This window comes from Rattus norvegicus, chromosome 14, assembly GCF_036323735.1.
Source record: "Rattus norvegicus strain BN/NHsdMcwi chromosome 14, GRCr8, whole genome shotgun sequence".
NCBI classification, from domain to species: Eukaryota; Metazoa; Chordata; class Mammalia; order Rodentia; family Muridae; genus Rattus; species Rattus norvegicus.
The window spans coordinates 83,704,599-83,841,622 of NC_086032.1; the positions used below are offsets into that span (position 1 = coordinate 83,704,599).

General features: G+C 49.3%; 4 protein-coding genes and 1 non-coding gene across 17 annotated transcripts; 2 read left to right on the forward strand and 3 right to left on the reverse strand.

The window, feature by feature from the left end:
- Positions 1-22,376: 22,376 nt before the first annotated feature.
- Positions 22,377-66,714, forward strand: Ascc2 (activating signal cointegrator 1 complex subunit 2). 4 transcript variants are annotated; one of them, XM_039092295.2, is made up of 21 exons: positions 25,779-25,808; positions 29,260-29,360; positions 29,478-29,625; positions 31,685-31,843; positions 32,207-32,377; positions 35,187-35,316; positions 40,230-40,297; positions 42,577-42,687; positions 43,731-43,843; positions 48,758-48,832; positions 50,085-50,192; positions 50,512-50,580; positions 50,793-50,867; positions 52,172-52,358; positions 53,670-53,884; positions 54,819-54,938; positions 60,598-60,691; positions 60,777-60,898; positions 61,369-61,468; positions 62,652-62,731; positions 63,930-66,714. In XM_039092295.2, the coding sequence occupies exons 3-21, from the start codon at positions 29,596-29,598 to the stop codon at positions 64,099-64,101; spliced, it is 2,199 nt and encodes a 732-aa protein (XP_038948223.1). In that variant the 5' UTR covers positions 25,779-25,808; positions 29,260-29,360; positions 29,478-29,595; the 3' UTR covers positions 64,102-66,714. The 4 variants fall into 4 exon arrangements, with proteins under 4 accessions (XP_038948224.1, NP_001102561.1, XP_038948223.1 ...); NM_001109091.1 differs by lacking the exons at positions 29,260-29,360; positions 29,478-29,625 and adding an exon at positions 22,459-22,511 and having other exon boundaries at positions 25,711-25,808; positions 63,930-64,407; XM_039092296.2 differs by lacking the exons at positions 25,779-25,808; positions 29,260-29,360; positions 29,478-29,625 and adding an exon at positions 22,377-22,511.
- Positions 66,715-71,088: 4,374 nt separating this feature from the next.
- Trnat-agu19 (transfer RNA threonine (anticodon AGU) 19) lies at positions 71,089-71,161 on the reverse strand. Its single transcript has one exon. It is a non-coding gene; the product is annotated as a tRNA-Thr (tRNA).
- Positions 71,162-85,058: 13,897 nt separating this feature from the next.
- Uqcr10 (ubiquinol-cytochrome c reductase, complex III subunit X) lies at positions 85,059-87,316 on the reverse strand. Its single transcript, NM_001170465.1, has 2 exons — positions 87,137-87,316; positions 85,059-85,317 (listed from the first exon to the last, which is right to left on the reverse strand). The coding sequence occupies exons 1-2, from the start codon at positions 87,284-87,286 to the stop codon at positions 85,273-85,275; spliced, it is 195 nt and encodes a 64-aa protein (NP_001163936.1). The 5' UTR covers positions 87,287-87,316; the 3' UTR covers positions 85,059-85,272.
- Zmat5 (zinc finger, matrin type 5) lies at positions 86,407-118,497 on the forward strand. Of its 10 annotated transcripts, XM_063273508.1 has the most exons (8): positions 87,640-87,707; positions 90,185-90,234; positions 103,372-103,525; positions 109,539-109,601; positions 111,343-111,423; positions 112,840-113,028; positions 113,259-113,370; positions 118,176-118,497. In XM_063273508.1, exons 3-8 carry the CDS (start codon positions 103,399-103,401, stop codon positions 118,303-118,305), a joined length of 702 nt encoding a protein of 233 aa, XP_063129578.1. In that variant the 5' UTR covers positions 87,640-87,707; positions 90,185-90,234; positions 103,372-103,398; the 3' UTR covers positions 118,306-118,497. The 10 variants fall into 10 exon arrangements, with proteins under 10 accessions (XP_063129580.1, XP_063129576.1, XP_063129581.1 ...); XM_063273510.1 differs by lacking the exons at positions 90,185-90,234; positions 112,840-113,028 and adding an exon at positions 86,407-87,059 and having other exon boundaries at positions 87,626-87,707; XM_063273506.1 differs by lacking the exon at positions 90,185-90,234 and having other exon boundaries at positions 87,626-87,707.
- Cabp7 (calcium binding protein 7) lies at positions 117,724-128,069 on the reverse strand. The gene is made up of 5 exons (NM_001007730.2): positions 127,587-128,069; positions 121,123-121,266; positions 120,286-120,398; positions 120,009-120,162; positions 117,724-119,783 (listed from the first exon to the last, which is right to left on the reverse strand). Exons 1-5 carry the CDS (start codon positions 127,693-127,695, stop codon positions 119,656-119,658), a joined length of 648 nt encoding a protein of 215 aa, NP_001007731.1. The 5' UTR covers positions 127,696-128,069; the 3' UTR covers positions 117,724-119,655.
- Between the last annotated feature and the right edge of the window lie 8,955 nt (positions 128,070-137,024).

Consider the following 137,024-nt stretch of genomic DNA (forward strand, 5'->3'; position numbering starts at 1 on the left):
CTCTGTGGTTATCTCAGGAGGGTTCTGCTGTTCTTCATAACTTCCAAGATGGCTGTTGCATAGCTCACAGTGAGCTTGCCATTCATTTGCCACTCAGTTCTCTTGTAACAATTGGTGCCTGCCATACACCATCTCTTTAACAAAGCCAGGGAAGAAAGAGGGCTGTTATGACATCTCCATTTAAGGAGGAAGCGGAAGCACAGCACGTAGAGTCATCCTGCAGTCCGCCTGGAGCTCAAGAGTCAAGAGCAATCCAGAGTCTCCTCACCCACATCCTTTACACCACACCTCCTCTCTGTCAGATGCTGTCTTAGATCTGTGGCTAAGACTAGCCAGGGCTGTCCTTCTCTGAGCTAATTCCCTGAGCTTCCCTTAGATCCTTCCAGTTCCCGAGACCGGGTTTACGTTCCAGGACCGTCACAGTCACTTGCCTCTAAGCTTCAGTCCCTAAATCAGAGCTTGAAATTCCAGCATTGTCAGTGGATCAGATGAAGTAATGCATTTCAAAGGGCTCTAGACACACCAAAGGGGCAGTTATTATTAATAACAGGGCACGATGAAGTGAAGTCTAAATATAGGCCACTCGGTCCTACTTATCCTTTGGTTTGATGGGGAATGCTTTGAGGCTGCGTTTTAGACCTTTATTTTATATTAACACCGCCTAAATGTTCCCTAAAGTAGGTCTCCAAGGTTCTGGTTAACTATGATTTTGATAGAAATGTGATCAGAAAGTATAAAGAAAAGTACTGATGATAAAAATAAATAAATAAAAAGCCTTGCGCCCTAACCAAATTTTTCTCGTAAACTGTGAGAAGAACAGAGAATGGTCTTAGCCAGAAATCGGCCCCTGGGTTTCCTGTTCTATAACCCCAAGTAACTCCTTGTTTTCAATTTTGAACCCATGGGTTTTCAGGAGCACACAGGAATGCGGAATTTGCACAGCACTTCAAGGTACAAGATGCCCTTGCTATTTATACCAGCCAGGACCCGTGGGTTGGTTTTGGGACAAAGTTTTTCCACATAAAATCAACCTTTTTTCCCCCACAGCTTTCCCAGCTATGACAGACAACCTTGCAAATTCACAAACAAATTCCTTGGCTTTATTACTAGTGCCAGTAACGTGGGCTTTTTAAAGGTACCTTTCATCCCCACATCTTAAGCAACATCGCAAACAGTAATTAAAGCTCCCCGATGAGGGAGGAGGGATATATTATTCAACACATTTCCAAACAGGTAAACCCAGACTGACAAATTAAAGGCCTGTCCATAGGTCATTGGGGGTTGGAGCTGGGAGGAGGGTGGAAATTATTCTAGACTTAGAAGGAAGGCATGGTGGTTCACTCCTGTAATACTAACACTTGGAAAATCGAGGCGGAAGGATTAGGAGTTCGTGCTCAGCTACCTATCAAATATGAGGCCATCCTGAGCTACCTAAAACTGCCAAGAAGACACAATGAAATCTAAAGATTCTAGATTTCTCAGCTCTTGAATTCACCCATAAGAAGCCAAGTGGGAATGTCCCCCTCAGAGCTGGCAGAGCATACACGGCGGTTTTGCGAGTTGGAAGGAGGAAAAGGCCTTATCATAATAGTACTAAAAAAAGAAAGGAAGGGGGTTGGGGATTTAGCTCAGTGGTAGAACACTTGCCTAGCAAGTGCAAGGCCCTGGGTTCGGTCCCCAGATTGGGGGGGGGGGGGAGGAAGGAAGAAAAGGAGGAAGAGGGATGGATATATGAGGAAAACGTTGATAGATAAATGGGCGGGTACACGGATGATTGTTGACGGGAATAGAAGGAGAGAGGGCTTTAGAAAATACCATAAATATTTTTTTTTCTTTTTTTCAGAGCTGGGGACCGAACCCAGGGCCTTGTGGTTGCTAAGCAAGCACTCTACCACTGAGCTAAATCCCCAACCCCTATTTTTTAATTTAGTTGAAAGCTCACCCCAAGGCTCAAAGATCTTTATGCAAGGGAAGGTGGAAAGACTGTAAGAGCCAAAGGCGGTGAATAAGGTCCAGAAAACAGGGGGTTGGGGATTTAGCTCAGTGGTAGAGCGCTTGCCTAGGAAGCGCAAGGCCCTGGGTTCGGTCCCCAGCTCCGAAAAAAAAAAAAAAAAAAAAGAACCAAAAAAAAAAAATGTAGACTAGGGAGTTGATTTCTAAATTTGGAATTATGGACTCATGGGAAACTGCAAAAAAAAAAAAAAAATCACAGAGAAAGGTCACACATACCCATCACTCAATACTCACCACCCCTCCCATAGCAACTTCTCTCACAGCTACAGTGCTTTGTCAAAGCTACGAAGCTGTCAGAACATGGTTAATAAGACTATATATAAATTGTTATCAGATCACTCCAGTCTGGGAAGCATAAAATCTGTTTAAAGCTTTCATCCCACGCACAAACTATACAGACATTGAATATGCAATCTGCTGGAGTCCATGTGTTAAATGTCCCAAGTAGGAAGGCTTAATCCCCAGAATGCTATTGGGAGACCTTGGTATTTTCTTTGTCTTCATTACAAAGACTGATACTTCCTGAGGCGGGAGAGATGGCTCAGCTGTTAAGAGCCCTTCTCGCTCTTGCGAGGACCCAGGTTGAGTTCCCAGCATCCACATGGCAGCTCACATCTGTCTGTAGCCCCAGTTCTAAAGAATCCAACACTCTTCTGGCTTCCAAGGGAGGCACAGACCTTTATACAGGCAGAGCATCCGTACACATCATATAAATCAATACGTATTTTAAACTACCTTTATTTGTTTATTGGGGGAAGACTACATGGTATATGTGCGGAGGTCCGGGAAGTTGCAGGAGTCAGTTCCCTCCTTCTTCCAAGGGAATCCCAGGAATCTAACTCAGGTGGCCAGGCTTGGTGACAAGTGCCTTCACCTACAGAGCCATCCCACCCGCCTGATGGCGGCATATTTAAGATGTGGTGTCCACTAGAAGGTGCTTAAGCCATAATGGTTATTCACTTGAAGGAGACTTGGGGGCCTCATCTCTTCCCTTTCTCTCTCCTTCGCTTCCTGGTAATGAGGCAAACAGTTTTGATCTACCATATCCTCCTGACCTAATGTGCCACCCCACTGGACACCCAAATAATGGATCTCATGCTTATTGCTTATGACCCTTCTCTTTATAAGTCAACTTGATGTAAGGAGACACCTATAGCTACACTGTTTTTCTTTGTTTCCCCTGTATCTTTTAGCTTTGGAAAATTGTGTGTGTGTGTGTGTGTGTGTGTGTGTGTGTGTGTGTGTGGTGGCCATTTGTTTATTTTGTGGGGCTGGGGATAGGAACCAGAGTCTTGTACACTGCACAAAACACTTTACCTCTAGTCTATGCTCCCAGCCCTAAGAAGTGTTTTCACCATGTGTGGTGGCACACTCCTTTAACTCCAAATCTCTGGAGGCTGAGGAGGCTGGTCTCTGTGAGTTTGAGGCCAGCCCGGTCTACAGAGTGAGTTCCAAGGCAGGCTGGGCCACAGGAAGACTCTGTCTCAAAATACTTAATTCTTAATTGCTGTGGAACATTATCACTACTCTACTTCGCCATGTTTCCTGGTCCCTCAGACCCTCTTTAAGTGAGGATTTGCTCTCCTACGCAACCACCACTCTCTTTTATTTTTACCTTTGCTTTATAGTGCCGGGGTTGGAAGCCAGGACCTTGTGTGTGCTAGATGAACGCTCTGCGGTTGGGTCACAGTGCCAGCTGACAAACACTCGTTTATCATTATCGTTCGTTCTGTCTCCAACCTTAAACAAATCAAACCATCTTCCTTCCTTCCTTCCTTCCTTCCTTCCTTCCTTCCTTCCTTCACCTGGTTTCTATCAATCAATCTCATGTTCATGGGACCTGTGACCTGGCATGAGGCAGTGTTCGTTGTTTTTCCTTGTGGTGCAGTGTGAGGCACCATGTGGGTGCTGTGAAACAAGTCTGGAACCTTTGGAAGAACAGTCAGTGCTCTAAGCTGCTGAGCCGGCTCTCCAGCCTCAAGCAGTTGCTTTGTTGTTTTTTATGGATAGACCAATATTATCTGTGCATTTGCTGAGGGCCAACATAGGGATTGTATCCAATTTCTGGCACCATTAACAAGAAAGTGCTTCGTATCCTTGTATATGTGTGATGTTTGTTCATCCTAAGGACGCGTCTCTTGTTCATTCATTCGTTTATGGAGAGTGGCAGAGGGAGATGTGTACACATACATGTGGAGAAGATGACGATTTGCATGAGTCAGTTTTTTCTTCTTCCATATGGGTTTCAGGGCTGGAACCCTGAGTCGGCAGGCTTGACAGCAAGGACCCTACCTTACCTAACTCAGCGATCTCAACGTCCCCTGCATTTCTGACAAACGAGCAGGAAGTGACTTACAGATTCTAAAATTGCTTACTCTTGTTTGGTTGGCTTTTATCAGGACAGGGTTTCTCTGTGTAGCCCTGGCTGTCCTGGAACTCTCTTTGTAGATCAGGCTGGTCTCAAACTCACTGAGATCTGCCTAACTCTGCCTCCCAATTGCCGGGATTAAAGGCCGTGCACTGCCTCCGCCACCACCATCACCTGACTTCTAGAATGGTCTTGATTTTTCAAATCTTAAACATTTTTTACTGATTTACTTCCGGACCAGCAGTGTGTGAGACATCCACAGGGCTATACAATTGTGCATCATTAAACTCTAATAAATGATTATACACAAGTCAAATTCTGAACAGTCTTGACCTCGGAATCCTTGTTTCCAAATGTTTTCTTATTCAGAACCAATAATGGAGAAATCGCCAAAGAGATCTCAAGTGCTATGGCGCAGGAAGACGACGTCATAGGTCAGGAAATTAAGAAACTAGAGTGGTCATTTTATTGGGAGATTTGGAACCAGTCACTTGATTGAACCTCAGCTTTTCTTATCTCTAAAAATAAAGTAGGCAGATGGGACCGTTTCTAAAGTTCCTTTTAACTGCAAAGGTCATCATTGCAACTTGAAAAAATGCTGATGTTGTAATGCTAAGTGAAAGGATAGGAAAAGCACGTGCTGCTACTTAGAAAAACATCACTGCCCCAAGACAAGGGCTGTGAGAAACACACACGGCTGTGTTTTCTGTTACCGTGTGCTTCTTTTCTATCCGTATTTAATAAGAGCTTTTCGATTAGTGTTTGCGTGACTTTCAAGATATTAGACTATGCAAATATGTATTTCATGCTAACATAACTTGATAATACCAATATGCCATATTAACATGCGAATTACATTCCTTTTTAAAAATTATAAGGCCACGGGGGCTGGAGAGGTGGCTCAGCGGCTAAGAGCACCCGACTGCTCTTCTAGAGGTCCTGAGTTCAATTCCCAGCAACCACATGGTGGCTCACAACCATCTGCAATGGTATTTGGTGCCCTCTTCTGGTGTGTCTGAAGACAGCGGCAGTGGACTCATACATAAATAATTCTTTAAAAAAAATTATAAGGCCTGAGATTTCACTTCCTTTGAGTACACCCCTCACTAGACTTCTTAGATATTTTTTAAATTGTTTGATTGTTTCTGAGGCAGTGTCTCAGTATAGCATTGGCTGACCTGAAATTCATTATATATTCAGCCACTCACATAGATCTTCTTGAGGGCTGAGATTAAAGGTATGTGTTACCACACCTGAAAAAATTGTATGTATTTACATGTGTATGTACACAAATTCACACAGACACACAGATACTATGCCATAACACACATGTGATATTTTGTTTGGTTTAGTTTTTTTCTTTTTCTTCAAGATAGGGTTTCTCTGTATAGCCCTAGCTGTCCTGGAACTTACACTGTAGACCAGGCTGGCCACAATTTTTAAAACTGTATTTATTTTATCTATGGGGGCGGGGGTGAGGGGGATATCTAGTGTGTAGAGGTCAAAGGGCAACTTGCAGAAGTTGGTTCTCTCTGTCCATCATGTGGGTCCCAGGAATCAGGTTTTGGTGGCAGGTAACTTTACCCATTAAGGCATCCTGACATGTGAAAGTCTAGGGACAGTAGGTGGAGGGTAGGGACAGTGTCAAGAGTTGAACCTAATTCTGGTACGTGCTGAAGAATTGCTGTACAACCGAACTCCATTTACTCAACCACTCCACCACTCCACCAAGCACCTTCTCTATGTGGCTCTGAGGACCTATGAGTGAGCACAAATGGGGCCTGAGTGTCTAGGAATTTATCACCTACTGCAGGAGACAAACACAAGCAGATGGGCCCATGGCAATGTGCTCCGGTTTATTTTAGGCAACCTGGGAACTTAGAGCAGGAACGTTGCTCTGTTGGATATGGCGAAGACTTCCTGGAGTGCAGAGCAATTAGCTGGGGGGGAGGGGGGAGTTGAAGTTCCACATAAGCCCTTCAACTGCCATGGGGAGCCGCTGAAACAGCCCCACTTCCACGAGTGGACAGTCTGCTGGGTGTGTGTGAAGCAGGCAACTCGGTGCCTTGAAGACGCTGCGTGGTTTTCTGTTGTGAAGAAACGGAAGAAGCTTGTCCATCGGCAAGAACAGGGAGGATTTTTATTCTGGGCAAATGACCAACAACCTTATCCCAAAGGAGGCGCAGAAGGCGGCGCGGCAAGAGGCAGACAGTTGAGAAAGTGACGCATTCCTCCAAACAGTGTCAGGGATTATCAGCAGGCACCAGGGAAGGAGCCCGAGTCCAAGGCAGCCAGAGCAGAGATGTATTGTAATACGTCTGTGGCCAGTGGAGGAGAGGCTCCTACAGACAGGGTGGCAATCCATGCTTCAGTCCCTCCCTCGGGATCTTCACAAAGGCTGCGTTCTGCCTTTGCTGGCAAGCTACCCTAAGCAAGGACAACATGCCCAGGGACGTGGTGGTGTCCTCGGATGTCTGAATCATAGGAACACAGTTGGAGCCAGGGCAGCCTTCCCTGTTTGGCTAGTGGCATCTTGATAAAGACGGCAAGGCCAAAAGCCAGTCCTTGACAACCACTCTGGACAGCAGTTCATCTTGGGACACTTCTGCAGTTCCAAACTCTTGACTTTCAGACCCCGAGATCCAGCAGCCCCTGACTAAAACCCAGGACATGAACTTGAAGGTATAAAACCTACCTTTCATGTGTGTGGTGGGGATCGAACCAACGGTCTTATGCACAATAAATAAGCTACCACTTATCTATATCCTCAGACTCCCAAACTGATGTCTTATATGTTATCTATACATTTAAAGACAGGCCAGCCAGATCGATGGGCAAGCAAAGGTGCTTGCCACCAAGTCTGACATCTCAGGACTCACACAGAGGAAGGGGAGAGCCAAATTCACAAAAAGTTCTTCTCTGATCACACGTGTGTGCTGTAGCATGCACATGCTACACACACACACATACACACACACACACACACACACACAGCAAACAAATGTGAAGAAATAAACCTAGAGTATCAGAATCTTGATTGTCCTTGGTTACCCAGAATGTTGGTCTGATACAAGGCTTCTGAGGCGACAGTTGTTAGTAAGAAGGAACCCCAGGGAACAGAAGGACAGGACAGATAAAGAATAAAAGCAGGAATAGGGAGGAGGGTACCTTTGATCCAGCACTTAGGAAGCAGAGGCAGGAGAATCCCTGTGAGTTTGAGGCCAGCCTGGTCTACACAGTGAGTTCCAGAAGAACCAATGCTTACATAGTAAGACTCTGTCTCAAAAACAGAACAAAACAAAACAAAAATATGGGCGTAAGGAGTGTGGCTCACTTGGCTGCAGGCATGCCTCGTGTTCACAAAGCCCAGGTTCAGTCTCCAGCATCGTATTAACCAGGCATAGATCCCAGCACTGGGAGGTAGAGGCAGGAGGATCTCTGAGAGTCAGAGGTCAGCCTGGTCTACACAGCAAGTTACAGGCCAGCCAGGGCTACATAGTGAAACCCTGTCTCAAAAAGAAAATAAAATAGAATAAAGTAAAAAAAGAAAGAAAGAAAGATTTAAGATCAACTTGACACTCCATAGCAATTTTGAGGAAAATCTATGATTCGTGAGACCCTTATAAAATGGGACAAAATTAAAATAACCCCGGGGACTAACATAATAGTTCAGTCTATAAAGTGCTTGCTTTGCAAACGTGAGGTGCTAAGTTCTATCTGCAGCGCCCATGTAAAAAGCCAGGGCTAGTGGTACACCCTTGTAAGCCCAGCTCTGGGAAGGTAGAGACAGCAATCCCTGGGGCTCGTTGGCCAACCTACCTAGCCTCATTGTGGACTCCAGGCCTGTGACCAATCCTGTCCCAAAGGAGATGGATGGCATTCCTGAAGATGACACTTGACATTGTCTTCTGGACTCCACATACCCTCTTCACACACACACACACACACACACACACACACACACACACACACAACACACACAGAGCTAAGCTAAACAATGGTCCTAATGGCTCAACCCTTGGAGACCTTCTGAACAGCCTGAGGAAAAACATCTTGGAAACATTCCCTGTAAATAACAAAGGGTAACACATTTATCCTTCAATTCCTACCCCTGTTGGGCAAGGGTTGCTTCACAGGGCACTGTTCGGCCATTGTCTAACCCTTCCTACTTACATATGGATGAGTATTTAGCTTGGCAGGTGTTGCACACCCCTGTGGCATAGGGTGAGAGAGGCGAAGTGCTGTCAAGTTGTACCTGAGAGCACCAATCTCTGACCGGAATAAAGGAGGGATCAGAGGGGTGCACCGGAAGTGCCTCTCTCAGCCCCGTGCAGTGGGCGTCCACCCTCCATTCCTGCTTATCCAGCATTATTTTCTCTGTTTTGTCAGCATCTCTATGTTGGGGTAGGGAATCTAGCTCTCGCCAGATTCCAATCCCCATGTCTGGGTGAGGCAGCCACAATGTTTGCATGCCACTAACTCCAAGGGTAAGCTGAGGATTCTATCTTGAGAATAAATGTGTTCCTCCTACCCTGAAGAGAAGAACACTGCTCCGTTAGTACTGGAAGGCTTCCTAACATCCAACAATGAACACCCATATCGCTCACTGCCTTTGCCGGAGCAAAGAGGGAGAACTGATCTTTGGGGACACAGGTGACTTGTCGGGTCAATCAAGTCTGAAACTCAACATATTGCTAAGGGAGACAATTGCTCCCTCTTGCTGTCCAAAGGAACTTAAGGTGGATTTTCTGAACCAAAACCCAAAGTTAAACACCAAAGAGAACCATTACTTCATGCATTTCTAAAAAAAAAAAAAAAAAAAAGAAAGAAAGAAAGAAAGAAAGAAAAAGAAAATCCCAATATAACAGGTTGTGTTGGTACAAGCCTGTCGTGTCAGCATAGGGATGGTTTCCGATCTCAAACAGAAGAACTGAAGGATCAAGGGGCACTCTCAAATGTCTAGAGATGTTTTTGATGTTTAGAGGGCTGCATAGTGGTTAGAAGCCAGACTCGTTACTATGCAGCAGTGCATAGACAGGGGTCCCAGGAAGAGGAGGAGTGGTGGACTGGGCAGGGACTCAGCAACTAGGATCACGCTGGCTGCTCTTCTAGAGGACCCAACTTGGATTCCCAGCACCCACTGGTGGCTCACAACCATCTGTGGTTCCAGTTCTGGAGCACCCAATGCTTTCTTCTGGCCTTTACAGAAGTAAACACCAATACTACAGAAAAATTTAAAAAATAAAATAACTTTGCAGTGACCCATAGCAATAGAGCTGAAGCTGAGAAGACAGACTGCTTAAGTCAAGGTCACTTCAAGTCAGGACTCTACCTTGAACCTAAAGATCTCCAGCAACTGCCTCTCGATCCTCCACTGGATGCACAATGCCCACCAGGGTGCTTGGCTAAAACAGGAGAGAGAACAGGCCCCAAAGACAGCAGATAATGGAACCCAGCCAACTCAGGGACACCCTAACCGTATGCCAACTTCATCCTCTGCCGAGTACATTCCGATGCAAGCCCCTTGTGGATTCCTGCATAATTTTTTGGCCCTGGTCGCCCTTTGCTTCAGGGAACCCTGGGAGGTCTAAGGCTCTGAGCCCAGGGTCTCAAACTCCATTTCTACCCGTTTGCCTGGCATTCGCTGTACGAAATTGAAAATTAATAATTTATCTTGCAGGATGAATAATTCAACAGAGGGCACAAAGAACTGCAGGTGAGGGTTGACGTCACAAACCCAGCTCATTCCTCCCTCCCTCCCAGCCTCCCCCCTCCCCGGACTCCTTCGTCTGAACCAGGGAGAGATGGAAAAAAAAAATCAACAGCCAGGCTAATGAGAGTGAACGCAATACTGACTGCGTAAACAGGCTTTCCTGTCAGGCAGGATAGTTGATGAAGATAGCTGGGCTGTTAGGTGCAATTCGGGCGCTACCTTCTATACCTTCTACTCCATCTTCGCTAAGCTCTCAGGCCCTCCCGTCCTTCACAAGTCAGTTTAAATGGCTCCGTTTGCAGGATGCTCTCCTCTAGCCCCAACAAGCTGCAGCTGAAAATGAATTTCTGGGGTTGGGGATTTAGCTCAGTGGTAGAGCGCTTGCCTAGGAAGCGCAAGGCCCTGGGTTCGGTCCCCAGCTTCGAAAAAAAGAACCAAAAAAAAAAAAAAAAAAAAAAGAAAATGAATTTCTATCTCATGCCATGTGATGTACATCTTGACTGCTCCCAACCTGTCTGAAGGCGAGCTGTGTACCATTAGAGGTTCTTGGGGTTTTTTAGCTGAAAGGGAAAGGGAGTTTCTGCAAGGTGCCACGAGCATCTTTTAGCGTTGGGGGGTGGGGGACACTCTTCTCTTTCTTTTACATTGATTCTTGTTATATAACCCAGTCTGATCTCCAACTCTCAATCTTTTTGCCTCAGCCCTGAAGGACTGGGGTTTTAGGGGGACAGTCCCTTCAGGGCTGGATGAGTGTCTTGTGCCTCTCTACTGAATGTGCCCCTCCTCCCCCCCCCCCACCCCGTGTACCTTTTTGTACAATTCAAAGGGTACACAGATCTCGGCCTTTCTTTGTGAACCCAGCTTTGTGGGGAGTCTCTTATTGAGAAGACAGACTGTAAGCCAAGTGTTGCAGGGTTCATGCCTTTAACCTCAGCACTCAGGAGGGAGAACTAGGTGAATGTCCGAGTTCCGGGACAGCCTGGTCTGCAGTGAGTTCCAGGACAGGCAGGGCTACACAGAGAAACCCTGTCTGCAAGAAATAAAAAAAACAAACAACAACAACAAAAACCCTATAGGTTGTGTTTGAGGCTCCACCCTTATGAATGGGACTTGAGGCCCTCATAAAAGGGCTTAATGAAGGATTTTGGCCTCTTGCCAAGTAAGGTCACTGCTCTTGGCTTCTCGAGGAGGAGGAGCACCATTGTATCATCTTAGAAGTAGGAAGAAGCCCTTATAAGACAACCAAACCTGCGAATGCCTTGGACTTAGACTTTATGGATACTTAATGACCTTGAAAGGAGCTGGGGAGATGACTCGGTCAATAAAGTGCAGCATCAGGAGCTGAGTTCAAATCCCCAACGTCTACATAAAAGCCAGACCCAACAGTGTGCATTACTAATTCTAGCCCTGGGATGGATAGAACCAAGTGGATCCCTGGAGCTCACCGGCCAACTCGCCTAACTAAAGGAGTGAGCTCAAGAGAGATTTAATGTCTCATCAAAAAAACAAAACTGAGGGGTTGGGGATTTAGCTCAGTGGTAGAGCGCTTGCCTAGGAAGCGCAAGGCCCTGGGTTCGGTCCCCAGCTCCGAAAAAAAGAAAGAAAAAAAAAGAAAGAAAGAAAGAAAGAAAGAAAGAAAAGAAAAAACCAAGATGGAGAGCAAGTGAGGAGGCCATTGGATGCTAACTATTGGCATCTGTATGCATATGTGCACACACATGAACATGTATACACACAGATGCATACATTTCCCACCCCTTCCATACACAAAGGAAGAGTGAAAAATAGAGTACTTGTTCTTTATAAATTGCCCAGTCTCAGAAATTCTGTTATCCCTGCACACGGTTGAAGACAGCGTCATCTTTCAGCCTTTTACCGTCCTCCGCACGGTCTTGTCTCACCAGGCATAGACAAAGGAAGGGAGTAATCAGCAAGGAGCTCTTGAATGCAGTTGCACGGCCCTGGGCAAGTTGCCCATCTCTAGGTCACAGTTCCTTGATTTGGAATTGGGAGGTTTGATAAAAAGATTATACTGGGGTTGGGGATTTAGCTGAGTGACAGAGCACTTGTCTAGCAAGCAAATGTCCCTGGGTTTGGGCCTCCACTCTGAGAAAACATGCACAAACAAACCATAAGGAAATCAGAAGATCAGACTGGCAGTCGAATCGTTAGCACACGAATATAATCCCAGCACTTGAGAGGCCTGAGGGAGGCAGGATGTTACAAGACCAGTCTGGATTACAAAGTGAGACCCGGACTCAAAACTCCCTACTTCCAAATCAGGCATTGTATTTATGTATTAATTGTCATGCCGAACAAATTGTCATGTCAGGGGAACAAACCTGGGGCCTCGTGTGTCCTGCGCAACAGTTTACAGCCGAGCCACACTCCCTCAGCAAGTATTTCTTGTAAAGTTTTAGGTGCTGGGAACCAAGATAAGAAATGAAGAAAAGGCCAGTGACTAAAACAGATGACTTCCTGGAGTGTCTGAACACACAGCCTAACAAGGGAGCCACGGGCTAAGTCATTACATAATCGGTACAAAGGAAGAACCGCCTGGTGCTAGGAAAGTGCAGAAATAGAAATGTGTGTACCAGGCCTGGCTAAAGGGGAGGGTTGAAGCTGGGGGTTTGTGGTTCAGGTATTTGAAGCCCTGGGTTTGAACCCCAGAACTGAAAATAAAATGAGAATGCTGGACCTTACCAAAGACAGCTGGGGACCGTTTCAGGGGAGCAGCTTGAGTTTGTGCCCTACCTATACTTAAGGAACTGAGGTTGCTATGACCTGGAGTGCTTTGAGCACTGAGTGGACCTTGACCGTAGATACAAGAAAGAAGGGAATGTAGGCCTCCTCTCTTTATTCATTGTCATGGCGTATCTTCTAGAAACTTCTCTTCTCCCAAGAAATCTAATAATCTAGCAAGATTCCACCAGATGGAAACTTCATAGTGATCTGCTGTGGCTAGGCTTGGAGGTACACACTTTAATCCTAGCACTTCAGAGGTGGAGGTCGGAGGATCAGGAATTTACAGCTAGCCTGACTACAGTGATAAGCCAGCCTGAGACCCTGTCTCCAAAACAAGCAATAAACACAAGCCCCCAAGGCTGAAGCAATGGCATGCGTGGCCCAGCAGGTAAAGCACTTGCTGTACACTAGGGAGGAGCTAAGTTTGGATCCTCGGAACCCACATAAATACCAAGTGTACTACCAAGTATGAATGCAATCCCAACGCTCCTGTGGGAACGTGGGGGAAGAGGTAGGAGAGTCCCAGGAAGTTAAGTGGCAGCTAGCCTGATTATACATGGGAGAACAACAAAGATCACGTCCCAAATAAGTCAAAGTCTCTCTGTCTCTGTCTCTGTCTCTGTCTCTGTGTCCCTCTCTGTCTCTCTGTCTCTGTCTCTCTCTCTCTTTCACTCACTCACACACACACACACACACACACACACACACACACACACACACACACACTACAGAAAGCATGAACGTGCAAACGATCGAGTTTCCCATCATCCTTGTCTGTCTGTTGGAGATGTCTTGCAAGTCCCTCCTCTCACATCCTGTGTGAAAAGTACACAATGATACTGAATTTAAAAACCAAAGCTTAACTGTTTCTCTTGTCTTCACGTGGCTCTCCCCGCCCCTGTGCCCTCTGTGATTTAACTGTGTCCAGTCCTGGAGGAACTGTGTCCCTTTCTTGTTTCTGTTGTCCCACACTGATGATTATGGAGAGAATAGGACGCACCACTTTGATGGGTGGTCTGAATAGCACTTCCAGGCTGCACGGAGCAGACCGGGACCCCTGGCAGGGAGACTTCAGTGTCAATGCCCACTCAGCAGCCAGGTAACCCTGAGGAGGTCCCATCCCCTCCCTTCAGGTCTGTTTCTTCATTCATAAACAAGAGGCTTGGATTTCCTGTTTATTAAGATTCCTCGTTGCCTCGTGCTGCTGCCCTCTGATTCCTACCGCGTGGTAACTTGGATTGCTCTGTTGCTCTGTTTTAGCCTCTCTGTTGTTCACAGACCAGTGACAGGAAACAAGACAACTGCTCTTTGTGGATTAGAATGAGAGGTTAACCAGCTGCCTTCAAATCAAACCTTCCACCTTCAGAGCCAAAAAGTCTGGCCTTCATAATCATTTAACTCGGTCTCCTCACTAAAGCCAGGGGTAGGGAGAGGGTTGGAGAATGTGGAGTGGCTGCTTTGCTGTTAGAGGCCCAGTGCTCATTCTCTGGATTCTTCCAGAATCAGCAAAAGCTTTGATGGCCTCAGCAGAGGGTAGGGGGGTTGGGGAGATGTTGCAGAGGCCTATTGACAGAAAGCCTGGCTTAATGGAAAACTGCTGGGGACGACAGTTGCTGACCCGGGACTGAGTGGATTATGAAACCCTATATTTATGTGACACTTTACAATTAGTTATTTCTCCTGAGGGTGACTTCTTTACACATTATCACCTCTCACACGAACCTCCCTCATTCAGTAGTCTCCCTGGCTTTGCTAGATTGCAAATAAAAACAGCCGCCCAGCATCTATATAGAGAGAAGAGAGATTGTGTGGGGGAAGAAGGCTAATTCCTCTCTCCTTAGAATCATGACTGGCCTTATGTGGCTAGGGAAATCACTTCGGCAGTAATGTGCTTTCTAGGCAAGCATGAAGACCTGAGTTCGATCCCTAGTGCCCATGTAGAAATCTGGAGGTGGAGTCAGGGAGATGGCTCAGAGGATAATGCTATCTGCTACCATTACCTGAAAGCCTGTGTTCAATCCTGAAACTCACACGGTAAAAGGAGACTTATGTTCTGACCTGCACAATGCCCACACTCAACGCGTGCGTGCGTGCGTGCGCACGCACATGCATGCATTTTGAGAGGTCATACTGTTTAGCCCTGGTTGGTCTGGAACTTGCTATGTGAACCAGGTTGGTCTTGAACTTACGTCAGTCCTCCTGTGTCTGCCTCCCAGGTTCTGGAACTACGGGCACGTGCCACCACGCCCTGCTTTAACTTGCTTCAATCTCAAACATGGAAGAAGTGTTTCCGTATGAGTTCCAGAGCCTACAGCTTGAGAAGTCTGGCAGCTCCCCACTTTTACCCTTTTGGGGTCTCATGGTTTGAATATAAAATGTCCCCCATAGGTTCAGGTGTTGGATGCTTTGTCCCCAGCTGGTAAGGCTATTTGGCGATGTGGTGGAAACCTTGGGAAGGGAGCTATGGTCTGGTGTGAGGAAGCAGGATATTAGGGGGATGGTTTTGAGGGCTATATCTGGTCCCCAGCTCTGCTTTACTCCTGCCTTGCTGGGCACACACTACTGCTGCCAGGACAGTCAGCCTCATCCAGGAAGCCAAGACTATGACCTGAAAGCTCTAAATCGGGGGAATGAAATGAATTCTTCCCTCCTTTGAGTTGCTAATGGCAAGTTACCAGGGTGTAACGGTGCTAAAACTGACTGCCACACACCCAAGCCACCATCTAAAACTTAGATGGTCCTAAAGGTCTTCACTCCCCCCCTCCCCACCCCCCCACCCCCCGGAGCTGGGGACTGAACCCAGGGCCTTGCGCTTCCTAGGCAAGCCGCTCTACCACTGAGCTAAATCCCCAGCCCCAAGGTCTTCACTCTTAATACTTATTTATAACGTTTATTTGCCAGATAGCTCCATGGTGGAGGCGGGGCTGCATGATGTAGGCTATTTAACAGCATCCCCGACCTCTGTACACCAGACAATCAAAGTGCCTTGCTGGGGGCTGGGAAGATGGCTCAGAGGTTAAAAGCTTAAGGTGCCCTTCCTGAAGGCCTCACTTTGATTTCTGGCACCCACATGATGGTTCACAATTGCCTGTAACTCCAGTCTCAGGGTATCTGATGGCCTCTTCTTGCCCCAGTGGGTACTAGGAATGAAAATGGATGGCAAAACATCCATGCACATAATACAAGGTTTAAAAAGTCTTTTAAATTAAAAAAGAAATGGCTTGCTGGGTACGATGACACGTACCTTTAGTCCCAACATAGTGAGACCCTGTCTGAAAGAAAGAAAAAAAGAAAGAAAGAAGGAAAGAAAGAAAGAAAGAAAGAAAGAAAGAAAGAAAGAGGAGGGAGAGAAGGGAGGGAGGGGGAGAGGGGAGGGGAAGGGAAGGAGAAAGACACCATGAATTGTGCCCCACCAGCTCGTGTGTTGGTGCTTCGTTTCCATCTGATGGCATTATTTTTGGAAGAGCCCAGAACTCTGGGGAAGTTGAACCTAGTTGAAGGGAGTGTAGGTCACCAGGTTGTGTCTTTCATGACATCTGCCCAAGTGCATGGAGTCAAGAAATCAGAGCCAAGCCATGAGTCAAAATAAGTATTGTCTTCTTTAGGTTCTGTAAGATATTTTTTATCACAGTGATGAGGAAAATGAAGAATACAGATGTTACCTAAACCATGTTTCTAAAATTCTTATGCTCTTTCCAACCCCTCCTTGGTCTTCGCCACTACCATCCCTGCACACCCCCCAACACACACACACACACACACACACACACACACTTCCTTTCCCTTCCCTCTGTGTATGTCCTTTTTCCCCGATTTTTTAAAATGTTATCTCTTCGTACTATACAAGATCAAGCCTTCTGTTCTGGCTAGTCATTGTTGTCAATCTAGAATCACGTGGCAAATCACGTGAACTGAAGACTCAATCAGATTCACCTATGGCCACATCTATGAGAAATTGTCTTTATTAATGATTGATGTGGGAAGGTCCAGCCCACTGTGGGCGGCATCATTCCTAGGCAGGTAGACCTGAGCTATGAGAAAGCCAGAGGAGCATGAGCCAAAGAGTAAACCAGTAAGTAGCATTCCTCCATGGTTTTTTCCTTCAGTTCCTGCTTGAACTCCTTGACCTGACTTCACTCAATGATGGCTTGTGTCCTGGAAGTGTAATCTGAATCTACCCTTTCCTCTCCAAATTGTTTTCGGTCAAAGTATTTTATCACAGCAACATAAATCAAATGAGAACACTTCCAGATGACCATATTCCCAGTTGTCATCTAATTGCATCTATCAGAAAGACCCTAAGCCAGAACCATCTAACTGGAACCCATTGACACTATGTAAGATAACAAGTTACTATTAGTGCTTAATCCTCTATGTTTTATAATGACTTGTATCCATTACAGATAACTAATAAATGCTATTCAAATACCTAAACTGTAAATGTGTTAGTCGGCTTTCCACTACTATACAAAGTACAAATCTACTTATAAAGAGAAAGGATTTGTTTCAACCCAAAGTTTTGGTCACAGCCAATTTACCCTTTTGCTTTGAGCCTGTGGTAACATATCTTGGCAGGAGTATGTACAGAGAAAAAGGTCCTCGTGGCTACGAATCAAAGGAGGAAGAAGAGACCAGGTTTCCATAATCCCCTTCAAGACTCATTCTAAATGACATCCAAGCCTCCTAGTAGGCTGTGTACCTCTTAGAGGTTCACCACCTCTCAATAGTGACATTGGCTGGGCACAAAGTCTATAATCCATAGGTCCTTGGCAGGGGTGGGGTGGAGTTTTCACATACAAAGGAATAGCACTGGGCAAGGAGTTAGGTGTGATGATTTTTGATTACAAAGTAATCAAATTGGGACTGGTGGGAAAAACATGAAAAATAGCCATGCAGGAGTTAACCTCAGTAACAGTACAGTTGCTCTGTACGAACTTGCTGGAGGAATGAAGAGCAAAGGAAAAAAAAAAACTGATTCACTGTGGTGAGTCAATCTTCCAAGCCAGGCAGGGCTCAGGCCCTGACACTGTGTCCTATGCTAACTTCCTCACCCTGATTTGACAGCCAATTACTCTTACACTCGGTCCGGGGTGGGGAAAGCATCGTGGGTGCTCTCTCCTTTGCAAATTGAAATATTTGCCCTTTCAGTTAAGTTAACTGCTGTTCTCATTTGGAGAAAACTCAGGCCAAGAAATTCCTCTGTATTTGTGTGTAGCTGGTGCCTGGCTTGAGGCTTCACCTGTTAAATTGACTTTTTGATTATTTCTTAGGCGTGTGTTATCTCAGACAAAGATGCCACCTGCGGTATCTCACATTCCTTATTGTCCTGACTTGGGAAAGGGAACAGATGAAAGGGCTGTATGGAAAGGCTCTCTGACAATGTCCCCCTGCCCCTTGCTTTTCTTCCTCCCTTCCTCCCCCATTCTCTCGCACCTTCCGTATACCTTTCTCTTCTTCTTCCCTCCCTCCTCCTTTTCTTCTTTTCTTTCTTCCTCCCTCTCCTTCCTCTCCACTAGAATTTCTTGGGCACCTGTTCATCCCGCACTCTGTCACTGTGACGAACTGTCTGAGAATATCGATTTACCAGAGGGCAGGGGGTGGTTATTTGTCTCCATTATTTCTGGCTCTGTGTCGAGGATAAAGATGAAAGTGAGGCACACGTGTGGACCAGAGATGTCAGCTTGCAAAAAGCCAGGAAGGAGGGAAAGAGAGAGGAGAGAACAGGAGAAGAGGAGAGAGCAGGAGGAGGGAAGGAGAGGTCAAAGGGGAAAGGGGCTGTGTCCAGGACATGCCCCTCATGCCTCATGCCCTAAGTTTTCTACCCCCCAGCCCGCCCTGCCAATGCGTCATCAGCTGGCATCCATAATTCAAGCACATGGCCTTTGGGTCATACTGATCCAAACCATAGCACCCTATATGTGGTGAGAATTTTCTATATTATTGAAGCCTTATAATGATGAGATGAGAATTGGGGGACTTTTTATTTTTATTTAAAACTTTTTTTTACATTTATTTAGTGTGGATATGTGCACAGTCCCATGACATGTGGTGTGCACAACTCACAGGAGCCAGTTGTCTTGTTCCACCTATATGGGTCCTAGGGCTATGTCCTTCTACCATGTGGACTTGATGGAAAGTAACATCACCCCCTGAATTACCTCACACGTCTTATAGGGATCCTTTTTAAAGATCAAGATATTTGCTAAGAGAGACCCTACTTCAACAAAATCTGACTTCTAAAAGTTGTCTTCTGAGCTTAGCACGCACACTGTGGCACCCCAGCCCGCACACAGAAATGCACACACACACACACACACACACACACAGAGAGAGAGAGAGAGAGAGAGAGAGAGAGAGAGAGAGAGAGAGAGAGAGAGAGAACCAGACACACAGAGAGAGCAAAACTATGTTTGGAGAAGTTAGGTGACTCCCCCCTCCTTTCCTTGTTGCTGCTGCTGTTGTGCTGAGAACTGAACCTAGACCATGCTCTCTACCTCTGAGCCATATGCACAGTCCCAAGCTGGGTGCTCCGCTGGATGTATTTTGTCTATTACTCCGGTATGTAGCTCTAAGACCTCAGTGACGTGAGTACCTTTGTGGTGCGGTGGAAGTAGCACATTGATCCCCCCACAAGTTCTAACTTAAATGTTCTTTGTACCGAAGGCTGCTATAAACGATTTATTCCCAACGTGATTTCCTCACCAAGGTACAGGCGGTGTTTCCTCGGAGCCCAATATTCGTGTTGACAAATCAGAACAAGACAGTCCTTTCCCCGTCAATAGAAGAGTAAACTAGAATAGCAGTAAGGGAGTGTCACTGTCCTGGCACACTCTGTGGCATTTCGACACAGAGGTTTTTTTTTTTTACTAGACTAAGATTCCTCTAAGCTTGACTCTTCAGCCTTGGGAAGGCCATTGCTAGAAGGCCATGAAGATGGGCCTTCTCAGAGGCAGGGATGGCAGAAGAGGGTAGTCTATTCCCCATCCTACTCTCTTACTGGTTCTAGGACCCTGATTTGGTCTCTAAACTTCTCTACTAAATGACCTGATACTCCTATATAGTAAGCCAGGCTAGCCTTGAGCTCGTTATCCTCTTGTCTCAGGCACACAAGAACTGGGATTATAGCTATGTATCACTACGACTGGCTTCTGCTACTGCCTTGACTATTTTTATAGTCAAGAAAATAGTATGTGTGAAACTCATGACCCATTATCTGGGCTAATGCAAACATGTTCATTAAACCACAACTATCTCTTCTTCATCCTCAGACTCAGGGCAGATGGGTAATTGCTACTTGGCTGGCCAATTCTTTTTTTTATATATATATATGTATCATATTTTTATTTCCCATTCATCAATTGACAGACATCTGGCTGATTCCACATCCTAGCTATCGTGGCTAGAACAGCACGGATGGGTGAGTGTCTCTGTGATAGGACACAGAGTTGGCTGGCCAATTCTAAGATGGCTCTTCCCGATCCTCATACCCTGGTTCTCGTGCCTCAGGCAGGAATTGTGATTTGCTTCTAACCAACAGAGCACAGCAAAAGGGACATCACTTTTGTGACATGGTGAGATTGCTTCTGCCTTCCTAGAGGCTCCCTACTGCCTTCTCAGTTTTCGTTCTTTGAAGCAGGCTCCAAAGAAAATTTTAGATGAGTGGGGATAGGGTGCTGCCTTAGGCTAACTCCCTGCCAGTAATAGAATTTGGAGCCATGCGAACTTGGAATTTGGGGTGTATGAGTGTGTGTGTGTGTGTGTGTGTGTGTGTGTGTGACCTTGCATGTGCCAAACAGGTGTGTTATTGTTGAACTGTAACAGGGTCCCAGACCTTAGCACAACTGACTCCATGATAGAAGTGCCATTCAGGCTGTAAAACTCAAGGAGCAGACAGCACCACCCGCCAAAACCAAACCAAAGACTGATTGCTTTTTAGCTTCTGTAGTTCTGCTTCTGGCTAATTGTTCTTGTTAGCTGGAGTGTGTCAACCCAGAACATGGTTTTCCTATGTAAAAGCTCACCCTGAGAAAGACTCAGTGCTACACTGAGATGTAGAACACGCAATGTAGTCGCTGGCCAGATAATAAAAATTTTCTATGGACTTAAACCCACATCTGAGTACTCTCCACTGGTGGGTACTCCACAAAAGAACGATGACCCCAGGGGGCTGGGGATTTAGCTCAGTGGTAGAGCGCTTACCTAGGAAGCGCAAGGCCCTGGGTTCGGTCCCCAGCTCTGAAAAAAAGATCCAAAAAAAGAAAAAAAATGATGACCCCAGCCTGAGCCTTGTGAACTTGGAAGTGAGTTCTTTTCGAGCCTTCGTCTGGGACTCCAACCCTGGATGATACCTTGATTAAAGTCTTGTAGGACACTCAGAAGTAACAGGACTTGCTAAGCCATGCCTAGATCCGCTGTTTGTTTATTGTTTCTCAAAACAGAGTTTCGGTGTAACAGCCCTGGCTGTCCTGGAGCTCACAGAGATCAGCCTGCCTCTGCCTCCCAAATGCTGGAATTAAAGGCCTGTGCCACCACCACCCAGCCAGGTTTAGAAAATGTGGGCTGTGTTGTAATAAGTTGCAAAGTCTATGGGAATTTGTTTCATAGTGAAATATAACCAATTAGCACACTCCACCCATTTCTGGTTTAGAGCCCATCTACCCACTTCTTCAGCCACTAACATCGATCACACTACTTCACAACTATTTTCTTGTTTTCCCTACAGTGTGAGCTCTTCCAGAGTATAGCCCTGGCTGGCCTGGAATCCTCACTCCTTCCTCAGCCTCCCAAGGGCTTGAATTACAGGCTGCACCGGCAGCAGCAGCAGATGGGTATTATCCACGAGTGTTCTGTGATGATTCTTATGCAGGCTTGGGAGCCACTTGCTCTTCGCCATCTGAGACATTTCTTTGGAAAAAATGCATCCTGCTCTTAAAATAGCTGTACTCAGCCTTTCTGATTTAAACAACATGTGGTGCTTGTGGTAGACACTTCCAGCACCTGGGAGGCTGAAGCAGGAGAATAGTCATCAATTCCAAGCTACACTGAGTTACATAGTGAGGTTTGTGTCAGCCTTCCTACAATGTACCCGTCCAAATAATTTTGTGTTGTATACATATGGAAACGTGGACAAATTTTAAGCATACAATTTGCTAAGTCCTCCTAAGTAAATCCATCTGTGTATGTGGCCACTGCATATGGGACTTTCCACTTTACCAACCTAAGAAGTAATCGCCATCAAAAGCCATCACTGTACATTTTTAATTGTTTTCGAGCATTCAGTAAGCGCTCACTCTCTCAACGTCACATTTGTGATTTTGACGCGTTAAAACTTCTCTGGATTGAATTTGAAAAATGACAACTGAGAAAATGGAAGCCTGGACTTCTGAGAGCTTCCTAAACTGGATTGCCTTAACCCAGAAGGGCTGCCAGCAAGACAGAAGGGGTCAGGGTCACATCCCCATACCTCTAGGGGGCGGGGTCGTCTTTGTGGGGGCGTGGCCCTCCCAAGGCATTCCCCTCCTGCACAGTTATCGCCGGGGGCGGGGCCAGGCAGTGCAGGGCGGGGTTTCCTTTCTGCGCCTACGGAATCGCAGTTTGACCCCGGAAGTGCTGGATCTGTGGAAGCTGTCGCGGTGAATTGCGGCTGAACATCACGGGTGTGGAGCCGGGGAGGTAAGTACGTGCCCGGGCCCCACCGGTGGTCCCCGGGAGAAGCCAGGACAGTGCTTCGGGCGCCTCGGCACCCTTCAGTCCACGGGCTTCGCGGCGGAGCCAGGCTTACACTGCCCCAGGAGCTGTGAGTCACCCTCATCAGAACCAGAGAGTCTGGAGTTCCGGTTAATTTTAAGGCTTGGTCTTAGAGTGACCTGGGACGAACCCCGGTCCCCACCACATTCTCCCAAGCGTCGGTTTCCTCCGTGTTCATTCATTCGCTCAGCACGTATTTGTTGACCGACTGTCCACGTGCCTGGTAGACCTAGGCGCCGAGGGTACAAACAGCAGGACAGACAAGGCTCTTTCTCTCGTCGAGCTTACAGTCTAGAGGAAGGAGACAGTTAACAAATATATGCATAAAGCAGTTAAAGATATGACAGTGAGTAACAAGGAGAGAGACTACTTCAGGGAGAAGAACTGAGGTTTCTAAGTAGAGTGATATTGAACCGAAACCAGCAAAGTGATGGACGACAGTCAGAGAAATTGAGCCGCCAGATGCTCTCTGGCATATTACAGTTGTTGATTATATCACGACCCTCCACCTGAAAACACTTATCTCTTTTTTCTCTCTCTCTTTTTTTTTTTTTTTTTTCGGAGCTGGGGGCCGAACCCAGGGCCTTGAGCTTGCTAGGCAAGTGCTCTACCACTGAGCTAAATCCCCAACCCCCACTTATCTCTTTTTAAAGATTTATTTATTTATTTGTTTTATGTATATGAGTGCTCAGTTTTCGTGTACAACAGAAAAGGAAATCGGATTTCATGTGATGGTCGGGATTTGAACTCAGGTCCTCTGGAAGAGCAGCCAGCCCTCTTAACCACTGACTGAGCCATCTCTCAGCACCCCCAAACACTTATCTTAACTATTGGCCTCTGCTGCCTTGCCCAACATAGGAGGAAGTATAGTGACACACACCTGTCCTGGTCCTTTTACAACTCAGAGTCTAGTCTTTGCTTTATTTTTTATCCATATGTTAAGTGAAAATCTAAATCCTCTTTGACGCCTCCCTTCTGTAACTTCTGCACGTCTTTGTTAAATGCTTCACGGGCTTTGCGTGTGAGGCAAACATCATGGCACTGGTTATTATCAGTTGTCCTTTGTACGGCGATTGGATTTGTATCTTCATCCTCATGAAGATTAAGCTTTGTAAATGGCACCATCAGATGAGGACTTTTGTCCATGTTGGTGTTTTCTGGACTTCGTTGCCTGCTGCATTGGGACTGAAGCATCTAGAGTCAAGTGCGGTGACACATACCCCAGCACTCGGGGTTGAGTCAGAATTGATTCAAAAATAGCTTAGGCTACGTGAGACCCTGTCTATGATGTACGGAAATTAATTAATTAATATATATTAATTGATAATTAATATATATGAGAGAAAAAAGAGAGTGGGTATGATGTTGCATATAGTAGTGTATACCAGCACTCTGGAGACTGAGGCAGGAGATTGCTGGAGTTGAGAGCCAGCTTATATCACAAGACCTTGTTTCCTAGATATTTTAAAAGCTAAATTATGTTAAAGGCAAGAAAAGCACTTAGAAGAGCACTGGGTGGCTAACAAGCATGCTGCTGCTGTCTTGTCAGTATGTGTTCTCACTACGGCGGGGCCAGACATCTGACACGTGGGGCCCCGGGTAAGAGAGAGCTGATTATGTCCTCAGCTTGCCTGTGAGGACAGCGATTTCCTCTTCCCAGTCTTGATGCTTGCACGTTGCATGTCATATACTCTTTTGCTGGCATGCCTTTTGAAAGGGTTAATTGACGGTCATTGCATGTTCCACCCAATACACATGTCCTTTCTGTGGATGAGGCCAAGTGGCATTATAAAAAAAAAGAAGGTCACAGGATGGGAACACAGAAGAGCTGCTCTGCTAGTTTGGTTTTGTAGCCCATGTTCACGTATATGTGGGTAGAAATGCATATGTGTGGAGCTGTCCCTCAGAAGTCATCCGCTTTTCTTGATTCTTTTGAGACAGGGTCTCCCAATGGCCTGGAGCTTGCCCAGTGGACTATCCCGACTGGCCAAGGAAGCTTTTGCCTTCTGCTTTCCCAATGCTGAAATTCAAAGCCTGTATCATCACATCCCGCTTTTTAATGTGCTTTTGGAAATTGAACTCAGAGTCTCATGCTTGTACAGCCTGAGCTGTGCTGACTGAGCTGTCTCCCAGTCCACGCTGTGACTACCTTTCCTATTCATTCACTCATTCATTCATTCATTCATTCATTCAAGATTGAACCCAGGGACTTGCATGTGGTGAGCACAAATTTTATCACTGAGCTGTACCCAGCTGACCAACTCCTGGCTTTGAAACCAGTTTGGCCCCTCTGTGGAAGGGATCCTACGTTGGCAAGTTTCTAAGGATTTTCTCTTCCTTCTGTTAGTCATGCCCTTCTTTGAAGCCTGGAGAAATGGTAAACTCTTACTACAGTCTACATATGAGGGAAAGTCCATTGTTCCAGCTCTTAAAAGACCCAAGATCTAGTGAGAGTTATGAGGAGAGTGTTCTTGTTCTGAGGAATGTAGCTCAGAGGTAGAGCTAGCCTAGCACTTGTGGTGAGTTCCGTCCCCATTGCAACAAAGAACATTTCTCCTCACAGTCATTTATCAAGCATTTGATGAGTCTGCATCTGCTAGGCTGGTACTGGTTGTAGGGAAGATAGCGAGAAAGAGAACTGTGGGCAGTGTTGTCAGTGCCCACAGGGTTTGAGGCCCTGGATTTCAGCACTTTAAAAACAGAAAACGAAAAACTATCTAGGTTCTTTTAGCCAGGACTCTTGTTTTTTGAGACAGGGTTTCTCTATGTAGCCCTGGCCGTCCTAGACTTGCTCTGTAGATCAGGCTGGCCTCAAACTCACAGAGATCCACTTGGCTTCACCCCAATTGTGCTGGGATTAAAGGTGTGTGCCACCATGTCTAGCAGGGCTTCTTTCTTATAGTGGGTAGGAGTTGTCTGGAAGGTATTTTCCTTCAGAACTGAGAACAGTTCTAGGCAAAAATTATCATTTTAGGATAACAAATTCATACAAGGTCTTGAAAGCCCACATTAGGAGCCCACCGTGGCCAGGAGTTGATGCTGGTGCTGGGATCACTCCCATAGTAGGCCCTACCCCTAGGAATCTGTGTATCTGTTCTCTTCTTCCCAATCATATTCCTTTCAGGAGGGTCACGCAGCACAATGCCAGCTCTGCCCCTGGACCAACTCCAGATCACCCACAAAGACCCGAAGACAGGCAAGCTGAGGACTTCAGCAGCGCTGGTGAGCCAATGCCTTGATGCTGTTCAGCCCAGCAGGGTCAGCCTTTTGATTTCAAAGCAATAAAGAAACTCCTTCCTTTTCTAAGAATGACCCAAGGGCTGTAGCACTGATCAGTAGTTGAGACACTACTAGGCCATTCCAAACACACACTCCCCCTCCCCAGTATTTATTTTCAATCATTCTGAAGGCGATTCTGACTTAGCTAGGTTGGGCTGGAAATGGTTCCACATCCTAGTTTAGTGATTTCCCTTGTCGGGGACTTAAGGTTTCTTGTAGGGGTGTGTGTGTGTGTGTGTGTGTGTGTGTGTGTGTGTGTGTGTGTGTGTGTGTTTGTCTGTGTGTGGTGTGTGTGGTGTGTGTGTGTGTGTGTGTGTGTGTGTGTGTGTGTGTTTAGATCTAAGCTGTTCCCCAGTGTGTGTGTGTGTGTGTGTGTGTGTGTGTGTGTTTAGATCTAAGCTGTTCCCCAGACTTCTGTAGGATCACTGGCTTCTGAGGGTGGGCTGATCTTCTCTTTACTCTAGTACAAGAAGTGAGACATACAGAGCCTCTGACAGGGCCTGTGAGACTGAAAACTAAGGAGGCTGTGAACCTGCCAGTTCCCAGCACCAGAGAGAGATTAGAGTGATGGAGAGGTGCCAGGCTGCTAAAGAAAGGCACAGAAGTGGGGATGTGAGTCCTTGAACCCACTTGTAGATTTCCCAAGAATATGAGCTTACTTGCACAAGGTGGGAAGAAGTAGTTTCTAGAGGCTTGAGTAAAGTTGTGGGAAATGGGACCTAAGTATTTTATTTCCTGCATTTTGATTAACTTTTATTATTTCCTATTCAATCTCTAAATATAGAAGTTAACATACGTAGTGCCCCATGTGTGTCAACCTATTCTGAACAGTTCACCCAGATTAATTGTCCCCCCCCCCCATTTTAAGTCAGTTCTTTGAGAATTTTGTATAGATCAACCTCCCCTTCCCACCTACCCACCCAGCCTTGTGTCCTTTTTTTTAACCCCATGGAGTCCAGTTGCTGCTGCCCATATGCTCTTGGATGTGTGGCCTTACTTGAAAGGTGGCCAGCCAACCAGCGACTGTCCCCTTAGAGAAAAGTGACCCTTTCCCTTCGGTCAGCTGTCCATCTCCAATAGTTCCACAGCTCTGGGTGGGACTTCCTGCCCATCTCCCCAGGTTATCTTATTTAAGCTGCATCATAGCCCTGCCAGTGGATGTTTTGATTGTCACTGTTTTTCAGACTTCAGGGGCACAAGCCAGGAAACCAGGAGAGCTAGGATGGTGTGTCAGCCAGTCCAGTCCCAGAATGCCCTGTACTCAGCCTTCTATAAAGCTGCTTGCTTCCTATTCATAATTTTACATATTGAGGATGTTTGTCAGAAAAGCTGAACTGTACTATTAATTCAGTAGCCATCCAATAGGTAACATGCGCTACACGTAACGATTGTAGTGTCTAGTACTTGACGTGTGGACTAAGTGAATTATCCTCATGTGATGAGTGCCTACTGTGTTGTTCAGGCAGATGAAGCAGTTCCACTGTCACAGAATGTTCTGTTGGATAGTGCAGGTGGGATCATGAATGGTTAAGCCTGGTTTTAAACCTCAGTCCTTCCCCATGTGCTGAATGAACTCCTGGATTGTTAGTTGTGGGACTGGGAGAACAGAGGTCTGGTCCCTTTCCTTCACGACTGTCTTCTTAGTGACAAGCACAGTGAGCTCTCTTTAAGTCAGAAACCACAGTTAGACCTTGGGCCTGATGCTAGAGCTTCAGAGAGAAAATATCCAGTCCTGTGTGTGGGATCTACAGCCTGCCACCAGGAGTTTCCAGCAGTCTGATGACAGTAGGAGAGGAGGAAGGCCAGGTTCTGACACACATGCAGAGCTGGTTCAGATCAGAGTTTGGAGTGCATAGAAGGAAGATCTTGGGCCGGTAGGAGGGCAGGTAGCTAAGGATGGCTCCCAGGAGGAGAGAGGTCCTGCCCTGGGTTGTGAAAGGTGCATTAGCTCTATCTAGACAGAGCAGGACAACAAGGCCCTGGTTAGAAAACTCAGGCATGGGGTTGGGGATTTAGCTCAGTGATAGAGCGCTTGCCTAGGAAACGCAAGGCCCTGGGTTCGATCCCCGGCTCCGAAAAAAAAGAACCAAAAAAAAAAAAAAAAAAAAAAAAGAAAACTCAGGCATGCTTGAGTGAGTCTGACTCTTAGGTCAAGAACAGATCCTGGTTGGTGGGGTGGCACTGGTTGGTGGGGTGGCACTGGTTGTGGCAGAACTGATGAACACAGGCTTTGTACCTATTTGGTAAGTTGTTTAACCACTAGACCTCAGGAGCCAAAAAGGATAATAGTGGGCCAGGCATGGTGGGGATTAAGTGAAACATCTCTGGGTTACGACTGTGCCTGAGCAGAGCAGTACTCAGTACTCAGTAGCCTGCAGTTGTGCTGATGATAACAAGCAGCCACTGTGGCATTGTCTAGAGCGGAAGGACGGGTCGGCTGAAAGACACTGGCCTGGTTGGAGACAGGTCTTGTTAGTCACACTGAGGAACATTAACCTATAGGCTATAGGAAGCTCCTGAACCATTGTCCTGAGATATGTGTAGGATTTTGTGTTTTGAATCTGTTTAGGACAAAAAGGTCCCTGCCCAAGGAGCAGTGCCTCTGTAGAGCTTATCGGTGTTCATTAAGTGGTTACTATTTCAAGGACATGCTCTGCAAAACCTGTCAGAAGTAGTGTCGGACCCTTCTGCCATTCCTTGAAGGACACTAAGAAAATGGTTCCTATCAAGATCCATAAAGGCTTGATGGGCAGTATTTTCCTAGTTTGCCAGAGCAGGTAGGCCCTAAGCCAGGTGGGATTAAACCTCGTAGGAGAGACACTATTGCAGCCTGCTACTCCTACTCTGAAACTATCTGTGGCTACTCATAGAGTCCCTTTACAACGCTTGCCATTTAAAGTCCCAAGAGGCAGGGTCTGGCAGGCCATTCATACTTTTGTCCAGCTAATGAGCATGTGGAGAGTCCTCTCAATGCCAAGCACTGTAGAAGTCTCACTGAAAGATAGTAAACCACATAGTTAAAGTCAACAATTTGATTGTTTTCAACATTGGTAATATACTAATGAAACCATGGCCTTTGATCAAGAGTGAACATTTTCACCTTCCCTCCCCCTGTATCCTTCTATGAGCCATTCCTTCCTCCCTCACTGAGCCCAACCTACAGCCACTGATCCAAGAGTGACTGACGCAGTTTAGCAGGAGCCATAGTCATGTGAAGACAGTGCAGGTGCTGGGAGAGCCAAGGGAAGCCCTTCGGCCAGTCTAAGAGGGGTTAGAGAGGTCTCTAGGGGACCGTGAGGTCAGAAGGAAGAGCAGTGAGGTAGGGCAGTGCAGGCGTGTGCTGTAGCTCATAGGTGGTCTGCACTGTGTAAGTTTTGCTTTAATCCTGCCTCAGCTGCCTGCTTAACCTCAAGGCCTTTAGGAGAGTTCTGGGCCCTTCTGAGTCTTCCTTTTCTCCTCTGCCGGACAAGCTGTCTCCCTTTCAGCTAATCACGGGTGAGAAAAAGCAATGGGGAGTTTGGCCTGCCTGCTCCGGGGCTGGTGTAGGGCAGGTCCTAGGTGGGTTTGTGGTCATCATTCTGCCACCCTTTACACCTGTGTCTCCGTGCCCAGTTCCATCTGCACGTAGATGCCTGTTTTTATGCCTCCATAACGACGACTCCTTCAGCTGGGCAGTGCTGGCGCACACCTTTAGTCCTGGCACTTGAGAGGCAGAGCCACGTGGATCTCTATGAGTTCCAGGCCAGCCTGTCTCTGCAGAGTGAGTACCAGGACAGCCAGGGCTACACAGAGAAACCCTGCCTTGAGTGTGGTGGGGTGACTTCTCCCATCAATTGAAGCACCGCCTTTGGTCCCAGGGGCCAGCAGATCTCTATTAAATCTGAGGCCAGCCTAGTCTACATAGCAAGTTCTAGGTCAGCCAGGGCTATACAGTCAGAATGTGTGAGGGGGAGGGAGGGAGGAAGGGAAGAGAAGGAAGAAGGGAAAAGGAGGGAGGGAGGACATGCAAGTTCATTTTTTTTTCATCCACAAATCCTTTTTCTCCTGCTAGGCTCAATTTAGGTACTGCCTTGCCTGACAGGTATCCCTTTTCCACAGGCTGTTAATTCTCTCCTGTGCTTCTGTGACCCTTTAGGCCTGAGTTGTCACTTCATCAGTTTAGGGCTCCCTTGGTGGCTTAGTGGTTCCCCAGTGGAACATAAACCTTGTGACCTGGAGAGAACTTGAGCCTCTAAGCTGAGACCTGCATCACAGATGCTTCTGTGCTTCCAATCCCTGCACTAGGAACCCTGTAGAGAGTCACAGGTCAGAGGAAGGAAGGAAGCTTGGAAGGCAAGGAGACGAGCTCTTTGTATAATGGGATCTAAATGGGAGAGGGTCACAGAGCCACTTGTTAAATGACCGCACTGAGTCCTCTGGAACCTGCATACTCCTGCAAAGGCCCACAAGGTCCTTAAGAAGACTGATCCGTCCGTCCGTCGGTCTCGATTGTTCTAGAGTCGGCTCTGATAGGGAAGGCTGTGGTTGATAACACCTGAGGCAGTGCCTGGCCCTCCTCTTATTACAACTTCTCCCTGAGAAACCTACTCCCATGTAGACTGGGGTGAAAACCGAGCCCATCTCTTCATCATGGTGAACAAAGTGGGGTTTGTTCATGGTGTGGTTAGGGCTGGGAGAGAGAACTTGTGACTCTAAGCTGAGAGCTGCAGCCACTTGATTAGAATCTTAAAATTGGATAGTTTTTTTTTTCTGGTTATAAAAAAGAAAATAATGATATATAGAATATGATGCTGTTTGTATCAGAATGGAAAAACAGGCTTAAACAAGTATTTTTAAAACTTTTTATTCTATATATAAGTATACTGTCACTGTCTTCAGACACACCAGAAGAGGGCATCGGATCCCATCACAGATGGTTGTGAGCCACCATGTGGTTGCTGGGAATTGAACTCAGGACTTCTGGGAGAGCAGTCAGTGTTGTAAGCCACTGAGCCATCTCCAGCCCACAAGTACTTGGTATGCATATGACTATATTCTAATGTTAATACCTAGAAAGGTCACTAGGACAGCACGTGCTCAGTGGCTTCCCGGGAGGTCGGGAAGACTCCGCTTCCCCTCCCTCTTGCTCTCCTTTTCCTCCGCTCTCCCCTTCCACTCTCCCCACCATGCTGAGGATTGAACCGGGGCCTCCCAACACCGAGCACACACTGCCACTGAGCTATACCCTTAGTCCACGTAGTGTTTGAAAAGATGCTTATGTGTTACTTGGATAATTAAGTATTAATCTCAAAAGTACATGGTCATTGTTCAAATATGGAAAAATAAGGTCAAACAATGTGGCTCATGCCTTTAGTCCCAGCATTCGGGAGGTAGAGGCAGGCAGATCTCTGAATTTGATGCCAGCCTGGTGTACAGAGTGAGCCTTTGTCTCAAAAGAAAATACAGAAAACTATAATGAAGCTGTAATTCCCTAGCCAGTATGAGTTTTGGGAATTGTTCCCTTCTTTTTAGAAACCAGTGTATGAATACGTTGACTTTTTTAAAAAATGTACAAACCTGGTTATATTTTCTCTCCCCTTAACCTGTCCCCTCATCACTAAAATGCTCTAAAAACATGTTTTTTTTAACAACCATCTTGTATTCCCTGGGTACAACCATGGCTCCTTTGTTAGATACACTGGGTTCTTTATACTTACAAGCTCCTGGAGGGTCTCTGGTGGAACAGCCAAGTACTGTCGTCATCGCTGTGGGTTGGCAAATGGGCCCTCCTCTCTCTGACTAACCTCTGCCGTGTTAACACGTGGTTTTTGGATCCGTAGCACCCTGAGCAGAAGGCAGACCGGTATTTTGTGTTGTACAAACCACCCCCTAAAGACAACATTCCTGCCCTGGTGGAGGAGTACCTGGAGCGTGCCAACTTCGTAGCCAATGACCTCGACTGGCTCCTGGCCTTGCCTCACGATAAATTCTGGTGCCAGGTAATATTCTATCAAAAGTCACACTAAGGCAGAGCACATGGGTATCGTATCCTTGGTTGGTTGCTGTTGTTTTTCTCTTCCCTGGGAATTGCTTTTTTGTCTACTTTCCTTGGATCCCTAACAGCAAATTGTGGTTTGGATTGCTGTCTCACACTGCAGCTTTCCTGATGTTTACCCCCTGTCCGTCCCGGGTCATTTCAAGAAACTTAGATTTACCCCTGGGCTCATTCATACATCCTGGGTCCCTTGGGTCTGGGGTGTTTGCAGTGACTCAGGCTGACAGGCCATAAGTACTGTGTAGTCTACCCACAAGCCTTTGAGCCTCAGGAATCAGTCCTTGTTCTCCTCTCTCACCTGGCTTAGGTCATCTTTGATGAGAGCCTGCAGAAGTGCCTGGACTCCTACCTGCACTATGTGCCCCGAAAATTTGATGAGTGGGTGGCCCCAACCCCTGAGGTTGCTGACATGCAGAAGCACCTGCACCGAAGTGTTTTCCTCACCTTCCTTCGAATGTCCACTCACAAGGAATCCAAAGTAAGCCTGCGATCCTGTGACCAGTGTCCACTTGACACCCAACACCTCTGTGCCAGACTCTACCCCTGGGAAAGAAGGCTCTGGAGGTTCAGATGTCCTCTTTGTCTCCCCTCTTTATTCCTGCCTTTTGGGGAAAAATCTGTGTCACTTACTTCCCTTGTCCTCTGTCCACTAGCCTGTCCACAGTACACCCAGTGTTTTCATCAGTGGGAACTCCAGGCTCCTTGTTGCATTTGACATGTGACTGTGACTTTACTCATGTGACGCATGAGTTAGGACACTGATTCCGACTTTTGGAAGAACTCAAATATTGTGTACCTTAAAAACATCGTTTTATCAATTAATTTATATATGCATATATGTCTCCATATACGTATATGCATGTGTGTCATACATACGTCATAGAAGCCAAAAGAGGGAGTCAGATCTCCAGGAGCTGTAGTTGTAGGTAGTCATGAGCAAACCAAAGAGGTGCGGGGAACTCAGTCCTAACCACTAAATCATCTGTCTAGCTCCTCGTATGTGCACTTAAAAATGTCATCATTGAGCTAGGAGCTTGGCTGCGATAGAGCCCAACATGAAGGAAGATTCATCTCCAATACTAAAAAGAGATCATTAGTGCTGCTCTTAAATACTCATTGTTATAGAAATAGTAGAAAGATAAGGAGTGCTACTAACAGAAATCCCCTGGCCTAAAGTCACTGCCTTTTTTTTTTTTTTTTTGGAGCTGGGGACCAAACCCAGGGCCTTGCGCTTCCTAGGCAAGCGCTCTACCACTGAACTAAATCCCCAACCCCGTCACTGCCATTTTTAAAAATTGTATTTCTTTATGTGTGCACACATATGTCAGAAGACAGCTTGCAGGAGGTGGTTCTCTACCGTGTAAGTCCTGGAGATGGAACTCAGGTCAGCAGACTTGCCTGCGAGTACCCTTGCCTACTGAGCCACCTTGTCAGCCTCGTATCACTGCTGTTAATGTATATGTTCCTTCATGGACCTCTTATCCTTTGAGTGTGTGTGCATGTGTGTGCTACAACACATGTATGACAGCTTGTGAGATTGGCCTTATTTCTACCCTGTAGGTCCTGGGGATTGAACTCAGGTCAGCAGACTTATCAGCAAGTACCTTCACACACTGAGCCATCTCCTCAGCTTTCAAAGTCACTACTGTTAAGATTTTAATGCTAATTTCATGTTCCTCCATGAGAGCTAACTTTTTTTTTAAAGATTTGTTTTGTGAGGCACAAATTAAAGGCATAATGACACATGCCTTTAATCCCAGTAACTCAGGAAGTAGAGGCAGGTGGATTTCTGTAAGTTCAAGTCCAGCCTGGTCGACTTAGTGAGACTCAGTCTCAAAAAAATTGTTAATAATATCTATAATTATTTATAATTGTGTGTGTCTGTGTTGGTATGTGCAGGTGCCTATTTGTAAGATTAGTTCAGTTTTTACTTACGTATGCATATGACTGTATGTGTACATGCTTATGTGTGCCAGTATTCACAGAGGCCTAAAGAGGGTGTTTGATCCTTGGAGCTGGAGTTACAGGAAGTTGTGAGCTGCCCAATGTGGATGCTGAGAACCAAATTTCTGTCCTCTGTAAGAGCAGCAAGAACTCCTAACTATACTGAGCCATTTCTCTGATCCCTTCTTCAGAGAAGTTTTTTTGTGGCGGGGAACAGAGAATTTTAAAGACTGGATCTTGGGGCTGGGGATTTAGCTCAGTGGTAGAGCGCTTACCTAGGAAGCGCAAGGCCCTGGGTTCGGTCCCCAGCTCCGAAAAAAAGAACCAAAAAAAAAAAAAAAAAAAAAAAAAGACTGGATCTTAGGGTTGAGATGTAGTTTATGTACAGCATTTGCCTAGTATGCACAAGGCCCAGGGTCTGGTCCCTGACACCACAGTGAAAGGGGATCTTGTTTTATTTGTTCCTTATAGAGACAGGATCTCCCAGTGTAGGCTAGACTGACCTCCAACTGTGTACACACACACACACACACACACACACACACACACACACACACACACACTCATGCGTATGTATGAGCCCTCAGATGTCAAAAGAGGGCATCAGATCTCTTAGGACTGGAGTTGCAGGTGCTTGTGAACTACCATGTGGATGCTGAAAAGTGAACATGGGGTCTCTACAAGAGCAGGAAGCGCTGTCTGCTAAGCCATCCTTCCAGCCCCTCTGAGTACTGAGTTTTACAGTTTAATGGATTTTTAAACTACATTTTCATTATAATTAAGTTTCAAATATATACATATACTTGAGAAAGTTTCATGTATATAGAACAATGATTCCCATGTCCCCTTGTACTTACCAAGGTTTTTTCACTCTTGTTGAGTCTGAGGTTTTTTTTTTTTTTAATATTTATTTATTTAATATATATGAGTACATTGTAGCTGATTTCAGACACACCAGAAGAGGGCACCAGATCTCATTATAGGTGGTTGTGAACCACCATGTGGTTGCTGGGATTTGAACTCAGGACCTCTGGAAGAGCAGTCGGTGCTCTCCAGCCCAAGTTTTCTTTTTTTATTGAAGTGTTTTTATATAATCTCAGACATTGCTGATTTACCTATAAATACTGAAAAGCAGGCCCCAGCTGACTCTTTCCTAGTGTGTTTCTATTTACTTGGAAATGCAGAACCACTATAATTTTGGGTCTTTTCATAAAGCTCAGGCATATATCCCGTATGGGCGTGCTGCCAGGGATTAGCCTGTGCCCAGCTGATGAGCATGCAGGTGTTTGCTGTTACAGGACTGCACACTCAGTCTCTGCCCTTTCTCTGCATTCTGCCCTTAGGACCACTTCATTTCTCCATCCGCATTTGGAGAAATCCTCTACAATAACTTCCTCTTTGACATCCCAAAGATCCTGGACCTCTGTGTGCTCTTTGGGAAAGGCAACTCACCACTGCTCCAGAAAATGATAGGTAAGTCGGATGGAGGACCTGGGTGTCACGGGATGGCCCCACAGGCCAAACCAGAGGCTATAGATGCTGGTCTTAGATAGCACGAGAGTATTAGGGGCAGGTGGTGGTGGGAAACTACTTCACAGATGTAATACACACACACACACACACAGATGTAATACACACACACACAGATGTAATACACACACACACACAGATGTAATACATGCATACACACACGTAATACATGCATACATATATAATATGCACAAAGATGTGCCAACTCTGAGATAAATGACTGGGGAGTCAAAACCAAAACAGTGTGGCAGGCAGTGCCTCAAGAATCTGTGAGTCTTGCAGGATGGGGCCTACCTATCATCTCAGCACTCAGGAGGTTGAGGTAAGAGGGTTGTGAGTTTGAGGCCAGCTTGGGCTTAACCTAGTGAGTCTATGCCATGCTGGGCAATAGGGACCAAAACAACAAAATATCTGGATGTGTTAGTGTTAGGACAGGTGTCAGTCAGTGGCAGGAATGGGAAATTGCTTTGGCAGTGTAAGTCAGGTTGCAGATTGCAGGGCTTCATTGGAATGTGGCCTGGTTCTTGTCATGACTCGCACATCCTATTTGTTATCTCCACAGGATGTGCACAGGGGCTGCTGGGGTCAGTGCTGTCATTGTCCCCATTTACAGATAAAAAGCAGGTTGAATTTTAAGGGACTTGACTGCAAGCCTGTACTAGTCAGGTAGCCAATCTGGAACTTAACAGCTATGAAGAATTGACCCTGGAACTCTTGCTCTTTCTGCTCCCTGCCTCAGGGCCCCCTCCAGTATAGCACACAGTCAGCATTGCTGAGAGTGGGTGGGGTCTTACTTTGGAGGCTCTGTAGCTGTGGAAAGAGGAGACATTAAGTTGGATTTCCTAAGGCAAAAGTGGGCTGGAAGGCTTGCTCAGAAGGGAAAGTGGTGGGGTTGCTTCAGGGCGAATGCCTCAGCTGATTCCTTCTTGAATTTAGTTCACAGTATTGGGTCTACAGCCGGGCGGTGTTCATGTGAGCATTCCTGCTGCCTTCCCCATCCCCAGACTATACGGCCTAGCCCTTGGGGAGTCTAAAGTAAGAGAGGCTCATGAATTTAAGTCTAGCCTACTCTACATAGTAGATCTTGGCTTTAAAAACAAAACCCGGGGTTGGGGATTTAGCTCAGTGGTAGAGCGCTTGCCTAGCAAGTGCAAGGCCCTGGGTTCAGTCCCCGGCTCCGAAAAATAGAAAAGAAAAAAAAAAAAACAAAACCCAAACAGGATAGTCCCCTCCCTCTCTCTCTCTCTCCCATCCTTCTCTTTTCTCCTAACTGAATTTATATACATATGTATATAGTTGTATATAAAGTTTGTATATGACTTTATAAGAATATAAAACCATTACAAATAGGTATTTGTATATATAAAGCCACTTATAACAATCTAAATTTTATATGTAACTGTAGAAATCTATAACTGGTTTTTGAGAGGTTTGTTTTGTTTTTGTTTTTTGAGCAGAGTTTCTCTGTGTATGCCTGTCTACCCTGGAACTCACTCTGTAGACCAGGCTGGCTTCAAATCAGATCCAGCTAGGCAAGCACTCTTAAGAGCTGCATCCGCAACCCACAGGAAAGAGTGAAGAAGCAGGAAGACCATTAGTAGATGCTTTGAGTCTATTATTGATTTATTATTCACTTCAGGTCATTTCCTTGTATATGTTTTAATATATGAGGTCATAATACATGTGAAATTTTCACGTGTCAGTTTCATCAATTATCTCAATTTCTTGTTTGAGTCTGACTATTGCCCGTGTGGGGAAATCTTGTTTATTTTCCCAGAGGAACAGTGTAAACTCACTATGGACTTAGAGGGTGAGGTGAGTCAGCAGCAGAAGGCATAGGAAGTCAGGGAAACCGTTACCAGGCCAGTCTGGGTAGAGTGGAAGGTTACAAGAGAGCAGCGTCAGGAGCCAGGGAGAGGCTGGAAAGGCTCCATTCAGCTTTCTGAGGCGTGGCATTGCCCAGTGTGAAGATGACTTGACTCCCTGTCTCACACGCAGCTCTCTGTTAGGGTATCACAGCTTCACCACGTCAGTGAGCCTTTCAAAGCCTCAATTTTAGAGAAAGAAAAGGCTGATGGTCCACCTTCTTTGAGGGGGTGTGCGGTTGAATAGGGAAAAGTGAGCAACACAACACACTTAACACGGCCTGGCAGGACACAGGCACTTGGCAAGTGCAAGGCCTTACCGTGATGAGGCTGCAGAGCCTCTAGGAGCTTGGAGCAGGGTGAGGAGCCATCAGGTGACAAGGCTAATCTACTAAGGCAGCAATGGGAACTAGACACATAGTGGGAGTAAGGCAAGGACCTGGGGGACCTGGAGCAGAAAAGGATGATGCAGCAGATTGTAGAGGAAACAACACTTTTGGAGAAAATGAAGAGATGGGTGGGTGTGTGTGTGTGTGTGTGTGTGTGTGTGTGTGTGTGTGTGTGTGAGAGAGAGAGAGAGAGAGAGAGAGAGAGAGAGAGAGAGAGAGATAGGGCAGGAAAAATGGCCTTCAGAACTTGGTAGTGTACGTTGTGAGTCAGAAGCAAGGACACCTTTGATGCTGTGTTGGTACAGAATTGCTGTGAGGAGTTGCTGGCTTGCTCTCCATGGCTTGCTCAGCCTGCTTTCTTACACCATCCAAGACCCCCCGCTTAGGGGTTATACCACCTACAATTGCCTGGATCCTCCTGCATCAATCAAGAATTAGTGTCCTGTGAGCTGCCTACATACAGGCCGTTCTGGTGGGCGTTTTCTCAGTTGAGAGCCCTCTTCTCAAGTTCCTCTAGCTTGCAGCAGCACAGCACACCATGACTTTCCCTTATTAATGATGTGAAGTCCAGGCTGGAGCTTTCTGCCTCTGCCTCACAGGCTGACATCACAGATGTGGGCCGTCGAGCCTGGCTTTTCTTATGTTTTGGGGGACTTGTTTTGTTTTGGGACTGGTCTTACTGTGTAGCCAAGATCAGCCTAGAAGTTGCTACAAAGTCCTAGCTGGGCTTAGACTTGAACACAGGCTCCTTCTGCCTCTGCCTCCCAAATGCTGGGGCATTAGGTGTACACCACTGTGCCTAGCTCCACGTACTTTTAAAACTATTCTCGGATCACCAGGTCAAGGATTCTAAACTGACTTACTAAGAGATTCTCAGTTTTGGCTCCTAGAAGGTGGTTGATCCAAAACAAGATACAGACCAGGCACCTGGAGCCTGTGTGTGGCGGCAGATGTAAAGTAGCCCACAGAGGCGCTTCTCTTTCTTTTTCTCTCAGAGCATCTCTTGTCAGTCCTTGAATGGAAGGCACAAGGGCAGCTTCCACTTCCAGTACCACAAAGACACTGTGGCAAAGCAATTACTTGTAAGAATGATGAGGAAGAAAAGATGGGAGAGGGAGAGCTGCCCTGTGGGGACAAGCATGGCCCTTTCTCTCTCCAATTTAATAAAGTGGCAGGTTGGCATTGGATGTCAGCAGTCAGCCAGGCTCCTCAGTCAGTCTCTCTCAAGCTTTTTTCACTCAGGAGAGAATGAGGCCCTGGATCCTTCGTAGGTTGGTGATGTGTGGTGGTCTTGGGTACCAGTAGGGCTAGACTTCTTAGGGCTTTTTGTATCAAAGTCTGTTCAGGCTGGCCCTGTAGGGTCAGAACATGCCTTGCCTCTGTGGAGGAGGATGGGGTAGGTGGTCCAGGCACACCTTCATCGATTACAGGGAGGTAGGGCATTGAGCTAAGGAGGCAGGGCTAGAAAAACTCGGCTTTTTGAAATCAAGGAGTAAATGGCCTCTGGGACTGTGCTGATGAAAAGCTCATCTACTTGCTAACTCATCAGCCTCACCTGGCATTTTATCCCTTCATGTTTCCCTTCCCTGGAACTGGACTAGGGCTGCAGTGTTGTCAGTATTGTATGTTCTGCCCCTCATATACACTACAGGAGAGAAGCAGACAAAGGCAGAGAGAAAGACTCCTCTCTCCTAGAGGGTTACTTTGTCTTACTCTTGGCTATACATACTCTTTGCCCTTCTCAAACAGGACTGAAATGTAAACTTTGTCTGGTACTTACATAGAAACCAGACCACTTTAAAGATGGGGGCTCAAAGCTGGCCACCAGCCTGAGAGGCACAGATTATGGTGAGATGAGGTATCTCAGGCCTTAAGCTCCTGGCATTTCTCATCTTCGTGACCTTCAGCTATGATTCTTCCCCTGGTCTTCCTCCCTTGCCATTAGGACAGTGAAACACTGGGTTCTGCCTTGTTACCATGTGATGTAAGGAGGCACATGCAGCAGCAGGTAGAGAGTAGTGAACGTCAGAGATGGGCTTCATCGGAACCCAACAGCTACCAACGTGCCACGTCCATCTCCATGCCTCGTTCCTGCCTCTGGTCGGCAGGAGGGTGGATCGGGATTCCCAGAGACATTTCCCCCCGTGTCTCCTCACGTTCTTTGAGGTGTGGCTTGGCAAGAATCATGAGTTATTGTAGGTTTATTGAATAAGGGAATCATAGTTCCTAAATTTCCTGCATAATGCAAGTCCTAATTCCACAACTAGTGCTATCATGGGAGAGGCATGGTGCCCAAGTTTGGTCACTCCCTGAGGACATCAGGAGTAGCTGGTTTGACAGGGCTGCTGATTGTTTTACGTAATTCAAAGGTACTTAAAAAGTTAAATGGTACTGAGTAACCTCCTTTCTCAGTCCTGGGAAGTTTCTCACTGAGGACAAAGCTCAGTACCAGCTGGGCCTGAGACCAAGACTCATCCTAGCTCCTCCCCACAGGCAGGCTTAGGAGGGGAGAAAGGTCATACTGATAACCAATTTTAATATGTCCTCTCCATCCTTGACCTCTTGACTTCTCCCACTTCTTCTCTTTCTCTGCTCTTTTTAGGAAACATATTTACCCAGCAGCCAAGTTACTATAATGACCTGGACGAAACCATTCCCACCATACTTCAGGTATCTTCTCTTACCCTGCCCTGGGGAGAGCAGAGTCTCTGGATCTTTCTCGAGGAACCTGGGAGAAATGTTTGCTTTCCATTCCTCTCTCAGTCTCACCTTGAAGTGTAGCACAGTGTAGGGCATTCCCTACTGATGTGTGCGGGAAGACGGGGAGGGAACAGGAGAGGTGGGGGCAGGAAGAGCTCATCTCCCAGACGGTCTTTGTCCTACCCTTGGCTGCCTTTCAATTCACCCGGCACCATTCTTGAACAAGACTGACATCTGAAGATTATCTGGCCTCATACAAAAGGATTCGGTTTGTATTTTGTCTCCTTTTCCAGCGGCCACAGTTACTCCTTTCAAAGACCTGCATTTCTCACATTGGAGCTGTGAGGGTTTATAAAGCCATTTTGTGAAAGATTAATGTGTATTGTAGAAAATAAGAGAAATGTTCAAAAGCTAAAAGGAGCTGGGCGTTGAGGCTCATACTGTAGTCCCAGCTCTGGGGGCTAAGGCAGGAGATTGTCCTGAGTTCCCAGGCCAGCCAAGGCTACAGAGTGAGACCTGATCTCAAAAAGACAAAAATAAATTTTTGGTTTGTTTTTTGTTTGTTTGTTTGTTTGTTTTGTCCCGCCTTGTTTGTTTGTTTTTGAGATAGGTTTTTTCAGTGTAATCCTGGCTGAACTGGAACTCACTCTGTGACCAGGCTGGCCTCAAACTCACAAAGACTTGCCTGCCTCTACCTCCCAAGTGCTAGTATTAAAGGTATATGCCACCATGCCCAGCTTCAAAATTAAGATTTTAATTACAAAAATCAAAATCATATGCCCTAGCAAGATGACTTAATATGTCAAAATGCCTGCCACCAAGCCTAGTACCTGGTTGATCCCCAGAACCCACATAGTGGAAAGAGACAATGGGCTCCCACAAGTTGTCCCCTGACTTTCACACACATGCCTGTACACGCACATGCAAATAAGTAAAAAGAAGGGGAGGAAGACAGACAGACAGACAGTACTGCCAATTCAGTCTTGCTTGATTTTATGACAGATTCTATTTTTGAGTCTTTTTTTTTTTTTCTTTTTTCTTTTTTTCAGAGCTGGGGACTGAGCCCAGGGCCTTGCGCTTGCTAGGCAAGTGCTCTACCGCTGAGCTAAATCCCCAACCCCTGTTTTTTTTTTGTTTGTTTGTTTGTTTGTTTTTTGGGTTTTTTTTTGTTTGTTTTTGTTTTTTTCGGAGCTGGGGACCGAACCCAGGGCCTTGAGCTTGCTAGGCAAGAGCTCTACCACTGAGCTAAATCCCCAACCCCTGTTTTTTTCAGTGTATATGAGTACACTGTAGCTGTCTTCACACACACCAGAAGAGGGCATCAGATCCCATTCAGATGGTTGTGAGCCACCATGTGGTTGCTGGGAATTGAACTCAAGACCTCTGGAAGAGCAGTCAGAGCTCTTAACTACTAAGCCATCTCTCCAACCCTTGAGTCTGTTAGTTTGTCTTTTGTTTTAACAAAATTCCCATAATCACTGAGTGTGATAGCTCTTGTCTATAGTTTCTAAATTTGGGAAGTAGAGACAGGAAGATTAGGAGTTCAAATTGGTCATCCTTGTCTTTTTTGTGAGATCCAAGGCATCCTGACTTACATGAGACCCTACTCAAAACAAAACAAACTATAGATAGATAGATAGATAGATAGATAGATAGATAGATAGATAGATAGATAGATAGATAGATAGAGTGTATATGTATACACAGATATCCACACATATATAAAAATTATCCTATAATCACCTATAAAGGAATCTAAAAAAAACTCTTAAATATTGTTGAAGGTGTTTCTCAGATATTATATATTTGTTGAGTCTATCCAGTCAAATCATAGATGGAGGATTCTTGAGAGTTTAGATTTTATATGTATGTATGGTTACTAAAAATGGAACTCAGGGTTTTGTTTTTTGAGACAGGCTCTCACTGTGGCCTAGAAACAGGCTGTGTAGACCAGGCTGACTTTGAACTCAGAGATTCACCTACCTCTACCTTCTGAGTACTAGGATTAAAGGTATGCAGAACCACACCCAACCTGGGACCAGGACCTTACATGTGCTTGGCCTGCAGTCTGTCACTGAGCCACACCCTCAGCCCTACATGGTTTACATTTAATCCTGCCCACTATCCCATTGGATGCTCTGTCTCTAGGTTCTAAGGCGGATCTTGGGTCACATGTCTCTAGTTGTGGGGTGGGATCCTCGGTGCTTGTCCAGTAGAATGTGGATGAAAGCCCTTTTTGCTTTTCTTAGGTCTTCAGCAATATCCTCCAGCACTGTGGTTTGCAAGGGGATGGAATAAACACCATACCCCAGAAACTCGGGGAGAGGCCTCGGTTGACGCCCAGTGACATGCCTCTCTTGGTAAGGTTGCCCCTGAACCCGACTTCTTGCTGGGACCTTCAGCCAAAGCCTGGCTGTCCTGGGCTGAGAAGATTGTCAGTCCTATAAGAACAGCATTTCCTCCCCTCCCCTGACCTCTGCCTTGGATTTAATCTGTGTTTCTTCCTGTCCTGTGGGCTAAGAGACTTTTTGGTAGGTTTTGTTCCTCCCTGGGAAACCTTTATGGAGCACCAAAAAGAGCAAGGCATGAGGATTTGAGAACTGGGTCAAGTCCTCAGTTCTGCTCAGCAGGCTCATTCCTTGGACCAATCATTGGTTCTGTGAATCTATACTGAGGGATCTCCAATGTATGCCAGGCCCTGTGCTGAGCTGGGGTATAAAGCAGCAAGCAGAAGCAGACATGGTACTCATCTGATGGCACTTAGAACTCCACTGAGAATGACATACAGGAAATGGACATTTAAGGGGCCTGGGTGCTGTGTTAATCACTGCAGACAGCTGGAATGAGGCAAGTGCGAGTTACCGTCTTGGAAAATATCCACTGAGCAAGTGTTTCAGAAGCATACATGCCAGCAGCTGAGGGAGCAAATCATCTTAGCCCTCTGTAACCTGTAACATGGAGAGCCCAGGAGCCATCCAACCTGCTCCTTCAAGTTGGTATGAAAATCAGCAAAGTGGATAAGCAAACACTTTATGTTCTGTGAACCCTCTTTAAAATGGGAGCAAGGAGTAGTGAGCTTGTGTGGCTGGGTGATCTCTCCCTGAGCCCAGTGTTCAGACTCAGGGTTCATTTTCCTACAGGTAGAAGAGACTATATCAGGTGACCTTAGCTGTCATTGAATATAGGCCACTAAGCTACAATAGCAAACTCTGAGACTTAGAATGAGTAGGTGGCCCAGATTACCCTCCCAGAGATGGACTGTTTGGCTGCCTCCACTGCCCTGTTCCTCTCAAGCAACTTCCTGCCTGCTGGGAACGCTGGCTTTGTCACTTATGATTCAGACCCTCTGCAGAACTGTCTGTGGGGCTAGAAAGAGTAATACTATGTCTTCTTTTGATAACAGGAATTAAAGGACATTGTTCTCTACCTGTGTGACACCTCCACCACACTCTGGGCCTTTCTGGACATCTTCCCTTTGGCCTGCCAAACCTTCCAGAAACATGACTTTTGTTACAGGTACAGTGGGACTAAAGGTTAAAGTAAGGGCTCTGATCCATACATCACTCAAATACATATTGATGTGGCCCTTAGAATATACCAGACCAGGGCTGGAGAGACAGCCCAGTAGTTAAGAGTACTTGCTGCTCTTGCAAAGGACCCAGGTTCAATTCCCAGCACCCACATGGCAGCTCACAGCTGTCTATAACCTCAGTTCCAGAGGACCTGACACCCTGAGTCAGACACATATGCAGGCAAAACACCAATACACATACAGTTAAAATGAATAAATCATTGTAAGAATATACCTGCCCATCCTCCAGCCTGGGGACACAATGGGAAACTTAAGTAAAACTTCTGCTGAGAAGAGCCCTCCCAATTGTAGCTAAGAATGGGATAAGGGAGGAAAAACCCACGGCAAGACGACAGTTTCAAGTCTGCCTTGTTTGTTTTGTGTGTCTTATCGGGGGACACAGTTGACAGCCAGTAAGAACCAGCATAATGAAACCACAGAAGTGTTTCTTTGGTGCAGGGGTGTGCAAAAGGAGAATGACTTCTAAAACCAGCCTTAAACAATGAGCAGGAAGCTTGGTGCACTGGCTGGTTCTCCATCCCAGCTCCTCAGGAAGCTAAGGCCAGAGTCACCTGAGTCCCAGTCAGCATAACTAGTTAAACGCTAAGGTAAAGAAGAAAGACCCAAATGTTCAAGACAAAAAAGAGTCTGGTAACAGGAAGGGTGTTGAAGCAGATATGAAATGTACAAAAAGCCCAGACTAACTAACTGCCAGGTGTGGTCGCACATGCCTTTAGTCCCAGCACTTGGGAGGGAGAGGCAGGCAGATCTCAATAAGTTTGAGGCCATAGTCTACAAAGAGAGTTCAAAGATCTCCAAGGCTATATAAAAAGATCCTGTCTCAAAATAAACAATCAACAACAAAACCAAAACACCCAGACTGTTTCAGAGAGAACCAGGGAGTGGAATGTAGCCTGATAAATTGGTTCAGGACTCCAGAAAAAGGAGTTGGGTTTTACTATTTAGTGACAGGTTGTGGAGAGTTGTGGAATGCTGGCGAGAGTAGGGCATTTACTCGTATGGACACCATAGGAGGCATCAGTCCAGAGAGTCCTAGTGAAGAGCCAGCGTGCTGATATGGACAAGAGCTCAGAAGAATCTATGGCAAGGGACCCTTTTGCCCTCTTAGCATCATGAGAAGGTGGAAGGCGTGGGCTTGGGCTTTCCCAGGCCTGGACGAAAGCACCAGCAGCCTGCTCATTGCCTGCTAACAAGAGTGCTGGCCTATATCCAGTGGCCTGTACCTGTCACTCTTGCCAGGCAACTCCCAGCCATTTGCAGCGGCTTCTGGGAACAGTCCAATTCCCATTTACCCTCCATGTATCCATCCCTTCTGCCATTTACCCTCCCCATTCAACAAAGCATGTATCTAGCTCTGACACGTGCCAGCGATGGCAGCTGGTCCTCTGACTGACTCCTCTGTGGTTGCCTCTGCTTGTGGGAATCAGACATTCAAGTCGATCAGCTTCCCTGGGCTCATTAGAATAAAGTGCTGACCAGCATTCTCCAGATCAGAGCGAGCTTGGGATAGGACTGTAGCTGTCCACTTCGGGGAGAAAATGTATTTTTAATAATAAGAGAGCATGTGGAAATGTAAAAAAGATAGAAAACCAGAAATTGAAATCACCTCAGGAATTACATTGTTCTCAGCATTTTATACTCTGCCTATTTTCATTTACTTTAAGCAGTTTTCTCATTTTGTCCAAGCATCTTCCCCAATGAGCACAGATGGCCTCTGAGGGAGGAAGCTCTGGAAGAGCAGATTTTTTCCTGCAAGAGATGGTGAAAGCAGAAGATTCCCCACCCATCTTGGAGTATGGGGAAGGAAGGATGTACTTTAGAAGTGACTGCCTTTGACTCATCTATAGCCTGCAGCTGGCCCAACCTGTTCCAGCCTGTGCTGCAGACGTGAAAACCTTTTGCTAGCTACATCCACACAATCCCAGTTCCCACACACTGGGTTAGTGGTCACACGATCCAAAGAGCTTGCTCCACTCTCCTCTGCCATGCCCTCGTCCAAGTGTGCAGTGTCTGCTCTTGGTCAGGAGTCAGTGTCGCTGTCACTTTGACAGACTCCAAAAAGCGATGACTCGGCAGTAAAGAGCAGGGTCTGTCTGCCCTGCACCCATGTCTCAGGCTCACAACTAACCGCCTGTAACACCAGCTCCAGGTCTCCTGGCTTCTGAGGGCACCCTTACACGTGTCACACACACACACACCCACACACACACACACACACACACACACACACACACACACACACACAAACACAGAGACAACAGTGTAAAATATCTGGGGAACTGTCTTCCTCCCCCTTTCTAGTTCTTTCCTCCCAGGTCAGCACGGTCATTAGTTTGGATGGGATCTTCCAGAAATGTGCAGAACAGGAAGGTGTGCTTTTTATTACTCCTTTTGCAGTGATGGGAATGAAACCCAGGTCTTTATAAGTGCGTAGCAGGAATTCTACCACTGAACTGCCCTCCCAACCCGCTCCCACTTTGTAAAGATTGAAAGCTGTGTCTGGGGGAGACGACTCAGTGTCTTCAGGGTGACTGAGCCGCCCTATGCATCTGGCGCACTAGACACAAGCAACAGATTTTTTATTTTTTGTTCCTTTTTTCAGTTGTTTGCTGTTTCAAAATACATAACATTGTACACACACCACTTCATACCTTTGCAAGCATATTTGAGGATTAATTCCTAGAAGTAGAAATGCAGGGACAGATGGCATGTGCGTCTTTAATTCTCACACATCTTGCCAGATCACCCTCCACAGGGGGTGGTTCTAGTTTTACCCTCCCACCAACAGCATAACCTGGCAAGAGTTGAACCAGCTTGGGCCCCACAGCCCTCTCCAGTCTCTGCTGATGCAGTGTCTAGTGGGGCTTGTTCCTTCTGGCTTAACTATTCCCTGCCATGTGCAGGGCTGCAGTGACATAGACGTTGCGGGAAGCCTGCCAGAGGACAGCACACGCTTGCAGAGCACCTGCATGAGCTCAGCACAGCACTAGGCACTTAGTGCACCCCTGACTCTGGAAAACTTAAGGTGTTTGGAGGAAGAATTAGACCATAGAAAAGAACTGTTCTGTCATTTATCAGGGCAGCATGTCCTGTGTGCAGCAGCAAATCTGGCCCCTGGAAGGAAGACTCTTGTGGCTAAGTACACAGTGAGAGGGTAGGCCTGGAGTGCTGCAGGAAAAGGACAGCTGCTTCACTGTGCCGCCCACCCATGCTAGCCTCGGACTCCAGCCATCTTCCTGCCTCAGCTCCCCAAGTGACTGGAAGTGTAGTCACTTGTAACTGAGCCGGACGCAGAATGTGTGTGTATGATTTTTGAAGAAATTATAGATTTGTTTTGTTCATGAGTGTGTTTTGCATGTATGCATGTATGTACATCGTGTGCATGCCTAGTGCCTGTAGAGTAGAGAAGAAGGCCTCAGATCTCCTGGAACGAGTTACAAACATTGTGAATCACTATGTGGGTCCTAGTAACCAAACCCAGGTCCTCTGAAGAGCAACAAGTACTCTAACTTCCGAGCCACCTCTCCAGACCTGCTGTGTGTGTATAATTTTTAATTGTTTTGCTATTGAGACAGCGTCTTGCTGTATAGTCCAGGCTGGCTTCCAACTTATGATCCTCCTGCTTCAAATTCCCAAGTGCTAGATTCACAAGCATCAACCACCACATCTAGCTTGTAACTTTTTACCAAGACTTACAGTGCAGCTGGGTGGTGGTGGTGGCAAAGCCTTTAATCCCAACACTCAGGAGGCAGAGGCAGGCCGATCTTTGTGAGTTCAAGGCCAGCCTGGTCTACAGAGAGAGTTCTAGGGCAGCCAGAGCTACATAGTAAGACCCTGTCTCAAAACCCAAAACAGACAAAAAGTTGTAGAAAGCCTAACATCTGTACTTATTTCTGCATACCAGCTGACAGACACACACATATAACTAAAATAAATCGTTTTAAAAAGTTATATATGCTGGGGATTTAGCTCAGTGGTAGAGCGCTTACCTAGGAAGCGCAAGGCCCTGGGTTCGGTCCCCAGCTCCGAAAAAAAAAAGAACCAAAAAAAAAAAAAAAAAAAAAAAAAAAAGATGCAAAAAGTTATATATGGCTTAGTTCATAAAACAAATACAGTGTGTAATACATGTAAGTCCTGAGCATATTTAACCTATTCTCAGTAAATACATTGCATTGTCTCACAAGCCTGGGGCTGCGTAGACCCTCTTGTCACTTTGTTAAAATAGGCAAAGTTACGGTCACTTCCCATGAGACTGTTGGAGTAGCACAGTACATTGTTCCTGGGTAGGCTCAGAAAAGCTCCTGAGTAGCCCCAGAAAATGGTTCTGGGCTAGGCTGGGCTGGGAGGGGTGGATTAACTTCAGTAAAGTGAGGATCTGAGTTTGATCTCTTCAGAACCATATCAAAGTGTAGGGTGTGGTGTGGTGTGGTGTGACTCTTCCCCTAATACCAGTGCTGGGAGACAAGATCCTGGAGCTCTCTGGCCAGTCAGCCTGACTTAGTTGTTGAGCATCAGGACAATGGAAGACCCTGTCTCGGGGTGGGGGTGGGGGGTGAGCTGCTTTCCTGAGCACAGCCCCTGCAGTTACCCCGTGGTGTTCACACACAGGGACACACGCTGTGGGTTTGCGAGGACTAAACGAACCTTTCTGCTCCTTTGGTATTCACACGCTGTGGGTTTGTGGAGGACTAAACGAACCTTTCTGCTCCTTTGGTATTCACACGCTGTGGGTTTGTGGAGGACTAAACGAACCTTTCTGCTCCTTTGGATTGGCTTCATTTTCCACCAAAATGTGGTATTTATGAACCAATCTCCTTTTACTGTGTTTGCTTCTACAGACTAGCTTCCTTTTATGAGATGGCGATTCCGGAAATAGAGTCTGCAATTAAGAAGAGGAGGCTTGAAGACAGCAAGTGAGGCAGGGACAACACTTGGAGTGCTGCGTGGGGAGGGAAGCCTGAGGGCAGGCCAGTACTGGGCTCCCAGTCCTGTACTTAGTGGCCTTCTAGCCCCAGTTTGTTTGTTTGTTTGGTTTACAATTCCTGAGGTTTATTTTCATGTTGTGTGCTAAGGACTTTGTGCATGCTAAGCATATGTTCTGCCACAGAGCTACATACACCCTCAGCCCTTAAGAGATTTTTTTTTAAAATGCCGGCTTTGTGAGGACTTGTGTGAAACCTAAAAAGAAACACTTTGGCAAGCAGAGATTTTTTTGTTTGCTTGCTTTATTTTTTTAACTTTTATTTAACTCTTTGAGAATTTCTTACAATGTATTTTGACCGTATTCACCTCTTCCCTAACTCCTCCCTGATCTACTCTCCCTCCTGACTTACCCTGTCCTCCTTTTTCTTTTCTTTTTTTCTTCTTTTTTTTAACCTATGAAGTCAAATCTCTGCTGCCTACATACTCTTAGATGTGTGCTCTCCACTGAAGTGAGATCAGCTTTACAGGGCCATAGCTTTAAAGAAAGCCAACTCTCCCTGTCCCAACAGCTCCTCAGCTGGGCTGGGCTCTGCCCACCTCTCCTTCAACTAGGATTTGACCGAGCTTGAGTTTGTGCATGTCTTGTGCGTTTTTGTCACAATCTCTGGGAGTTCATATGTGCAGCTGCCCTGTTGTGTCCTTGTAATCCCCCACAGCCTCTGGCTCTCGCAGTATGTCACCCCCTTCTTCTGCAGTGTCCCCTGACTCTTGGAAGAGGGTTTGCCATAGATGTACCAGTTACAGCCTAATATGTCAGTCTCTGCCCACCGACCAGTCGTCTGTGTTCATCACCATCTACCACACAAGTAGGGACTTAAATATTAATGATGCACTGTCTTGCCATAAACCATCCTGTGAGAATTTTCTGAGAGTCCTTCTTGGCTCCCAAGTCCATTAATTCAGTGGCCACCAACCCCCACCCCAAATCCTAGCAGATAATGGCTGGTCCCTAAATGCAAGCTCAGCTGTTCCTGGTAACTGACCGAGCTGTTCCTGACCCTCCGTTTAACTGAGACGTGATCTAGCCCAGCTGGCTACTCCATACTGCAGGCTTCTGTCAGCTGCTCCCATCAGTGCCCTTTAGGACTACCTCACCGCTGAGGAAGCACCTGTAACTGCTGGGGAGAAGTTCCCATGATACCTTTCATCTCTTAGTCTACTTCTCCTATCTGTCCATCAAAGGCTCCTGGGTGACATGTGGCAGAGGCTCTCCCATTCCAAGAAGAAGCTAATGGAGGTGTTTCACACCATCCTGAACCAGATCTGCCTCCTTCCCATTCTAGAGAGCAGGTAAGCTCCAAGGAGCCTCTACATATAGTGGGCCTTCTCACCTTTTTTTTTTTTTTTTCTTTTCTTCGGAGCTGGGGACCGAACCCAGGGCCTTGTACTTCCTAGGCAAGCGCTCTACCACTGAGCTAAATCCCCAACCCCTATAGTGGGCCTTCGCATCACTCCTCGCTCCTTCCTTACTCTCTGCCAAACGTAATGGGAAACCCAGAAATGTTTTTCTCCAACTAGCAAGAGACTGCAGAGGGTAGGGTGAGCATCCACGGAACTCGAAGCTCACGTTAAATTGCATGAACTCATCATCCCTCATGTCCTCTTCTAGCTGTGACAACATTCAAGGCTTCATTGAAGAATTCCTTCAAATCTTTAGCTCTTTGCTGCAGGAGAAGAGGTGAGTGGGCTGAGCTGGGACCAGCTCTGGGACAGCCCTATGTCTTTCCCTCCTGTCCCATGAGGTCTTGCTCACTGGAGCCACTAATATATACTTACCGTGACACAGAGGCTCTGGAGCCTGTAGTTGGGTAGCAGTATGGGGTGACCTGCCAGAGGACATTGTCCTGACAGTCCCATCCCTGGCCCTCCTTTCTGTGCTCTGCTCTACAGATTCCTCCGAGACTATGACTCATTCTTCCCTGTAGCTGAAGACATCAGCTTGCTGCAGCAGGCTTCATCAGCATTGTATCCTACTGTAGCCTACTGGGCCAAGGCCTGACTAGGTCAGACATGACATGCTGGGACCCAGAGGGGTAGAAGGTAACCCTCAAATAGTCACATCAAGAAATCTAACAAGGGGGGTTGGGGATTTAACTCAGTGGTAGCAAGCGCAAGGCCCTGGGTTCGGTCCCCAGCTCCGAAAAAAAGAAAAAAGAAAAAAATCTAACAAGGCCCCAATTCCTCTTCCTGGAAGTGGCACTTGCTCTGATAGAGGAACAAGGGGAAGCCTCCTCTCCAAGTGTGTTCTGAGGGTCTGGGCCCATGTGATCATGTCATACTCTAGAAACCTTGAGCCCCATTGAGGGAGATGAGGACAGGTAAATAGGCAGTTAGGAAATGTCACACGGGAAGACGCTGGACTGCAGATCACATAGCAGAGCTCAGGGTGGGATCAGAGGGAAACAGCTGGCCAAGCTCAGGTTGAGGACAGGGGCATTCCCAGGAGTTGGAGGACAAAGAGAACTGCCTCTTTGAAGAGTCCTTCAGTGTCATGTGTGACTGGGGGGGGGGGGGCAGTGGGAGGGGAGTGTCGGGTGAGGATGTGGCAAGTGATCTGGGTGTGACCAACATTCCGGGCCCTTGTGTGACACATATGAAGAAGTTTGGGCTACAAGCTACAGGTGCTGGGGAGCATGGGAGGCTGAGAGGCACAGTGGCATAGCAACGTAGCTGATTACACTTGGAAAAGGCTCCATTTGGCTCTGGGAGGACAGTGACTATCGTGGGACCACCAGAGGCTGAGATGGCTACTACAGGCCTCCCTGCATGGATCTTGTGGGCTTAGAATAAAAGCAGAGAGAAAGGGGGTCACCTAGGATTTCTGGCCCAGTGTCCAGAGTGGCAGAGAGAAAGGAGGCTAGGGAGGAGCTGGCCTTTGGGCAATTTCTGTTGCTGGGTCAGGTTCAGTCCTGCCTCAGGGACCCCCTGTAGGCCCTCAGCCCTTTAAAAATAGCCTCAAAGTGGAAGACAGGCAGTCCAGTGACAGTACTCTTGACTATCAGAGGAAAAGAGTAGCTGTTATATCATCTAAAAGTCCAGGACACCAATGGTAATCCCTAGCCCCCTCTGCCCAGAGCTGCTCTGCTGGGCAGCAGGTGCTAGGGTTCGAGACCTGCATGGCAGTATTTTGGCTGTTGTACTGGGCAGACCAGAAGACGCTTGGGAAAAACCAGTGATCAGACCCTGGACAGGGAACGAGAAGTCATACTACCCCAGAGCTGTGAAAGCGGGTCCTGAGCACAAGAACCCTTAACACTACTACCTCTTAGGGATGAAACCCGGACTACCTACATCCTACAGGCTGTGGAAGGTGCATGGGAAGGGGTGGACAGACAGAAAATCAAGGACATTAAAGACCCATCAAGAGCCAAGGATTCTAATAACGGAGTCACAATGACAGCAGAGCCAGTCAGTGAAATGCCATCACAGCTGGAGAATTCGGAAGACGATGAGGAGGTATGTATCTGGGGGAGCCTGATCCTTTAGACCTCCTAGCCACCTCTTGATAGGCGCGTAGCCAGGCTCCCTTACCTGCTCTGCCTTTAGGGAAGAGAGTCCTTCGGGATTGGCAGCTTTCAGGGCTGGGGCTGTTTGTTCTACCTCTGTAAAATGAAGAGGGAGAGGGAAGCTTTTGCTTGTGCTGCTCTAGCTCCACCCTGGGTAAGGCAGAGCTCCTTCGGTGGCGGGGGCTGAGGGATGCTTGGCCCACCTCCTAGGAGTCACAGGGCTCCACTGAACATGGTGGGAAGCCTTGGATCTGCTGCTGCCTCTCCAGCCTTTTCAAGGTCAGCCACGCCTGTATGGAAGGGCGTCTCCCTGTGTGGTACAGGCTTGGGGACCACAGTCTCAGGGCAGGCTGCTCGGTGCTAAACCCATCTGCTTGCCAATTGCATGTCGCATATCTCTTGTGGTACAACTCTTTGTACAGAGTTGATCTTCTGGACGTACAGATAGTGCCTGCTTCCGTAGGTTATTGGGATTCCTGGGGATGCTAGCTATAGGGAACACTTGTGAGCTGGTCCTTAGTACCTCCGTTAGCAGACGCTAGTTCCCATTAGACCCCTTTCTTCCCTGTTTGGGGCCTCAGTATAGGTCTTTATCATCATCCTGATCACCGTGACTTTCCTAGTGCTGGGTTGAGCCCAGGGTCTTGCTAATGCTGTGCTTGCTAATGCTTCTACCACTAGGTCTATCTCCAGCCCTTTATTGTTTTTACTTTCCAGTCTCCTTAAAAAGCATTATAAAATGAAGGCACCTTGGGTGGTATCTGAGATGACGTGTCCTTCCTGAGAAGAATGTTCCCTAAGGGAGTGTCCCACACAGCCTCACTGGTAGCTGCTGTTGTCCTTCTAGACAGTCATCTTGGCAGAGCTGGGCTAGACCTTGACACTAACACATGATTATCTACGGAGGCCCTTTCTGCATGCCAGGCACTCTTCCCTGTGGGTAATGTGCATCTCTTCACTGAACCGTTAAAATAACCTATGAGTTAGTGACACTTTGTCCATTCCATAAGGAGGAAGCAGTTCAGAGAGAGAATGTGCAGTGCCCCAAAACAGATTAACAGAGGTAACTCAGCTAGGAAAGCATAGAGCCCTTCCTCCACAGATGAGAAGAACAGGGGCTCGATTTCAGTCACTTGGCAAAAGTCCGACAACTAGGGAGAGGCAAGGCCAGGGCCCGTGCTGCCAAATTCAACGCTGTTTGGAGACTCTTACCCTATTCCCGCCCAGCTCAGTCCTGTATCACTCTGGCTCTCTGTTGCAGTGCATGGGTGCAGCAGCTGCCGTGGGCCCCGCCGTGAGCGGTGTGGAACTGGACTCACTCATCTCCCAAGTGAAGGACCTGCTGCCAGACCTCGGGGAGGGCTTTATTCTGGCCTGCCTGGAGCACTACAGCTATGATTCAGAGCGGGTTATCAACAACATCCTGGAGGATCGGCTGGCCCCTGAGCTCAGTCAGCTGGACCGAAGCCTAGAAAGGTGGGAGAGACAAATGGGAAGAAGTCCTCAAGGCAGAGGTCCCCTGCCTCTTGCTCCTGCCTAGTCTGGGGCTGTTTGCATCTTTTTCACAGCAGTTTCCAACAGTGTGAACCAGTGCCTTCTTTAAAGAAAGCAAACCTGGGGCCCTCAAGGTTCTCAGCACACAGCTGGCTGTCCCTGCCAGATCCTATAGGAGGATGTACTACCCTAGCAGTGTGGCAGAGGACAGTGACACACCCCAGCTCTAGACCTGCGCCATCCTTAGCACATTCCCAGATTCTGAATTAGAACAGCCAAGCCACTCACTTTCTCAGCAATGAACCTCTTGGTTTGAGTCCACTGCTATCCCAAAAGCTTCAGGAGACAGCAAGAACAAGGACGCAGGTAGATGTTTCTAATGATGTTTGCCAAATGAATGAAGTTGCTTTGTGCCTTTGGACATATTCCTCCAATGGAACACAATGTATGTGTTCCATTTTACAAATGACAGTGCTGAGACAGAAGGAGACAGATTAGGAGCTGAGGGTATAGCTCAGTGGTAGAGTACAGGCTTAGTTTATGTGAGGTTGTACATTGCATCCCTGGTACCAAAAGCAAGTGCCACTACCCCCAAAATTAAGAGGCTGAATGACCTATAACTCCTGTCTCATAGGACTATCGTGGGCAGTCAGTGAGGAAGAGGGCTTTTGTGAAATGGAAACTGGTATACATGGTCTGCAGGGTATTGAGGGCGAGGTGTGGCTGCAGGTCCTCGACAGGGGCCAGGTTAAGGAGAACCTAATTAAAGGCTCCCCGTTAAAGGACTTAACTCCTGTCCTAGGTGCAGCTTTTAACATGGAGTGAACAGTATGATAGGAAGGCACAGTGGGCAGGGGACACAGGCAGATCTTAGCCAGCAGGGCTTTTCAGTTGATTTCTGTGCTGTGGTCCCCAGACAAGTAAAGCCGGACCCCACACCCCTGTTGTCATCGCGTCACAACGTCTTCCAGAACGATGAGTTCGATGTGTTCAGCAGGGACTCAGTAGACCTGAGCCGAGTGCACAAGGGCAGGAGGTAAGTGTGGCGGTTTATGGGCTCTGCGTTCCAGTTCTGGAGGTGTGGGGGAGAAAGCAAGCCCTTCTCGATGGAACTACCTGTGGGTCTTTCACTAGGAGAATACCACCACTCTTCCTCCTAATGTTTTTAAAATTTATTTGTATGAATGCTTTCCCTACATGGATGTGCCCATAGATGCACCCAGAAAAGTGCCTAGGACTGGAACTACAGGCAGTTGTGAGCTGCCATGTGGGTGCTGGGAACCGAACCTGGGTCCTCTGCAAGAGCAGCAAGCTCTTAACTGCCGAGCCAGCTCTTCAGCACCTCAGGTCCCTTTGAACGTGGCCCCTTGCACTGCCAGCCTACAAGAGCAGGTACTTTAACAACGTTCTCCAGGTGCAGCTGTGTGCGGGGCGACTGTTAGACACCTCCTTGTAATGGTAAAGGCCAGAGCCAAATCTGTCCCTTGTCCCTCTTATTCTTTGATATGTGGACTGTTAGCTCTGTGGGTGTAGAGCTCGACAGTGCTTCCTAGAACCCACTTTTTGATCTAAGTGTCTCCAGGCTGTGACAAAACAAGAAAAGTCATAAGTTTTTTCTAAAGTTGAACAAAATCTGTTTTAAGGCTTTCTTTTACTTGTAGCTTGGCTTCTTCCTGCTTTCTCAGCATTGCAAAGTCCATTCATGACCTATTCATTAATTCACCAAATATTTGCCCGGTGCTTATGGCCCTGGATTAATTTAGAACTGTAGCCGTATGTAGTAGGGAGTACAGACACTGCCTACGTCCATGTGAAATTTGTATTGTTCAGCTCATCAAACAAGCATTGTAGTGGGCAGCCTCCTGGGCTCCTGCTAGAGGTGTCAGCTCAGAAAGGAAGGCTCCTCTGAGGAAATGACAGAGCTGAAGGATGTGTCGCAGTGGCTCTGCACACCAGGAGGGAAACTTCCCGGAACAGTGGCTTCAGGGCCAGTGTGAGCATGCTAAAGGTGCCGTGAGCTCTTGAGTGTGACATTTGATAAAGGTTGCCCAAGCTGGGCTTGGTCACTCTTGCCTCTGATTCAGACACTGAGGAGAGGGCTTCATGGCTTCCTAGTGAGTTCCATCTCAATCTAAGTGAGACCCTGTCTCAAAAATGAAGGAATAAAGTACTGGGCTTTGGAACTGTTTTTCCTGGGAAGAAACTGAAATCAATGGTGACGGCAGAAAGAATGTCTACCAGGTAAAGAATGGGGGCAGGAAGAGTTAATCATTCTGCTTCAAAGTTCCCTAGCCACATTGACTCTTAGAACCCAGAAATTCGGGGGTTCTGCTCAAGTGCAGCCTGTGCTGTCCCCAACATAGTGTTAGAGGCAGCAGAGTGCAAGAAGGGAAGCGGGCAGTCAGTCTTGTGCCCTGGGGCTGTGTGCTGCCTGAAGAAGCTGTGCCTAAGGCCCAGGGGCACTCTGAAGCCATCTGGCTGGCTAGACAGGAAGCCTGGCACATTGCTCAGTGACTCAGATTGTGGCTTCCCTGGATCCTTCCCCTCCTCCAGCAGCTCCCTCCTGGTAGCTGGTGTGGAAGGGTCAAATGGTCTCCAAGACCAGCAGAAAGCACAGGGAGCCTAACTGGCCGGGTCCTCCACATTACTTAGCATCTCTAGACGTAGGTTTTCCCTTTGATGTTCATCTGTAGATTCGCCTGAGTCACTCCTCATCCCCACCCACCCAGTCGTAGGTCACCTGTGAGCATTTGCCAGTGGGTTGCTCTCAGCCCTCAGGGTCATCAGAAGGGCTGAAGCAGCCAGGGGTCCTGAAGGTTATGTCCTAATTCTGTAGCACTCTGGCTGCCAGCAGAGACTGGATGATGGGTGTTTACCAGTCCCACTCTGCTGGGCAGCCCAGGGGCAAGGATTGTAAAGAGGCAAAACCTTCGTTCATGTGTTCAGTATTTATCCACTTAGCAAATATTTATTAAGTGCTTTACTAGCACGAGATCCTGTGTGAGGCACCAGGAAAACAAGGTGAGCAGGGTACCCTGGCTTTGCCAACAAAGGGCAGAGACCATGGGAAAGACAGATCATCAAACAAGCAGGTGCACTTGGAGTTCAACCTGTCCAGGTCAGGGCGAGGTAGAAGGGCGAGGGCCCTGCGTTCAGGTGGCAGGGGGAGAACTAATCGGCACACAACACCTCACACCTGTGTACACACATATGCAGTGACTCTGTTGAATGTGCTTGACAGCGTGGGTAACAAGTGGGGTCTGCACTGTTCTTACAGCTAAGGAGGGGCAGAGGTGAGGCTTGCTTACCCTGTGGTTTTTATTTGGTAACAAGCACAAGGTGGATCTTTTCTGTCTCCTGGGACTCTGGCTTAGGGGTTCTTAGGGGAATATGGGGGAGATTCAGCTATTTGGACTCTGGCTACTAGAAACCATAATGCCAAGAGGGAGTCCAGACCTGCATTCTTGTTTATCTGTATTTGTTTTTAGTGACGCTTGTCAAATCCAGGGCCTTGCACATGCCTGGCGAGTGCTTTACTGATGGCACACGCTCCAGCCCTTATCTCTCTTTTAGAGAACAGCAAAACTTGCCCAGAAGCTTCCACACTTTGCTCATGCGTCATCGCAGAGCTGGGCCAGCCTTTGGCGCTCTGATACGGAGTGTAAAAGTGGATGATCCAACCTGAGTCTCAGCAGCTGGGCCTGGCTCACAACCCCAGCACATGGGACACGTGGGCTTTAGGGCGTGAGGCCAGCCTGGGCTCATCGTGAGGTTTTGTTTCAAAATAAGCAAATAAAAATAATAATAACAACAACAACAATGATAATAAAAAGAAGATGGAGTTTGTTAGAAGAAGTCCAGACTAGAGGGTACTTGGATTGACTGTCAAGCACCTTGCCACCCGTATGTCACAGCTAGTGAAGGGAGCCGTGCATATACCATGTGCTTCTCTAATGCCTTAGAACTGCTCTGTAGAAACCTGGACGATAACGAGAGTCCCCCTCAACAAAGGTTCTATGGCAGACGGTCTGCCTCTTGGAGAGTCGGAGAGTACGCTAGTGTGCAGAACGGAAACACAGGAAACCGACTCAGTGTGCTGAGTGCAGCAAACGCAGGCCCTGTCTGTCTTGTGTGTCTTCTTTGTTTTTGTGCTTTTTTTTTTTCTGAGTTACAGATCGTGTAACTCAGGTACCTTTGAACTCACTCAGTAGCCAAAGCTGCCCTGACCTTGTCCCCTCCCTCCTGTGTCCCATGCACTGCGATGGTGGCATGTGAGGTTAGTGCGCCATTGCGCACAGCTCCTGCATCATCTCTCTTCATTCCCAGCCCACCCGAGATGAGTGCTGAAAGCAGGAGCTAAGGGGTTCAGTTTGGAGTCAGGGGTCGATGGTTTAAGACAAGGTCTCACTGTGTAGCCCTGGCTGGCCTGGAGCTCACTGTGTAGATCAGGCGGACCTGAAACTCAGAAATCCCCCTGACTCTGCTGCCTTAATGCTGGGCTCACCCTCCACCTAGCCCCATCTTGTGTTTTTTATTATAGATGGTTGTGAGCCACTATTAGAGTGGTGGGAATTGAACCCTGGCCTTCTACAAGAGCAACCAGTGCTCTCAACCATCCCCGGCCCCGCCAGTGCTAGCAGGTGTGCACCACCACAGCAAGCACAGAACTATGGTTTAATGGCCAGAGACTTGCTATGATCACACAGCTTAGTAAATGTAGAGTCAGGGGACCTGGCCCTTCCTTTAGAAGCTTACGACTCTGGACCAGCTCTCTGCCTTTCTGAGTGCTGTTGCTTCCTCACCTAGAAAAAGGTGGGGGGGAGGGGTGCTGTCTCTGTAGGCCATAAGGACCTGTTTGCACTGGGCTTTACAGAATAGGGGTGAGTAGATGAGGAGAGAAAAGGGCTGACGTGTTCCTGGGCTTACTGCCGCTTTGTAAGATTCCAAAGGCAGTCTCTGAAGCCCCTGCTGCCTGTTTCTAGAATCGGGTGAGGCCTGGCCACAGACCGGTCTTTCCTAGCTGCTTGTACTTCTTTTCTCTCCTTGGCTGCAGATCTAGTCAAGATCAAAGTGCAGTGCCCTAGACAGACTGCCTGGGTTCCTGGCTCTGCTGCCTGTTGTGTCCCACGGCCTAGGTCCGGTCCATAGAGGGTGACTTCTACATCAGGCTCTGCAAAGAGCTGTTTAACTAGAGACTACCCGACACACAAGAACTGCCTCACTGGAGTGAGAGAAATCAGACGCCTCGGGCGGCTGCCAGTTGATGGAGGACACTTGTGGTTCTTAGCCCTTGGCCCAACTGAGCCATGCACCAGCTTCCTGGATAAGCTTAGACCCCTTTCACTTTTTACCCCATCCCAACCTGGCAAAGAGAGCCAGTGCAGTGCCAAGGCCACTGTCACAGATCCACAGTCCCAATCCTGGAGTGGTGTGTTTGCTTGTTTGTAGTTGTTTTAAGACAAGGGCTCTTGTAACCAAAGCTGCCCTGTAGCTGTGGAGAACCTTGAACTCCTGACCCTCTTCCTTCATTCTAGGGTCATAGGCATGTGCCACCATGCCCAACTATGACTGTGTGTATTTGAGATAGGGATCTCTGTAGCCTAGGCTGCCTTTAATGCTTAGCAGTTCTCCTGCTAGGATTGTAGGCATGAGTCACTATTGCCAGCTAAGATTCCTGTTTACCTAAGGTTTTTTTCAGATCTAAATCAAATACAACATCCTTTCTGTCCCATTGTGGGGCTCCTGGTACAATAAATACTCTCTTGCCATGGAGTTTCCTCATTTCTGCCTCCAGACCCATGCTGGGCACCAGAGTCAGGGCTCACTTCAGTCTCTCTCAGACGTAGGCCCACCTCCATTCGGCGTATTTGTGCCTTTTACCCACAGCTCCACTATGAGAGCTGATACATATCTTACCCATTTCTGAATTTCTTCCCTTCAAGCCTCAGAATGCTACCTAGCACATAGTAGGCCCTTAATAAAGATTGCCATGGGGCAGCAAAACCCTACTGACCACACTGAGGCTACAGTCCCAACCTGTCCCAGGCTCCCAGACAGCCCTACAGACTCAGATGCCTGCTACCCACCCAGTTATTAGAAGGGCTATGCAGAATCTGCATGGCTGTGTGTGTCTTCTTGTTTTGTTGGACCCTCTCCTCTTGATACATTCCAGAAACCAGATTTCATTGCTAAGCAGAATTTCTTGCTTGGCATCTCTAATTGATTTTCCCCTGCAGGGCTAAAACCACATTCCACAGGCCCGTGTATGTGGCTGACAAGCCAAGTTTCTCTACAGGTTTGCAAAGCCATGGTCAAGAGATCCGAGACCCTGCTGACACTGATGTACAGTTCAGTGTGAGCCGGGTGTGTCCCTCCCCCTCCACTGCACCCATCTGTCCTCACTTATGGCGGTTGGACTACCAGACTTTCCTCCTCCCACGGTGCTCTCAGAAGCTGCACTGTAGAACAAGATTTAGAAGCTGCCATAGTGAAGGGGGTGAGAGGAAGAAGGCAGACCCCTCTTGCCTTGCCCAAGACAGCTTGGGTCTTTCCTGGGCCTAGTACAAAACTGCTGTAGCCTGAGCGTGACCCAAGGTATAACAAAGAGAACCCAGCCTCTCTCTGGGCCTTTTGCCTGCCACAGTCTTCCTGACCTGATGGTGTCCTCCCTCTCTCCCTGCTGTCCTTGGCTCCAGGAAGGAGGAGACCGTGAGGAGCCTGGTGAATGACAAGCAGGCTGTGGTGGCACAGTGGCAGCGCTACCAGAAGTACAGTGTGATAGTGGAGGAGGTAGGCTCCCAGCCTGGGCCTCTGCTGGGTGTGGGAAATCCAGCCGTCCACCCTGCTTCTCTGACCCACAAGTGTGCTATTGTAGGTCCCACTGCAGCCAGGAGAATACCAGGCTGATGACTATGAGGACGAGTATGATGACACATACGATGGCAACCAGGTGGGCGCCAATGATGCTGACTCTGATGACGAGCTCATCAGCCGCAGGTGAGCTGTAAGGCGGACTACCTGGGAAGGGCAAAGATGGCCAGGACCCGAGCCCAGTGGGCTGCCCAACCCCACCGCCACCCCCAGCTCCCGCTCCTTCAACTCAGCCCACAGTGAATCAGGAAACGTTTATTTGGTCTTGGCAAGTCATTTTGCAAGTTTTTTAGGAAGCACAGAACATTTTCCTCGGCAGAATCTTGTAGAGATTCCCCTTTTGCAGATCAAAGCAGGACTTCCTGATGAACGCAGACTGGAGATCCCTAGGGCTCAGGCTCAGCCCCCCTGTCCTCTCCACAGCAGGCTATGGGACCTCTCTTTGAAGAATCTGGGAACTAAAGAGACGCCTGCTCGAAAAGCCCTGTGGGGTCCCTAGCTTCCCAAGCAGGGCCTCCCCAGCCTTCTCCCTGAGGCAGGAGGCCACTCTCCAAGTAGACTCAGTCTTTGATCTTTCTCTCTTTTCCAACCCTCAGGCCCTTCACCATCCCTCAGGTGCTGAGAACCAAAATGCCTGTGGAAGGGCAGGAGGAGGAGTGTGATGAAGAGGATGAGGTTGAAGAGGAGGCCCCCAAGGTATGTCCTAGGCAGATGGCAGATAAAAGAAGGGCAGTCTGAAGGGCAAATTAGAAGCTCTGGGCCTCCCTTCTCTCTGCTTCTGACCCTGGAGCCCTAACACAACTGCTGGTTTGGGGAGGGTCCTTTTAAGTACAGACCATTTGGAGAGCTGCTGGCTTTGATCTCACCTCCACTGCCCAGGGGTCTCTCAGGGGACAAATTAGAGCCTGGGTCTGTGAGCAGCTGAGCTCATTAGGTGTTATACAGTCTAGGAAAAGGAAGGCAGCTATTGGCTGTGGGACCCAGATGGCAGTTCTTAAAAATCAGAAAAGACTTGGTTTAGAGGTCTGAGGCTCTGGAACCAGCTAGATCCTGTAGGTCTGAAAAATCAGTTTTAGCAGCTAAACTTTTTTGCTGCTGCAATCTTAACTTGAAACTCAACATAGAAAACAGATGAAGTGATCTTGCTCCAACTGAGGCAGTAGCCAAGCACTCTGCAGTCCTTAGCAGCCCAACAGGGAACAAACTGGGATGTTTACCTGGCTGTGTAGAGGGCCTGGCGGGAAGTGGCCTGAGTGTTGAGAAGAGCACGCCCTGCCACCGGGAGCCCTCTACTGCCACACCTCCTCTTTGGCCACCCTGGGCTTAATCCACAGTTAATATGACGCCACCATCTTTCCATGTCACTAATTCTAGTCCTTTACAAGTTTTTGTTGTTGTCTGTTTTTAAGATACATTCTCTGTCAGAGCCTGCTAGTTTCCTGAGGTCCCAGCTTTCCCCTGTACAGGCCCTCAACGTGGACTCTGGGCATAGAGAGCTCAAGAGCAGCTCTCTCACAGCCCCTGCTGTGGCACAGAGTGAGGCCTGACCTCCCAGAGTCTCGGGACAAGCATGCCTCCAAGGGCCTCACTTGGCTTCCTGGCCCTTTGTGTCCTTTCCCGTTAGCCTCTCAGCCAATACCATACTCCCATGTTGTACCCCCTGAGGGCCTTTCACCCCAACAGCCTACCCCACATCCCTCCAGCTCCTTCCTTAAAGGAAGCTTCAGATGGTGACCAGCTCCATCCCAAGTGCCCACCCTGCCTGCTGTTGCAGTCCATACTCTCTGTGGGCACATCAGGATCCCTTCCGGCATGGCCCCACACAGCCTAGGGGAAGGGAAGCTCATGACTGAAATGCTGTCTTCTCTTCCTTCCACAGCCAGACCATTTCATTCAGGATCCTGCAGTGCTGAGGGAAAAGGCTGAAGCTAGGCGCATAGCCTTCCTCGCCAGGAAAGGGTGAGCATTGGAGGGGCTAATTCACCTGGAGGAGACCCATCAGGAGAGCCATGCGGGAAACCATGGGCCATTTGGGGTAGTTCCTTAGCTACCATCTGTTCTAGGAAGTAACTATTAATACAGTATCATCCTCCCTGCTGTCCCGGAGACAATAAATAACTTAGCAAAGGTCACACAGCATTAAGTGGACCTAAAGATGAAGTATGTGCCTGTAGTCTCAGCCACGTGGGCTGAAACGAGAGAATCATTTGATACCAGGATTTCAAAACCAGTGTGGGTAATGTAGCACATGAATACAGCCCAGATCACAATGTGAGCTGTGATCCATCCCAGTATGCACATGGCAAAGGCAAGTGTGTCTCTGGGTCAGAGGGCACGTGGTGAGCGCCTGGCCAAAAACAAGGAAATAAAGGGCTGAGCCCTTTACCACTCATGATCAGTGCTGACAGACAGTGTGAGTCTGTCTGTCACTCGGCATTGGAGTGCATGCACAGCTATCTCATAGGAGCAGGCACATAACACACCTTAGTGCCATAGCGTCATGGTAGGGACACTGGGCACTTGAGCTAAGCCCCAGGAAGCACAAGTCTGTTGGAGAGGGTCTTTATCAGGGACCCCTGACATGACTTTCAGGCTCCCTCTTTTTCTTAATGGAGAAACTGGCCAAATGGGCCAAGGGTAAATGCAACCTAGGCTCTGGGTATAGGTGAGATCGCCCCAAGAGACGTTTGATTTCATTCTGAAGGTCACAGGGAGTCACAGGTTGTTGGTCAAAGAGCAAAGCTATTCTGACTTCTTCCATTCATCCCCTTGACAGTAATGCACTGAGCAGACCCCAGAGACTGACCCTCGGTCAGCTCTGTAAGCAGATATGGCTATTGGGGACCACTAAGTTAGGACCTGACATATAAAATATGAGCACTGCCTATTTGGGGCGCAGGGTGGGGGGTGTCTGTGTGACAGAGGGAAGGAACCTACCATTCAGCCCACTAACAGTTCTTACCCACAGATGGTGGTGGGCCCATCTGGAGGTGAGGCTCAGGAGAAAATCAGGCTTGGGACTGGGTTCTGTTTCCCTTCCTATCTAGACCTGGCCAGGGTGTGTCCTCAGTGGAAGCCGTGGGGATGGGCTATGGGGGTCTTCCAGTCAGAGCCTCTTCCAGCAGATCTCTCTCCATCATGGACGTTACTCCCTTAGGTATCGACCTGAGAACTCCACTGCAGTGACAGGTGGACCCCGGGGCCATGGGCAAAGCCGAGAAACAACCCAGGAGCGCAGGAAGAAAGAGGCCAACAAGGCAGCCAGAGCCAACCACAGCCGTAGAACCATGGCTGACCGAAAGAGAAACAAAGGCATGATCCCATCCTGAGGCCACAAGCTGCCTGGACCAGGGAGGCCCCTCAAGACCACCATCACACCTCACCTACCAGCCAGCCGTGAGCGCCTTCTTGTCAAACACACAGTGCCTTATCCCTTGGTGCGGGAACCCAGTGCCATCGAGCAGGCTCTCTCCCAGCTGTGCTGGTGGGAAGGATGGGGCTGCAGAACCAAAGTGTCTCTCATCTCGGGCAGCAAGGCACCACCTCCAGAAGTCCTGGATGGCAGGAGACCTGTATATTCAGAAGCAACGAAAGGCCCATGAATAAAGTTTCTGACCTTCCAACAGTGCTCCCTGACATGCTCCAGCCTTCTCCCTCTGTCCTTCTTCCGGGACACCAACACCTGAAAGACAAGAAGCCAGTGTCCCGTGCTCTGTTGACTTTCTATGCTGGCCCGCTTGGGTCACCTCCTAATGCTGTTCTGCCTTGCTGTGTGTGTGACCTCTGTGGCTGTGGAAGGAAGTGGCCATTGTGAGGCCTAACGTCCCTTCTGTTGTTACCTCCTGTGCCTCCTCCTCAGGGGGTCTTGTCAGTTACAGGACACAGGAGGGGAGTGGGATGTGGGAGCTGAGAGTGTTTTTAGGCCACAGGAAGGAAGTGACAGAGCAGGTCTTAGAAGCTGTCAACCCCTGGCAGTATAGGCTCTAGATCCATGTAGATTATGTCAACCCCTGTGTCGCAACTGGCACAAGGACACTTGGCCAGTTTCAGAGTGTCATAGTTATAAATGTACTATTAGCCACTACCCTCCCAATGTAGAGACTGCAAGCCGCTAGAAAGAAGTGAAGGTTTGCTGCCAAACCCTGTTGAGCGAGGACTAGGCTGGCTTCCAGAGCCCTTTCCTCGTGTGGCCCACTCTGCAGTGGGAATCAGCTAACAGGTCTCCTGGGTTTAACTGCTGTGCAGGGGATTGACAGTGGGGTCCTTGCTGGGCTGATCCTGATCCAGCAGGGCCTGGAATCTTACCAACAGATCTTTTAGATGCCAGGATCATTGATTTGCTTGTAGTTAGGGCCAGCAGGCAGACAGGTACTTGATGGATTGTTCTATTAGGCCAGCCTGCGCAAGTGGAACCAAATGCCATCCCTCTGTGCCTGGCTGGCCTCTGGGAGCATTTGAGATACAGAGCAGGTACAGGGTGGGATGGATCCTGCCCTAGGGCTGCTGAATTAGCTGAGATCTGGCAGTTAGCCATACTGACAGACAGCAGGAAAACTGTTTCCTCCTAGACGCACTTACCAGTGGCACAGTCCTGTCTCTTCTCCCTGACTAAACTCAGACCAAGCTGCAGTGTCTGATGCAAGGCAAGTGGGCTTGGGAGCTCCTGGCCTGTGTCCGCCTTGCCTGCTGCTCTTCCTTGGAGCAGCCACATCTGCTCTGGGCTGTCTGTTCCTTCAGCCACCCAGAGGACCACCCATGTTTCCCAGGAGCAGTCTGGCTGAAAGGACATCGCTGTCTCCTGTTTCCTTGCACACTGGGCCAGAGCAAACATACTGCCCCTGAGGAGCCGTTGCTGTGTCTTTCATCCCTCCAGGACACCCTTTCAGGCGAACCAGTTCGAGCATTCCCGTTACCCCGTTCCTTTAGCCTCAGCGTTGGTGAAGTCCTGAAGGATGAATTCTGAGGCTGTTGCTCAGTAGGAGAACACTTGCCTGATATGCACAAGGCTTAGGTTTGTCCCCGGACTATTTACATAAAGGAAGTCCCCAGGGGATTCCAAATTTAAGATTAGCAGCCCAAGAGTTTTGGATGGGTGAACCATTTGGTCCCTAGACCCACACCCCTGCCGGCCTATGCGGGTATTTTCCAAGTGCCTTTTCTGTGCCCTACAGAAAATGTAACCATCATAGATGTTTCTGGAGAAACTTTTTTATTTATTTATTTTTTTGAGAAGGGTTTCTCTGTGTCATAGCCCTGGCTGTCCTGGACTTTGTAGACTAACTTAGCCTCCAACTCACAGAGATCCACCTGCCTCTGCTGGGATTAAAGGCATGCACCACCACTCTTGGCCCTGAGGAAACTTTTAAAATCTTGTACCTCTAAAAGGATACCAGACCCAAGTGTCATCATACCACGTCTATGAATGGTCAGCCACCAGAGCTTTTGTGCTCCAGTGAGACAGAACCAGAAATGGATTATAAGAGACCTAAGAGCCTGTGGAGAAGGGCAGAGCAGGCAGTCTGCCCATGGTGTCTTAGTAGTGGATGCATGTCCTTGTCATGCTGCCCCAGCTGAGGCTGCAGGAGGAAACAGTTGGCCCAAGCCTGCATGTCACTGCCCTACCAGGAGGTCAGATTCAGTAACAGTGCCGAGAAATAAAATCAGAGTTAGACGTGGTGGCACACACTTATTTCTTGGGAGGTAAAGACATTTCAAGGATAGCCCAAGCTGTATGAGACCCTGTCTGTAAATAAAGAGAAACCAAATCTCTCTGAAGAACAAACCTAGAGGCAGAATGCGTGAACGTAGTGTAAGGCCTTGTTTGTGAGAACGTTAAGGCTCCTTTTTGCACACAGACCAAGTGTGGCAGGAACTGTATGCGTGATGGTAGTGGGAGGACCATGATCCCTGCTGTTGGCAATAAACAGGTTTCTGGAGTCTCACTCGCGCCAGTTTCCTGTGTGTTTCCCTGCAGTCCTTGCTGTAATCTTGCAGTGTCAAACCAGGTGAGAAGACTGAGGTAGAGAGGCCCAAGGTCATATAGTGCGGGACCACAATTAGGATCAGTCCCAGGGATGGCTCCTGAAGCCTGACTCTTGAAGCCACGTGCCATACTATCTCTCCCCACTGCAATCAAGGAAGACAGGCTAGTACTTACATCACAGGGTGCTTGGACACACTAGGCTGCTGGAATTCCCAAGAACATGGGATACGGTCCCACAGAGCTAGAACTGGGTTACCCTCTTCCTTTCCCCTTCCCCCTCTCCTCATCCCTTCCCCCTCCCTCTCTGCTCTGTCTCCACTTCCAAGACGTTTGTCTAGTCTACTGTTCAGCCTACTGAAAATGCTTTCAAGAACTTTTTAAAACCTTTCTTTAGTTGTGTGTGTGTGTGAGTTTATATGTACCACATGTGTGCAGGTGCCTGTGCAGACCCGAGGAAGCTGGATCCCCTGGACTGGAATTAAATGCCATTATGAGCTCCCTGACGTGGGTGCTGGCAGATGGACCTGGGTCATCTGCAAGAGCAGTGCGCATTCCTAACCTCCGACCATCTCTCCAGGTCCTTATGTTGTCTTGGGAGACAGGATCAAATTTAAGATCCTCCTGCCTCAGCCTCCTGCATTCTAGGATTGTAGGCATGAAACCTCTCCTTAGAGAGAAGGAGAAAAGGTTGTTGTGTCCTGATCAGAGTCTGAATGGCACTGAAGCCTGGGAGAGCTCTGACCACAAGCTCAGCCTGTCCCAGGGACCAGCCCCAAATAGCCAACATCCATCCACTACGGAGAAGCCAAGAGTGGAGACAAGCACCTCTATTAGAGCATGCCCCTCTTAGTGTCAGCATGTGTGCATAAGGCCCACCTCTGCCCTCCTGGACGTCACAGTACAAAGGGCACATTGGACATTAAGTGAAATATGTTGGAGAAGCAGAAAGAGCTAAGAGCAGAAGGACTGGAGAAGCCAAGGCTATGTCTTGCGCAGCAGCAGGAGGTCACCTGAGACCATGGGGTTCAGCATAGCTTGGCTCACAGTAGTGGGGGATACAGAGAGGAGTCAGGCTGCAGGAGAGCACTGAAGAGGAAGAAGAGGCTCAGGTAAACAAGGTAGGCTGGAACAACCCCACCTTTAACTTTCTAGAAGGAGCCAGGATTCCAGGGATCCATGGGAGGAAGGGTGGGCTGGGATCCGTAACCAGCTGCTAAGCCAGCCCTGGCCTCCCCTCTTACCAAGACTCTTGGATATATAGCAACAAGAGGGTCCTGGCAGAAGCCAATGGTGGTTGCTGCAGCTCTGCAGCCCTGACCAAGGTTGAAAAGTTGATTCTGGGACCGGAGCAATAGCTCGACAGTCAAAAGCGCTGGCTGTTCTAAAGGACCCTGGTTCAATCTCTGACACCCCTGAGGTGGGGCTCTGCAACTCCAGTCTCGAGGCTCAGAAGCCCTCTCTGACCTCTGATGTGCACTGCGTATGTGGGGTGCATGTGCACAGACATACATGCAGGCAAAATACCTACACGGTGTTTTTTTTAAAGATTGGTGCAGGGGTTGGGGATTTAGTTCAGTGGTAGGGCGCTTGCCTAGCAAGCGAAAGGCCCTGGGTTCGGTCCCCAGCTCCGAAAAAAAAAAAAGAAAAAAAAAGATTGGTGCAGGTGACAGGACCTTCTGCTTACCTGTGTTATGAGCAGGATGTGAGGGAGCGATAAGTCCCCAAAACAGCCAGGAGAGTTTTGCCTTCGTATCACACAGAAAAAATTCTCTACCACCACCGAGTGAGAGGGTTTTACCCAGGTAAGCCCTCAGCTTATTAAACCCCCGGCAGACCCCGTGTCTTCCCCTGTACCCCTCACAAGTTGTGAGGATTTGAGTTGAATTTCTGTGGGGCTCTCCCAGACAGTTTCCATCCGTTTACTTGCTGTGGTCAGAATGACTAAAGTGACAGGCACTAAGTTCTGGTTTTCCAAAAAAGGACGTTTTGACACCAATTTTTCCCAACTGCAAGACATTCATCACCCATCACTGTGACACGTCCGTTAAAGTGTTCTGCCATTCCAAGGAGGTAATTATGGCTCCCCACCCCCACTACTCCATAACAAGAGCCAAACACAAAAGTAGCCTCCTGGTTGCTGAACCCTGATTCCTGACGACTCCAGTATGGTCTTTTTAACGTTTACACACAGACTCAGTCCTGTTCCCCTCTCACATTCTGGTTCACTTGCTTCTGGTTCTTTCACTCGGATTCTCAGGCCTGCTCATACCTGTAGATGCTAATGCGTCTACAAAGGAGGATGGGGGGGGGTGTCAAAAGAGCAGTGGACTGAAGGCCAGGAGCCAAGAGGTGGAGAGGTGGACTGGCTGGTAAAGTGGATGCCGCCTAAACATAAAACCTGAGTTCTGGTCCCCACCGTCCAAGTAAAAGCAATAGGCCAGGGGTGATGGCACACACCCTTAGTCCCAGCACTTAGGAGACAGACTGTTAGATCTCTGTGAGTTCGAGGCCAGCCTCATTTACACAGCAAATTCAAGTAGCCACAGCAGCAGCCCAATCCTCTCCTTAAGGATGCAAAGTGGCCAAGGCAGAATTCAGAGGGGTGAGCCAACCTCCAAAGTCTATACCCGCAACCCCTGAGCTTCCTGTTTCTCTCTAGTTGGCACCTGAGATGGGAAATCAAAAGTATTTGCTTAACATGGGTTAGGGGGGTTCGTTACCTCCTTGATTCTAAACACTGTTCTAATGCTGATTCAATTTATAATCAAAATCATTCTGTGAACAGAGAGCCAGAGGAAGGGGAAAACGGGAAGCTGGGCAGGATACAGTTTTACAGTTTCCACTTTACCACAGCCTGGAGGGAGGGGGTCTCCTAGGAAGGCCCAGTTGGAAAGGAAGGTTTCATTAAGCAATCAGACATCACATGGAATCGCTGTCAGAGGCTGGCTGGTCTCGGCCACTGCCGCTGGAGGCCTGCCCAAGAAGGATCCGGATCTGTGCAGACACCAAGGACAGGGAAGTGAAGGGGATTCAGTTGCTCAGGGTAAGATGAGGCCTGCCCAGGAATGCCTGAGATTTAACTAGTGTTGGAGATGCAAGATTGCCAGGGAACACAGGTGACAATCAAGAGACCATGATCAGGCCTCCGAGGTCACAGCACACAGGAGACACTTAGAGGATTCAGCTGCATAGTCCTCACAGCTCTCAGCCCTCACCCAGTGGATCGAATATGCTAATTCATGCTGCTCCCTGGAGACTTGGCAAGGAGCCCCCGTTTAATTTTTTTAAAATCTGTTTAGACTTTTTTATAAGTATTTCTGCTTGCATGTGTGTCTGTCCACCCCACATATACCTGGTACCCACAGAGGCCAAGAGAGGACGTTGCATCCCTTGGAACTGGAGTTACAGATGTTTGTGACGCACCGTGTGGCTGCGTCCTCGGCAAGAGCAGTAAGAGTTCTTAATGGCTAAGCCGTCTCTCCATCCTGTGTCTGTTAATTTCTTGGCTACTACAATATAGCGAAGAGGCCAACCTGGTAGGCCTGGGCTAGGCACACCATAAACACTGTGGCATCGCTGCCCTACCACTGTGGGAGGGGCAATGCAGTCCTTAAGGTTCTACCTCCCACGTGAGAGGAAACAGGCCTCAAAAGGGAAGCCGTCTGCCAGGTCTCCCAGATGGAGACTAGAAAGGCTAGGGTTTGGTTTTTGTTTTTTGGAATGTGTGTGTGTGTGTGTGTGTGTGTGTGTGTGTGTGTGTGTGTGTGCGCGCACTTGTATACACATACGAACATGCTTATGTGAAGATCAGAGGACAACTTTCAAGAGTAGGTATAAAATGAATTATTTTTAATATAAGTGTAAGCAGTGAATTAATTCAGCAGCTATATTTCTCATGCTAGTCCCCAATAACCACACAGAGAAACCAAGATTTCTTTCAAGCTAACACCTCAATAGCTGAGCAGCTAAATGATCTGAAACCACCCTTTGCTAATCTGGCTGCCTCCCAGCCGTGAATCATGAGACTTGGTATTATTGATCAGACTCTCCGGCCTTCAGGTGTTTATTCTCATGGTGTCTTCCTGGACCCTCTCACCCTCAGATTCATCACATCCGAACCTCCCTCCCTCACCTCCCCTCCCCCTCCCCCCCCCCCTCTCTCTCTCTCTCTCTCTCCCCTCTCTCCCTGGCCGGCAGATATCCCACCCTATTCTCTCTTCTGCCCAGCCATTGGGTGATCAGCATTTACCGTCAAGGCAGAGAATAAATGATAAGAATTGTTTACATAAACCTGAGACTGGAGATTCTGGGTTTTTTTTTTTCTTTTCTTTTTTTTGGAGCTGGGGACCGAACCCAGGGCCTTGCGCTTACTAGGCAAACGCTCTACCACTGAGCTAAATCCCCAACCCCTGGAGATTCTTGATATACGTATTACAGTGCTGTGTCTGGATTGAAACAAGATTTGAGGGTACAGAAGTCAGCATTTGAATAGCACAAGGATAACCTTACAATGAACGCACATTATGCCTACAGGTTGGTTTTCTTCCCTTCTGAGGTGGGGTCTTTCTTCTTGCCTCTGCCTGGAGAGTTCTCCAGGCTGGCTGGCTTCAGGCTGCCTCTCCTGTCCCTTCTTCCATCTTCCTGTACGAGTGCTGTTACCACACTCGGGGTTCACCACATCCGTCTTTTTTCTTTACTTTTATGTATGTGAATTTTTGGCTGTATGTATGTCCATGCACCACATCATACATGCCTGGTCCCCAAAGAGACCAGAAGAGAGCATCGAGTCCCCTGGTATTGGAGTGATAGATGGTTATGAGCTGCCATCTGGATGCTGGGACTTGAACTTGGGTCTTCTGGAGAAGAATAGCCAGTGCTTCCAATGGCTGAGCTATATCTCCTCTAGTCCCCTACGTCTAGCTTTTTACGTGACTTCTGAGATTGAATTTGAATCACAGGTTTGTGTGGCCAGCGCTCTTACCTGCTGAGCCAATTCTCTGGTCTTCAGGGATCTTAATTCAGCCACTCCCTGTTCCCATAACCTATGACCAGGCCCAGGCTGCACAGCTCAGCAAGGGTTTACAGGTTCCCAAGACAGGTTCGAGGAAGCCTGGATCTACACACGCTAAAATCTTGCAGGCAGTGGGCAGCCTTGGAAAGTATTTGAGCTCAAGAGTTGACCAGGGAATATCAATCACAAGGATGTAAGGGTCCAGAACAGTCTGAGAAGATTCTTTGCAAGAGTCTGGAAACAACTCGAGGACAGGAAACAGCAGGAAGGCTGACAGCGCGGGCTACCAACTGAGCGGCTCCTAGCCAGCACTGTCTACTCACCATCATTGCTTTGCCCTTGGAGCCAGCTGGCATCTGCCCTTGGCATTCAATCCGTATATAAATTCAACCGTAGCAGGCCAAGGCCCCAATGAAAAGAGAAAAATGAGTTTTCCAGGGCTTAGAATAGTAGCTATGAAGCTGGGCAGTGGCGGCGCATGCCTTTAGTCACAACACTGGAGAAGCAAAGGCAGGCAGATCTCTGAGTCTACAGAGCAAGTTCCAGGACAGCCAGAAACCCTGTCAGGAAGAAAAGGAAGGAAGGAATGAAGGGAGAGAGGAAGGGAGGAAGGAACGAAGGAAGGGAAGAAAGAATGATAAACATGAACTTCCCCTCTGCAGCCAACTGCCTGCCTCTCACCTCTGCTAACCATGTCACTCTGACAGAGAGCCTCTCTGAGCTTCACTGACTTAGCGCTGTCTTTCTCCAAACGTGATTTCCAATAGCTGCCCAAAGCCTGGCCATGGTGAGACCAAAGAAGCCAGCGTTTCTGTGCATGTGTGCGCACACATGTCTGTGTGTCTGTGTGTCTGTGTGTCTGTGTGTGTGTCTGTGTGTTTCTGTGTGTGTGTGTGTCTTCATGTGTGTCTGTCTGTGTCTGTCTGTGTGTGTCTGTGTGTGTATCTGAGTGTGTGTCTGTGTGTCTGTCTGTGTGTCTGTCTGTGTGTGTGTGTGAAATTATCCTAGTAGTTGCCCCCCATACAGCATGTTCATCAGTCAAGCAGCTTCCTCCGACTGCAACTCATCCGTGGAATTTGTATTCCAACCCAACTTTGCCCATCACTCAGACACTTACCACGCATTGATTTCCGACCGTCCTCAGAAGACTGGAAGCTCATTTGTAGGGCAACCCTTGTTCCTTGTTTTGGGAAGGGCTGGCTTCATGCCAGGGATGGACTCTATTTCTTTTAAATGACTTCTATGGCTTCCCACGCTTACTACAATGGCAATGACATGCTCAGTATGATTCCCACAACTCAGCAGAGAGAATCCTCCCATGTGGAAAGAATAGCCGTTGGCTCTGGAGTTCTTGGAGCAGTTTTTAGTTTAAAATGAGGAATATATGCCTTGGTGTTCTACAAAAATAGGATCACAGTGAACACACAGTTAAAACCGTCTCTTCTGTCTGCGAACACTTTCCCTTCTCACTTGGAGTGCAGTGGCCGCTCACCCCACCGCAGGCTGCCTCAGTCTGGCTGCCTGCTACAATGTACACTTGGGTTAGTCCTAATTTTTTTATAGATTTATTTATTTATTTTATATATGCGAATACACTGTCGCTGTCTTCAGACACACCGGAAGAGGGCATCAGATCCCATTACAGATGGTTGTGAGTCACCATGTGGTTGCTGGGAATTGAACTCAGGACCTCTGGAAGAGGAGTCAGAATTCTAAACCACTGAGCCATTTCTCCAGCCCCCTAAGCCTCTTAAAAAGACTTATTTTTTTTTAGCTTATGTGTATAGTGAGGGTGTGTGTGAGCATGAGTGTAGGTGTCACGGGTGTTGGATTCTCTAGCGCTGGAAGTAAATTATGAGCCACCTGATGTAGTCCTGGGAAGGAAATCCAGTCTTTTGCAAGAGTAGCGTGTTCTCTAGCATTTGTAAGTTTGTTTATTAAGACAGGGTTTCTCTGTGTAGACCTGGCTGTCCCGGAACTCACTCTGTAGACCAGGCTGTCTGAAAACACAGAGATCTGCCTGCCTCTGCCTCCCATGTTAACTCATGGGTGTGCACCACTCTGTCCTGCCGGCTCCAGCTTTTGCTTTTTTTTTTTTTTTTTTTTTTTATTTTTTATTTTTTTTTCGGAGCTGGGGACCGAACCCAGGGCCTTGCGCTCGCTAGGCAAGCGCTCTACCGCTGAGCTAAATCCCCAACCCCCAGCCTTTGCTTTTTTATTTTCCAAGACAGGGTCGAGTGTCATCCAACTTCGTGCTCAAAGGGTTTTATGTGGTTCAGGTGATCAAACCCAGGGGCGTCATATGTTAGGCAAGCACAGAGCTGCACCCCTGGCATCTTTGTTTTGTTTTTTTGGTTGTTGTTGTTTTCTTTTTCCTTTTTGTATTTTGTTTTTTAGACAGGGTTTCACTATGTAGCTCTGGTTGTTCTGGAATTCACTATGTAGAGCAGCCTGGACCTGAACTCTGCCTGCCTCTGACACCCAAGTGCTGGGATCTAAGGCGTACATTGCTACATCCTACCGTGACTTCTAGCTTTTAACCTTGAGATGCTCTTCTTAAATTGCCCAGACCAGCCTTGAACTTCTGTATACCTTAGGCTGGCCTCTAATTTGAACTATTTGCTTTAACCCCTGGAGTAGCTGAGATCAAAAGCATGTGCCTGTAGGCCCAGTTCTCCATCCATGTTTTGGCCTGACTTCTGCCTGTAATTCTTCCTTTCCACTGCTGGGCTCCCTTCCCAGGGACACTGCTTAATAAAACTGCACCAAGGCCCCAGCACAGATCCCGTTTCCTGGACCCTCCTGGACTCAGACAATGAGTAGGGAGCACCCTGTGCTTGTCTCCCAGTAGTGAATTCAAGATGCACTAGGTCTGCAGGCCTAAGATGCTGACAACTGGCCTGCTCCTGGGCAGCCCCCACCTGCCTGACTGCATCAGTCTGCTGAGGAAGCTGAGCTGTATACAGCTATCTTGCCCACATAGCCGGGATCATAGTCCATGGAACCGTATCATTGTGCCGTTTCACAGATATGGAAAGCCGCTCAGAGAAGGTAAGCAACTGGCTGATGGCCACACAGCCAGCAGGAAGTCAGTTAGAAGGTTAACTCAGAACCATCCGTATTCGTTATGCTTTAGAGCTGCTCAGGGCACTGGAACACATTAAATGCCAGTGACATTGTAAAGCTCTCATGTGAATATCTGGCTCAGAGGAAATGGTCCATAAAGAATTCCTAAACAGGAACCCTCAGGGCCAGGTGAGGTGGCTTGTGTAGAACAGAGACAGCCCTGAATATGTGAAGCCCCGGGTGAGCGTGTTGTTGACATGCGTGCAGCCATGTCAACGACCCCAGAGTCTCAGCCATGGAGGAAGCCATGGAGGTCTTCCCAGGCTTGGCTTAGGAGAGGGCAGAGTCTTCCTCAGGTCCAAGTGTGAATGTTGACAGTGCACGCAGAAACATCGCCAGTAGCCTGAAGACCACTCCCCTACAGAGACTGCACCTACCAAGGTCAGCTGAACCTGTCTCCTTGGTCAGCTGTACACCATAAACCCTGCCTCTTTGTTTATCTACATGTGATAACTCCCTCCTTGTTCAGCTGTAACCCCGCCTCTCTGTCGAATATAAACATACATACAGGTTGGGGATTTAGCTCAGTGGTAGAGCGCTTGCCTAGCAAGCGCAAGGCCCTGGGTTCGGTCCCCAGCTCCGAAAAATAGAAAAGAAAAAAAATACATACATATATATACACACACATATATAATATATATACATATATACACACATGTATGCATATATACAGTTATATATACACACACATATATATGCATATATACATTTATATATACACACATATATACATATATACATATATATATAACTATATAATAAACGGGCTGCACTCTTGTGCCCTGCACTCCTGCTGAGAGCTCAGACCCCCATCCTAACTTTCTCTTCTTTTCTTCAGTCCCTCACTGCCCTAATCAGGTCCCTTCCTGGAGCCTCACTGACAAGGCAATGGCTCACACCTGTAATCCAGTGTTTGGTAGGCTGAGACAGAAGGATTGCCACAAGTAAAGCAACTCAGGGTAACATAGTGAGGTCCAAGCCAGTCTGGGCTGGTACACAGTAACACCTTGTTTCAAAAAGGAAAAGGGATAGGAAGGAAGAAAGGAGGGAGGAAGGAAGAGAGAGTGGGAAGGAAGAGGGAGGGAAGAAGGAAGAAGGGAGGGAGGGAAAGAAGGAGGCAAAACCCTTCAGGCTTCTTTTTTTTTTTTTAAAGATTTATTTATTTATTATATATGAGTACACTGCAGTCTTCAGACACACCAGAAGAGGGCATCAGATCTCATTACAGATGGTTGTGAGCCACCATGTGGTTGCTGGGAATTGAACTCAGGACCTCTGGAAGAGCAGTCGGTGCTCTTAACCGCTGAGCCATCTCTCCAGCCCTTCCTTTTCTTTTCTTTTTTTTTTTTTTTTTTTGGTTCTTTTTTTTCGGAGCTGGGGACCGAACCCAGGGCCTTGCGCTTCCTAGGTAAGTGCTCTACCACTGAGCTAAATCCCCAGCCCCTCCTTTTCTTTTAAAAATGAGTTCTAAACTCCTTTCTTTGACTTGGACACTGGGCCAAGCTTGTGCCCACCACGGGGCCTTGCAAGTGCCCTCCTTATTCCTGAAGTTCTGGTGTTTTCTATCTTTTCTTGGCCAAGATTTCCCCCATATCTCAGCTATGACATCATTCCTATGACCTTCCCTGATCACAGTGCGGTTTTCAAACCCCCATCACCCTGACAGGACCTGTTTTATTGCGTTTATTTGTCTAGTTAACCATTTGTTGAAACAGGGTCTTACTATGGAGGCTATGTTGGCCTCAAGCTCTCAGAGATCCACCTTGCCTCTTGAAGACAATGTGAAAACACTGTGGCTCAACTGTATTTTCTTCATACCTAATGCTGGCCATGGTGGCACACGCCTTTAATCCCAGCGCTCAGGAGGCAGAAGCAGGTGGAGCTCTGTGAGTTCCAGGCCGGCCTGCTCTATATAATGAATTTCAGGAGAGCCAGGGCCATGTAACGAGGCCCTTTCTCTAAATAAATAAATAAATAAATAAATAAATAAATAAATAAATAAATAAATAAATAAATAAATAAATCCCCACAAACAAAGCATTAAAAAATAAAATAAAACCTCTTACCTAAATTCCTCCCTACTTCAAGAGAGCAGGGGCGTGTCTTGTCCCTACTGTGTGCTGAGGATCTAGGATGGTGGCAGACAGAAAAGGGCATTCATTCGGGAAGACGCGCAGGCCTTGGAAGATGGTCAGTAGTGTTTGCTGTGCATGACGAGGACCTGAGTTTAGATCCCCACTACTCTGTAAAAAGCAAGAACCCCTTTAATGAAGTGGGGACTTCTGGTTTCTTTGGAAAGTTGGTTATGTCAAATGATGCTTCGCTGGGGCACACAGGTGAAAGGATGGTTTGATAGAGCAAACACAGGAGAGGACCCTTGATGAAGGAGTACAATGTGACCCCACAGACAGTGGGAGACGAGCACTGAGCACTGGTTTGGTTTGCTCCACCTCGCTCTTCTTCACTGAGACGCGAATGTATCGGTTCGCCTTACATTCTTACGTTGAGCTTACGTTGTTGAGCTCACGTTGTGATGATGCCACCACTGAGAGAAGAAACTCGACCAAGAGCTGCCTGTGAGGTTCCTGCAGCCGCTTGCCTCTTCTGAGGCCTCGCTTCAGGTGGTTGGCAGCGAGCCTAACAGTTCCTTCAGGATTGAACCACAGCTGCAGGTTCGTGCCTGGGGTCTGCCTGCCTAGAGGACTGGGCTGCGGCTGCTGAGTTTGCTGTTTGGTGTTTGCTACGGGACTGAACTGCTGCCCAGGAAGATCGAGCTCGCCCCCTAAGAACTATTACTGAACAGACCACTCCCCCTTATCCTACTAACGTTTCTCTTCCGATACCTCTGCTGGGTGGTGGGCTAGAGGAGAGGTTGAAGCCTTACAAAAAGGTTGCAAAAAATGTATGCCTGCACTTTAATCCCAGCATCGAGGAGGCAGACCTTTATAAGTTTGAGGCCAGCCTGGTCTACATAATCAGTTCCAGCCACCCAAGGCTACACAGAAAGACGTGTCAAAAGAAAACAAACAAAAACTTTAAGAATTAAAAAAAAAAGGGGGGGGTGTGGGGATTTAGCTCAGTGGTAGAGCACGTGCCTAGCGAGCGCAAGACCCTGGGTTCAGTCCCCAGCTCCGAAAAAAAGAAAAAAAAAATAAGCGAAGAGTAATTAAAGACACTTGAGGTGACCTCTGACCTCCATGCACACAGAAAACATGTGCATGTGTACACCCACTCATACATATGTGCATGTGTACACATACACACAGGTGCATGTACACACACACACACACACACACACACACACACACACAGCAGTATGTCCTAACTGAAAAGATGGTTGAATGGATGCTCATTAAGTCTGTTAGTCTGTTGTGCTGAAGATGAAACCCAAAGTCTCATGTGTGTTACACAAGTGTGCTACATTTTCAGCCCATCAGGATTTGTGTGTGTGTGTGTGTGTGTGTGTGTGTGTGTGTGTGTGTGTGTGTCTGGCTTATTGGTTATTTAATGGACTTTTTTTTTTTTTGCTTTGTGTTTGTTTTTTGAGATGGGATCTCTATGTTTGTTTTTTGAGATGGGATCTCTAGCTGCCTAGGCTGCCCTTGAACTTCCGGACTCAACCGATTCTCCTGCCACAGACTCCCTAGTAGCTAAGACTTTAGGTGCACCACAAGCCCCAGGTAGGAGGTGTGTCTGCATAGGACACTGGGAACCAGGGAGGAGTGTCTGCTTGCCCGAAGCTGTTTTTTCACAGAGACCTTCTAGAATTTCATGTATGTAGCTTTCTGATACCTAGCTGGGTTCCAGCAATCCTCCTGCCTCAGCTTCCCAGATAGCATAGTGCGCTCTCTCTCTCTCTCTCTCTCTCTCTCTCTCTCTCTCTCTCTCTCTCTCTCTCTCTCTCTTTCTCTACTATGTCCAGGGTCTTAGTATGCAGGTAAGTTTGATTGGAATGTTACTGCCTCAGCCTCCTAAGAACTAAAATTACAAGTATGCACTATTCCCATATTCCCCCTGCTGTGTGTGTGTGTGTGTGTGTATGTATGTGTGTTATGTATGATATGTGGTATAGTGTATGTAATGTCTGCATAGTATGTTTGTAGTGTGTTTGTAGTATGTGTGTGTGGTGTGTGTATGTGTATAGTGTAGTGTGGTACATGTGTGTAGTTTGTGTGCAGTCTGGTGTGTAGTGTCTGTGGTATGTGTATATGATGTGTGTGGTGTGTGTGTGGTGTGTGTGTATAATGTGTTGTGCATGTGTGGTGTGTGTGTGGTGTATGTGTAGTATATGTGTTTGTGTACAGTACGTGTGTGGTATGTGTGCATATATGGTGTGTGTGTATTGTAAGTGTGTAGTGTCTGTGGTATGTGTATATGATGTGTGTGGTGCATGTGTGTATAATGTGTTGTGCATGTGTGGTGTGTGTGCAGTATGTGTGGTGTATGTGTAGTATATGTGTTTGTGTACAGTATGTGTGTGGTATGTGTGCATATATGGTGTGTGTATTGTGTGTGTGTATTGTGTGTGTGTATATTGTGTGTGTGTTGTGTGTGTGTTGTGTGTGTATTGTGTGTATTGTGTGTGAGTGTGTGTGTATTGTGTGTGTGTGTATTGTGTGTGAGTGTGTGTATTGTGTGTGTGTGAGTGTGTGTGTATTGTGTGTGTGTATTGTGTGTGAGTGTGTGTATTGTGTGTGTGTATTGTGTGTGTGTATTGTGCATGTGTGTATTGTGTGTGTGTATTGTGCATGTGTGTGTATTGTGTGTGTATTGTGTGTGTGTATTGTGTGTGTGTATTGTGTGTGTGTATTGTGTGTGTGTGTGTGTGTGTGTGTGTGTGTGTGTGTGTAGGTCCCATGTAGATGGGTGTCTTTCTTCAGTCATTCTCCACTTTTCATTTTGAGACAGAGTCTGACACTGTACCCAGCAGTCACTGATTTGGCTGGCCTTGGGGACCAGCAAGCTCCAGGGATCCTCCAGTCAGTCTTCTCAGAGTTGGGATCACAGATGTATGCCGCTACACCAAGCCTGTCTCCACATAACTCGAAGCAGAATCTGACCAAAGATCGAGACGGCAAAGGATAACGACATCTGAAGGCCAAGCTGCCCAGCCTCTTATCCTGCTCCAGCCATGCATCAGATGTCTGTAGGCTCCAGTGGAGTGTCGACTTTTTAGCAGGGGCAGCCTACAAGCTTCTGTGGTGTAATGCAGGCAACTGTATAACCCAAACATCAGAGGTGTGATCTGCAGGGAAGTCCCTGGACAGCTAATAGTGTCCTGCTTGCTCGCTGGGTGACCTCCAAAATTAATGATTTTGAAGTCAACTAAGAATGAATGCTGGGCTTTGCTCTGGCAGATTGCCTGGCATCTGGGATTCTGCGGGGGAGTCCTATTGCATAAGGCTTTTGTTTGGCAACAGCTCCTCCTGTCCTTGCCGTAAACGTAGCCATCTCAAACCCCACTAATTTTACCTGGTGTGTTCCTAAGGGGCTCCAGGTCTGGGAACATTCCAGCCTCTGATGCTTGATGACACAGCTGTTGAGAGTTTGCTTTTGAACAGGTAAGTGGTAAAGAACACAGGATTTGTCTTTTGTCCCCTTGTAGTGGTAAAGGAATCTGTGATGTGACCCAAAAGTCCCACTCAGAGCTTACCGCTTGTTTGAATATCCCACTGTGCCATATCTGCTTGCATTGATGTATAGCTTTAAGATATAGGAGTCAAACTGAACTATTGTAGCCTACTTCCCCTCCCCCATTTAACCTTCCTTCATCGGCACACACCATTTGCTGGTTAGTCTTCATTTTTAACGTGTCACAACCTTGAGTCACCAGGGAAGAAGGAACAATTTAAGAATTGTCTCAATTATCTTGGCCTGCAGCCAAGTCTATGAGGAATTAATTGTCCACCATGGGTAGTATCATCCCTATGCAGGCTGTATTGCCCACCGTGGGTAGTATCATCCTTATGTAGGCTGTATGCCCACTGTAGGCAGTATCATCCCTATGCAGGCTGTATTGCCCACCGTGGGTAGTATCATCCTTATGCAGGCTGTATGCCCACTGTAGGCAGTATCATCCCTATGTAGGCTGTACTGCCCACTTTGGGTAGTATCATCCCTATGCAGGCCGTATTGCCCACCTTGGGTAGTATCATCCCTATGCAGGCTGTATTGCCCACCGTGGGTAATATCATCCCTACGAAGGCTGTATAAGAAAACTCGCTGTGCCAGGCAGTGGTGGCACATGGGAGGCAAAGGCAGGTGGAGCTCTGTGAATTCAAGACTAGCCAGGTGTTCAGAGAGAGCTCCAGGCCTGCTAAGGCTACAGAGAGAGATCCTGTCTCAAGAAAAAGAAAGTTAGCTGAGCATAAGTCTGAACGCTAGCCGTGTTCTTCTATAGTTTCTGCTTGCGCTCCTGCCTTACTTCTTGCAGTCATGGGCTGTGACTTAGAAGTATAAGCCAAATACATCTGTTCCTCTCCAGGCTGCTTTTGGTCAATGTTTACTTTTTTTTAGCTTTATTGATTTTTATTATATGTGTACTGGTGGTGTTCCCACGTGTGTGTCTGTGCACTATGTGTGTGCAGTACCCACACAGGGCACAGGAGGGCTCAGATCCAGTAGAACTGGAATTACACAGTAACAATATGGATGATGGAAATTGAACCAGGGTTCCCCTGGAAGGGCAGCCAAACCTCTTAACAGTTGGGTCAACTCTCTAAACTCCAAGAACGTTTTAACACAGCAACAGAAGAGTAACTAAAACACACCCCAATCTTTGTAATGTCTACAGGTCTACACTGATTTCTCCTCTTTTATTCAGTGCTTAAGAATGGCACATAGGGCCTTGCACATGAACTGCTAAGCATTCGTTCTAAGGCCCAGCTGTATCCCATCCCTGAATTTTCTTTAATTAACCATTCTTTATATAATTTTTTTTTTTTCGGAGCTGGGGACCGAACCCAGGGCCTTGCACTTCCTAGGCAAGCGCTCTACCACTGAGCTAAATCCCCAACCCCTTAATTAACCATTCTTGAGGGCCAGTGATGTCGTTCAGTGGTAGAGTCCTTCTAGCAGGTCCAAGGCCTCCGAATTGTAGGGAAACAAGCGAAAGGAAAAGCGAGGTGAGTACAGTTAGTCATTGAGTGATCTACTTTTTCTTCTTTTAATCTCAATGTTCCAATGATGTGCGTGTGTGTGTGTGTGTGTGTGTGTGTGTGTGTGTGTGTGTGTGTGTGTGTGGTGTGGTGGTAGTGGTGGTAGTTGTAGTGGCTATTACTCATCTGTAAGATCTGTAAGGACTGGGCCAGGGGCTCCAGGTTCTTTTGTTCTAGAAATTGAAATAAGGGTTCACAGATGTTGCAAAGTAGCCAGGAGACAATGCAAAAGTAAGGCCATAGAACGAACAGGGGGAGCTACGGAATGACAGAGGCTACGTGAACAAGTACGTAAGAGCCCAGACTGAGGCTTCCTTATATGGGTGTAAGAGGAAGAGCTTGATTGCAAAGGGGTGCATTGAGGGTGGCTCTTTTTTTTGTTTTGTTTTTGTTTTGTTTTTTTTTTTGTTGTTGTTTGTTTCTTTTTTCTTTTTTTCAGAGCTGGGGACAGAACCCAGGGCCTTGCACTTGCTAGGCAAGCGCTCTACCATTGAGCTAAATCCCCAACCCCGAGGGTGGCTCTGTTTTGATTGATAGATTATAAGTTTTCTATTATGCATCTGATTTTAATCAAAGCATATCCAGTTGTGCAGACATAAGATAGGAGATTCTAGATAGTTTGCCTTGCATGTTGCTGCCCTATGTGAGGAATCTCTACCATGTTAAATGGAGCCCAGTGTGCTTTACGTGCATGTACTCCAAAGCATGTAGGCCAGCCCAGCCCACTTCCCTTGGTTTTAGAATGTTCCACAGGATGTGTTTGAGTAGAAACCAGGCATCATAAGGGTAGCCAAGGGGACTAACTTCTTTCCAGTTTAAGATATATATATGTATGTATGTGTGTATGTATATATGCATCCTCATGCAGTTGGGGGCCCCAGAATGGCAACATGGTGCTAGAAGCATTATTTTTATATAACCCAAGCTAAGTGGAGCGCCAGGTTTCAGAGCCATTCCCTGTGCTCCCCTGCCTCAGATGCTCTTATTTTTTTACCCTTGTCAACCTCAGGAGGCAAGAAACTGATTTCCACTGGGCATGGTGATGCATGCATAGACTGGTAGCACTCAGAAGGTAAGACCACAGAGTTGGAGCCCAGCTTAGTGTTTCACAAGGAACAAATGAGAGTGATAAACAAACGCCTGTTCACAAGAAACACTTGTAATCTCAGTGTGGACTCAAAGTTTTAATCTTCCTGCCTCAAATTACACTTTGAAATTATTCCTAAGTCTAACTGACCTCTGCTTCATTCAGTTCAAGTGTTGGCAAGATGATTAACAGAATGTCACTTGCTCTGACCCCTTATTTATTTTTGAGACAAGTTTGCATAGTTTTGATTGTCCTAGAGCAAGCTCCAGATCAGGCTGGCCTCAACTCCTAGAGATCTACCTGCCTCTGCCTCCTGAATGTTGGGCTTAAAGACTGCCTGCCTGACAGGCCCTGACTACGGATGCACAAGTAGGCAAACTAGGTAATTTCTAGGGTCTCTCCCGTCTCTGCATGGATTTCCTGGTCTGAATCATCCTTCGGAGAAGGTTCTAGATTATCTAGCTCTGACTCTTAGGAGGTTCTAGGGAACTAACTGCATGTAGGTGAGTCATTTACTTTCCCAGGACAATTTACTATATATGTGCATATGCCTGAAAATGAACAGTGCCCATGGAGGTCAAAGGGGAGTGAGTGTAATCCTCTGTAGCTGGCAGCTGTGACCCACCCAGGATGGTACATGGTTTCAGATCCCATTAAGAGCAAGTGCTCTTAACTACTATGCCTCTTCTGGAGCAGCTTTTCAAAGTCACAGAGCCCTCTGTGCAATGAAGAGATATTCATCCTTATTAACTCTATCTTACAGATGAGGCGACTCAGGTCCAGCAGGGCTGGGTGTGGCCCTTGGTACACATGGCTAAGAACTGCTGGGTTGGGGCTGGGGATTTAGCTCAGTAGTAGAGCGCTTGCCTAGGAAGCGCAAGACCCTGGGTTCAGTCCCCAGCTCCGAAAAAAAGAACCAAAAAAAAAAAAAAGAACTGCTGGGTTTGGTTTAAATTCACACTCATAAACTGACCTTTCTACAAGAGGTTGTAGCCCAGAGCCATGGAGATTACCAAAAGTCACTCAGCAAATTAAAAGGTAGAAGATAAGACTTCAGCCCAGAAAGGAATTGAGTCAAGACTCCCAGAGTAAAGTTTGTCCCCATGGCTAAGAGAATAATCTTTGTGATTTAAGAATTGGGGTTGGGGATTTAGCTCAATGGTAGAGCGCTTGCCTAGGAAGCGCAGGCCCTGGGTTCAGTCCCCAGCTCCGAAAAAAAAAGAAAAAAAAAAAAAAAAAAAAAGAATGGAGGGGGACTGAAGAGATGGCTCATCGATTAAGAACACTGGCTGTGGGGTTGGGGATTTGGCTCAGTGGTAGAGCGCTTACCTAGGAAGTGCAAGGTCCTGGGTTTGGTCCCCAGCCCTGGGGGGGGGGGGGGGGGGAAGAACACTGGCTGCTCTCCTAGAAGACCTGGGTTCAATTCTCAGCACCTACATGCAGCTCACAACCATCTGTATCTCCAGGTGCAGGAAATCTAATGCTTCCTTGGGCACCACAACACCCATATATAAAAACAAAAGACTGGAACTATTGGTTTAAAGAGAACTTCTAAGGGCTGGGGATTTAGCTCAGTGGTAGAGCGCTCACCTAGGAAGCGCAAGGCCCTGGGTTCGGTCCCCAGCTCCAAAAAAAAAAAGAACCAAAAAAGAAAAAGAGAACTTCTATTTAGGCTGATGTACTGAAATGAGGATTCTTGAGACATTAATGGAAAATTCCAAATGGTGGAGTCTTCAGGCGTTTGCACTGACTCAACTACCAAGCAGAGATCAGGAAGTTAAGAAAGTACCCAGTGAGGGGGTTGGGGATTTAGCTCAGCGGTAGAGCGCTTGCCTAGCGAGCGCAAGGCCCTGGGTTCGGTCCCCAGCTCCGGGGGAAAAAAAAAAAAAAAAAAGAAAGAAAGTACCCAGTGCAAAAGCAGGTCACATGAACAATTTACATTTATTTGTTGACAGCCGTAGTCAAATGCACTTCAAACACAGCACATGGTAGAGTCTGTTTGCACGGTGGAGCCACTGCTTGCCAACGCACTGGTGGTTCATGAGAGTAACTTGAGGTTCATCCTCAGGCTGAGGCCCCAGCTCCAGGCTGACAGCTGACAGGTGCCTGTCCCTTCTGGACGGAAGGCGCAGGGAGTTACTCCTGTTTCTCGTACTTGTGCTTTATGTGTTTCCACAGTTTCTGCATTTGAAACACAGGAGTTCACTGTTAACCTTTGCCCTCACACTCCACAACCACTCTTGCTCTCCAAAGAGAATACCAAGAAATCAGTGTCTGACTGATTAGAAAGGTAGCTGTGCTAGACGGTGGTGGAGCACACTTTTGATCCCAGCATTTGGGAGGCAGAGACAGGTGGGTCTCTGAATGAGGCCTGGTCTACAGAGTGAGTCCTAAGACAGCCAGGACTAGAGAGAGAAACCCTGACTGAAAAACCAATATCCAAACCAAAACAAAAAAAGCAGCGTAAGAAACCACTCACACTCCATTACCATGTTAAGTGGAAAGGGAACCAGCACTTTTACAAGAAATTAAAGTAGATTGAAAGAATGGTCCCAAACTCACTAATTTAAAAAAAAAAAAAAAAGCACCTTGAAAATGCCTAGGCTCCCCAACATTTCACATTGAGTCACTTTTTATTTCTTCAGACTAAATTGGCTATAGTCCTCATTCCAAGAAGCACAGGAAAAATGGGTGAATTCTGACAATGTACTTAAGACAACTCCTGATCCCAGGAAATGCTTGTAAAAGATCAGAGGGGCAACACTTTCATTTTGTAAGGAAGCTGCCCCCACCAGAAGAAATATGGCAACTAGTAGGCAGACCCTTTCTGGGTAGGTCAGAGCCCTGAGGGGGCTGGAGAGATGGCTCAGTGGTTAAGAACACTCTGATTGCTCTCCCAGAGGACCTGGGTTCAGTTCCTAGCATTCATATGATGGCTCAAAACTATCTGTAACTCCAGTTCCAGGAGATCGACCACTCTTTTCTGACCTTCCTGGGCACCAGGCACACGTGGTGCACAGATGTACATGCAGATAAAACACACACGTATAAAATTAAAACAATAAAATTCAAAAACAAATAAAAAAAGCTAAGAAAGGAAGGAAGGTAAGAAAGAAGGAAACTCAGTGGAGGAGCTGGTCGGTGGTGGTGCAGGCCTTTAATCCCAACGCTCACTTAAGAGAGGCAGGAGGGTGAGCCCGAGGCCAAGCCTGGTCTACCAATCTAGCTCCAGAACAGCAAGGGCTACACAGTGAAACCCTGTCTCAAGAAAGTAAGAAAAGGAAAGCAGTGGATGAACATGCTGGCCATCAATAACATGCCTTTCCCAATACAGTCACAATCTCATGGCATGCACAGAATCTGGAACGGTTACGTCAAAGAGGGCTGGCCATTTCCTACTTTATATTCCCATGTTCTCCTAAGACATGCAGTAAATGCTATCTTTCAGTGCTATCAGCAAGTATGACCGGTAGCACTTCCTTTGTATCCCAAGATCTACTATGATCTTTACTCAATACCACGGTTAAGTGGAAAGTTCCAGTATTGCCAGCAACGGTTTGAGAGTTCATAGCCTCCACTTTTAACCCAAAGTGAGAGCATGGGTAGCCTTGGGAACTGAAACATCAATTGTAAGAGGTCAGCCACATAGTCTACGGAGATCTACTTTTAACGACTGTCCTGCTGAAATCTACTCTTGAAATTATCAAGGGCGGCAACTCAACACCGACTTATGCAGTGGTTCAGACCCGTAAGCCCTCTGATGTCTCAGGAGTTAGTTAGCTTTTGCAAATGAATATGTGGAACTGTGTGACAGGACGTACCAGTACTCCCAATCCCTGAAATGAGGGGTCAATGTGAGACTTAGGACTTACACAAGTCAAGCGAACTAAATGTATCAACGAGCATAGTTCATCCCAGTCCTGGTAAGACTTATTCCGTCCTACCTCCCTCCCAGTCACCCTTCAGGCGGGCCCAAGGTCAGGATGGCCCAGTCCCTCACCCCCTCGTTGATGTAATCGTAGACCGCGTCTGCACCCTGATCGAAGGCGCGCTCGAAGAACAGGGCGCTCACTGCGATGGTGAGGGCGAAGGTAGAAGTCCTGCGGAACAGCAAGGAGTACAAACGCGAAGTGACCGTCGGCGACGCCATGTTGCCTCGCTGACGAACTGGCGTCACTGCGCCTGCGTAGCGACCAACTTCTCACTCCAAAAGTTTCAACGCGCACTGCTTTATAGGAATTGTAGTTTCTCGGTATCTCAGAGTCGAGTTTTGAACCATTAAAGAAACTGACAATGTGCACAGGATAACAGATTATTACAATGTCCATATTCCAGACAGCTAAAGTTTGATAAGATTTATTTTCCAGTTTTTCTCCTCAACCGTTTATTGTGTTTGACTATTTTGAACTACAACTCCCGAAAGCCCCTTGGCTTACCCATCTTCCCCAGCGCTGTCTTGCCTTAGCATTCCGCTTTCTCGGTACCTTAGGAAGGACTACGAATCCCAGCGAGCAGAGCGCGACACGAGGACACAAGAGGAGGAGCCCGGAGCTGTCTAGCCGCGGAACCAGGTATCTTTGGCCAGACGTCAGCGTCCAAGCTTTAGGCTCTTTTCCCAATCAGAAGAACAGGCTCTTCATTTTAATTCTGCGCTATCAGCATTTTCTAGCATGGGAAGTAGCTAGAGAGGCGAGGTGACCTTAGTTTCTGTGGCTTCATCCCGCCTCTCTGCCTAATCTGTGAGCCTACTCCTGGTGTAGGCTTGGAGGTGTCCTGGAGTTAGAACTCTGAAGCCACGCCTCAGGGGGAAGAGTGGCTTTGCCCTTGCTTCCTGTTCCCCAGAGCATAGTCTTTGAAGCCAAGAATTCTGGCTTCGGTGGCGGGTTGTAAAAGGCACCCTACAAATAATTTTCTAGGGATCCCCTCTGCTTCTTGAGATGGTCCTCAGTAGATGATAGGTCCCAGATCTCGTGGAGCACTCTGGCTGTGGTGCATGGGCGACGGGGAAGCCCAGCACTTCTGGAAACTAGTACTTTGTAAAAGAGAAAACTCAAATGCTTGGACAGGTTGGTTGCTCTTTAAGCCTGAGTAGCGGCTTAATGGAGGTCTGGATATATTGTAGCACGGTAAACAGGATAATGTTTGTGCATCGCTTCAGAGCTGCACTCCTGGGGTGCTTGAGAAAGTGTAGAGTGACCTCTAATGAATTGGTGGCCTGAATTCATCTCTAGTCTGGCCTTGAACCCCTGGTGAGGAGTTGTTTATTTTTTCCTAATTGCTCTAGGGAGTCACTGAGGGGTTTTAAGATGGGATGTAACAAGGTCTAATTTACACTTTAGTGTTATCTCTCTGGCTTCTTCGTAGAGCATAAACTGAAGAGAGGAAATTACAGAAGTAGGTAATTTAGAGTTAGAGAGGATTAGAATAACGCTCAGATTTGAGATGCATTTTGGTAGGTAGGATGGACAGCAAGCTAGCAGGTGTGTACCAGAAAGAGGAATTAAGAGGTAGGCTCGATTGTGGGTGCCTTTAGTCTCAACCCTCCAGAGGCAGGTGGGTCGATGAGTTCAAGACCAGCCTGGTTTACAGATTCCGGGACAACCAAGGCTATACAAAGAAACCCTGCCCTGAAAAACCAACCAACAAACAAAACGAACAAACAAAAGAAAGAAAGAAATTAACATCTAGAGATAAACTAAGGTTTGACTACAGGGACTAAATGGTTTGTGTTTGTTTGGAGACAAGGTTTCACACCTGTTCAGGCTTGCCTGGAACCAGCTACCTAAATTAGCCTGACTTTGGTGATCCTCCTGTCTCTGCTCTCTCTGGAAGGCTGAAATTATAGATAAGCACGACCATGCCGGGCCTGTAAATTGTGTGTTTAAAGATTTGGTTTTGGTTATTTTAAATTATGCATATGTATGGGTTGGGGTAGTGGGGGTGGTGAAGGGGTGACATGTGCTCCTGAATGGCAGTACCCACAAAATCCAGAAGAGGGTATGGCATCCCCTGAAGCTGGAATTGGAGGTTGTGACCTATCAAATGTGGGTGCTGGGAACCAAACTCCGGTCCTCTGTTAGAGTATGACATGCTCTTCACATGATCTCCAGCTCTGTGAATTGTGTTTTGTGTGAGTTGTCCCTTAGATATGAAGTAGAAACATCTAGAACAAATGGGGCTAGGATTCTGAAGTTCAGAGGACCAGTCTGAGCCTGGGATAAGGACGTCAAACTGGACATGCTGCTATAGGACTATGATCCCAGCACTTGGGAGGTAGAAGTTCAAAGTTATCCTTGGCTGCAGAGTGTTTGAGACTGGACCAGACTACGTGAGCCTCTTCCTCTTAATTAATCAATTAAAACCCAGAACTGATTTCTAGGCCTAACAGGAAGCAGTGAGCCTTCAGCTTTGGGAGTATTGACAAGAGTCCTACAGCAAACCAGTTTGGTTAATGGCAAGTTAGTTCAGACGACTGGGAATCCTTTTATGTGGGTTGAGTAGGATTAGGGGAATTAAAGGTGGTTGACTTAACTTTTTATTTAAAAGATTATTATTTTTTTTTTTGGTTCTTTTTTTCGGAGCTGGGGACCGAACACAGGCCCTTGCGCTTCCTAGGCAAGCGCTCTACCACTGAGCTAAATCCCCAACCCTAAAGTTTTTAATTTTTAAGGGACTGGAGAGATAGCTCAATGGTTAAGAGCACTGCCTGCTCTTTCAGGGGACCAGAGTTCAAATCCCAGCACCCACATGGCGGCTCATTGTTGTCTGTAACCTCCGTTCCAGAAGATCTGACATCCTCATTTAGACGTATGTGCAGGCAAAACACCAATGCACATAAAATAAAAAAATTAAAACTAAAAATGAAAATTAATTTTTTCATTTTTAGTAACATTTTTAATACTGAGCATAGTGACACATTCCTTTAATACCAGTAATTTGAGAGGAGGATGAGGTATACCTCTGTGAGGTTGAAGCTAGCCTGAGCTACATAGCAAGTTCTAGACCAACCAGGACTACATAGTGAGACCCAGTCTTGATTTCTTTTTAGGTCAGGTGGTGGTGGCACACACCTTTGATCCCCACACCTGGGAGGCAGAGGTAGGTAGATCTCTGAGTTCCAGGCTAGCCTGGTCTACAGAGCTAGTTCCAGGATAGCCCTGTCTTGGGGAAAGTGAAACTTCGTTTTGTAATGTAATTGTTGAGCCAGGCATAGTCTGCTTAGCTGTAATCCCAGCACTCTGGGAGACCAAAGCAGAAATAACAAAAGTTTGAGGCCACCCCTAGGCTATGGAGTGAGACTGTGTCTGGGGCAGGGGGGGAGTCTTCAATGTTCTACATCAGATTTTAGGGAAATAAGAAAAACGACCTTAACTTCTTTCTGATTAATTTTTTAACTCAAGTTGAACAAACTAAATTCCTCTAGACACTCAGCCCTACTTGTAGTTTAATTACAATCCCTCAAACATTTAACTCCATCTATAATTTTAATATATTTGATTTTCTTTTTAAGTACTTGGGATGTATAACCTAACAAGCTCAATTTCCCACAGGATTCTTAGTTACCAGCAAATCTAATTAATTAAGCTTATACCGAATTTAAATTTCTTGCAAACAATTCAATACTTTCTAAAATTGATTGTGTGCAGGGATAGAATTCATAAACACATCTTCATACAAGTTGGTTGTCCTGTAGTCTTGCTGTTGCTTCCGTGCCTTTCATGCATATGAATATAGTTTATGGATATGGTAAAATCCAGGCCTTCCCGATGAACTACGATGCTTGTGTTTCTGATTCTGACTCACTTCCCTTAGAATCATGCTCTCTGGTTACGTCCATCTCCCGTGGGGTTGGGGATTTGGCTCAGTGGAAGAGCGCTTGTCCAGCAAGCGCAAGGCCCTGGGTTCGGTCCCCAGCTCCGGAAAAAAAAAATGACATAACTTTGTTCTTTATGCTTAGGTAAAATTCCACTGTGTCTGTGTCCTGTTTCCTTAATCCACTTGTCTGCTGGTGGACACCTAGGCTAATCTCATAACGGGGTATTGTGACTAGTGAGGCCGCCCACGTGTGGGTGGGTGTGTCTGTGCGTATTATGGGTATGTCTGTGCGTATTATGGGTATCTGTGGTGTGTTGAGCCAAGTCCTTCAGACAAGAGCAGTGTGGCCCAGTGTATGCGAACTGAATGAGCGTTAGTGTTTTGAGGAGCCATCGTGCTGGTTTCTACAGCGGCCAGGCTAATAAACACTCGTGGCAGCTGTGTGTAGAGTAGGGTTTGTTTCCTGAAGCGTCTTCCCCAGCATTTGTTGTTGTCTTAGTGACAGCTGTTCTGACGGGTGAGCTGGAACCGTGCAGCATTTTCCATTGTTTTGAAAAAGGATCTCTTCTCCATGTAGCTCTGGCTGTCTTGGAACTCACTCTGTAGACCAGGCTAGCCTTAAACTCACCTGCCTCTGCCTCCGAAGTGCTTGGGATTAAAAGCTTGTACCACCATACCCAGCTTACTATTTTTTTTTCAATTGACATTTTTTTCACATAATATATATTGTTATTGTTTCATTTTCTAAGACAGGGTTTTTCCGTGTAGCCCTGGCTGGCCTGGAACTCAGTATGTAGACCAGGCTGGCCTTGAACCATATAGTATATTTTGATCATTTTAACCCTCTCCCAGTTCCTCCCAGGTCCCCCTCATCTCCGTACCTACACGTTAGCTCAGTTGGTGGAGTGCTTACTTAACACAAACAAGGCCTTGGCTTCGATCTCCAGCATGGTGTAACCTGGGAGTGAGTGCTATGCACTTAACCAGTAACCCCAGCGTTAGGAAGGTGGAGGCAGGAGGATCAGACGTCCAAGGTCATCCTCCACTGCGTAGAGAAATTGAGACAAGTTTGAGCTACATAAGACGCTGCCTTAGATCAACACCCCGCCCCCGCGTGCCCCAGTGTCTCCCTCAGGCGATATAAGAATATAGGGGAGGGGGGCTGGGGATTTAGCTCAGTGGTAGAGCGCTTACCTAGGAAGCGCAAGGCCCTGGCTTCGGTCCCCAGCTCCGGAAAAAAAAAAAAAAAAAAAAAAAAAAAAAAAAAAAAAAAAAGAATATAGGGGAGGAGGGGTGGACCCAAGGTAACTTTTTTTAGCACCTTGTGTCACTCTAGCCAGGGTTGCTAATCTCTCAACCTAAAGCCATAAATCTAATATCAGTTACTAACATCCATCTTACCAGTTACCTAACTAGTAGTTTAGCCTTAGATTTTTGTTTTGTTTTGTTTTTGTTCTCTGAGGTGTGCTTTACCACTGCCTGGCTAGCCTTAGATCTTAACTCAGAATTCCAGTGATCATCTGTCAGATATTTAGGATATCAATTTTCTTTTAATGTGATGAATGCTTTTAAATACCCCATTACACAGGCTTGTGTTGTGCTGTGTTGTGAGACATGGTCTGGCTCTTTAGACCAGGCTAGCCAGGAAATTGAGACACTCCTACCTCAGCTTTCTGAATGCTGCGGTTAATGGGTTACACAGATTATCCCTAGGGTCAAGATGAGCACAGTGACTCTGATTTACTCTCCAACCTCTTATGTTTTAAGCTGTTGGGATATGAAAAGTTGTTCCCCAATTCTACAAATTGTGCAAGGTATAGACTTAGCGTTACTGCCCCTTCCGTGAGCTGAGTGAAGTATTGATTATCAGTGTCATTTCTGACTGAACTCAAGTCCAGCGGCCTGTGTTTAGTCAGAATGTGTTCCCAGCAAGGCTGCCTTCAGGATGTAGGTGAAGTTAATTCCTCAGGGTTCTGTTCTTACAGGGAATCTGGACTCACTGGTTAAAATACAGATCTCTAGGTCATTTTCAGATCCGCTAAGTCAGAATTTCTGAGACTTGGACACAGGACACAGTTTTGAACAGGAAGAATAGGTGTTGAACCCAGAGCCAAGTGGTGTGTGAGTGTGGTGTTTATGTGTGAGTGTGGTGTTTGTGTGTGAGTGTAATGTGTGAGGTGTGAGGTGGTGTGTGTGTGTGTGTGTGTGTGTGTGTGTGTGTGTGTGTGTGTGAGAGAGAGAGAGAGAGAGAGAGATACATGTATGGACAAATGCCAAGGTACATCTATGGAAGCCGGAGGCCAGCTTTGTGATGTCTCCTCTCTGCCTCTGTGTATTCCAATGATCGAAGTCAGGTCATCAGGCTTCTGTGAAATCACCTTTACCCAGTGAGCCATCTCACCAGCTCAAGACTTCATTTTCAACAAGGTTCTCACGTAGGAGGCAGAGTTGTTTTTAGTAGGGCTGGTTTTAGAAGGGTTGGTATGAGGCAGGGCAGAGTGGGTGAGCAGAGGGCCTTGGCTAACAGCGAGGAAGTGAGATCTGACTTAGCCCCCAGAGATGGCAGGAAGGAGGCAGGACAGCCAGACATGCTCTGGAGTCCAGTGTTTAGCTCAGGAACTTCCTTCAGACTATTTTTGTCTCTCCTATTTGGAAACTCCGGCCTCCTGAGACCTATAACCATCTAATGAAAGACTGTCTGAGCTCATGGCCCCCGGAGCTCAGAACCAGGTGCAGCCAACCTTCACTTGGGTTGCTAGGCCAGGTCTGTTAAATCAGGGTTTGCCTTGACACTTACTGAAGGGAGCTGAAGGAAATGTTTCTTCTGTCCTTTCAACATCGACCTAAGCTGATTTATTCAGGTGAGCAAAGTCCTCAGAACCGTCTATGGTAGCCGCCTAAGTAAGGGAAGAGTAAAATGTATCCTTGTCTGACAGATCTAAACTCAGAGCCCCTACTACTGAGCCACATCTCAGTTCTTACTTAAAAATTTAAAAATAGACATATGTGTGTATATACGTATATATGTTTTGCCTGAATGTAAATGTATACATATGTTTACCACATATGTGCTTGGTGCTGGTTGAGGTCAGAAAAGGACATTGGATTCAATGGAACTAGAAATACGAATTGTCGTGAGAGACCTTCTGGGTACTGGCCCTCTGCAAGAGCAGCAAGTGCTCTAAGTCACTGGGTCATCTCCAGTCTTACTCCCTTTTTGGCACAGGTTCACACTATGAAGTCCTAACTGGTCTAGAGCTTGCAGTGTAGACCAGTCTGGCCTCACACTCACAAAGGCTTGCCTCTACCTCCAGTGTGTTGGGACTAAAGGCACAACCACGGTCTGTACAGTCCCCACTCTTTGAAGGGAATATTTTTAGAAGGGAATATTTTTAGTTTTAAGGGGTTTCAAAGAACCTACGTTAAATGTAGAACTTCTTATAAGAATAGCAAAATGCAAAGTGAAAAATAAAACATGTATTTCCTGAGCCAGGGATAAGCATGGTAAATATTCTATGTCTGTTCTAGTCTCTATTCGTTAGTGGAGTCTTTTTAAAAAAAAAAAAGATTTATTTAATTTTATGTGCATTGGTGTTTTGGCTACATGTATGTCTGTGTGATGGTGTCAGATCTCCTGGAACTGGAGTTACAGATGGTTGTGAGCTGCCGTGTGGGTGGTGGGAATTGAACTCTGGAAGAGCAGCCAGTGCTCTTAATGGCTTGAGCCATTTTTTCTCCAACCCGGAGAAAAAAATCTTTTGCCTTGAGAAATGCTGTTCTGCCGTGTGTATGGTTGAGTTGATAAACCGTTTTCCACATAACATTTGAGTGAACATTTGTCCAAGAATGTCCTTGAACTTTATTTGTATTTTTTGAGACAAGGTCTTATATGTCCTAGACTGGCCTTAAATCCAATAATGTACCCAAAGCCAGCTTTGAACTCTGATCCTCTTGTCTGCATCTCCTATGCTGGCATCGCAGGCATGAGTCACCCAGCACACCTAGTATTTTTTTGTGCTTTTGTGAGATGGTCTTGCTCTTCCTCAGACCGGCCTGAAACTGTTGGAGTCAAGTGATCCTCTCACCTCAGACACTGTCAAGTAGTTTAGTGACCAGTACCAACCACTGAACTGTGGTTCACGCCCTGTTCACAATACTCCCAACAGTGGTTTCTCTGTGGATTGTTTGGGGACCAAAATGAGTGTAGAACTGTCACATCAGGCTCTGTGATGCTCCCACCCCACCCTACATGGAACTCTGAGCAGCTTGCTCAGCTTGTAGCTAGCAGTGGGTATCACCAGCTATGCTTGGTGTTGTACAGTCGGATTTCAGTGTCAGGATCAGCTTCATGACAGTCACAAAGTGCTGGAGAAGCCAGGTGTCGCCCACGCCTTTATTCCAGCAGAGTTAAGCAGATCTCTGTGTGTTCCAGGCCTGCCTCACAACAAACACCTTTCTGCAACCAAAAGTGCTTGAGGTTTCAGACTTCAGTCTGAAAGGATGGGTTCGACTTTCTGAGCATCCGGTCTGTGTCTTGGATGGATGCCCTGTTGGATACAAGTGCCCATCGGGATCCTGAGGCACAGAGCTTGGTAGTTTATACCGGCCTGTCAGCCACCCCTAGCACATATCCACTGGGTCCAGGGACTGTGGTAAGGTCTGAAGCCCTGCCTGGGAGGAGGGAATGCCCATCGTGTGTGGCTAGTGAAAAAGTAAGAGGATAAGGAATGAGGAAATGCGGCCCCTGAGGGCTGTGCATGTGTGAGTAGGAGGGGCTTCTGGTGACTGAACTCAGGGAGTCTTTGTACCTGTGGTTGTCACAGATTGTTAAATGCTTCTTGTTTGGCTTGGCTTTTCACTTGTTTGGTTGGTTTTTGGTTTTGATTTTTTGAGGCAGGATCTCTTTACATAGACCTTACTGTCCTGGAATTCACTATGAAGTCCACACTAGCCTTGAACTCACAGAGATCCTCCTGCCTCTGCCTCCCCAGTACTGAGATTAAAGGAGTGCACCATAATACCCATCTGTTAAATGGTTTTTAAAATTCATTTACTTCACTGTATTAGGTATTTTTGCTTCATAATAAAATACCTCATCAAACTTGGTGACTTAAATATATATCACACACACACACACACACACACACATACACATACACACACACACACACACACACACACACAGATTTTGAGACAAGGTCTTATTCTATCCTAACTGGTTTGGAACTCACTAGGCAGACCAGGCTGGTTTCAAACTCCCACAGATCCACCTGCTTCTGCCTCCAGAATATGCTACCAACATAGCTACAATGTTTATTACCTCATGCTTTGAGGGTCAGGAATTTGGGAGTAGCCTAGCTGAATGATTCCAGCTAGATTGTCAGCCAGGGCAGTCACGTGAGGTCAGCCTGGAGGACTGGCTGTTAGGAGGTATTCAGGAGTAGGCATGTGGGGTCTCAGCCCCTGACCACATGGGCTTCACTGTCAACACTGCTCACTGCGTGGTGCATAACTACCCTCAGACCAGATGACTGACTAAAGAGAGAGCCAAGAAAGAGGCGGAGTTATAACGTGTCCTGGAAAGTGGCCTGTCCCTTCTTGGTCACATAGAACAGTCCTGGCATAGCTTGAGAAGGGACTGTACAAGTTGGAAAAGCCAGGAGGAAGAGTCACTGGGGTGTAGGGTCTGGCTGCTGCTTCCACAAGTGGGCACTGGGTACCACTGATGTGCTAAGCTCTGAGCATGTGACTGGTCCTCACAAGCATCTCGGAGATAGTGTCAGGGACCATTTCCTCATGAATGCCCTGCCCAAGGGCAGCACAGGTGGAGTTGAAGCTTCACTGAGAGGTTGTATGTACTTCTCAATTAGTGTTTCCTTTTGTGGTCGTAGGACCAACACAGCCAACCTGGTCATGTGGCTTGTCCCTGATGCCCAGGATCCTACTGTGTGTTCCTAGCTTAGAACAGGTCAGCATTTGGTATTTTAAGTACAATTTCTATGGAAGGTGCATCACTTTCTAACCACTGAAAAAATAAGCTCCCTTAAGTTAGGAATTGTCTGTGCTTAGGAAATGCAAACCTTCAGGATCGGTCAGAGTAGCCTGACTCTGTAGGCCCTTGCTCTCTGTGCTTCACTCTGTCGTCTACCACCTGAGGCTATTCCCTGAGGACTTAGAGGCAGCACCTGCTTAGATCCTGGCCCCAACCCAGACCCCTGAACTGGTAGGCCCCCAACAACCTTGGCTTGCTGGGAATGAGACCATGTACTTTACCCCAGGAGGCAAGCACAGGACTAAGGACCGGACGAGAACATTGTATGCAGTCAAGCATTACAATATCTAAAAGTGCTCCTATATACAGGCCCTCCTGCTTCCTTGACTTCCTTTGCAGTAGGGTCCTGAGCATGCAACCTTGGGCCATCCCCACAAGGCAGTTCTAATCCCATCAGTTCCTGAGAGCAGAATGGTTCTGGGACATGCCGTGCTACTCATGGGTGTATGACGGAGCTGTGCTTTACTATGTGCCTGAGTTCCAGGGGTGTCAGAACGAAAGAATAACAGGTAAGTGGGCTTGAGAGCAGCATGTGGTGAGCACAAGTCCAGCACAATTACAGTCTATGTACCAGCTGCTGGCCAAGGCCAAACTGTTGGCTTGTTTTTTTTTTTTTTTTAAGCAGATATTCATTTTTTTTAAGATTTATTTATTTACTGTATATGAGTACACTGTAGCTGTCTTCAGATGCACCAGAAGAGGGCATCAGACCCCAGTACAGATGGTTGTGAACCACCATGTGGTTGCTGGGATTTGAACTCAGGACCTCTGGAAGAGCAGTCGGTGCTCTTAACCTCTGAGACATCTCTCCAGCCCCTGTTGGCTTGTTTTAACCCTGTACCAACACCACCTCCACCCTCAAGATGCACACAGTGGGAGGAACTATACTGATGAAATGCAAGCGTCTGCCCCACTATAGCCTCAGAGGGGCAGCAGGAGAGGGAAATGAGCTCTAGAGTCCTGCTCTGGGGTACTTTGGCCTTGAAGCCTCCCCCAGCACTGCATGGAGGGGGCCCCAAGATGAGGCATGAGGCTCTCAATATTACTGGTTCAGAGCCTTCTGAGACATTGTTAATATCACTACTAATAATTGTTGCCATTATTGTTAGCTGCCAGCTGTGAGCAGGTCAGCAGGACTGAGGAGCTGGTCCTCATGAGCAGAACAGACCCCCACTAAACAACCTCTGAAAGGTGGAGTGAGAATGGAGTCCAGGGCCTCGGATAAATAGCTCAGTGCAGGCTACTTGCCTGGTGTGCATGGGGCCCTGTGTTCAGTCTCCAAAACACTTGGGGTACTGAAGAGACGGCTAAGCCATTCAGAGCACTAACTGCTCTTCCAGAAGACCCAGGTTCAGTTCCTAGCACCCACGTGGTGGCTCAAGGCCATGTGGAACTCCAGTTCCAGGGGATCCAGCACCTTCTGGTCTCTGTGGGAACTGCATTTGTGTGATCTAATACCTACATGCAGACAAAGCACCCAAACACATAAAATCAATTAAGAAAGGGGTTTTTAAGGAATGGAAGTGAGATGCAGGCATTCCTGAATCAAATCTGAAGCTGTTTCCCTTCGCCCACCCTCTGTGTGTTTTCCTCTTCCTGTACTGTATGGGTAGAGGCTGGTCATCGAGCCTGGAAGATTGAAGCCAGGTACAGTGACATGGCCAGGACGGGCGTAGGCGCTAACGGGCAGCTGCACAGCAGAACAGGTCAGAGCTCTGCAGAGTCAGGTGTCCTGGGCCGGGGCTGGGTGCAGTGGGAGTCCTACCTGCATGGCTTTTCCAAAAGGGAAGGCAGTGGCATCAAACGAGGTGGAGGGAGGGCCTGGCTCTGCAAGCTGCTCACTATGCAGGCTCCATGTTCTTGGCAGTTAGTAGCGATGGTGGGCTAGACAGAGTTCTTGGCCCTGGAGCCTGTGTTCTGTGGGGGGAAGAATAACCCTGCGTGCAAAATGATATATCAGCATCCTCTAGCTTTGGATTTGACTGCAGTTTTCAAAAAGTATTCTTGTGCGGTAGCACAGGCTCACACCTTTAATCCTGGCACTCAGGCAGAAGCAGGCAGACCTCTGAGTTTGAGGCTAACCTGATCTACAAAGTGAGTTCTGGAACAACCAGGATTATGCAGAGAAACTGTGCCTCAAAACACGAAGTACTGAATACGTGTATTTTTTGACATTCCCTAAACAATACAACAGAATAACTATATCCATAACGTTTACATTTACTGGGTATGATAAACACTCTGGAGATGATTTCAAATGTACAAGAGACTGAATGTGGGTCAGATGCAAATTCTGTGACATTCTACATAAAGGATGAGCCCACGAGTGATATCCACGAGGTCCTGTGGATGCTGAAGGGCCATTGAGCTGCCTTGTAAGGCCTCAGCAGCTTGGCTGTGGGACCCTGGCTTTATAGCTAAGGGCACACTCAGTACATGAGTAACTCTGCAGAGGTCATTAGCATCATAATCTGTATGGTCCCAGAGGGCGTCTCACTGTCTTAAGCATTGCTCCATAACCATGAATAGCCAGCCCTGGCATCTGGTCAAATCCTGGGGAGCCGGCAGATAGTGTGGTAGCAGCCACGGATGTGGTCCCGGGAGTGGGTTGGTGGTACCACCTGTGTTCCTGGTGGGGAATGAATCTGGATCTTTCTGTGTTCTGGACAGAGGCTAGCTGAAGAGGAGGATGAATCATGGTAGAGAAGGCCAGCTTAGTCAGTACCCCATGCTGCTGTCTGTCCCCATCATTTACACCCCAGCCGTCCCCTCCTGATAGCTCAGGGTCAAGGAGCACATGGTGCAGGGTGTGCTCTGTCCAAGGACACCTGGCTGTGGCATGAGTGTTCTGTTTACAGTGTGGCAAGATGCTGTACCTGGCTAAGAGGTTCTGCAGGCTGTCCCTTATGTGCCCAAGCCTTAGTGGGAGGCAGTTGGACCAGAAGTCTAGAGCTTCTTGTCTGGAGAGGTCACCTTGCTAAAGGACAGCTACTGCCAGTGCTTTGAGTAGCTGGCTGTGGGGACAGGCCTGAGAGAGAAGTGAAAAGCACTAGCACATCCTGTTCTCCCTGGGCAGTGAAGACTGTGGGCAAGCATAGTGTGGGAGTCTGGTCTGTGGGGCTGAAGGTCCAGTCCCACCCCTGCCCTCTGCACTGTGGACTGTAGTAGCTCTCCGGTTCTCTCTTACATGCACTTGCCTTATCCGGACTGTAGACTGGCTAATCAAGAGGTCACCTAAACACTGATTCCCAGTTCCAGCAGGCCTGTAATAATGACAATATTGACAGCCAGAGTTTAAAGAGGGCTTATATGGGTTTGGTGCAAACATGAATGCTCTGATGCTCACAGCCACCCACGGGCCACCTAATGTCCCTGCTTGCACAGGAAACAGAAGAGAGGTCAAATGACTGTTCAGACCAGAGCTAGAAAGCAGGAGTCCTGGATTTAAATTTAGGGGTAAGCTCTTACTCTTTACCCCACATAACCTACCTAGAAACTAGGATAGCAGGACCTGGGGCTCAGTGCCATCCCAACAGTGACCCTTGAGTAAATGGCACTGCTGTGGGTACCTTCTTATCTCACCATGTATCTGACTGCAGAGGTCCTTAGAGATCTCCTGGCTTGACCACCCTCCTCCCACTGCACAGTAGGGCCCTAAGAGGGTGAGTGACAGCCCCAGCTTCACCTGACACAGCTGCTCTTCTCTGAGGTAGTTCAGCTCTGGCTCTTAGGGAGGTTCATGAAGGAGGTTCGCTACCATGTATATGTGTGTGGGGGAGGGGTCACATAAACAGCCCAGCCCCACTGGGACTTATTTGGTTTTTAGTGTGGCTGAACACGCAGGCAGAGAGGCGCGCGGCCTAGATTCCCTCCTGGCTAGTGTTTGCAGGGGTATAAATAGAGGCTTCCCTGCTCTGAAACATGTTCTGTGACCAGGGCGCTTCACGGAACCTCTTCATGGTTTTATTACATACCTTTTTGGGTTTAAACCGGCCAGCCTGGGATGGGGGTGTGGCGAGTGAATAGTACAGTGACAGCATGACTTGGTGGAGACGTCAGTGGTCAGTAGTCAGACCCAGCTCAGCTGCCTGCTCGTGGTATGATCTCGACTAGATTACTTTACCTTTGGGGCCTCAGTGCCCTTACCCTGAAATCTCATGGCCCCTCAAGCACCCATCCAGGGGCGCGTGCACACAGAGGATGCACGTAAAGCTCTTAGCTCAGGACCACAGCTCCAGTGACACTCCCTGGGCACTTGCTTGATGCTAAGCATGAGTGTTAGCTTCAGTTCATAATCCTTTTATTTATGGTGCTAGCAATTGAACCCATGGCCGCATGCGCACTAGGCAGGTGTTTTGCCCCTGAGCTGCAGCCTAGCGGTGACATGCAAATGTGCGTTAGCATGTTTCTCTATGCTGCTCCTGAGACAATAGCTGAGTGTTCTCATCCACTGCCTCATAGTCACACAGTAAAACAACACGGGTCAAGAAGGGACAGTGACTCGCATAAGGTCACACAGCTGGTTTCTCAGTACCCTGTGATTTTGTCCAGTCCAGTCTGTTGCAAAGCCACTGTCCCACTTCACGTCAGCCTCCCAGAGGGACACCTTCCTCCGCCCTCCTTTTCCCATTACTCTCCAGAGCCAGCAGCTCCTTGGAGCTTCAAGCTTCGTGAATGGCTTGGTTAAGCACTCGGCCGTTAAGCGTTCATCTCTTACAATTTCAATCCAATTCCTATAAGTTTATTGGCAAGACGGGGTGCATTAGAGCTGCCAAATATAATAGATCAAGTCCTCGTGTCTGGGATGCAGCTTCTCGGAAGTAATGGGAGAAGAGAGGTTTTATACGTTTTCATTTGGAATGACTAGCTGTTCCCGATCCCATTACAGCCCCTGACTTAATGGCTGCCATCCCTGTCTGCTGCAGGAGCAACTTTCTCCATCAGCCAGCTTGGCTGCCCGAGCCATCCAGGGCAATTGTTTGTCTCTTCTTGTCTCTTCTCTCCCCAGTACCTCCCTCCTGAGGTGTATTCCCCCATCTCTTTGCTCCGTGGATTGGCTCCCGGAGTCAGTCTTGTTTGCCAGGTACTTGCAGTCTGGGGCTTTGGCTACTACTCCAGGCATCTAGCTACCTTGTAACCTCAGGGTAGTCATTTCCATCTTTCTGGGGAGGCCTCAGCATCCTGCTCTAGCCTTGGTGTTTGCTGGTCCCTCTGGGTGGCTCCCACTGTGCTGCAAGACCCAAGGCTTGGCTGTGAGAGTAACAGAATCACTACCCACCTTGGGCTCCAGACTCCTGGCGTGGGAATGGTGGCTGAGGGAACTGTTGCTGAAGGGCCTGAAGACATTTCCATCTGATGCTGGCTGGGAACCTCCTCCCCCAAGATTCAGTAGTCTCCTCAGGAAGCTGTCAGCACCTGCTGTGGAACTCTCGGGCTTCTCTGAGCTCTGAGCTAGCTAGGAGGGAGGACACTTTGTAACAGAATTTTTAGGGGACCTGAATGTGCTTTCTGCTTACCAGCTGTGTGATGTTAGGCAAATCACTTCCTCCCTCTGAATCCCAGTTGTCCCAAAGAGAACATGGTAACTCGTTAATTTATTCTGCAAAGGCTTGATTGTCTACTCTAGTCCAAGTACCATTCAGGTGCTGGGGCACCGCAGAAACAGCAAACTATACTTGCCCTCGTGCATTTGTATTCTTGTTGGAGGAGAAAGACAGTGACATAACAAGTGATTTATTGCTCTCAAGGAGATAAGTGCAATGAGGAGAAATAAAACAGGGAGTGGTGAGAACTGAGGAAGATCCTGTTGCTCAGAAACAGTGGTCGAGCTCAGATACAGCAGTCATGGTCATTACTAAGATTACAGCACTGAGCGTGAGCCTGCGACAGTATCTGAGGCACAGCATCCAGGCCCAAGGGCAGCAAGTACACACAAGAAGGCAGCCAAATAAATGTCTGGCGTGTGAGAGGAGCAGAGAGAAGGCCTAAACAGGAGAGAACACAGGAGGTCCCTGGTGTGACCGGGAAAGGAAGCTAGGCAGAGGGCTTGCAGTCGTAGTCCTCCAGCCTGCCCACCATTAGAATTACCTACCAGCTCTTAAAAGAGAGATCTCCGAACTTGGATCTCATACCCTGAAGCTTTAGCTGGGCTGATCAGTGTTGGGGACTGCACAGCAGAAGTGTAAGGTCCCTATGCAGTGAGGCATCTCCCTCCTAATTGTCAGCCCTACAGACTCCACAGGAAGCTGGCCTGTAAGGAAAGCCGTGACCAGGTCTGACTTGCAGTGCTCAGTTGAGGGCCCTGGTTCAGAGCCTTGGTGCATGGAGTTTTCTTCAGTGGTCTGATCGAGTGTTTTGTGACTTTGCAGGAGGCCCCCGCATATGGTGGATGTGCCATGGGGAAGCGATACTTCTGTGATTACTGTGACCGTTCCTTTCAGGACAACCTCCACAACCGAAAGAAACATCTAAATGGGCTGCAGCACCTCAAGGCCAAGAAGGTGTGGTACGACATGTTCCGAGGTGCGTGCGACCCCTTCAGGGACAGTCTGGGAAGGACGGTTTTCTCTTACGTTTATTTTTATTTTATGTATATGCGTGCTTACTTGCATGTATGTAAGCATACCCCATGTGTGCTGGATGCCTGTGGAAGTCAGAAGAAGGTGTCAAACGCTCTGTAGCTGGAGTTATGGACAGTTGGGAATCACCATATGGGTGTTGCAAACTGAACGCAGGTCCCTGCAATAGCAACAAGAGCTGCTCTTAACCACCCAATCATCTCTTCAGCTCTGTCATCTTTTTAACTGTATGTGGGCCATGTATGCGTGCGTGCGTGTGTGTGTGCATGTGTGTGTGCATGTGTGTGTGCATGTGTGTGCGCGCGCGCGCACGTGTGTGTGTGTGTGTGTGTGTGTGTGTGTGTGTGGTGATGCACACCTTTTATTTAGGCACTTGGGATATAGTGGGGTTCAAGGTGAGGCTAGTGAGCAGTCTACATAGTCTACATAGTGAGCTCCAAGCTGGCCAGGCTTACATAGCAAGACCCTGAGTTTAAAGAGCAAAGCCAAAGGCTGAGGCTATAGCTCAGGGGTGGACTGTTTGCCTAGCATGCAGACGACCTTATGTTTCATTTCCAGCACTGCAAGCCAGGAAGTCAAAGAAAGAATAGAGAGGGGATGGGGTTGGGGATTTGGCTCAGTGGTAGAGCGCTTGCCTAGCAACCGCAAGGCCCTGGGTTCGGTCCCCAGCTCCAAAAAAAAAAAAAAAAAAGAATAGAGAGGGGAGCAGGCCAGGGTGGAAATTCCTTCCCTAGCCATGTGACCAAGGATTCTGGGTTCTGCCTACCATGGACTGTCTCAGAGACACTGAGTCAGAAGAGCCCTCTTTGAGGAGTTAGTCTTTAGCCTCTGGCTGAAATATAAGGACCCTTCTGACAACTCCTGGGAGCAGAGGGAGGGGGTGCAGCCTGGAAGAGAAGCATGGAGGAGCTGAAACTGACCGTGGGTAGTGTCTGGATCTTCAGGGCGACCTTACAGAGAATGCTGCTGGCTACAGTAGGGCATGGGAAGTGGCTATTCATGGTGTGCACAGGGCCTGTCTCCATAGACAGCCACAGGTGGGAGCTATACTGAGCCAGCTGAAGGACACAGGACAGCATTGTGGCTGCCATGGACCAGAGTTCCCCCAATGAGGTAGGTGGTGTCTGTTCACCTGCGGTTCAGAGCTGGCTAGTTACAAACTGAGTCTTAGCAGCCAAGAAGGCAGGAAAGGGGAAGCCATGTCTTCTGAGTGACTCTATAAGATAGTGGCTCTTGACCCTGACTGTGCCTTTCAATTATCTATACCTTAAAAGGAAAATGGTAGTGAGGCTGAGTAGCTTGGAAGTGTTACTGAGACAAGAGGACCGCTTGAGGCCAGCAGGTTTTTGTTTTGTCTTTTTAAACAGGATCACACCAGCACAGGGTAACCTGGAACTCACTATGTAGCCCAGACTGCCCTTGACCTGCAGCAATTCTCCTGCCTTAGCCTCTTAAGTGTAGTAGAACTGGCATGAGTCACTAAGCCTGACACATCCAGGAGTTTGAAGCCAGCCTAGGTTTACTGCAAGACCTCATCTCAATCGGAACAACACTGACCCTCAGATGCAGGTTTCAGGGTGGGGGTTGGGACCAGCCATGGTTGTTTGTTTTAAAGACAGAGTTTCACTCTGTAGCCTGGTTCTCCTGGAACTCACTGTGCAGACCAGCGATGGCATCTTGAAATCTCCCCTACTTCAGGTGAGGCTCAGAGACTTGGCAGAGGAGCGTGGCCCACCAGCCAGTTGTGGGCTCAGAGCCTGAGAGTGGAGGTAGGGTGGCAATTCCAGATCAGCGGGCTCCTCAGAAACCTGGCATGAGGCAAGTCCTCCTGTCTTCCAGATCCAGAGGAAACTGGTCTGGCATCAACTTGGCCAAAATCATCTTGGCATTAGCTCCCAGTCCCAGGTCCTGTGTTCAGGGCTCCCAGGTCCTATGTTCAGGGCTGAGCAGCAGAGGTCTTCATAGTCCTTACAGAAAGGTGAAAAAGCAATGCCATGAGCCCCCTCCTCAGGACTCTACATCATTAGCACGCTGTCCTTTCAGCAGCTCTGTGAGGAAGGCTGGTGGCGTGGCCAGGACCCCCACTTATAGATGATGACCCTAAATATAGAGCATCCAGGGTCTCTGTGGGTGGCCGAGCTGGCACATGAGCTCTCTCCACTTCCTCAGGAGGCCTCCCTTGAGTAGTGTCCCCTTGCTTAACCCTGAGAGGCACTGTGTGTGTCACCTCGAGCTGAGGCTTTACTCAGCACTGTTCTGTCCCTTCAGACAAATCCACGAGCCATCCAACAACCATGGACAGGCCCAAACCCTGAAGACCAGCTGCCTGTCAGCCTCTGACAACATGAGCCTAACTTTGTTGTATGTAAAACAGACATAACAGTAGGGGAAGGAGTGCAGTAGTCCCATGGTGACTAGAACAGAATGGTATCTGAAGCAGGAATGATGTCTGTGTGTCCCCAGAAGCATTGACCTCAGGCCCTTTGTCCCATGAGCTCAGTCATTCAGCCACTGCTCAGCAAGTACCTGGTAGTACTGAGCTCAGAGCCTCTGAAGACTCAGGGCTGGGTGAAGCGGGGCTCTCCTTTCATTCAGTGTCGTATGAGTTACTCATTGCATCTGTGTGTGTGTGAGTGTGTGAGTGAGTGTGAATGTGCACGTGTGTGTGTGAATGTGTGTTTGTGGGTGTAAATGCACACGAGTGTGTGTGAATGTGTGTGTATGTGTGTTGTTTGTGAGCATGAATGTGTGTGTTTGAGTGTGAATGCACACATGTGTGTGTTTGTGAGTGTGAATGTGTGTGTGTGAGTGTGAATGCACATGTGTGTGAATGTGTGTATGTGTGGGTGTGAATGTGTGTGAGTGTGAATGCACACGTGTGTGTGTGAGTGTGAATGCGCACGAGTGTGTGTGAATGTGTGTATATGTGTGAGTGTGAATGCGTGTGTGTATGTGTGTGAGTGTGAATGCGTGTGTGAGTGTGAATGTGCGTGCGTGTGTGAATGCATGTGTGTGTGAGTGTGTGTGTTTGTGAGTGTGAATGTGCACGAGTGTGTGTGTTTGTGAGTGTGAATGCGCACGAGTGTTAGTGTGTGTGAGTGTGTTAGTGTGTGTGAGTGTGCGTGCGTGCATGTGTGCGTGCGTATGTGGACAACTTGTGAGAATCTGTTTTATTCTAGCATGTGGGTTCTAGGTGTGGAACTCAAGCCTTTAGACTGGGCAGCAAGCACCTTTACCTGCTAAGCCATCTCCAGGACCCTGCACTCTTTTATGTAAGGTGTTTGGGCAAAGCCCTCAGCTTGCTCTGGCTTCTGTGTTCTCCTGACATTTTCCCCTTGCCCTGCATCTCCTCTCTGTGGACTTGTCCCTCCCACTGTCCTCCCACGTTGGGACATTCCCTGAATCTCAGAACCCAGACTGCACATCCTCAGGAAGGGCCAGGTCATCCATGTTCAGTAGTGCAGCTGTAGACTGGAAGGAAGGATAGGGTCTCGTTTGATCTGCACTTAAAGCCACAGCCTGGCACAGTGCCTGGAACCCAGGAAGGACATGCTAAGTGACACTTCAGAGACAAAGGACTAAATGAGCAAACAAGCATGGGCCCAGGGGCAGCTGGGTATTTGGAAAGGTGAAGCTTGCAGGACTGACAGACAGTGCAGGTCACAAAGAGCTTTACGTGTCAAGTGGAGGAGCCAGGCTTCTCCAGTGGGATCTGCTGCAGGGTCCTTCAGAGCCACTGGGGAATTTTTCGAGATTATAATGACTCTCCTTGGAGGAATTAAAACAGAACTGGAAAATGTGTACATGTATAATCCTAGCACCTGGGAAGCTGAGGCAGAAGAATAAAGAGTTTGAACTAGCCAGAGCAACACAGTGAGTCCAAAGCCAGCAGGGTTTCATAGCGAGATCCTATCCTAGGAGGGAAAAATACAAGTGAACCTGAGACTCACCCCTGGCGATGCAGGCCTGTAATCCTGGCCCCTCTGGAGGCTGATTCGGGAGGATCATGAGTTCAAGGCCATCCAGACTACAGAGAACCTGAGAGGCATAGATTGATTGCCCATGCATTTTCATAAATGCTGCATGCTTCTGAAGTGAGTTGGGCAGAGAGATACCAGCCAGAGGCTAGGTAGCATGGGATTCTCCCACACTCAGCCATCCACTCAGGGTCCCTTGTCTGATCCAGGCTCAACCCTCCAGCCAGCCTTAGCGGTCTTAGGCCCAGAAGAATTCTGGAAGATAGACCATGAGTGTCCGTAGTCCCAGTGACAGATGGCTAGTTCTCCAGCCTAGCGGCCTCACACTGCATGGATTCTCTGATGCCAACTCCCAACCCAGAGGACTTTCTCCCCTCATATCCACTTGCTGCTCTGCAATGAAGTGTCCCCACAGAACTGTTGCTTACCCAGCCCCCTGAGAGCAGTCACTGAAAGAGCGGGCTCTAGACTCACACGAAAGTGCAGGCCACCTGCTGCTGCGTGCTGACTACATGTCCTTGTGTGGCTCAGTCCCTACCTCTGCAGGATGGAGCTGTTAGCACCCCACAGCCGTCTTGTCGGGAGGGGGCAACTGTGTCTGTCTGCTTGGAAGTACTCTCTTGGGAGTGCTGGGATGGAGGGTACTAAGGCTGCCCAAGATCCGTGATTCTAAGGTGCCAGCAGGATTGCCACCAGCTCCTCAAGTCTCCCCACCCATTGCCCTATTAAGCTTCCACCACCAGCCCTGCCACCTGGGAACTTTCTTCCCTCTACAGGGGAAAAACAGTGTGGAAAGACAGCAGCTTCCTGTGGCTGTGTGCACCTGGGGTTCGAGCTCAGGTCTCCTGGACTCTGAAGAGTCCATAAAGATATGGCCAAGTGTCCAGCCTACCTTTCCTCTTGTCCAGGGTGGGTAGAAGAGCCTCTGAGGTCAGGCCTGCCTACCTTATTCAGATTTTTGTTTGTTTTCAGAGTCTTGCTGGGTGTACACCTTTAATCCCAGCACTCAGGAGGCAGAGTCAGGGAAATCTCTTGAGTTTGAGGCCAGCCAGGAGTACTACACAGAGAAACCCTGCCTTGAAAAACCAACAAAAAAGAAAGGAAGAAAAGGGTTGGGGGTGGTGGGGGGGAGGAGAGGGAGAAAGTATCTGGCTATATGGCCTAAACTGACCTTGAACTTATTCTCAGTCTTGTCACCTTTCCAAGTATCAGAGGTGTGCGCCACCATGCCTGGCCTACTTACAGAGCTTTGGCTGATTGGTACCTTTCCTGCTGAGAAGCACACAACTTTAAAACCATAACTGTACAATGAGAATAAAGAGGGAAGAAATTACAGGTCAGAGTTAGAGGAGCATCCAGAATGACTACTGGGAAGTCATGCACAGGGCTATGGCTGGGGTGGCTTTGAGTCTCCCCCACTGATTCCAGGAGAAGTGAAGGGTTGGGGTCACAGCCTCCCTCAGCGAGCCACCCTAGGCCCCAGCGGGGGAGGAAGGAAGGAAGCCAATCCTGTGCATCAGGACTTTTCGAAAAGTTTTTCATGTTGAAATACTCCATGTCACTTATAGCAAGGACATATGTTGTGTGGTGGTCACAAACTAGAACCGTCATGACATCGCTAGGTGATAGATCACCATTGTACATGTGGCCTGCAGTAAAGCAGGACATGTGTGTGCTCTGTGACTTCTCACAGGTTTGCTGGAACTAAGAAGATGGCACCCAGAGGGCCTGTGGTGCTAGCAGCCCAGAGCCTCTAGCCTAAAGCTACTTCATGGTCTTAGCTGGTCCCAAGTGGGTGTAAAGAGTGGAGGGCACCTTAGTTTGGATCCCTCTGTCCACCATCTCCACCACTGTGGCCAACCCTAGCTTACACCCCTCCATGGATAGAGAATTCTCATCATAGGACTGTTACCACTGATGTCACACTCCCAAGGCTCTACCTCCCCCGTGGAGTTATCTGAATCCAGCCTTCTCTTCCAGATGCAGCTGCCATTTTATTGGATGAACAGAACAAGCGACCCTGCAGGAAATTCCTGCTGACAGGTAAGTGCTCTGCTCAGGTCTGGTCCTGACAGAAAAGCATCATCTTGTCTGGTATGTGTGGCACCCTGCAGTCTCTGCCAGCGTCCTGAACCACTTGTAGCCTTGGCTTTAGCTGACTGGTCAGGTGAAACATCTCTAGGAATGTCTTCTCCCCTGGAGAGACCCTCAGAGGTAGATTATTATTGGCTCACTTAGAATAAGGAGGCCTTGGGAACATAAGGCAGGGAACAGTGCTGAGGTCAAGTTAGCCAGGGAGCCTGACCTCCTGTGTCCTCTTTCCCAGCAGGCAGAGCAGAGATAAGAACAGGTCTAGAGGGGTTGGGGATTTAGCTCAGCGGTAGAGCGCTTGCCTAGCAAGCGCAAGGCCCTGGGTTCGGTCCCCAGCTCCGAAAAAAAGAAAAAACAAAACAAACAAACAAAAAAAAAAAAACTAAAGAACAGGTCTAGAATCACAAATTCAGAGCGAGAAGCTCGTGTGCTAGGTGTTCTTTGAGGGCTTAATCCTCAGCTCATAGGAAAATGCGTCCAGGGCTGTTGTAGCGATGCTTGCCCGTCTTCACTTGGGAGCTGAAGGCATGAGCGTTAAGAGTTCAAGCTCAGGCTGCCTCTGTGCTTCTGGCAGCGCGGTGGCGGTGCACGCCTTTAATCCCAGCACTAGGCAGGCAGAGGCAGGCAGATCTCTGTGAGTTCAAGGCCAGCCTAGTCTACGGAGTGAGTTCTAGAAAAGTCAGAGCTACACAGAGAAACCCTGTCTCAAACAGACAAGCAGCCTAAAAAGGAATTAAAGCCCAGTCAAAGCTATGTAGCAAGCCCTATCCTTAGAAAAAAGAATATATATTTCAAAAAAGAAAAAGGTATCAGTATGCAAGGGAAGCAGACACAGTTCAGGGTGGAAAGTCGGGTGATTGTGGAATAACCAGTCTCTGTGCTGTTCTGTGGGTACACAGGGGGGCTGTGTACCCCTCTCAGGGACTGGCCCCGAGCTTCCTGGCAACCAAAGCAGAGGTGGAAACCGCAGGTCTCACAGCACACAGGAGCTTACAGGGGCAGGCTCTGCTGTTGAACTAGGGAAGCCAGGCAAATGGCCAGACTCCCCTCCGGAGGCAGGGCTGCTTGACAAGTGGCCACCAGGCCTGCAGCTCAGACCCCTGTTCCCCCTACAGACTTGGCCTTGGTATGTGTGGGCTGCTGGTAGTTATCCTAGCTGAGGACACCACTGGTCTGAAATTTCCAAAGACACACTTTAGATTTCGTGATTGATAACAGGAAGCCATCCAAACACTGACTTCTCCTTGGCAGAGATGCCCCCAAGGTCTCTGAGGAGCAGTCCAGCTGCTCGTACAAGCTAAGGGAGCTGGCAAAATGCCAGATAGGGACGCAGCGTGTACAGCAGCATGGCCGAGAGAGGAAGTGTGAGCCTCTCAGGAATCCACAGGCAGCTTGTTGAGCCCCGCGGATACTGGCCCTAGAGCACAGACTGCTGATAAGGCCTGCCTGCTCAGGCCTGTGTGGCCCAGCACTGACAAGCTTCAGCCGGACTCTCGTGGATGCTTGGTGGGCCAGACTGGCACCCCAGGCTGCTGAGTGTTGAGTCGGGCCAGAGAGTCTGGTTTCTTGTAGTTGTTCCAGCCTGGGGCTGGTACTCTAGATCCTTGCCCTAAAACTCTGAGAGCTGTCTGTCAAGTGCCGTCAGCTGAGGTGGAGCCTTCCTGAGCAGAGAGTAACTGTCTTCCCCTTGCAGGCCAGTGTGACTTTGGCTCCAACTGCAGATTCTCCCACATGTCAGAACAAGATCTGCAGGGGCTGAGCGTCCAGGTGGAGGGTATGTAGAGGTGAAGCGGGGTTCAGGGAGGGCATGGGAGAGGGTCAAATAGCAGGAGGTTGCTCTGTGCCACGCCACGTTCTCCCTTACTGGCGTGGACTGTGTGAGAAACCAAGGACTGCCCAGGTTGATGGGGAAACCTGAACCTTCCAATTGGGTGGGCGTCAGGAACAGGGCTGGGCCGTGTCCCTTGGAAATGAAACATGTGTGACTTCTTCCCACGACCCTGAAGGTGTGCCCTCTGCTCACCTTCTGACCCCTCCCTTGTCTCTGTTGTTCCTGCAGGCTTACTTCCTCCCCTCCCCTCCCTTCCCTCCTCCCCTCCCTTCCCTCCCCTCCTTTCCTCCTGCAGTCAGGCCACACAGAGTCCTTATTCAGCACCAGGCAAAAAAAGTACCCTACAAAGGCTGCAAGAAATACTTCCCTACTGGGCTTGACACACACAAGCAATCTCAGACTTGAAAGGTGGAGGCAGGCAGGGGAATCTGGAGTTTAAGGTTGTCCTCCCGAACATGAACTGCATAACTAGGTCAAGCCTGAATTCCTGAGACCACCCCCATCCCCCCACCCCCCCAAAAAAAGGGACAAAAGAAGACACTGCCTGGGCTGAGGTTCCTTGCAGCCTGGTCGTCGTGACCTTTGTGAGAACTGGAATTCACGACACATTCCCATTACAGACCCGGAGGCTCCCCTCGGCTGCTCCTCACTCACCTGGAGCACCTGATGGAACGGGTGGAGAGAATGAGCCAGTGCTCAGGCAGGATGACCTGCAGGCCAGCACCACAGAGGGTCTCCAGGAGCTTCCGGGGGGGGGGGGGCAGAAGGGAGGCCTGGAGCCAGCCAGAGTCCTGGCAGTCACAGTCCCCAGCTCTTGGCTACACATGTGCTGTCTGTCAGGGAATGAGTGGTTGGCTCACAGTGGAGGGAGCACAGGCTGTGGGCCTTGAGCAGGTGGCAGGGCTCAGTGGAAACAAAGCTAGGATGGGACCTGGGGCAGCTGACAGTTAAGTGGCTCCCCTGTAACCTTGGCACCGGAGTAATCATGAAGACGGTGAGAGGCTGCCTGTGCAGTGCTGGTGCAAGGCCTGCTCCTAAGTCAATATGGATCCACCAGGTTACTCTCTGCTGGCTCAAGACACCCGCTCCATCCCACAGGGCTGGAGAGATGGCTCAGCGGTTTAGAGCCCTGCCTGGCTGCTCTCCCAGAGGTCCTAGATTCAGTTTCCAGCAACACGTGGTGGCTCACAACCATCTATAGTGGGATCTGATGCCCTCTTCTGGTTGCATGAAGATAGTGACAGTGTTCTCACATACATACAATAAAAGACCCATCCCACACTGCACAGAGCCGGACTCCCTAGCTCTCTCCCAGCGTGTATGAATTCTTTCCACTCGTTGCTGTTTTTTTTAGTACAGTGAGGAGAAAAACCAGGAAACTGAGACTTATCACCTTGCCTAGGGTCAGAGACCTGGCAGGTGCAACCCCATGCTACCATCCACATTGCCTCCTGCATCCTCAATTTGAACCCCTCTTGAGAGTGAAGCTCTGTGGTCACCGTCCTGCTTCTAGCTCCCCAAGGCTTGGAGACATGCCTCTGTTTTTCAGTGAGTACGGCAAGGCTTAGATCACTCGGTCATTGTGCTCAGAGGAGCTGGGAACAAGTGGAACGAAGGGGACAGACCAGCGGCTCTGATCCTGACCTACTGGCCCACTTCCTCCTGACAGACCAGTACATCAGCCCAGGGCTTTCCCAGCACCTGCTGCCCTGTGGAAGAGTGAGATTCAGGCCAGCAGGGTTGTCCCTCACCCTTTCTTGTCACTCTGTCCTCCACAGAGGAGAGGCGGGCCAGAGAATGGCCACTGGAGACTGCTGAGCTTCCTGAGGGCCACCTGGAGGACTGGCTGGAGAAGAGAGCTAAGAGGCTAAGCTCAGCCCCGAGTAGCAGGTATGGACCCGTTATCCCCTCCTTTTCTTCTGGGTGCTGCCTGTCCTTTGGGGAAGCTGAGGCATCTGTATGAACTGCCCAGGCCCAGGGGCCAACCATGAACCCCCACTACTGAGTTTCCTGGAAACAGATGTGACTCCCCACTTGGCTGTGACTAAAGGTCAGGGCCCCACCTATGGCAGCTAAGCCCCCTATGTACCTGTCTCACTGTCCCCTGTAGGACTCTGTAGAAGCAGAAACTCACAGAGACAATGGCAGAGGAAGCAGGCGCATGATGACAAGGTCATTATCCCCCTGCATCCCCAGGACTCAGGATGATCTGAAATAGACATCCTCTCAAAGAAGGGCTAAGGATGATCGTGAAAGCTGTGCTTGTCTTGTACACAGTGCTCCTCATTTTCAGACTCCTTGTGTCTCGATGTGGCCCCAAGGGACAGTGTTTTAGCTATGCTAGGGGTGTCTGTCAGGCATTCTGTGCAATGAAAGCTTTCCTCGAGGCTCTCCTTAGGGTAAATGTTGAGCTTCTGCTCCCAGGGGACAGGGATTAGTATTGTTATTTAATTTTTTTACATTTATTTGGGAGGAGCTGTGCACACATGTGGCTTGCAGGTGAGTCAGAGGACAACTTTCTGGAGTCAGTTCTCCCTCTCCCCCAGGCGGGTTCCAGGACTTGAGTCTTGGCTGCAGCACCTTCCCCTGCAGAACTGTTTCTCCAGCCCCTGTTATGGCATTTACCTGCTCTGTATTTTACCCTTTCAGAAAAGAGTGGCTTTACTGTTCCGGGCACTGCCTGCCTATTTGTCTATGCCATGTGCATGCAGTGCCTGTGGAGGCCAGAAGAGGGCATCGGATGCCCAGGACCTGGAGTTTCAGACAGTTGAGCTGCTTGTGTTGGGGCTGGAAATCAAATCCAGATCAACTGTAATGGAGTACCCAGTGCTCTCAACTTCCGAGCCTCCTCTACAGCCCTGTGCCCTGTGTCTGTATCCCCACTTTAACAACATATAGTACAGGGCTGGAAAGATGTCTCGGCAGTTAAGAGCACTGGCTGCTGTTATAGAAGTTCAGAGTCCAATTCCCAGCACCTACATGGTAGCTCACAACCATCTGTCATGGGATCTGATGATTCCTTCTGGCACGTAGGTGTACATGTAAACAGAGTACTCATGTACATAAAACAAGTAAAATTTAAAAAATATACATACATACATACATACATACATACATACATACATACATACATCAAGTACAGCCAGTGGGATACACCTTTAATCCCAGCACTCAGAGGCAGAGGCAGGCCTGGTCTACAGCGTAAGTTCTAAGAGAAACCCATCTTAAATAGCAAAACAAAAAACAAATCACACACACACACACACACACACACACACACACACACACACACAGACTACAGATATAACAGGACATGACACCCCTTTCTTCTGGATTCATTGTGTAGGAATGTATATGCTCCTCCTGCTGTGTCAGAGGGTTCATGCTAGTCAGAGAGCCACAAGGTGTTCATTCTGAGCCCTCCATAAGGGCCCGTCTGAGCTCCCACTTGCTAACTGAGGTATCATCTGCTTACTCCACGGTTCTGCCTCAGCCTCTCCTTCCCTGGGAGCGAGTGACAGCCTAGGCACCCAGGGTGGTGAGAAGGGTTCAGGAAGATCATGTCTCAGGGCTCGAGTGAGAGACAAATAAGTAGACAGCAGGCTCGAAATGGCTGCCTGGATGCAGACAGACATTCTCGCTGTGGATGTGGGCGCTGGGGGATGACAGGGGAACTGTGAGGAGGACCGACTAGCCCAAGTCACTGCTCCAAATGGTGGCCACACGATGGCTCTGTCTGGTGATCATGGTGTGTCCTGTACATAGTCCTGGGCATCTAGGGAGCCCCGCACACTGCTGTGCAACTCTGCAGCTTGCTCTTCTCGCTCAGGTACCTGTGTCCTCAGCCAGACACGGAAGCCCTGCTGCTTAGGCCCCCAGCTCCCCTGCTGCCATGCTCGGGACTGTGGAGGGCCCAGCAGCCCCAGGTCTCAGCCGATGTGGCACTAACTAGATGGGGAAGATGTGTCTGTGCCCCCCGAGGCTCTTGGAACTCTGAATCCTGGTTCCAGGCCGCTCTCCTCCTCTGTAGCTGCCTGTGTCTGTCCATGCCTCGGCACTGCTTCCTGAGGTTCCAGGCAGGATGACTTCCTCTCAGGGCAGATCAGGCTTGGCCAGCCCTGAAAGGGGTTACCAGCAGGGAGAGGTGGTTTACTCTGAGATGTGTCCCCATTCTGTTCCACAGACCTCTCCAGCTTTGCTTTCTGCCTTTGCATCCCTGTGCCCCGTTCTGTCCCCATCCTGGAGAGGAGCCCTGTGGGAGCAGCGTCCCCTTTGCCCATGGATGTCCTCTGCAGCATTTGTAGCTCCTCTCCACACCACAGCCCACTAGTTTTGAAATGTACCTTGGTCCCGGCCACCCCTCCTGAGGCCTCTGGATGCCATTGCAGTGTCCTCTTAGGAAGACCCCAGACTCTAGGCTAAGTCCTCAGGGCCAGGGCCTGCTGTCTACCTCTTAGCCTTACTTGGGTCACCCTGGACACTGGCCTCCCCTCTTCTGGAGGGGCCCTACTCAGCCTACAAGCAGAAACAGTGCCCTAGGGCATGGTGACTGGCGACTATGAAGACATGTTAGGCAGCACGGACCCTGGCCTGGGGGACACAGGCTTCCCAAAGCCTCAGCTTGTTGGCATCTGCTCATTTCCTCAGCCTTGACCCTGAGGAACCAGCCAAGAGCAGACAGCGGCTGCAGAAGGGGAGCCACTGGCTCCAGCCGGACAGGACAGGACGCACAGACTAATCCCTGGCCGGCCAGGCGGTGCTGTCCATGGTTCCTATTGTTGGCTCTTCTGATTGTGCGTTTATCCTTCTTAATCTCCCGCAGGCACCCTTCTCTGGGCCAATGCCATGTCCTGCACATTCACCTCTGTAAGACTAGTTCCTTCTGATAAGGACCAGGGCTGGGGACATGCCAGGTTGCTGCTGCCACCCTTGTGCACAGAGCAAGCAGGCCATGAAGAGCATTGCACACCTGTGACCCCGTGAGGCAGGGTCCTGGCAAGGTCCTGGGAAGGACGCCCTTTACAGTCAGCAGCCTCAGCAGGCGGTACTGTCTGAGCCACTTCTTAGAGAATGGGTCTGAGGCTTAGGGGGCAGCAACTCCCCAAGACCACTCCTCCCCCGGGGAGCCTCACCATTACTGTGACCCCATGGGAAGCCCCAGGTTGGCTGACATCTGGGGCGCTCCCTTCAGCAACTGTGGAGTCTCTCCTACACCCAGTCTTCTCTGTGCCTGGTGGAGCTTATAAAATCCCCCGGCACCATAAATCACTTCAGCTCCAGGAGCTGCTTTCTGCACTTTCCAGCAGGCAGCAGGCAGCTGAGCTGGGGGTGTCCCTGTCCTCTCAGTGGGGGTTTTGGGAGCTGCATTCAGAGCTCCCAGCAAGACCTCCACTCTAGGCAGCTCTGCTGTGGACCTCCGGGCAGGCTGGATAGACGCAGCCAGGCAGACTCTTAGGTGGTCCCCATCACCTCTCAGACCTGGCATGTCCAGATACCTCCCAGGAGTCTCAGCTCTTTCGGCAGAGCTGGCTGCTTGCCATCCAAGATGGTCAGGAGCTGCCCGGAAGTTCCTGAAAGTTGAGGTGGAAGGAACCAGAAGGGGCAGGGACAGTGTACATTGCTGAATTTCTTTGTTCCAGTGGCTCGTGTGCTTGTAAAGCTTTGGACATGATCAACCCGACCCCTTCCTGATAGCTCACCCTTACCTGAAGAATGGGGTTTGCATGAGGATCCCAAGATTTTTCTAGGTCACGGAGTCTCTTCTCAGGAGAGCTCTTAGCCCGGCATGACTGTTGTGTCATTGGATGGCCTCCCAGTGCCAGGCCTGGGATATAGATGCCATCTCTACCACTAGTGTCCACCCTTTGAGAGTCCCTAAGTGGCTTCAAGGAGCCTGAGCAGCAGTGACCCTGGATGTCAGGCAGGTGGGCCCAACTCTTCAGGGTCTAGGTGGGAGGCAGGGCAGGCTGCCTGTGCTCCCCTCCGAGTCAGGATATCCCAGGTCGCACCCAAGGACCCTCCCTTCCTAAGGACCACTTCAGAGGGGCCCTGAGTTTAGGGGTGAGCAGTAAGGGTGTGAGTGAGTGGGATGAAAAGTAAGGCTTCTGTTTAACTTAGAATTTCTTTTGTGCTTTCAGAGACTCATGTGCTTGTAAAACTTTGGAAAAGTATAAAGAGGTTAAAAGAAACAGCCCCCACCCACCTGTAACTACATCACTCAGACAGAACCAGGGCTGACATATCGCTGTAACTTCCAGGGTTGTTTTTATGCATTTATATATGTCATATATCTTTAAACAAAAATAGTATCATGCTATATACATTATTTTATAAGCTGCTTTTTCTCCATACTCACATAGTATATCTTTCTTCATCAGTGCATATAGGCCTTGATTTTTACACAGGCTGCATAGCATTCTCTGCTGTGGACGTGCATAAATATTTACCCAGTCCCCCACAGGTGAACGGACACTAAGAGTACTTCCATATTGCCCAAGGCCAGTCTCTGGGGCTAGCCCCCACCTTGGGCTCAGTTCCGAGAAGAGGTGGCTGGCTCAGAGGGTCTGCATGTTATCAAGGTTCTACTTCCAGAAGGGCCATGCAGGTGGCTACCCTTCCTGACAGCCAGTATGGTAGAAGAGCGAAGTGGGTCTGTGAGGTGCCCCGTTCTAATCCTCTACCTTTCTCCTCTCCAGGGCTGAACCCATCAGAACCACTGTCTTTCAGTACCCAGTGGGCTGGCCACCAATGCAGGAGCTGCCCCCCTCCCTGAGGGCACCCCCACCTGGTGGATGGTCCGTACAGTCCAGAGTCCAGTGGGGCTGAGCTCTTCCCCACCTCCCTGCCTGACTTCCCACCTGCCTCATCAGTCATAGCAAAGACTCAACCTAGGAAGCAGAGCCGCCTTCCCTCTGTTTGCCCTGGGGCCTCTGAGCCTGGCCTCCCCATCCACTCACCATCCCTCAGGCCATTTCTCAGGAAGAACATTCCAGTGTTTATAAAGAAAGTCTTTCCTCAGTGGCTGGCCTGTCTGTCTTGCTGGCACTCCTGTTCTTGACTCTTTCCTGCCTCCCTCAGGAGACAGGTGGGCTGGAATGAGACAATATCCCCTCCTGGGTGCTTAGGGAATCAGCAGAGGCTCAGCCAGGCTGGGCACAGCGTATGCCAGTGTGGCGGCAGCCCAGCTAGTAAGTGGCCCCAGGCTGGGGAAGGGAGCCGAGGACTGCCAATCGTCCCGGCCCCTGAAGAGCTGAAGGCTTGCATCTGCCCAGGCTGAGCTGGTGCCAAGGAATGGCATGAGGGGGGTGGGGGAGCATGAGAGCCAGATCTCTGGCCTGGAGGGAACAGAGAAGTAGGGTTCCCAAGAGGGCAGGCCCTGGACTTGGAAGAGTGGTCTGTAGCCACTGACAGGGCTGTGGCAGACCCTCAGGGGAGTGGCTCCCTAGGGAGTGGCTCAGGGCCTTCCAAGGTTGCACCCTGGCCAGTGGGGAGTCACAAGGGCTGCAGGATCTGCACTTCCTTCCTCAGTTGGGTTTCTAGGTTCTGTGCTAGGTGACAATGTGGCCCTTGGTCTCTAGGCCTCTGGTGGATGGCTCAGAAATTCATGGGCCTAGGGGCTATCTCTCATGCCCCATCTTGCATGGGCATCTGCCTTTCCTGAAAAGCCCCGTGGAAGAAGAGTCTGAAGCCAAATCTCAAAGCCTTAAAGCCTCAGGTTCCTCACCTGTGAAATGGGCAGACACAGGCCCCAGAAGGTACGTGGAGGACTGGCTTTGGGTCTAAGGAGTGTCAGAGAAGGAGACCCAGTAGCCTCAGCCCTGTGCCCACCTCCACCCTGCCCACTACTCTGGACATGAGTTCCTTGCCTGGCTAAAAGATCACAGCACTAACTGGATCCTGGGGCTCCTTTTCCAGGAGCTCCTTAGTGGTGGGAAGTGAGCGCTACATACAGGCCAGGTGAGGGCACAGGCAGGGTTTAGGGCTAGGGCTGTCCTCAAAGCCACCACCCGGTCCTCCACAGCTGGGCTATGGCTCCATGCAAGGCCTACGGGGTGAGGTTTGGGGTGGTCAATGTCCAGGCTCGAAATGCCCAGGGGCGGTGGCCCAGGGAGCAAGCTAGGGGAGGGCTGCAGGCAGCGGTGGGTGTGGAGCGGGCCAGGTGGGCACCGCGGGCGCCTACTTCATGCCACTGCGCAGCACCTGGTTGGCCGCGATGAGCATGACACTGATGATGAAGGCGATGGCGAAGGCGCAGATGAGGCTCTTGCGCACGCACGTCTGGCGGATCTGCTGGTTGGAACAGGCTGCAGCCGCCCACCAGGAACACCAGGGAAAGAGACGGGGGGGGGGGGGGGGGGGGACAGCGAAAGGGATAGAATCAGATCCGCACTTCGGCACAAGGACTCGACTTGGGGCAAATGGGGACACCGGGCCGGGATAAGTAAGGCGGCCCCCTACACAGACCCTCGGTACGTGCCCCTGCTCAAGCACCGGAACCCTCCCACGAAGACCCAAGGCAGGCCACTCACTCTCCACGTCCACGGGACACTCCTCAGCCGTGCCCAGGTGGCTCTCCTCCTCCGTCATGATGATGTTCTCTATGTCCTTCATGGACAGGTGCTCACAGAAGGTGTCATAGAGAAGTCGTTTCAGCTCGTCCACCGTCAGCTTCTGCATGTCACACTTGGGTGGCGAAAGGGACAAGCGCTCTGGCCACCGCCCTGCCGCAGCCCCCACCCGGCACCCTGTAAGCGCACGTTCCCAAAGACAGGCGGGCCACCGGAGTCCCATTCAGCCAGGGCGTACCTTCCAGAAGACGGTGTCAAAGTCCGTGCCGTGGAACTTCTCTGGGATCCCTGAGGTGGAAAGCTTCGGTCCCAGGAGCGTTACAAACTCCTCAAAGTCGACTTGGCCGTCACCTAGAGTGGGCACAGGGTCAAACTGAGACAGCATGAGCAGGCATCCCAGAGTTCAGGGCCTGGAAGGGAGTCTTGGCCCGCCTCTGACCAACCATTGGACCTCAGCCCCTTCCCTGAGCCTTCACAGTCAGTCTCAGGGGTGCCTAATGTGCCAGGCTGTGAGCTAATGTCAAGGCTACCAAATGTGGTGGAGCTCTATGGGAGGCCGTGTGGGAGGAGAGCAGCAGATGGTCCCCAGATGTGGGACACCCTCCTGGTACACTCCGAACCCTCACGGCCCTCAGCACAGCACTGATCGTCCGCAGAGCACCCTTTCTGCCGTACATATGGGAAAGGGGCTCGCCCTCTGTGGGGAGAGGCAACAGGTGGGAGGGCGCCGAGGGGACTTGGCGTTACTAACCATTCTCAGTCGTTTATCTTTCATAAAAAATACCAGGTGGCAAATGCAGCCGCCATTTCTTTGGGTGGTAGAAGCTGAGCTATTTATCCCGCTCTCCCTTTCTCCCTTAAAATCTTTCTCAGACCGTGGAGTGGGAGGGGCGGTCTTAGACCCATATGTGGCCGGGACTGTCACACCTCTTCTGACCCCCACTTTCTAGGATGAGAACTGTTGGTAGATCATGACTACCCCGGAAGCAAAAGGCCAGAGTGGACTCAGCCTCCACGGCTCAGGTCCCGGGGCCTAGGTGATGGTGGGCAAGTGAACCAAGGCAGGGTATCTCACCATCCATATCTAGCCGCTGGATGATAACCTCAAGCTCCACCTCGTTGGGCATGTAGCCCAGGGAGCGCATGGCCGTTCCCAGCTCCTGCTTAGAGATGAAGCCATTGCCATCTCGGTCGAATACCTTGAAGGCCTCTCGGATCTCTGTGGAGGAACAGAGAAGCTGAAACCAGCCCTGTTCCCAGCAACCCCTTTCTGGTGTTCCTGAGGTCTGAGATCTCCACTCAGAACCTGTAGTTCTGTTGAGAACCAGTCATAGGGCGTCCAGGACACATTCGAGCTGTGACCGGGGGTCTCTGGGCAGGCAGAGAAGAGACCACACTTGGGTCCAACAGCCTTCCCGGCATGCTCTGGACTACACCATGTGGTGGGTGCAGATCTGCTGGCCAGGTTACCTGCAGAAGGCTCCCTGCTTGGCATCATCATGCCTAATCCCCTTCCAGATGGACTTCCTGTCCCGGTCAGCAGCACTAGCTCATGGTGGGATGGCCACATAATTCTAGCTAGTGCGTGATGACGGTTAGGACTAACAGGCCTTCTGGTTTAGACAGACAGGAATAATAGCTGACCCACACCAGGCCCAGGCATGATCTTTTATCTCCATGCTCTCCATAAGTACAGTAGGAAAGACCGAGACCTGAGAACCCGAGGGATTCTGCACTTGACTGGAACTTTGGGACCAAACAACACAACGTATGTTCTTGGGCCAGCCTTGGTCTTACGCACAGCAAATGGGTGGTATGTTGTGCACCATTACAGCAAACACAGCAGGAAGCTGCTGAGGGTTCCTAACCTCTCACCTTTGCCCTACCTGTCTCCCTGCTGCCAGCTCTTGATAATCAAGCCCAGCAGGGTTATAAAGCACGTTCCCCTAGAGGGACAGACTTCAATCCATCAGATCCAGCTCCTTGTGCACTCTCCACCCACATGGCCTTTGCCTAAATTGTTCCCTGGGTAGAATTTCACTCAGCAGGCAAAGTCAAGGTAGGGGTGTGTGTGTGTGTGTGTGTGTGTGTGTGTGTGTGTGTGTGTGTGTGTGTGTGTGTGTGTGTGATTAAAGACAGATGAGGTGTTCCACAACTGCAGACCTGGAAGGGTTTATGGAGGGCAGGAGGCCAGCCTAGTTCAGTGAGGATTCAGGGTGATCACACTGTTCTACTGGTTACACTATCCCAGGCCTTAGGGCTCCATAAACCCTGAAATGGCTTGTAAGGGCCTATACTTTCCCTGGCTTTAGGAGACCAGGGAGTGCAGGCCAGCCTGTTGGCTCTACCACAGAACAGAAACCTGATCCTGATCCTCCTCTGACTCGTCCCTGTGGGATCACACATTTAGTCTGGGGTCAGAGTCCCACTGGCAGACTGGGGTAAACATTCATTCCCCACACACGCCTCGGGCAAGTCTTGGGGACTGTTTTCTGCCTCAGGAACTGACAGGGCCAAGAAAGTGGCTGGGCTGGTAGATCTGAGCCAGACCCGGGGCTTCCTGAAAACCCTGGATCCTAGCAGCTCTAGGCCAAGCACCACCAGCATTGTCCTGGGCCCTGAAGGAGGTGATGTGCCCCTCGTGGCCAGAAGTGAAGCTCTGGCAGCAGCCAGGGCTGCTGAGGAGAATCAAGGCTGCTGGGGAAAGAGCGGTTTGAGTGTCTGGATAGCATGGAGGTGTGCTTACGTTCCTTCTCTCCGCCTCCTTTCTCCTCTCTCCTTCTCTTTCTTCCCTCTCCTCTGCTCTCATTTCTAACCAGTGCCGTCACCTTTCTGGACTGGTGTCCGGGACACGCCCCAGGGATCCCCTCAAGCCTGGAGGATACCAAGCTGCTTTGAACCCGAAGCTTTGTCTGTGGCATTATTCCTGTCCTCCTATCAAACTCAGATGTAGCCCAGATCCCCAACTGGATGATTCTGTCGCTCTGCCCCTGGCTGGCCTCATCGTTTCTCTGGTTGCCCATCCCTCCACACACCTGCACTTTCCCTGAAGTGATTGTGCTGGGACCAAGTGGGTCTTGTCCACCGAGGGTCCCCATTACCTAGGACAGGGCCTGTCCCTGAAGGTACAAACATGCTGGACGCTCAAAGGACTGAATAACCGAAGTGGGAGTCCATCTACTAGAGCAATCAGGAAACAGAGGTTTCCGCACCTCAGCTCAGGTCTCTGGGTCACCCACAGAAGAGAGAGATATAACTGACAGTTAGGGAACTGGCCACAGTTTGGCTTGAGGAACTTCAGAGTCAGAAACTGTGCCCCTTGGAGTCTGAGGCCCATGCCTAGATACCAGGAAGGTTGCCAAGGTCCTGGATACAGTGGGGGCGCTATGGGAGCCACTCTCTGCTTCGAGCTGAGGCCTGAGCTATACTCCCCACCTCGGCAGGGTTCAGGGTGACTCCCCAATTGCAGGGCTGCCTCAGTCCCCTTTTCTGAAGCCCCTGAGGAAAATGCACCAGACAGAAGCCACAATAATGAGCAAGTGAATCTTGGGACGTATGCTCAGGGGACAGGCTCTGAGACAGCCGTGTGAGTACCAAAGACATCTCTCAGGCAGGCCTGACCTCCCAAGGCTACCGGGTAAATCCACAGCTGGCTACTCTCCATCTGTGCTCGCCCCTCCTCCCTCCTCAGCACATCTAGCTCACACTAATGTTTCAGAACACTATCCCCGCCCAGCCGCCCATCTGCCTATAAGAGGTCCGGTTCAGGCTTCTCAGCCAGAGGAGCACTCTGATGTCACGGACCCAGGTTTGAATCCCAGCTCTGGTGTAATGTTGCTGTCTACTTGTGCGATGAACTTTCTGCGGTGATTAAAGAAGAAGAACCATCTGAGGTGGCCATTGTAAATCAAACCATCTCCGATGGCAGTATGGGAGGAGAGGGGAAGTCTAGGGTAACCTGGGGTGCCATGCCGGCCTGCCTGATAGTAGCCTGCCCAAGACCCCGCCTTGAATTCTGCCTCTCCTGCTCAGTAACCAAGAGACCTGGACAAGACACTTATTTCCCTCTGAGTCTCAGATGCCTCGGCTGTGAAATAAGATGAGATTCTTGTTCCACGGCTGAGGTCTAGCCTCTGCTAAGGGCTCCATGGGGGAGGAGGGTCAGGATGTCCTGTCACTGTATGCCATGGAGAACCACTACTAGATGCATTCCCCGAAAGCCTTACTCCTTTCCCTGCCCCATGAGGCCAGGCAAAACTTGTACTCCATCTTGGCATGGGGATGTCTGGCCCGAAAATGGGCTGGCAGGGCCTCTAGGTTTCCAGGCTGATATTGTCCCCTACCTTCCATTTATAACATGACATCCCCAGACCCTCCCCACCTGTGGAGCTGCACTGGGGCTCTTCTTCTACAGACCCAAAAGGATGCCAGCATTCTGCCCGAGTTTGAGCCTGGATAGAGAGGGAACACTGGAAAGGGGCAGTAGTCATCCTCTGTGATGACTTCCCTTCTCCGCAGCCTTGGCTCTGAGCCCCAACTCTCCATCCTCCTTGAATTTTTGGCCTGTGCAGAGGCAGCTGCCAGGCTTGGGGTTCAGGAAGCAAGGGCAGAGAAGGGGGCTCCCCAGTGGTCCCCAACTGGCCACCCTCAACAAAGGCTTCACAGTTCCATCCCAGAACCCGGCCTTCAGGCTGCCTGCCTCTCTGGGGAGCCACTTCGATCCCTGCCTTTGAATGCTGGACTCCATTGTCTAGGTGAGTATCTGTCTCAGTGTTCTGGAGGTCCCCGCTTGAATGTATTTCAGAAAGAGGTTATGTTCCAGCCATGGTTGAGGTATATTTTGGAGGAATATGGGAGCACCCTTGCCTCTCCTACATAGGGCTGGGTGGCCTCCAGGTTAACTCTGCCTAGCCCCTTCCTCCCCTTGCCGATCGCCATGCAACTCCCTAGGGCCTCAGGTTCCCCAGTCCCGGCCCCCATCTTGCCCTTCTTAGCCCAATTCCCGTGCCCTTTGCTGCCCTGCCTTGGAGCCTATTCTAAGCTGGTGGGTCTGTAGAGTGTCTTCCTACATTCCTACATTCGGGTCCTTAGCCCCCACTGCCAGGCCCTGAGTACTCTCACAGCATTCTCTACCACCATCCATCCTGGGGACAGCAGTGGCAATCCCCTTTTATTGGTGAGGAAAGCAAGACTCAGAGAGGAAAATGGTTGTCCAAGTTCATTCCCTAAGCCCAGGGTGCAGAGACTCGAACCCAGTACTGCCTGGCTGTTCTCTCACCAGCCCGTTCCGCTCCTCCCTTCCTGCTCCTGGTCCTCCTCCCCGTGCAGACTGACTGCCCCCTGGGGTTTCTGCGGCATTTTGTCACGGGCCTCCCCTGTCTAGTCTGTGGGCTCCTTGACTGATTCCTTCCAGCCAATAGGCCTGGGTCTTATCCAGACTGCCCTGGGACAGTGATTGTACTGGAGAAGTTAAGGGAGCAAAAGTGGCATCTGTGTGAAGGATAGCCACTCTGCAGCCAGCCCTGGCATTCAAGACCCGCTGCAGGGAGCCCAGAGCCTGGTTTTCAGCAGCCAAGGAGGGACAAGGAGGATTTCCTGCCTTCATTCGTAGATGCCCGTAGGCGTCTGCTGGCTCTGTGCCCTCCACCTGCCAGCCACAGGGATGACCCTGTCCTTCAGGTGTCCCCTGCACCAGGGCCCCTCCTCTAGTCCAAAGGGGACCAGAGAGAAGCAGGGAGTGCGTTTGGTGTGATGGTGACTAACACCACTGGTCTTCTGCCAGCATGTCCGCCGGGTGGCTCGAAGGGAGCTTGGGCTTCCCTGCCCTTGCACAGCCCACCATGGTGCTCTACACCCCTGCATGCCAGTCTCTCAGCTTCTCTCTATCCTGCGTGTACACTCTAGTACCAAGGCATCAGGGGTGGAGAGATCCAGTGAGACCTGGAGTTGTGAGGCCAGGGTCATGGTGGGGGTGCTGGGAGCAAGAGGAAGAAGGAGGCCAAATCTGCCCAGGGTCTGGGGAAGACGTGCAGCCTCTGTCCCAAGAGTGGAGAGAAAGGGGTAGATGAACGCTTCTGCATTGGCTCAGAATAAGAGGCAATAAAGTAAAGGAAAACTGGCCCTGCTCTGCGCCCCTCCCAGGCCCCATCCCTTTCCCTCAACCTGAAGCAGCCTCTGCTTTGGTCCAGACAGGACAGGACCTGAGTTTCCGGGGGTGGATGCTAAGGTCAGGTCAGGGACGGCATCCTTCTATCTGTCCCGCGGCTTTTCCTGTACCTGACTGAGTTCATGGGGGTTGTGGGACGTGGGTGTCTGGTGGACTGTGGTGCAGTGAGCTTGGCAATTGCTCTCTCTCTCTCTCTCTCTCTCTCTCTCTCTCTCTCTCTCTCTCTCTCTCTCTCTCTCTCTCTCTTCCCCCCCACAGTCTACTCGCCCAAAATTTGCCCCAGACTAGGCCTGGACTGAGGAAGGACTTCCCGAATGGCTTCCCCTGGGCTCCCACTAATCTTTCCTGTGTTGGTCACTCCAACGCACTCCTATGAACCCAGATGAGACCTCAGAGCTGAGACCCCTCGACTCCAGGGATCCGAGACAGGCCCATTATCTGGATAATCTCAACCCCTCCCCCAGCAGCCCACAAACACCTAAGGGACCAAGACTCCCATCAGCTCAGAGTCCCCGACTCCACTCCATATGGGGCCTCAAGAGGCCTGGGGGAGGGGAATCTTGAGCACACCCCTGCCCCCAATCTCCGGAGAGAAAGAGCTAGGAAGGCCCAGGGGTCTCACTGCGCCCCAGGACACTCAGTCCAGGAACCCCAGCCTCTGCGTGCTACTCTGATCTTCAGTAGCCAACTGCCTGCGTGCGGTCCCCATTCCCGAAAGGCACGGGGACTAGGGTCGGGGAAGGTTTAGGTTCCGGCCTCTGTCTTTTCCTTCCAGGCTTCTCTTTCGCGACCGAGCCTCCCAATCCGGCCACTTGTTGTCGCCAACGCCTCCCGGCTGCCTCGGCAGCGCACGGGTGGGGGTCCCCCGCAGGGCCGCAGAAGGGGATAGGGACAGCCCCGCACCCGGCAAGAGCGGGGCAGTCGCCCTCTCTCCCCTTCTCCCACTGCCGGAGCAGATTGGATTCTCAACGCGACACGAGCGGAATGTCAATAGGAGCGCAGAGCCACGGGCGGGCGCCGCGGAAGGGATCAGGATGCGGGCGCTCCGGCGGCGGGCGCGGGGGGCAACAGCTCGGACACCCCACTTCAGCCCCCGCCGCCTTGCCGCACCGTCACCGCCGGCCACGCGGCCCAGTGACCTCGCTGCGGGGCCCCGCAAGTTTCCGCAGCGCCGGGGACCACGCGGGCAGGGACCGGGCTATCCAGGCGCCGCGGCGACCCCCACCGCGGCGCCCGGAGCCACCCGGCCGTCCCGCCTCCGGCGCAGCCGCTCATCTGAGTCGCGCAGCAGGGTCCCCGGCGCCCCGGGCCAGCGCGGCACCTGGGTGCACAGGTAGGAGGGCGCGTGGCAGGGGTCCCGGCGGGGCACTCACCCTCTAGCTCGTCTTCAGGGATATCCACCGGGCGCTGCTCCGACAGCAGGTTGGGCACGGTGTAGATGCCCCGGTACATCAACGCCGCCGTCACCGGGTGGAACGGCATCTTGGAGGCTCCGCGCCCGCCCGCCCGCCGCAAACTTTGAGGCCGGGGCTCATGGGCCGCCGGCGGCCCCGGGGGCGGCTGGAGCGGGCGGGGCGCGCGGTGCGGCGCGCAGTGGCGGCGGCGAGGCAATGGGCACCCGCCCGGGACCTAGCGCCCCCGCGCCCCGGGCTGTCCGGCCATGCCGCCGGCTCCCTCGTCGGGATCCCGGCCGGGGCCTCGCAGGGACGGCGGGGGCGGCGCCGCTTTGGCCTCTCGGCTCCGACCGCTGCGCGTTGCGCTCCCTCCGCGCTGCCCCGTGCGCTCCGCGTTGCTCGCCGCCCGCTCGTCCGCTTGCTGGTGCGGCTGCCCGGCCCGCCGCTCCGGCTCCCGCCGCCGTCGCCGCCGCCGCCGCCTGCACTCTCACTCGCTCGCTCGCTGGCTCGCTCTGTGCGGCGCTCGCCGCGCTCCCGCCTCCCCCGCCCGCCCCTCCCGCCCCCGCCCCTTCCCGCCGCCGGCCCCTGAGCGGCCGCCGGGAGCCCTCCCGGGCGCCTTCTCTGGTTCTCCCGACTCTGCTTTTCCCCCAGTCTGCTTCGGATTGCTGTCTCCCGCACCCCACGTTTGCAGCCAGCGGGACCCGGGTGGTGTGGACTAGGGGTGGAGCCGTTCCTTGTACCCCCCTGTCCCACCTGCCCCCCACAAGCCCTCCCCCAGCGAGAGCGGAGAGCTGAGAACTAAGGACTAGAGACCCAGAAAGGTGAGGTTGCCCCAGGAGCGGGGGTCCTCAGGACCAGTAATTCTCGAGTTGGTGCCAGGAGAGTCTCCAAGGGGGGGAAACTGAGGCTTGGAAAAGGACGTTGGCCAAGGTCACCAGGCAGGGCCAGCAGGTAGAGGCCAAGCACAGATCTGCAGGAGACCCCACTGGCCTGTGGCTGACACCAGCAGTTGACTTGATCCCACAAGGGGTTGTTATCCTGGATCCTTCCCTGAGCCCTTGCCACTCAGCTTGCAGAGCCAGGAGCCAAGGTCTGTCTCATGTCCCCAGGGGTGGTGAGGAGGAAGCAGACGACCCAGAGCCTGTTGGTCACATGGCTGCAGGTTAGACCTTCCTCGGGTCCTTAGCATGTGTTCTATGGGGGTGGGGGCACGTGTCTGAGGGGCAGCATGTGCATGCGTTTATCTTTCTCTTCGGTCCAAGACGCTGTGAACATGCGTTTTCAAACCCACATGCAGATGAGTGAGTGTTTGAACTGTGCATGGCCACGGACATGTGCCAAGGCTGTGAGCTGTCATCAAAGGGCATAAGCCCGGAAGCAGGTGTGGGCAGGTGCGAAGGCCCTTGAGTTGGGAGTGGCGTGCATAGTGCATACACGAGCACAGATGTGTGTGTCCGGGTACAATTATGGGATCTGGTGACCCTCTGGCCTGGGTGGGCCTCAGCTGGCCTCAGTCTCATTCCTGGAACCCTCATCTGAACTATCTCCCTGCCCCCTTGGGTCCAATCAGCCAAAGGCCCCAGCAGGGAAGCTGATTGCTCAGCCCTGCCTGGCCATACCCTTCCCAAGCTGATTACAGTTTTCTGCTTGTTTCTGCTTTTGTCGCTGATTAATCATAGCTCTGTCTTGGGGCCGGGAGAGAGGGGGCTCGGTGAGAGACACCAACCCCAGCCACCCTGGGCCAAGGCAGGCCTGGGTCTTTAGCACTTGGGCATGTCTCTGCATTTCTCGTAGGCTTGTGAAACCTGTAGAGAGGCCAGACAAACCCTGGCTCTCCTCGGAATGTCTGTTCAGGCCTCTGGGCCAGTTGCTATCCATTCAGACCTATGGTTGGGGTCGTAGGAACCTCCAGAAAAGCACCCTTCCCCCCCAAAGCTCTTCTTGCTAACTGGAGAATTCCTCAGGTCAGCTGGATTCTTGTGCTCCTTTAAGATGTATTTATTTATTTATTTATTTATTTATTTATTTATTTATTTATTTATTTTCATGTGGAGGAGATTTATTGGGATGACAGAGATGGGGAGGGGGAAAGAGAGGGAGAAGAAAGAGAAAGAGAAGAGAGAAAAGAGGAGAGAAAGAGAATAGGAAGAGGCAGATAGGGTCTGCCTTTTATTGGAACTATGACGTATCCTTTTGGATTTCTGATGGAGCAGAGCTGTGACACAGGAAGAATCAGCCCTGGGCTCTTGTGTCCACCACCTTGTTTCAATGGGACCTTAGTCGTATTCCTTAACCTCTCAGGGCCTCAGTGTTACTTCCCAGGCAGAGGTCAGCAGAAAGCCATTTGACATGGAAGGTGCCTGACGATGCTCCCTGAACCTCTTGGGAGTTTCCCATTAGCATGAAAACCCCTCTGTGGGAATATGGACTAATGGTCCTTGTGTCACTGAGGGGTGACCGAGAGGTGATCTACAAGCACCTCACTTGCTAAGCCTTTCCAGACAGTTTGCTATTGGGCTAAGGGAGAGAGCTGGGGCCTGATGTCAGACTAGCAGGAAACACACTCTCTTGGAGCTTTCTTGGGAGGCTACCACAGAGCAGGGGTTCCTTCTGCTTCCCTGAAGGCCCTGGCCTTCCTGCCCAACCAGGGAAATCTCAAAAGAAGGGGCAGAAACAAATCAAGAACTAATCAAGTGGGCATCCTTCACACACCAGGTCCTTCGAGTCTGCTGAAGGTACAGGCATCCATGAATACAGGGTCTGGCCCCCAGACTTTGACCTTGGTCTGCATCCAAAGGGTCAAGGTGTACAGTCATGTGACCAGGGTACTCCCCAGAGTAGGCATCCTCCAGGTCAAAGTGGCAGGGCACTCTGGGATGATAACTTTAATATCATAGTTTGCCACACTCTCTTGGACCATTTTTTGATATTTCAGTCCCCTGGTGACTCAAAGCTGTTCCTCTTTCTCTCCCCTGATGCACAGCCACATCCCAGGACACTGGCTGTCAACACTGTCTCTCATACCAGCAGCTGTTCTACTTTGCCTGCTGCCTGGGGACATAGGGCAGCTCTGGGCTATGCAAGCGACCTGCCTGGTCCCTCTCCTCAATGCCTTGCCACCCTCACAGACAGGGACACTCCTGCTGAAGGAGCTATAGAGACCAAGTCCAGCTGCAGAGCCATTTGAGGAAGAGCTGGAGTTGGGGCCTGAGGCAGAGGCAGGACCTCCTGAGGCCAAGCTCTAGGACAAGCTCCCCACCCCACCTCCACCCCTGCTTCTAGTCATGGGATCCTGGCTGCCTCTAGGAACCAGTCAACCTCCGCCACCCTCCAGTGCTGTGTATGGCATTTAGTGTCCTCCCTGAGCCTCAGCTTACTTGTTTATTAAATGGGAGCACAGCTAAGTGCCGAACAGTCAGGCTCTGTACGCCAATCATGTGGGGAAGGGAACACAGGGGCTCTTAACTCATCGAGCCAGGAGAAGTCTGTCGCGGAGTGAAGTGGTTAGAGATTGCTCTTAGCTTTAGAAAACAGGTTCTGTCATTCCTCTTACGTGGCTTGGGCGGAAGAACAGGAACACCTGTGAAATGAGTGACAGTCACCCACCTGCCCTGCGGCACAGCAGCCCTGTCCTCTCCTCTGCACATCAAGGGAGCAGATGGCGCCATCACAAGGTGTGAATTATGTCTGTCGCCCCCCCCCCCCTCATCTGGGGAAGGCGCTACTGCCATCACAAGGCACTCCTCGGGTGCCCACCAGGAGATGCTTGGGCCCCAGGCCTTCCTGGGGATCTCAAGGACAGGGGTTTACCAAATCCAGAGATTGAACCCTTCCTCCCAGCAGAGGTCCCATCCTGCCTAAAACCAAGGTCTTTCCTTCTCATTGCTGGAGGCCTCTCTTCTCAAGATAACACAAGAGCGCATTCCCTGGCTGGACCTGCCCTCTGATACCCTCTGCCTCGTGAACAACCACGTTCAGCACCAGGGAGAGCGCCCAGCAGAGCTCGCCCGAAGCTGAACCGGAGAGCTAGAGCTAGCCGAGCAAGACAGTCTGAAGCAGGGGACTGGAGGAAGCCAAACTGAGGAGAAGGTAGGCATGGCTGGGCCATGGGCCACAGTGTTGGCAGAGCCAAGAGGCCTGGTTGGGAGAGAAGCTATGCGGTAGAGAGGCACAGGTTAGGGAAAGGAGGAGTCTCGGAAAAGCAGAGGCTCTGGCCTCTGCTCCTTGGCTGGAGAACAAAATAGTTCAAAGAACCCAGTGGGGACAGTCTCTGGAGGTGAATAAAATATTCATTGTCCAGGCACTGAGTTGATGAATAATGGAATTTATAAGCTTGCAGACTCAGGCTGGGCCAGGAGAGGGTGCAGTCCGGAAACTATGGGCCCCTTCGGCTCTGTCCCTGTCCTATACTGGACAGCCCTCTGAGCCTTCAAGGCCTGGCTCCTGAAGGTAATGGGACCAAGCATGACAGCGTGAGCAGCTTCTGAGGGACATGGAGAGGGAGGGCAGCCTTCAAATCTGTTGTTCCCCTAGAAGCAATTTGAATATGGAAAAGCCCCAGAGGTGTGAGATTCAGGTAGCAACTATCTTGGCCTCAGTTTCCTGTCTTGTGAAAAAGGACCCTTCTGCCAACACACAGACTGCCTCAAAGATCTGCTGAGTAATGGAGGTGAGGATTCCTGATGCCACTGTCAGATTGGCTCTAGAGATTCCAAGCTCCCAGGAGAGCCTAGGAGTGACCTCACCTAGCTATGCTGAAACAGGCTGAATGCCTAGATGCGATCACAAACAGGGAGACCCTTCTGATCCTCAGGGCATGGCTAGCCATCAGTAACCATGGAAACCTAGCCCACAGACACACATCCAGGCACACGGCCCCTTATCCTGAGAAGTGCTGCTTGCACTGGACAAACATTAAATAGGAGCCTCCAAGAGACAGCCAGGATTAGAACAAATGCCTGGAAAGAAAGCTGGAGGGGAGAGTGGGTTGGGCAGAAGTAGAAGAGTTTGGGGTGTCTTGCAGGGACCCTGCCCCCTGTCAACTTCAGGCCTCAGTCTTCCCCTCTGGAAAGTGGGGGGGCTCTGGCTAGGGCCTGATTGATCTACAGGCTGTGAGGCTGCACGAGAGTCAGGACTTTGCACAGAGGGAAGGGGACCATGGTGTCACCAGCCTGGCCATTGCCCTTGGGACCCTGTCCTCTGAGATAGTCATAGGTAGGACGGGGGCACAGGGTGGGTGCTAACAGCTCTGGCCTTCCAGACTCCTGTCTTAGTCTGGTGCCTACAGTAAGTGCAACCAACTGTCTTGAGGCCCAGGTCTGGTCAACCTGGTGCCATGGCCAGGGGTGATGGGGCAGTGGAAGTTAGCCACTGGCCAAAGAAAGACTAGGACCCTGCAGTCCTCTAAGCTTCCTCTCTGCACGTGACGTTAAAGCTTATTTCAGCACTGAGATGTGTAGACCGGTGAGGTGGGGCTCTGTAGTCCAGAGCTATCCACTTTATACTCATCCTCTGGGGACATCCACAGGTCAGTCAGTCATTGGAGCTCTAAGAGTGTGGGTACCTCCCCCCTTTCTGGAAAGACTAAGACATGAAGGGATTGATCCTGGGATCCAGGACACCATAAGTATTTCCGGGGCAGTCTTCCATGTCAGGGACCTCAGGTAGACCTGTCTCCAAATGGCTGGATGCAGTCTGTTTGCATACCTCCAGGGACAGGGCTCTCTGCCCAGAGGAAGTAGCCAGCAAGTTCCTGGACTCTGCCTCTGTGTGCAGAGGCACCTCCTGCTTTCACACAATGGACACCTCCGTCCCCTGGGAAGGAGACAGGGCCACAGTCAGAAGCAAACCTGAGGGCAGAGAAAGAGGTCAAAGGGCGTCAGAACAGAAGCGGTGAGGTCAAAATGGAGATGAGAAGCCGTGGCCTGGCTACTGAGATTAGCCTGGCATCAACCCAGTATGAGGAGAAATGATTTGATCAGTGCGAGTGTGGGAGAATTGTGAAGGTAGGAGCATTGCCTCGGGAGAAGCTGGGCTTGGGGAGTCCCTCAGATCTGTGTGATGCTAGGTTATAATCCTTGGGAGTTCCGGGATGAGGGGACTGGGTTAGATGAAGGCATTGGAGGTCTCTGTCCCTCACGGCCCTCAGCACCCCATCATGTTGAGCCTAAGTGACGATAACCAGCTGCAGTTTAACTGGTAATTAATCCTGGACAGGGCAGCAATGGCGTTACTAATTGGATCGTTAGAGATTTGTGCTTTATGGCTGCGTAATTAGAGAAGCTGTAGGGGGCCAGGGTGAACTGGAGGGGGGCATGTGGGGTTGGGGGCAGGGCGCAGCAGACAGCGCCTCTTACCAGGCCATAGCTGGGTCAACGTTCATCTTCCACTCTGGGGCCCTAGGTGGCTGAGTAGGGGTGGGGGCTGGTGATGGCTTTGCCCATCACGTTGGGAGGCTAGGATTCTTGCAAAGGGCTACTTGAGGGGGTCAGTCCCACGAAGCCCATAGCCCAGTTCTGTGGGAGCAGAGGGACACCTTTTATGTCCTCCAGCTACAGAAGGTCCATATCTGATTATTTATTGTTAGGTTTTTTACAGTGCTGGGGAAGGACCCCAGGGCCTACACAGCCCGTGTGCACCATCCACCCAGCCCCCAATGGAAGACTCTAGAAGAGGAAGGGCTCTTACGTCTCCTCTCGTTCCCAATGGAAGACACCCTTATGTGTGCTTGATGACTAACTTCCCATACATATGTGTGGCACATGCTGACCAGCCCTGGATACCAAACGTGGTCGGTTTTCATACACACATGTGAACCATGAGGGCTGACCTTCCAGGGTGTGTGCAAGGTATTGTGGGGGGCCTGGCTCCTGGCCCAGCCTCATGGGACAGCCTTGGGGGAAACAGGAAGGGGGCATTCCTTTGATTGAAAACACACACACACACACACACACACACACACACACACACACACACACACACACCTGCACTCAACAAATATTTTCTGAGTTAACTAATGGGGAAAATGGGAAAAAAAAGCAGAAGGAAGGGGGGGGGAGAGAGAAGTCAGAGAGGGTGAGCCTCTGTACTTCAGGCCCCACCTACTGGGCGCTTAGCCTACAGCGGTCATTCAAGCTCTCAGCTATCCAAGGTACCCACGTTATTCCATGAAGAGTCTCACTTCCTCTAGTAGCCTCACCTGACCCCGACCTGTTCATGACAGAGTTCGTGGCCTTTGCAGTCCTTGTCACCTGCCAGAAATGCTGTCCCCTCAGGATCCTTACGGCTCATCTTTCAAGCCTTAATTCAAACAGCACTTTTCTTTCTTCCTCCCTCCCTCCACCCCTTTTTAAACCTTTGTATTTATATGCATTAGGGTGTGGACACTGTATGTGTGCAGGCCTCTTCAGAGGCCAGAAGAAGACATCAGCTCTCATGGGTCTGAGTGACGGGTGGTTGAGGGCTGCACTGTGTGGTTCCTGGGAGTCAGACTTGGGTCCTCTGGAAGAGCAGCAAGTCTTAACTGCTGAGCCGTCTTTCCAGGCCCAGACGTCACCTTTCAGATAGGTTTTCTCTGGAGTCCTTTGCTTTAAACTAACCAATCAACAAAACAGACAAGGGGCAGTTTCTGTCCTCATTCTGAAAATAAAGTATCTGTAGTGTGACCCACAGCACACACCCGCACCTTTCTTGTCTGGTCTGGGTTTTGTTCACCGCTGTAACAGGATTATTGAATGAATGACTAGAGGCTGCCGGCAGAAGTGTCTCTAGGAGGCGAAGTCATATTGTGGGGACTTGAGGCTGAGGGATAGAGTCTAACATGAGACAGGGCGATGGTTAGGAGGGTGCTTCTACCTGGTGTCTGTTCCTGACTGACGCAGCTCCCACTCCTCAGCCTCAAAGAAGCAGGCAGAAGATGGTGCCCCAGCGCCCTATATCATCAAATGACTCTGGAGGTAGAGGTTAGGAAGATAAAAATCCTGTCCTGCCAAATGGGGCAGCCACCAGCTTCAGCCAGCTCACCCTGTGGCTTCCACCTGACTCTCGTCTTTTACCTCCCCTCGTAGGTGGCTAACTCTGGATTTGGATCCTCCTCGGCAGATGCTAGACCCTAGGTTGCAGGAAGGGACCATAGTGGCTGGATACCCCAGGAGCCTGGGCGAGTAGTGCTGTACCCAGCAACACGCTGCCCACCTGCCTGGTCTGGCTTCTTCAGCGTGGCCAGGTGATGTACGACCCACTGCCCTGCCAGGAAGTGACAGCAGATGAATGGACAGCATTGGGGAGCAGGCTCTGAGCCAGGTGCTGCGAGCAGTAGGAAGCAGGCTCCTGGCTCTTAAGAAACCATTCCGGGAACGTCACCTCCCTGACCCAGAGCAAGATGGGAGGCAGGGACTGTCTTGGGCATGGTGCCCATGTGCTAGTCTTTAATGTGGGGCAGTGCAGGGAGTCGGAGTTGTGAGGGGATTCGCAATTTTCTCATCTTTAAAATGGTCAACAAGCCACCGTGAGGAGACAGCATGGACTGTCCATTGAGAGACAGCCCCCAGACTCAGGCTTGCTGCCATTTAACACTCCAAGTCTTGGTCCCTAAACTCTGCCTTCTTCTCTACACTTCCGCATCTGAACCCCTCCTGTGGCCTAGGAGAATCCAGTCTGGACAGCTTCTAGTACCTTCCCGCCTATCTTGTGAATGGGAAGACTTAGGAGGACTTGGCAAAGTCAGGACCAGACCTTAGGAGACTCCTTGTGGTGGGTTTTGAAAGGAGCCCTCTTCCCACGTATCCCTGGGTAGTAAATGCCAGCTGACTTTGCCACTCAGTAGGGATAAGGGACAATCAGGGCAGCACTGGGTACAGAGAAGGGGGCTGGGGGCAGTGCAGCTGCTGTGACCGAGTCGGGATGCGCCAGACGCTTCTGAGCTCTGTCTGCATCCAAGGAGACCAGGACATCAGGCGGACGGTGTGTCCTTGCAGGCAGGGCCTGGAGAGGGATGAGGAGGGGGGTCATTCTGGGAACCCAGGCTGCCTGCAGGGCCAGGCAGCGCCTCCTGCCATCTGCTCTTATCCTGCTCCCCAAAGAATTCTGGACACAATGTGGGTCCTCCAATAGCCGTGGACATGTGACACAGGTGTACACAGACAGAGCCAGGTGATGCAGACACGACTTTGTGGTTGGGACTGCATGCAGACGTGGTTATGGTCGCTAGACACTTGGTGAGGATATGTGCATAAATGATTTCACATCTGGATCCCAAGAACCCAGGTGTTGGTAGGACAGGAGCCGACCCATGTGGGCATGTGGACCAGTGTGAGTGTGTCCACCACCGTTCACATCCGGGTGGGTCGTTCACACTTAACCTGCATTAAGCACCATTCAAACGGCTCCGGACAAGATAAAAAAGACCAGTCCCTGTGG

Coding starts and splice junctions, on each gene's coding strand:
- Zmat5 (XM_063273506.1), top strand. CDS start 103,399: ATGGGGAAGCGATACTTCTGTGATTACTGTGACCGTTCCTTTCAGGAC. Junction 111,424..112,839: donor GCTGAGCGTCCAGGTGGAGG/GTATGTAGAGGT, acceptor TTTTTAGTACAG/TGAGGAGAAAAACCAGGAAA. Junction 113,029..113,258: donor AGACATGCCTCTGTTTTTCA/GTGAGTACGGCA, acceptor TGTCCTCCACAG/AGGAGAGGCGGGCCAGAGAA.
- Cabp7 (NM_001007730.2), bottom strand. CDS start 127,695: ATGCCGTTCCACCCGGTGACGGCGGCGTTGATGTACCGGGGCATCTAC. Junction 121,267..127,586: donor CCCTGAAGACGAGCTAGAGG/GTGAGTGCCCCG, acceptor GTTCCTCCACAG/AGATCCGAGAGGCCTTCAAG. Junction 119,784..120,008: donor GTGTCCCGTGGACGTGGAGA/GTGAGTGGCCTG, acceptor GGGCGGCTGCAG/CCTGTTCCAACCAGCAGATC.
- Ascc2 (NM_001109091.1), top strand. CDS start 25,728: ATGCCAGCTCTGCCCCTGGACCAACTCCAGATCACCCACAAAGACCCG. Junction 35,317..40,229: donor ACTGCTCCAGAAAATGATAG/GTAAGTCGGATG, acceptor TGCTCTTTTTAG/GAAACATATTTACCCAGCAG. Junction 50,193..50,511: donor CTTCCCATTCTAGAGAGCAG/GTAAGCTCCAAG, acceptor GTCCTCTTCTAG/CTGTGACAACATTCAAGGCT.
- Uqcr10 (NM_001170465.1), bottom strand. CDS start 87,286: ATGGCGTCGCCGACGGTCACTTCGCGTTTGTACTCCTTGCTGTTCCGC. Junction 85,318..87,136: donor ACGATTACATCAACGAGGGG/GTGAGGGACTGG, acceptor TTTCAAATGCAG/AAACTGTGGAAACACATAAA.